Consider the following 144,179-nt stretch of genomic DNA (forward strand, 5'->3'; position numbering starts at 1 on the left):
GAGGATGCCTCTGGTGCTGCGCTGTCAGCTCTTCGGGTGTCTTCCAAGAAGTCCGGTCCCATGTCTCTCGGTGCCTCCACGGGTCCCTTCTTTGCAGGGACTGTGGATCGGGCTGTGAGAAGTCTGGGAGTCTGGGTCTTGTCAGACTCTGGGCTCGGGCTCCGACGGGAGGCGGCGGCAAAGCAGACATCGATTCGCTGGTTGGTGCCTGTGTTCACAGGGTGGCCACTCCTAGGCCACAAGGGAGATTCTCTTCAGTCTTCTGTTCAGCAGAATGTCGAAGTCCAGTCTTCTTCTTCGTGTAAAGTTGATTCAGGATGATCTGCTGTGCAATGGCACTGCTCCCACTCTTATTCCCAATCTGAGGGGTGGATCACCTACTAGGTCCCTCCTCTGGGTGGGACCAGGAAGGGGGCGGTTACACCCCTTTTCCTTTGTCCAGCTCCTCGCCAGGCCTGGGTCTGGAAAGTCCCATGACCGGTTTGGACTGGCTTATGCACGGGGACACCTTGTGTGCCCCGGGCATGTCTCAATCTATTCAGCCCTGTCCTACCCAATACACAAAACCCAGTCTGGGGTGGTGCTCGCACCTCCCAAGGCAGGAAACCCTTTGTCCAAGCCTCCCTCGCTGAAAGGACTCCCAGCAGCAGGAGGTCAGACTTGTGTCTGTGGTGGCAGCATCCATTTTGTGATGCTGAGGCTCTGGTTAACTTTAACCGGGGTTAAGGCTACACACATGTCGTGTCCCTCTAGAAGGGTGGAATGCTATCCCTGTCGACAGAACTGTTGAGGGGATAGTATTCCAATTCGTATGACACCTTACTCGACATGTTTTGACAAAGCCAAACCAAAGTTAGCAAATAACCGCGAGGATTATAATGCACTTAAGAGTATATGGTATGGCAATATCCCGGAACAGCTTAGGGAGCGGTTCCCGACAGCTGCAGACAGGCTAAGCTCATGCTAGAGTACCATCTCACATATTTCCAAGCACTCTGCCTCCAGGATTGATGAGGCCTTCCATAGGAGTGGCTGATAGGAACATATGTGTCCAGTTTAAGGTTAGATATAGGGATACTATACCTAAGTAAGAGGTGATTGCACCAATGTACCCCAGCTGAGTGATCATGGAGGCCAGGCCAGGGGTGGCACAATACATGCTGCAGCCCCTGGTAGGCCTTGGATGCACCTATGCCCTGGGTACCTAGGGTACACTGTTACAGGGGCCAACAAGGTGAACCAGTATCCAATTCGTAATGCACCTAAAGTGCATTGGCAGTAATTTAGAGAGAGAACAGCAGGCTGTGGGTCTGATTAGCAGGCCCACAGCCACATTAAGTCATAAACCAGTGAAGCAAAAAGCAAAAATTTGGGGTGACCATAGGATAGCAGACCCTACTCTCCTACACAACCCCCCCCCCCCCCCAAACGCAGGGACATTAGACTAACCTTGACCAGTTGTGTCTTAATGTTCTAAGTGGAAGTACCTGGAGAGACCATCTGCGTTGCCATGGTCAGGCCCTGGGCGGTGCTCCACTGTAAAGTCCATCCCCTGTAGGGAAATGGACCACCTGAGTAGTCTGGGGTTTTCACCCTTCATCTGATTAAGCCATAAGAGGGGCTTATGGTCGGTCTGAATCTTGAAGTGAGTGCCAAATAAGTATGGTCTCAACTTCTTCAGGGCCCACACCACAGCAAAGGCCTCCCTCTCAATAGCTGACCAACGTTTCTCTCTGGGGGTCAGCCTTCTGCTAATAAAAGCAATGGGCTGGTCCTGGCCATCTACATTAAGCTGTGAAAGCACTGCCCCCACTCCCAACTCAGAAGCATCTGTTTGGACAATGAACTCTCTTGAGTAGTCAGGACTCTTCAGGATAGGTGCAGAGCACATGGCCTTCTTCAGGTCATCAAATGCCTTTTGACAGATTTCTGTCCACTGAACCTTTTTGGGCATCTTCTTAGATGTCAGATCATTAAGAGGAGTCACAATGGACCCATAGTTCTTAACAAACTTCCTGTAGTACCCAGTCAGGCCCAAGAAAGCTCTGACCTGAGTCTGGGTAGTTGGAGGGGACCAGTCCCTTATGGTCTGGATCTTACTCTCCAGATGTTGAATTGGCCTCCACCTACAAGGTGGCCCAGGTATACAACCTTGACCTGCCCTATCTGGCACTTTGTTGCCTTGATAGTGAGGCCTGCCTTCTGCAGAGCCTCAAGCACTTCCTTCAGGTGGATCAGGTGATCCTCCCAGGTGGAGCTAAAGACAGCAATATCATCCAGATATGCTGCGCAAAAGTCATCCAACCCAGTGAGGACTTGATTCACCAACCTTTGGAAGGTGGCAGGTGCATTTTTGCAAACCAAAGGGCATCACCACAAATTGATAATGCCCACTAGGGGTAGAAAATGCTGTCTTGGCTTTAGACTCCTCAGCTAACCTGATTTGCCAGTAGCCAGCTGTCAAGTCAAATGTGCTCAAATATTTGGCAGAAGCCAACTTGTCAATGAGCTCATCTGCCCTTGGAATAGGGTGTGCATCTGTCCTGGTGACAGCATTGAGTCCTCTGTAATCCACACAGAACCTCATCTCTCTCTTGCCATCTTTGGTGTGAGGTTTGGGGACCAGAACCACTGGGCTAGCCCAGGGGCTCTCTGAAGGCTCAATGACACCTAATTCCAGCATCTTTTGTACCTCAGTCTTTATACAGTCCCTGACATGATCAGGTTGCCTGTAAATCTTGCTCTTTACAGGAAGACTGTCACCAGTGTCCACCACATGGGTACACCAGTTAGTCTGACTGGGTGTCAATGAGAACATATGCCTGTATGCCTGCAGAACTTGTCTACAGTCATTTTTCTGATGTTCAGTGAGGCTGCCATCTAAGACCATACCATCAACTGAGCCATCCTCAGGGTTCTGAGTGAGCAGGTCTGGGAGAGGGTCACTCTCTTCCTCCTGTCCCTCATCTGTAGCCATGAGCAAGCCCATGTCTGCCCTGCTGACATATGCCTTTAGTCTGTTGACATGGAGCACCCTGTGGGGGCTCCTGGGAGTTCCTAGGTCCACCAAGTAGGTAACCTCTCCCTTCTTTTCCAGAATTGTATGGGCTCCAGACCATTTGTCCTGGAGTGCTGCTGGGGCCACTGGCTCCAACACCCATACCTTCTGTCCTGGCTGAAACTCAACCAAGACAGCCTTTTGGTCATGCCAAGCTTTCTGTAATTCTTGGCTAGCCTCAAGGTTTTTGGATGCCTTTTCCATGTACTCTGCCATCCTGGAGCGGAGACCAAGTACATAGTCCACTATGTCTTGCTTAGGCTTTTTGAGAGGTAACTCCCATCCTTCCTTCACCAGACATAGGGGTCCTCTTACAGGGTGTCCAAATAACAATTCAAAGGGGCTGAAGCCAACCCCCTTTTGAGGGACCTCTCTGTAAGCAAACAAAAGGCAGGGTAGAAGGATGTCCCATCTCCGCCTGAGCTTTTCAGGTAATCCTTTGATCATACCCTTTAGGGTTTTGTTAAATCTTTCAACACGCCCATTACATTGTGGAGGGTAAAGAGTGGTGAACTTGTAGTTGACACCACATTCCTTCCACATAGCTGTCAAATATCCTGACATGAAGTTGGCAACTCTGTCAGATATTACCTCCTTAGGAATCCCCATTCTGGAAAAAACTCCAAGTAAGGCCCTGGACACAACAGGAGCTGTTGTGGCCCTAAGTGGAATTGCCTCTGGGTACCTGGTGGCATGGTCCACCACCACCAGTATGAATCTGTGCCCAGATGCTGTAGGGAGATCCATTGGACCTACAATATCAATCCCCACTCTTTCAAAGGGAACCCCCACCACAGGTAGTGGTATCAGGGGGGCCTTTGTGGTTCCACCTGCTTTACCACTGGCTTGGCAGGTTTCACAGGAGCGACAAAACTCCTTGGTGTCTTAAGGCATGTGAGGCCAGTGAAAGTGAGGGACAAGCCTGTCCCAGGTCTTATTCTGGCCTAAGTGTCCTGCTAAAGGAATATCAAGGGCCAAGGTGAGAAGGAAACCCCTAAATTAGGTATAACCAACCTCCTGGTTGTACCAGGCTTGGGGTCTCTACCCTCTGTGTAAAGGAGTCCTTCATCCCAATAAACTTTATGGGCACCTTGAGCATTCCCAGCAGCCTCAGCAGCAGCCTGCTGTCGGAGGGGTCAAGAGAAGGACAGGTTAACTGAGCCTGCCCCAAGTCTGCCCTAGAAGGTCCCCCTGTCCCCAGAAACTCAACCTGATCAGGTTCAAGTTCTTCAGAGACAGTTCCTTCAGGGGTCTGAAGACCAGCTTCCTGTGAAGCTTGATTCTCACTTGTAGGCAGTTGGGAAGGCACAGCCTTAACCCTCCTGTTCTTCTTCTTGGAAGGTGATTGGTCCATTGTTCCAGGATCCAAGACCTGAGGTTCAGAGAGGCACTTTTTGGCCTGTGACCTGGTCACAGCAAGGACATGTGATGATATCCCTAACATCTCTGCATGAGTCCTGTACTCAACTTCTGACCATAGAGAGTTCTCCAGGTCATTGCCCAACAAACATTCAACTGGGCGATCAGCACTAACCACAACTCTTTTTAGGCCAGTTACCCCTACCCAGGAAAAGTTAACAAGTGCCACACTATGTGTAGTAGTGACATTGCTGGCATTGGTCACCAGGTAATTATCACATGGCATGTATTGTCCAGGGTCCACAAAGTTAGGTGTCACCATTGTGACACTGGCACATGTGTCCCTGTAAGCTTGAGCCACTTTGTTATTAATCAGAGGTGTCTGTCTGTATTTGCCCAGGTTACTGGGACTTATGTCAGGGGTCAAATCTATGTCCCCTTCACAAATCAGAACAGCCTGTGTAAGGGTTCTGACTAGGTCAGAATCTCCTTCAGTTCCCAAGGTGATACCCACTACCCCCTTGGTTTGTGGACCAGCGCTGCTAGCTGTACTAGTGGGTGCAGGTGCCTTAGGGGCTGCAGTGCTGGGGGCTCCACCCTTTTTACACTCACTTGTCCAGTGAGAGGTGTTTTTACAAGTTTTACTCCAGGGTTTCCTCTGACCTTCTTTCTTCTTTTTCTTGGAAGTTTGGGACCCACCCTCTGTATCAGTTTGGGGCCCTGTTGAAGACTTCTGGTCTTTAGCTTTCTGCCCCCCACCCTTCTGGTCTGTTTTCTTCTGGTCACCACCCTGGTTCTGGTTCTGGTTCTTTTGCTTAACTCTGGTTCTAACCCATTGATCTGCCCTCTTTCCCAATTCTTGGGGAGAGGTCAAATCTGAGTCAACCAAATGTTGATGCAACTGCTGGTTCTGACAACTATTTAAAATTTGTTCTCTCATCAGCCAATTATACAATCCTTCATAGTCTGTAACCTTGCTTCCCAGCAACCATCCCTCCAGAGCCTTAGTGGCACACTCAACAAATTCAGACCAGTCCTGAGTCTGTGTCTTCTGGGTATCTCTGAACATTCTCTGTTCAGTGGTTAAGCCTAACCCATCAATCAGAGCACTCTTCAGGACCAGGTAGTTTCTAGAATCCCCATCACTAACTGTGAGGAGTCTGTCTCGGCCTCTACCTTCAAAGGAGATCCACGAGATTGCTGCCCACTGCTCCTGAGGGATCTGCTGTACTCTGCAGGCTCTCCCCATTGCAGTTATCCATTTGTGGATATCATCCCCAGCTTTGTAGGGAGGCACAATCTTACTCAGGTTTCTGTTATCAAAAGACCTGTCTTTATCCTTGTGGATATTGCTGCCACCAGTGGGTTCTAGTACCCCACTCTCTCTAGGCTGTCTTGCTCTAGCAAGATTCTCTTGGGCCAGGGCAACCTCTAACTCTTGTCTCTGGATCCCCAATTCAGCCTCTCTCATTTTGGCCTCATGTTCCCTTCTCTGAGGGCTAGTCATCTCCCTTCTGGAGTGACCATGAGAACCTCTAGAAGCATGGGAGTTGTCAGAGTCACCTGAGTGGAGTGCAAGGGGAGTGACAGGGTGTTTGCTGCAGTGTATGGATGCTGACTGGGGAATTTAAGGTGTGAAAGACAAGTGTGTAGGTGGTTAGAGGACTGCATGCATATTACTGAGAGGTTTGTAGCAGTCCATGTGCTAAGGCCTGGATCACTGCATGAGTACTTGGGTACTGTCTGAATGATTAGAGTACTGCAAGGAGAGTGCCTGTGTGAATTTATAAGTGGTTGGGTTTTCGCACAGTGAATGGATTTGTACATGGTGCTGAATGGGTCACTAAAGGAGTGCAATGCGAGTGACAGGGAGTTTGCTCGACTGTATGGATACTTACTAAGGTATTGGAAGGGGACCATGTTTACTAATAGCCAATATGGTTAAGGGGTTGTGCATGACTTGGGACAGCTTTGGATGCAGAGGGTATTTCTGACTTCTTCAGGATCTCCCCTGCTCTAGGTATGGCTGATTATATGAAATAATTTGCACTGTTCTGTTGTGAGAGAGAAGGTTGTGTGCTTTCAGTCCTAACCCAGAGACACAGATTAAGTCGAAGTACAGTCGCATATTTTTCTGCTACTTTGGATCCTGTGGCTTCAGCATTACCTGGCTGCTTAAAAGCAGTAGCTGCTACTTGTATGAGTCTGGAGAAAAGTGAGTCAATTGTGATGGTACATCCAGTCAATGTCTATGTTCCACACTCAATTGATATACTGTTAACTAGAACTCAAACACAGCATCTTACCGTAGTCGAATGACTTAGTATGAAAGAATAATTCTGGGAGCAGGGAATGTGACAGTAATCAGGTGCACAATCGTGAATCCAGCTACCTTATTACCAGATTCACGTTGTGAAGAAGTGAGGGATGAGGTAGAGCATGATTGCTTGGAAGTGAGTGAAATGTGTGCTAAGCCCCGTCCTGACATTCAGGAACAGCCTCCGGAAGAGCCTTTGAAAGAGCCCGACCATTAATTATTTGTCGATGGCTCTTGTTTAAGACTTGAAGGAGGAGGATTAAGCGCAGCATATGCTGTGTGCAAAATATCTAGGGTCATTGAAACATCCTGTTTACCGGAAGTCAAGTCTGCACGAGTAGCCAAATTGATAGCTTTAATAAAAGCGTGCAAAATTGGGAAAAATTGGAAGGGGACCATATTTACTAATAGCCAATATGTTTATGGGGTTGTGCATGACTTTGGCCAGCTTTGGATGCAGAGGGTATTTCTGACTTCTTCAGGATCTCCCTTCCGAAATGGGAAATTTGTAAATGAAATATTGGAAGCAATACAATTGCCAAAAGAAATGGTAGTGGTCAAATGTACTGCTCATCAGTTAGGAAATGACTATGTAGCGGCTGGTAATTGATACGCTGACCAGATTGCTCAATACTGTGCAAGAAATAATATGGCACTAAACAAAAATGGTGAAACATGTTGAATCAGCCGTCAACTTCTGCTATTCTCAGCTTTCGAAACATTGGACAAGGTGAGACAATTACAGGATGAGGTGGAAGTAAGTGAAAAGGAAAACTGGATAAAATCAGGCTGTGAAAGGAGGACAGAAGATGACGTGTGGGTATATCCTGATGGCAGATCAGTCATGCCAGACTGCTTGCTCCCACAATAGGCAAGAATGTACAATGGAGACTCTCATGTAGGCAGTGACCCCATTATCAAACTATTTAGACAAGATTGGCTCATCCAAGGTTTAGGGTAGTCGCAGAGAGTCTTTGCTAGTGATGCTTAGTTTGTCAACAAATAAACCCAGGCAGGACAACAGTGGTCCGTTGGGAAAAAATCGTGAAGGCAGAAGGACCATTAATTAGATTACAGGTTGACTTTATACAGTTACCACCTGCAGGGGAATGAAGTAAGTCCTTATCATAGTGTGTTTGTTTTCACAATGGGAAGAGACATACCCCACTAGGAGAAATGAAAGTATAACAGTTACCAAGTTATTGTTAAGGTATTTAATTCTGCGCTTTGGTTTTCCAGTACCTTTGGAATCAGATAGAGGATCTCATTTTAATAATGAAATAATTTGATTAATCTGTGAAGCATTTAAAATTTAACAGAAACTGCACTGTGCATACCACCCAGAGGCTTCTGGAGTGGTGGAGCAATTGAACTGCACAATCAAGTTAAGACTGACAAAAGTGTGTGCATCCACATCACTGAGTCGGCCAGATGCATTGCCTCGTGTACTGATGGGACTCAGAAGTATTCCTGACAGAAACACAGGACTGAGTCCCCATGAGATTCTCTTGGGAAGAGCAATGAGACAAATGTTTATACCAGGACATAAATTGCTGAATATATCTGATGATCTGGTATTAGACCATTGCAAAGGATTAGCTCACCTAGTGAGTTCTGTCTCTCACGAGGTTGGAGAACACACAGTGGCCAGGCAGCTGGATCAAGCACATGATTTGAATCCTGGAGTCTGGGTGGTAGTAAAGAAGCACACCAGAGAGTTGGGCCTAGCACCCAGCCGGGATGATCCACAGCAAGTCATACTTGTCACTACTACAGAAGTGAAGTGTGCAGGTTTGCCCAATTAGATCCATACCAGTCACACAAAATAGGTACCAGCCCCTGCTGAAAGAAGACTACAACTGACTGAAACAGTTGAGGCTGCTGAGGGTTGTGCAGTCGAAGAATCCAGAAAAACAGATTCTGAAGTGGCTGACAAAGAACAACTGAGCACGAGTCAGGACGACTGGCTACTAGTGGTTGACACACCTGAAGTGATTACTCAAACAAGAGGCAGAACGAGATTAGAAAGACAAGAAAAGAGTGAGGACCAGATAGGCACAGAAGAACACACTCAGGAAGAAGGGAACAGAGCAACTAGAGACCCTGAGCAGTACCAGACAGGGAAAGGAGAACATACTCAGGTAAGCAGATCAACCAAAAGACCTGAGAAGGGACAGACAGGTATAGAAGAACATGTTCAGGCAGCAGAAGGACCAATTGTAGTAAGTCCTGAACAGGACCAGTTAGGAAAAGAAGAACAAGTTTGGGTGGAAGAAGAACAGTATGAGAGAAGACCTGTCAGGAACAGATAGAAGAAGAACGAGTTCAGGCAGATGAAGACACAATAACAAGACCTGAGCAAGGACAGGTAGAGAGTGTACCTGAAGAAGGGGAAGAACAGATTGTGCCACAACATAACGAGAATAGGAGAGCTCTTGAAAAAGACAAAGAAGGTGAAAGTGCAGTGCAAGTTAAGAGGGTCGGGAAAGGTGAGAACTGGCCAGGTGGAGTCAAAAGGTTAAAATACCATTTGAGGAAAACAAGTGAGAATCCTGAACAAGTGAGTGAAGTTACAAGTCAGCCCGAGCAGTCAATTTTGAAAAATATTCAAAGAAGTCTGAGACTAAGAGTCTTGAACAATAAGTTCAAATGTCCTGAATGGACCTATGTGATTCTAGAAGAATTTGAGAATCTAGATTTAAATGAAGAGACATATGAATAAGTAAATGCAGAACTGTTGACAAAGGGAAAGTGAATCCCTCCTTGAAGTACTAACAATTCTGATTCATAAATAAAGAAAAGAAAAGAAGAGGAATCTTGGTCAAAATGATAAAAGAGAGAGTTGCTGAAAGACCAAAATGAAGTTGTATAAACAAATGCAGTAGGGCTTGAATATGTAGTATTTTATTAGTGATCCTAGTATGGGTATTTCTAACAATAGCAGTTCCTTACCTCATGATAACAGACAAGAATATTGACACAGACACTAATAAAAAGACAGCTACAATGAAAGAAGATAGAGTAGAATTAGAAGCAACAGATGGCATAGATTTACATCACACATTAACAGATAATAACACATCTTTAAATATATTCACAAAGTTGTTGTTTCAGTATGTAGATACAATGGAGATTAGTGATTGTTATGTTTGTATGAAATTACCAGCTTCAATACTAGAAGGTGTCAAATATCATCATTTGCCTTTAACATATGGTATTTCATGTAGCATATTGTCAAGTTTATTTTATAGATCAGGAAAACTTCAATATTATTATTCTAATATAGATGTAGTATTTTCAGAAATTCCTATTCGAAAGAATATGAATCCAGTGTTTAGTAGTCCAGACGCACAGCTTGTGGGTGAATTTTTCTTAGCAATAAAGTCAATAGATATAGTGAAGGCACATAAGAATAACCAAACATGCTCATTACTTGAAGAAGAGAAAGTGTTTTTGAATCTAATTGAAGAGAGTAGACAGGATTTCCAAGAAAAGCTACTGAACAGAAAATCCATATACCACCATGGGCTGAGAAAGAGGGAATTTATACAGCTGGCAAAGCTCATTCTGCCATGTCCCTAGACTTTGTAAAGACAGGGAAAACCCACCCCCATAGATTAAAGAGAGACTATAACAATGTATTTATTGGTTCCAGTTACTGTGAACATATCTTCCTAATTCTGGGAGGTTGGGGACTAAAAGGCGGAACAGATCCAGTATTTCCTGGTCTTTACTACATGTGTGGGAATAATGCTTATTAGTAGCTGCCTGCATGGTGGTACGGGAGTTGCTACTTTGGAATAGTATTTCCGAAGATATATCATGTAAAAAGAATCACTGGAAACAATGAAAACACTAATGAACTAACACAAAGAAAGAAAGCTAGTTTTTCAGAAATAATAGGTGACATATTTGGTGCATTGATACCTTCGGTGGGAGTCATTCTGAATTCGCATAGAATCTGTCAATTGTCAACAGTAGTTGACCGTCTATCGACTGATACTGCTGGAGGTTTATTGATGATTAATATAGAAATGGTTGCAATTAGGTATATGGTTTTACAAAATCAACTTGCGCTTGATACATTATTAGCAAAAGAAGGTGGAGTCTGTAAAATGTTGAAGTAACTCGAGCGAAATTCTAAAATGGCCGCTAACGGGAACTCTTTATTGCTCATACGCCAACTGCATCTACGCAGTATGACAAGCTGTCGCTTGGAGGGAATTTCATGTGCCTGCGCAGATGCTATTAAAATGGCTGCTTGAAAGCTCACATGCTTCGCATCTGCATTGCAGAAACTAAACCAAGCTTTTTTTCTAATGCTAACACAGAGAAAGTAATAATGACTAAAGGGGTTTAGAGTAGAGATAAGTGGTATACAGTAAAACCATTTTCTTTTGAAGTTAATATTTGTTTTCCTGACTTTCCTAATAGTATGCATTTGGGCCTCTCGTACGATTCCAGAGTCTGTATCCCACCTGACCTCAGCACATGCATGATGTGATTGAGCTGAAAGAAGTGATGTGACTCTTGAACACAATCCAAGGACCCAAACAATACATACCCTGGGAACCAGCACCACAGTCCTCTGAATGAATGGAAAAACATGACAATTATACTATTGTGTCTTGCGGCTACAGCGTCTCGCCCACCATCCAGTTGAATTGCGCCCACTCTTGCGGTGCAGCGATAGGCGGCTGCCACAGGACTCTTAAAATGGCAGCCGGCTCTTCGGATTTGGGCCTGGGACACCTTGGAACTCGGACGCTTGCCTGCTAGGGCATGGGCCCCATTCCCGAAAGCGTCCCCTCAGCCTTGAAGATTCTACAAAAGTCACCGGGGCCCCCGACTCCCGCAGGCTTCCGGTGGGGAGCGGCTGCCATGATTGCTTGCGGAATGGCCACGACGGAGCCACGAGATGGTGGTGCTCTCATGCTGACGCCAGCTTCAGTCTGAAACATCCAGAAACACTGTAGACTACCAATTCGATCAGTTCCGGTGGAGCCCCAACGTGACCCGGTAGGGAAGAACTTGCCCTCCCCTCTTTTGACTGATGGTTCTTGTTGCCTATCTCTTCTGTTGTCATTTAACAGAACCTTTTTTGGCTGCCGAAAGGGGTTCTGGTCCGACCGCTGGTTGGTGGAGACATTTTGACTATATCCTGGACCTGCCCGGCCTCGCCCAAAATGGCGCCAGTATAAATGGGACTCGCAACTCCTTGTTGTGTACTGGTTGCCCAGCCTTGATATCACGAGATACGTATGCAGTTTTGAAGCACATGGCGGGCGGGGACGAGTACTGATTGAACATTTGGACATCCCTATTGATATTAAGTTCTGATGTGTTATTGATTACTGTACTATTGAAAGTTTGAATTTACGTCACCCATGGTACTTGCCCGCAAATGTATATCTAGATAATTTTATTGTAACTGGCCCTGTCGTACTTTAATTATAAAATTTACGCCCACCGATTCCGCAACTGTTAGACACCTTAGTTCTTGCAACCTAATGGCCCGCCCGTTACGTTCTTCTACAGTGTAAATGTCCCCTCATCATATACGATTCCAGTTTGCTCGTGGCCGGCCCACGTGGTTATAGGCCCGTATTTGTATACTGACATTTTCACAATAAAGGTTTTTAAAACAAAACATGGTAGTAGTACCTAGATTGGTAAAGTTTTGAATAATAGCCACTGTTTTCGAATCAGTAAAAGGCAAGTGAAATAAAGCAGCCCGATTACATGACGGTTAATAGGTATCATACGAAGGAATGCTGTAAAGATAAATGGTCAAGGGCTGTTGTGTTTTCCACTCCTGCAACATAAAGTGATTGATAAGAATCCGATATTCAGGCCTATCAGCGACTAAGACAGCAGGCCGAGCCTCTTTTGCTTAAAGGCTCCCTCATGGGACGAAGAAACGCCCTTTTTCTCGAAATAGGAATATATGGCTGAGATACCCGCCACCCCCTCTCAACACAATCCCCAAGGATGGGAAACCGGAAACGGTTCTGAACTTTTGGAAGGCGGGAGGGAGTGACCCTCCCGGCCGTATTTATTAAAATATGAAACAAAATCAAAACATTAAAATAACAGTTTCATATTATGTACAATTTAATTTCCACATTACGATGTTTGGCTAACCTTAACAGATCTCTAATACAAAGGTTCTCCTAGCCGAACTAACATCCTACAAAACATTTGACTTGAAATTGTACATCCTAACGTTAAGGGCCAACGGCAAGGTCGTAACCGGTGTCAGATCCCTAAACCAGGAATACCCCCCTCACTTGTGAGGGGAGCGACCGCACAGAGGCGTACCTCAAGTGCATCTACCAATTTCCCTTTGACTTGACGGGGGCCCCAATGAACTCGACGCCATTTAACGGTCGTCCGAGGACTCGTGTGAGGTGTCTAAAAGGTAGCGTAAACCCCCTCCCGAACCCCACACAACTTACCCATCTGCCGTCGCAGATGTCCTGGCCCCGGGAAATTCCCCAGGAGGGCCCGTAGCCCCTCCTATCCAGGAAGGGGCCTTGACCACCTTTCCTTTCCTTCCGGCGGCCCATCCTTAGAAGGGACCGCCTCCCCGTTGAGGGGCCAATGGCCACCTCCCCCGAGCGCTCCCATCCGTAATGGGTGACGCCCCCCCATAGGGATCTTCCAATTACTGCTCACCGATCATGACCTTACCGCCCGACCAAAATAAATACGACAAATTCTACCTAAATTACTAAATTACAACACAATCATAACTTATTACAAGCATGCTTACTGATCAACACTAGTGCAGAATTACTTTATTTGAAAAACATACTAAAAATGACCATTCTTTATTGCATATACAAATTATCATGACACTCATCACAACCTGCAAGAAATAGAGTTACCACATTAAAACTTTATTCAAAACAACTAGCTGTCCTCAGGGGCTGGTGGGTGGGTCAAAATTGGCTCTTCGTTCCGTCTCGAGCTCACGTGCAGCGGGGAGGTGCAGCTTCAGAGCACAGGAACAAGAGGATGCTTCCTTGGCTTGTTGCTCCTTTTATCCGTCTTCAGGGCGGGCGTAAACCCGCCCCCGCCTGCCTCCGAGGGCGTGGCCGTCCGCGTCAGTGTCTAGGACAACCCACTCCAGGGCGCGAAAAAGGCGCGCCCCGGCTACGCCGCTTCGGGCATACCAGCCGAGACTCGCCCCCCGCCCAAGATGGCTTCCCGGGGGGATCGTGGTACTCCACCATACGTTCGGGGGGACCGAATGGTCGCCCCTTTCCATATGGCTGAGATAACCGCCACCCCCTCTCAACACAATCCCCAAGGATGGGAAACCGGAAACGGTTCTGAACTTTTGGAAGGCGGGAGGGAGTGACCCTCCCGGCCGTATTTATTAAAATATGAAACAAAATCAAAACATTAAAATAACAGTTTCATATTATGTACAATTTCATTTCCACATTACGATGTTTGGCTAACCTTAACAGATCTCTAATACAAAGGTTCTCCTAGCCGAACTAACATCCTACAAAACATTTGACTTGAAATTGTACATCCTAACGTTAAGGGCCAACGGCAAGGTCGTAACCGGTGAAGAATGGTTCCAAAGAAAGGGCAAACAGCAAGGGTGACAATGGACACCCTTGCCGAGTGCCCCTTGCTTAGCAGTCCATGTGCTAAGGCCTGGATCACTGCATGAGTACTTGGGTAGTGATTGAATGATTAGAGTACTGCAAGGAGAGTGCATGTGTGAATTTATAAATGGTTGGGTTTCGGCGAAGTGAATGGATTAGTACATGGTGCTGAATGTGTTACTAGAGGAGTGCAAGGGGAGTGACAGGGTGTTTGCTGGAGTGTATGGACATTGACTATGGAATTGAAGGTGTAAAAGATAAGTGTGTAGGTGGTTAGACGACTGCATTCATATTGGACAGAGGTTTGTAGCAGTCCATGTGCTAAAGCCTGGATCTCTGCATGAGTACTTGGGTACTAACTCAATGATTAGCGTACTGCAAGGAAAATGCCTGGGTGAATTTATAAGTGGTTGGGTTTTGGCACAGTGAATGGATTAGTACATGGTACTGAATGGGTCAGTAGAGAAGTACAATGGGAGTGACATGGTGTTTGGTGGAGTGTATTGATACCGACTGGAGAATTGAAGGTGTGAAAGATAAGGGTGTAGGTGGTTAGAGGACTGCATTCATATTGGACAGAGGTTTGTAGCAGTCCATGTGCTAAAGCCTGGATCACTGCATGAGTACTTGGGTACTAACTCAATGATTAGCGTACTGCAAGGAAAATGCATGGGTGAATGTATAAGTGGTTGGGTTTTGGCACAGTGAATGGATTAGTACATGGTACTGAATGGGTAACTAGAGAAGTGCAAGGGGAGTGACAGGGTGTTTGATGGAATGTATGGATACTGCCTGGGGAATTAAAGGTGTGAAAGATAAGTGTGTAGGTGGATAGAGGACTGCATTCATATTGGAGAGAGGTTTGTAGTAGTCCATGTGCTAAGGCCTGGATTACTGCATGAGTACTTGGGTACTAACTCAATGATTAGAGTACTGCAAGGAAAATGCCTGGGTGAATGTATGAGTGGTTGGGTTTTGGCGCAGTGAATGGATTAGTACATGGTGCTGTATGGTTCAGTGTAGGAGTGCAAGGGTAGTGACAGGGTGTTTGCTGGAGTGTATGGACACTGACTGGGGAATTGAAGATGTAAAAGATAAGTGTGTAGGTGGTTAGAGGACTGCATGCATATTGGACAGAGGTTTGTAGCAGTCCATGTGCTAAGGCCTGGATCACTGCATGAGTATTCGGGTACTGACTCAATGATAAGAGTACTGCAAGGAAAATGCCTGTATGAATTTGTAAGTGGTTGGGTTTTGGCGGAGTGAATGGATCAGTACATGATGCTGAATGGGCCACTATAGAAGTGCAAGGGGAGTGACAGGGTGATTGCTGAAGTGTATCCATACTGACTAGGGAATTGAAGGTGTAAAAGATGAGTGTTTAGGTGGTTAGAGGACTGCATTCATATTGGACAGAGGTTTATAGCCGTCCATGTGCTAAGGCCTGGATCACTGCATGAGTACTTGTGTAGTGACTGAATGATTAGAGTACTGCAAGGAGAGTGCCTGTGTGAACTTATAAGTGGTTGGGTTTCGGCGCAGTGAATAGATTAGTACATGGTGCTGAATGGGTCACTAAAGGAGTGCAAGGGGAGTGACAGGGTGTTTGCTGGAGTGTATGGATACTGACTGGGGTATTGAAGGTCTAAATTACAAGTGTGTAGGTGGTTAGAGGACTGCATGCATATTGGATAGAGGTTTGTGGAAGTCCATGTGCTAAGGCCTGGATCACTGCTTGAGTTCTTTTGTACTAACTCAATGATTAGAATACTGCAAGGAAAATGCCTGTGTGAATTTATAAGTGGTTGGGTTTTGGCGCAGTGAATGGATTAGTACATGGTGCTGAATGGGTCACTATAGGAGTGCAAGGGGAGTGACAGGGTGTTTGCTGGATTGTATGGACACTGACTGGGGATTTGAAGGTGTAAAAGATACGTGTGTAGTTGGTTAGAAGACTGCATGCATATTGGACAGAGGTATGTAGCAGTCCATGTGCTAGGGCCTGGATCACTGCATGAGTATTTGGGTACTGACTCAATGATTAGAGTACTGGAAGAAATGTGCCTGTATGAATTTATAAGTGGTTGGGTTTTGGCGCAGTGAATGGATTAGTACCCCACGCAGATCGTAGAGATGCTGGGGGGCTGATCTTCAGTGCAAGGGCTGCTCGGTGGTGGGGGTTCTCAGTCCCCAAAGCACAACGTCGAGGATGCCTCTGGTGCTGCGCTGTCAGCTCTTCGGGTGTCTTCCAAGAAGTCCGGTCCCATGTCTCTCGGTGCCTCCACGGGTCCCTTCTTTGCAGGGACTGTGGATCGGGCTGTGAGAAGTCTGGGAGTCTGGGTCTTGTCAGACTCTGGGCTCGGGCTCCGACGGGAGGCGGCGGCAAAGCAGACATCGATTCGCTGGTTGGTGCCTGTGTTCACAGGGTGGCCACTCCTAGGCCACAAGGGAGATTCTCTTCAGTCTTCTGTTCAGCAGAATGTCGAAGTCCAGTCTTCTTCTTCGTGTAAAGTTGATTCAGGATGATCTGCTGTGCAATGGCACTGCTCCCACTCTTATTCCCAATCTGAGGGGTGGATCACCTACTAGGTCCCTCCTCTGGGTGGGACCAGGAAGGGGGCGGTTACACCCCTTTTCCTTTGTCCAGCTCCTCGCCAGGCCTGGGTCTGGAAAGTCCCATGACCGGTTTGGACTGGCTTATGCACGGGGACACCTTGTGTGCCCCGGGCATGTCTCAATCTATTCAGCCCTGTCCTACCCAATACACAAAACCCAGTCTGGGGTGGTGCTCGCACCTCCCAAGGCAGGAAACCCTTTGTCCAAGCCTCCCTCGCTGAAAGGACTCCCAGCAGCAGGAGGTCAGACTTGTGTCTGTGGTGGCAGCATCCATTTTGTGATGCTGAGGCTCTGGTTAACTTTAACCGGGGTTAAGGCTACACACATGTCGTGTCCCTCTAGAAGGGTGGAATGCTATCCCTGTCGACAGAACTGTTGAGGGGATAGTATTCCAATTCGTATGACACCTTACTCGACATGTTTTGACAAAGCCAAACCAAAGTTAGCAAATAACCGCGAGGATTATAATGCACTTAAGAGTATATGGTATGGCAATATCCCGGAACAGCTTAGGGAGCGGTTCCCGACAGCTGCAGACAGGCTAAGCTCATGCTAGAGTACCATCTCACATATTTCCAAGCACTCTGCCTCCAGGATTGATGAGGCCTTCCATAGGAGTGGCTGATAGGAACATATGTGTCCAGTTTAAGGTTAGATATAGGGATACTATACCTAAGTAAGAGGTGATTGCACCAATGTACCCCAGCTGAGTGATCATGGAGGCCAGGCCAGGGGTGGCACAATACATGCTGCAGCCCCTGGTAGGCCTTGGATGCACCTATGCCCTGGGTACCTAGGGTACACTGTTACAGGGGCCAACAAGGTGAACCAGTATCCAATTCGTAATGCACCTAAAGTGCATTGGCAGTAATTTAGAGAGAGAACAGCAGGCTGTGGGTCTGATTAGCAGGCCCACAGCCACATTAAGTCATAAACCAGTGAAGCAAAAAGCAAAAATTTGGGGTGACCATAGGATAGCAGACCCTACTCTCCTACACAACCCCCCCCCCCCCCCCAAACGCAGGGACATTAGACTAACCTTGACCAGTTGTGTCTTAATGTTCTAAGTGGAAGTACCTGGAGAGACCATCAGCGTTGCCATGGTCAGGCCCTGGGCGGTGCTCCACTGTAAAGTCCATCCCCTGTAGGGAAATGGACCACCTGAGTAGTCTGGGGTTTTCACCCTTCATCTGATTAAGCCATAAGAGGGGCTTATGGTCGGTCTGAATCTTGAAGTGAGTGCCAAATAAGTATGGTCTCAACTTCTTCAGGGCCCACACCACAGCAAAGGCCTCCCTCTCAATAGCTGACCAACGTTTCTCTCTGGGGGTCAGCCTTCTGCTAATAAAAGCAATGGGCTGGTCCTGGCCATCTACATTAAGCTGTGAAAGCACTGCCCCCACTCCCAACTCAGAAGCATCTGTTTGGACAATGAACTCTCTTGAGTAGTCAGGACTCTTCAGGATAGGTGCAGAGCACATGGCCTTCTTCAGGTCATCAAATGCCTTTTGACAGATTTCTGTCCACTGAACCTTTTTGGGCATCTTCTTAGATGTCAGATCATTAAGAGGAGTCACAATGGACCCATAGTTCTTAACAAACTTCCTGTAGTACCCAGTCAGGCCCAAGAAAGCTCTGACCTGAGTCTGGGTAGTTGGAGGGGACCAGTCCCTTATGGTCTGGATCTTACTCTCCAGATGTTGAATTGGCCTCCACCTACAAGGTGGCCCAGGTATACAACCTTGACCTGCCCTATCTGGCACTTTGTTGCCTTGATAGTGAGGCCTGCCTTCTGCAGAGCCTCAAGCACTTCCTTCAGGTGGATCAGGTGATCCTCCCAGGTGGAGCTAAAGACAGCAATATCATCCAGATATGCTGCGCAAAAGTCATCCAACCCAGTGAGGACTTGATTCACCAACCTTTGGAAGGTGGCAGGTGCATTTTTGCAAACCAAAGGGCATCACCACAAATTGATAATGCCCACTAGGGGTAGAAAATGCTGTCTTGGCTTTAGACTCCTCAGCTAACCTGATTTGCCAGTAGCCAGCTGTCAAGTCAAATGTGCTCAAATATTTGGCAGAAGCCAACTTGTCAATGAGCTCATCTGCCCTTGGAATAGGGTGTGCATCTGTCCTGGTGACAGCATTGAGTCCTCTGTAATCCACACAGAACCTCATCTCTCTCTTGCCATCTTTGGTGTGAGGTTTGGGGACCAGAACCACTGGGCTAGCCCAGGGGCTCTCTGAAGGCTCAATGACACCTAATTCCAGCATCTTTTGTACCTCAGTCTTTATACAGTCCCTGACATGATCAGGTTGCCTGTAAATCTTGCTCTTTACAGGAAGACTGTCACCAGTGTCCACCACATGGGTACACCAGTTAGTCTGACTGGGTGTCAATGAGAACATATGCCTGTATGCCTGCAGAACTTGTCTACAGTCATTTTTCTGATGTTCAGTGAGGCTGCCATCTAAGACCATACCATCAACTGAGCCATCCTCAGGGTTCTGAGTGAGCAGGTCTGGGAGAGGGTCACTCTCTTCCTCCTGTCCCTCATCTGTAGCCATGAGCAAGCCCATGTCTGCCCTGCTGACATATGCCTTTAGTCTGTTGACATGGAGCACCCTGTGGGGGCTCCTGGGAGTTCCTAGGTCCACCAAGTAGGTAACCTCTCCCTTCTTTTCCAGAATTGTATGGGCTCCAGACCATTTGTCCTGGAGTGCTGCTGGGGCCACTGGCTCCAACACCCATACCTTCTGTCCTGGCTGAAACTCAACCAAGACAGCCTTTTGGTCATGCCAAGCTTTCTGTAATTCTTGGCTAGCCTCAAGGTTTTTGGATGCCTTTTCCATGTACTCTGCCATCCTGGAGCGGAGACCAAGTACATAGTCCACTATGTCTTGCTTAGGCTTTTTGAGAGGTAACTCCCATCCTTCCTTCACCAGACATAGGGGTCCTCTTACAGGGTGTCCAAATAACAATTCAAAGGGGCTGAAGCCAACCCCCTTTTGAGGGACCTCTCTGTAAGCAAACAAAAGGCAGGGTAGAAGGATGTCCCATCTCCGCCTGAGCTTTTCAGGTAATCCTTTGATCATACCCTTTAGGGTTTTGTTAAATCTTTCAACACGCCCATTACATTGTGGAGGGTAAAGAGTGGTGAACTTGTAGTTGACACCACATTCCTTCCACATAGCTGTCAAATATCCTGACATGAAGTTGGCAACTCTGTCAGATATTACCTCCTTAGGAATCCCCATTCTGGAAAAAACTCCAAGTAAGGCCCTGGACACAACAGGAGCTGTTGTGGCCCTAAGTGGAATTGCCTCTGGGTACCTGGTGGCATGGTCCACCACCACCAGTATGAATCTGTGCCCAGATGCTGTAGGGAGATCCATTGGACCTACAATATCAATCCCCACTCTTTCAAAGGGAACCCCCACCACAGGTAGTGGTATCAGGGGGGCCTTTGTGGTTCCACCTGCTTTACCACTGGCTTGGCAGGTTTCACAGGAGCGACAAAACTCCTTGGTGTCTTAAGGCATGTGAGGCCAGTGAAAGTGAGGGACAAGCCTGTCCCAGGTCTTATTCTGGCCTAAGTGTCCTGCTAAAGGAATATCAAGGGCCAAGGTGAGAAGGAAACCCCTAAATTAGGTATAACCAACCTCCTGGTTGTACCAGGCTTGGGGTCTCTACCCTCTGTGTAAAGGAGTCCTTCATCCCAATAAACTTTATGGGCACCTTGAGCATTCCCAGCAGCCTCAGCAGCAGCCTGCTGTCGGAGGGGTCAAGAGAAGGACAGGTTAACTGAGCCTGCCCCAAGTCTGCCCTAGAAGGTCCCCCTGTCCCCAGAAACTCAACCTGATCAGGTTCAAGTTCTTCAGAGACAGTTCCTTCAGGGGTCTGAAGACCAGCTTCCTGTGAAGCTTGATTCTCACTTGTAGGCAGTTGGGAAGGCACAGCCTTAACCCTCCTGTTCTTCTTCTTGGAAGGTGATTGGTCCATTGTTCCAGGATCCAAGACCTGAGGTTCAGAGAGGCACTTTTTGGCCTGTGACCTGGTCACAGCAAGGACATGTGATGATATCCCTAACATCTCTGCATGAGTCCTGTACTCAACTTCTGACCATAGAGAGTTCTCCAGGTCATTGCCCAACAAACATTCAACTGGGCGATCAGCACTAACCACAACTCTTTTTAGGCCAGTTACCCCTACCCAGGAAAAGTTAACAAGTGCCACACTATGTGTAGTAGTGACATTGCTGGCATTGGTCACCAGGTAATTATCACATGGCATGTATTGTCCAGGGTCCACAAAGTTAGGTGTCACCATTGTGACACTGGCACATGTGTCCCTGTAAGCTTGAGCCACTTTGTTATTAATCAGAGGTGTCTGTCTGTATTTGCCCAGGTTACTGGGACTTATGTCAGGGGTCAAATCTATGTCCCCTTCACAAATCAGAACAGCCTGTGTAAGGGTTCTGACTAGGTCAGAATCTCCTTCAGTTCCCAAGGTGATACCCACTACCCCCTTGGTTTGTGGACCAGCGCTGCTAGCTGTACTAGTGGGTGCAGGTGCCTTAGGGGCTGCAGTGCTGGGGGCTCCACCCTTTTTACACTCACTTGTCCAGTGAGAGGTGTTTTTACAAGTTTTACTCCAGGGTTTCCTCTGACCTTCTTTCTTCTTTTTCTTGGAAGTTTGGGACCCACCCTCTGTATCAGTTTGGGGCCCTGTTGAAGACTTCTGGTCTTTAGCTTTCTGCCCCCCACCCTTCTGGTCTGTTTTCTTCTGGTCACCACCCTGGTTCTGGTTCTGGTTCTTTTGCTTAACTCTGGTTCTAACCCATTGATCTGCCCTCTTTCCCAATTCTTGGGGAGAGGTCAAATCTGAGTCAACCAAATGTTGATGCAACTGCTGGTTCTGACAACTATTTAAAATTTGTTCTCTCATCAGCCAATTATACAATCCTTCATAGTCTGTAACCTTGCTTCCCAGCAACCATCCCTCCAGAGCCTTAGTGGCACACTCAACAAATTCAGACCAGTCCTGAGTCTGTGTCTTCTGGGTATCTCTGAACATTCTCTGTTCAGTGGTTAAGCCTAACCCATCAATCAGAGCACTCTTCAGGACCAGGTAGTTTCTAGAATCCCCATCACTAACTGTGAGGAGTCTGTCTCGGCCTCTACCTTCAAAGGAGATCCACGAGATTGCTGCCCACTGCTCCTGAGGGATCTGCTGTACTCTGCAGGCTCTCCCCATTGCAGTTATCCATTTGTGGATATCATCCCCAGCTTTGTAGGGAGGCACAATCTTACTCAGGTTTCTGTTATCAAAAGACCTGTCTTTATCCTTGTGGATATTGCTGCCACCAGTGGGTTCTAGTACCCCACTCTCTCTAGGCTGTCTTGCTCTAGCAAGTTTCTCTTGGGCCAGGGCAACCTCTAACTCTTGTCTCTGGATCCCCAATTCAGCCTCTCTCATTTTGGCCTCATGTTCCCTTCTCTGAGGGCTAGTCATCTCCCTTCTGGAGTGACCATGAGAACCTCTAGAAGCATGGGAGTTGTCAGAGTCACCTGAGTGGAGTGCAAGGGGAGTGACAGGGTGTTTGCTGCAGTGTATGGATGCTGACTGGGGAATTTAAGGTGTGAAAGACAAGTGTGTAGGTGGTTAGAGGACTGCATGCATATTACTGAGAGGTTTGTAGCAGTCCATGTGCTAAGGCCTGGATCACTGCATGAGTACTTGGGTACTGTCTGAATGATTAGAGTACTGCAAGGAGAGTGCCTGTGTGAATTTATAAGTGGTTGGGTTTTCGCACAGTGAATGGATTTGTACATGGTGCTGAATGGGTCACTAAAGGAGTGCAATGCGAGTGACAGGGAGTTTGCTCGACTGTATGGATACTTACTAAGGTATTGGAAGGGGACCATGTTTACTAATAGCCAATATGGTTAAGGGGTTGTGCATGACTTGGGACAGCTTTGGATGCAGAGGGTATTTCTGACTTCTTCAGGATCTCCCCTGCTCTAGGTATGGCTGATTATATGAAATAATTTGCACTGTTCTGTTGTGAGAGAGAAGGTTGTGTGCTTTCAGTCCTAACCCAGAGACACAGATTAAGTCGAAGTACAGTCGCATATTTTTCTGCTACTTTGGATCCTGTGGCTTCAGCATTACCTGGCTGCTTAAAAGCAGTAGCTGCTACTTGTATGAGTCTGGAGAAAAGTGAGTCAATTGTGATGGTACATCCAGTCAATGTCTATGTTCCACACTCAATTGATATACTGTTAACTAGAACTCAAACACAGCATCTTACCGTAGTCGAATGACTTAGTATGAAAGAATAATTCTGGGAGCAGGGAATGTGACAGTAATCAGGTGCACAATCGTGAATCCAGCTACCTTATTACCAGATTCACGTTGTGAAGAAGTGAGGGATGAGGTAGAGCATGATTGCTTGGAAGTGAGTGAAATGTGTGCTAAGCCCCGTCCTGACATTCAGGAACAGCCTCCGGAAGAGCCTTTGAAAGAGCCCGACCATTAATTATTTGTCGATGGCTCTTGTTTAAGACTTGAAGGAGGAGGATTAAGCGCAGCATATGCTGTGTGCAAAATATCTAGGGTCATTGAAACATCCTGTTTACCGGAAGTCAAGTCTGCACGAGTAGCCAAATTGATAGCTTTAATAAAAGCGTGCAAAATTGGGAAAAATTGGAAGGGGACCATATTTACTAATAGCCAATATGTTTATGGGGTTGTGCATGACTTTGGCCAGCTTTGGATGCAGAGGGTATTTCTGACTTCTTCAGGATCTCCCTTCCGAAATGGGAAATTTGTAAATGAAATATTGGAAGCAATACAATTGCCAAAAGAAATGGTAGTGGTCAAATGTACTGCTCATCAGTTAGGAAATGACTATGTAGCGGCTGGTAATTGATACGCTGACCAGATTGCTCAATACTGTGCAAGAAATAATATGGCACTAAACAAAAATGGTGAAACATGTTGAATCAGCCGTCAACTTCTGCTATTCTCAGCTTTCGAAACATTGGACAAGGTGAGACAATTACAGGATGAGGTGGAAGTAAGTGAAAAGGAAAACTGGATAAAATCAGGCTGTGAAAGGAGGACAGAAGATGACGTGTGGGTATATCCTGATGGCAGATCAGTCATGCCAGACTGCTTGCTCCCACAATAGGCAAGAATGTACAATGGAGACTCTCATGTAGGCAGTGACCCCATTATCAAACTATTTAGACAAGATTGGCTCATCCAAGGTTTAGGGTAGTCGCAGAGAGTCTTTGCTAGTGATGCTTAGTTTGTCAACAAATAAACCCAGGCAGGACAACAGTGGTCCGTTGGGAAAAAATCGTGAAGGCAGAAGGACCATTAATTAGATTACAGGTTGACTTTATACAGTTACCACCTGCAGGGGAATGAAGTAAGTCCTTATCATAGTGTGTTTGTTTTCACAATGGGAAGAGACATACCCCACTAGGAGAAATGAAAGTATAACAGTTACCAAGTTATTGTTAAGGTATTTAATTCTGCGCTTTGGTTTTCCAGTACCTTTGGAATCAGATAGAGGATCTCATTTTAATAATGAAATAATTTGATTAATCTGTGAAGCATTTAAAATTTAACAGAAACTGCACTGTGCATACCACCCAGAGGCTTCTGGAGTGGTGGAGCAATTGAACTGCACAATCAAGTTAAGACTGACAAAAGTGTGTGCATCCACATCACTGAGTCGGCCAGATGCATTGCCTCGTGTACTGATGGGACTCAGAAGTATTCCTGACAGAAACACAGGACTGAGTCCCCATGAGATTCTCTTGGGAAGAGCAATGAGACAAATGTTTATACCAGGACATAAATTGCTGAATATATCTGATGATCTGGTATTAGACCATTGCAAAGGATTAGCTCACCTAGTGAGTTCTGTCTCTCACGAGGTTGGAGAACACACAGTGGCCAGGCAGCTGGATCAAGCACATGATTTGAATCCTGGAGTCTGGGTGGTAGTAAAGAAGCACACCAGAGAGTTGGGCCTAGCACCCAGCCGGGATGATCCACAGCAAGTCATACTTGTCACTACTACAGAAGTGAAGTGTGCAGGTTTGCCCAATTAGATCCATACCAGTCACACAAAATAGGTACCAGCCCCTGCTGAAAGAAGACTACAACTGACTGAAACAGTTGAGGCTGCTGAGGGTTGTGCAGTCGAAGAATCCAGAAAAACAGATTCTGAAGTGGCTGACAAAGAACAACTGAGCACGAGTCAGGACGACTGGCTACTAGTGGTTGACACACCTGAAGTGATTACTCAAACAAGAGGCAGAACGAGATTAGAAAGACAAGAAAAGAGTGAGGACCAGATAGGCACAGAAGAACACACTCAGGAAGAAGGGAACAGAGCAACTAGAGACCCTGAGCAGTACCAGACAGGGAAAGGAGAACATACTCAGGTAAGCAGATCAACCAAAAGACCTGAGAAGGGACAGACAGGTATAGAAGAACATGTTCAGGCAGCAGAAGGACCAATTGTAGTAAGTCCTGAACAGGACCAGTTAGGAAAAGAAGAACAAGTTTGGGTGGAAGAAGAACAGTATGAGAGAAGACCTGTCAGGAACAGATAGAAGAAGAACGAGTTCAGGCAGATGAAGACACAATAACAAGACCTGAGCAAGGACAGGTAGAGAGTGTACCTGAAGAAGGGGAAGAACAGATTGTGCCACAACATAACGAGAATAGGAGAGCTCTTGAAAAAGACAAAGAAGGTGAAAGTGCAGTGCAAGTTAAGAGGGTCGGGAAAGGTGAGAACTGGCCAGGTGGAGTCAAAAGGTTAAAATACCATTTGAGGAAAACAAGTGAGAATCCTGAACAAGTGAGTGAAGTTACAAGTCAGCCCGAGCAGTCAATTTTGAAAAATATTCAAAGAAGTCTGAGACTAAGAGTCTTGAACAATAAGTTCAAATGTCCTGAATGGACCTATGTGATTCTAGAAGAATTTGAGAATCTAGATTTAAATGAAGAGACATATGAATAAGTAAATGCAGAACTGTTGACAAAGGGAAAGTGAATCCCTCCTTGAAGTACTAACAATTCTGATTCATAAATAAAGAAAAGAAAAGAAGAGGAATCTTGGTCAAAATGATAAAAGAGAGAGTTGCTGAAAGACCAAAATGAAGTTGTATAAACAAATGCAGTAGGGCTTGAATATGTAGTATTTTATTAGTGATCCTAGTATGGGTATTTCTAACAATAGCAGTTCCTTACCTCATGATAACAGACAAGAATATTGACACAGACACTAATAAAAAGACAGCTACAATGAAAGAAGATAGAGTAGAATTAGAAGCAACAGATGGCATAGATTTACATCACACATTAACAGATAATAACACATCTTTAAATATATTCACAAAGTTGTTGTTTCAGTATGTAGATACAATGGAGATTAGTGATTGTTATGTTTGTATGAAATTACCAGCTTCAATACTAGAAGGTGTCAAATATCATCATTTGCCTTTAACATATGGTATTTCATGTAGCATATTGTCAAGTTTATTTTATAGATCAGGAAAACTTCAATATTATTATTCTAATATAGATGTAGTATTTTCAGAAATTCCTATTCGAAAGAATATGAATCCAGTGTTTAGTAGTCCAGACGCACAGCTTGTGGGTGAATTTTTCTTAGCAATAAAGTCAATAGATATAGTGAAGGCACATAAGAATAACCAAACATGCTCATTACTTGAAGAAGAGAAAGTGTTTTTGAATCTAATTGAAGAGAGTAGACAGGATTTCCAAGAAAAGCTACTGAACAGAAAATCCATATACCACCATGGGCTGAGAAAGAGGGAATTTATACAGCTGGCAAAGCTCATTCTGCCATGTCCCTAGACTTTGTAAAGACAGGGAAAACCCACCCCCATAGATTAAAGAGAGACTATAACAATGTATTTATTGGTTCCAGTTACTGTGAACATATCTTCCTAATTCTGGGAGGTTGGGGACTAAAAGGCGGAACAGATCCAGTATTTCCTGGTCTTTACTACATGTGTGGGAATAATGCTTATTAGTAGCTGCCTGCATGGTGGTACGGGAGTTGCTACTTTGGAATAGTATTTCCGAAGATATATCATGTAAAAAGAATCACTGGAAACAATGAAAACACTAATGAACTAACACAAAGAAAGAAAGCTAGTTTTTCAGAAATAATAGGTGACATATTTGGTGCATTGATACCTTCGGTGGGAGTCATTCTGAATTCGCATAGAATCTGTCAATTGTCAACAGTAGTTGACCGTCTATCGACTGATACTGCTGGAGGTTTATTGATGATTAATATAGAAATGGTTGCAATTAGGTATATGGTTTTACAAAATCAACTTGCGCTTGATACATTATTAGCAAAAGAAGGTGGAGTCTGTAAAATGTTGAAGTAACTCGAGCGAAATTCTAAAATGGCCGCTAACGGGAACTCTTTATTGCTCATACGCCAACTGCATCTACGCAGTATGACAAGCTGTCGCTTGGAGGGAATTTCATGTGCCTGCGCAGATGCTATTAAAATGGCTGCTTGAAAGCTCACATGCTTCGCATCTGCATTGCAGAAACTAAACCAAGCTTTTTTTCTAATGCTAACACAGAGAAAGTAATAATGACTAAAGGGGTTTAGAGTAGAGATAAGTGGTATACAGTAAAACCATTTTCTTTTGAAGTTAATATTTGTTTTCCTGACTTTCCTAATAGTATGCATTTGGGCCTCTCGTACGATTCCAGAGTCTGTATCCCACCTGACCTCAGCACATGCATGATGTGATTGAGCTGAAAGAAGTGATGTGACTCTTGAACACAATCCAAGGACCCAAACAATACATACCCTGGGAACCAGCACCACAGTCCTCTGAATGAATGGAAAAACATGACAATTATACTATTGTGTCTTGCGGCTACAGCGTCTCGCCCACCATCCAGTTGAATTGCGCCCACTCTTGCGGTGCAGCGATAGGCGGCTGCCACAGGACTCTTAAAATGGCAGCCGGCTCTTCGGATTTGGGCCTGGGACACCTTGGAACTCGGACGCTTGCCTGCTAGGGCATGGGCCCCATTCCCGAAAGCGTCCCCTCAGCCTTGAAGATTCTACAAAAGTCACCGGGGCCCCCGACTCCCGCAGGCTTCCGGTGGGGAGCGGCTGCCATGATTGCTTGCGGAATGGCCACGACGGAGCCACGAGATGGTGGTGCTCTCATGCTGACGCCAGCTTCAGTCTGAAACATCCAGAAACACTGTAGACTACCAATTCGATCAGTTCCGGTGGAGCCCCAACGTGACCCGGTAGGGAAGAACTTGCCCTCCCCTCTTTTGACTGATGGTTCTTGTTGCCTATCTCTTCTGTTGTCATTTAACAGAACCTTTTTTGGCTGCCGAAAGGGGTTCTGGTCCGACCGCTGGTTGGTGGAGACATTTTGACTATATCCTGGACCTGCCCGGCCTCGCCCAAAATGGCGCCAGTATAAATGGGACTCGCAACTCCTTGTTGTGTACTGGTTGCCCAGCCTTGATATCACGAGATACGTATGCAGTTTTGAAGCACATGGCGGGCGGGGACGAGTACTGATTGAACATTTGGACATCCCTATTGATATTAAGTTCTGATGTGTTATTGATTACTGTACTATTGAAAGTTTGAATTTACGTCACCCATGGTACTTGCCCGCAAATGTATATCTAGATAATTTTATTGTAACTGGCCCTGTCGTACTTTAATTATAAAATTTACGCCCACCGATTCCGCAACTGTTAGACACCTTAGTTCTTGCAACCTAATGGCCCGCCCGTTACGTTCTTCTACAGTGTAAATGTCCCCTCATCATATACGATTCCAGTTTGCTCGTGGCCGGCCCACGTGGTTATAGGCCCGTATTTGTATACTGACATTTTCACAATAAAGGTTTTTAAAACAAAACATGGTAGTAGTACCTAGATTGGTAAAGTTTTGAATAATAGCCACTGTTTTCGAATCAGTAAAAGGCAAGTGAAATAAAGCAGCCCGATTACATGACGGTTAATAGGTATCATACGAAGGAATGCTGTAAAGATAAATGGTCAAGGGCTGTTGTGTTTTCCACTCCTGCAACATAAAGTGATTGATAAGAATCCGATATTCAGGCCTATCAGCGACTAAGACAGCAGGCCGAGCCTCTTTTGCTTAAAGGCTCCCTCATGGGACGAAGAAACGCCCTTTTTCTCGAAATAGGAATATATGGCTGAGATACCCGCCACCCCCTCTCAACACAATCCCCAAGGATGGGAAACCGGAAACGGTTCTGAACTTTTGGAAGGCGGGAGGGAGTGACCCTCCCGGCCGTATTTATTAAAATATGAAACAAAATCAAAACATTAAAATAACAGTTTCATATTATGTACAATTTAATTTCCACATTACGATGTTTGGCTAACCTTAACAGATCTCTAATACAAAGGTTCTCCTAGCCGAACTAACATCCTACAAAACATTTGACTTGAAATTGTACATCCTAACGTTAAGGGCCAACGGCAAGGTCGTAACCGGTGTCAGATCCCTAAACCAGGAATACCCCCCTCACTTGTGAGGGGAGCGACCGCACAGAGGCGTACCTCAAGTGCATCTACCAATTTCCCTTTGACTTGACGGGGGCCCCAATGAACTCGACGCCATTTAACGGTCGTCCGAGGACTCGTGTGAGGTGTCTAAAAGGTAGCGTAAACCCCCTCCCGAACCCCACACAACTTACCCATCTGCCGTCGCAGATGTCCTGGCCCCGGGAAATTCCCCAGGAGGGCCCGTAGCCCCTCCTATCCAGGAAGGGGCCTTGACCACCTTTCCTTTCCTTCCGGCGGCCCATCCTTAGAAGGGACCGCCTCCCCGTTGAGGGGCCAATGGCCACCTCCCCCGAGCGCTCCCATCCGTAATGGGTGACGCCCCCCCATAGGGATCTTCCAATTACTGCTCACCGATCATGACCTTACCGCCCGACCAAAATAAATACGACAAATTCTACCTAAATTACTAAATTACAACACAATCATAACTTATTACAAGCATGCTTACTGATCAACACTAGTGCAGAATTACTTTATTTGAAAAACATACTAAAAATGACCATTCTTTATTGCATATACAAATTATCATGACACTCATCACAACCTGCAAGAAATAGAGTTACCACATTAAAACTTTATTCAAAACAACTAGCTGTCCTCAGGGGCTGGTGGGTGGGTCAAAATTGGCTCTTCGTTCCGTCTCGAGCTCACGTGCAGCGGGGAGGTGCAGCTTCAGAGCACAGGAACAAGAGGATGCTTCCTTGGCTTGTTGCTCCTTTTATCCGTCTTCAGGGCGGGCGTAAACCCGCCCTCGCCTGCCTCCGAGGGCGTGGCCGTCCGCGTCAGTGTCTAGGACAACCCACTCCAGGGCGCGAAAAAGGCGCGCCCCGGCTACGCCGCTTCGGGCATACCAGCCGAGACTCGCCTCCCGCCCAAGATGGCTTCCCGGGGGGATCGTGGTACTCCACCATACGTTCGGGGGGACCGAATGGTCGCCCCTTTCCATATGGCTGAGATAACCGCCACCCCCTCTCAACACAATCCCCAAGGATGGGAAACCGGAAACGGTTCTGAACTTTTGGAAGGCGGGAGGGAGTGACCCTCCCGGCCGTATTTATTAAAATATGAAACAAAATCAAAACATTAAAATAACAGTTTCATATTATGTACAATTTCATTTCCACATTACGATGTTTGGCTAACCTTAACAGATCTCTAATACAAAGGTTCTCCTAGCCGAACTAACATCCTACAAAACATTTGACTTGAAATTGTACATCCTAACGTTAAGGGCCAACGGCAAGGTCGTAACCGGTGTCAGATCCCTAAACCAGGAATACCCCCCTCACTTGTGAGGGGAGCGACCGCACAGAGGCGTACCTCAAGTGCATCTACCAATTTCCCTTTGACTTGACGGGGGCCCCAATGAACTCGACGCCATTTAACGGTTGTCCGAGGACTCGTGTGAGGTGTCTAAAAGGTAGCGTAAACCCCCTCCCGAACCCCACACAACTTACCCATCTGCCGTCGCAGATGTCCTGGCCCCGGGAAATTCCCCAGGAGGGCCCGTAGCCCCTCCTATCCAGGAAGGGGCCTTGACCACCTTTCCTTTCCTTCCGGCGGCCCATCCTTAGAAGGGACCGCCTCCCCGTTGAGGGGCCAATGGCCACCTCCCCCGAGCGCTCCCATCCGTAATGGGTGACGCCCCCCCATAGGGATCTTCCAATTACTGCTCACCGATCATGACCTTACCGCCACAGGCCGGATAGTTGACCGGCTATCCGGACCCCCCACAACCACTCCTGCCTAAAGGTCATGTTTTAAACTCTTTAGCCAAGCTATGAGGTCTCCTATGAGTAACTCATTCCCCACCCGGGACAAATGAACCCCATCCCCCAAATACATACTGTCCCCTTTGATACAACCATGCGAAACAGAATGCAGTGTACATGAACGAAACAATCTACTCACTTTGTTATTTATTTTCTTTACTGAATGATTCAGAGCAGAAACCGAAATAGCCCCCCGCCACACTTTCCGTGGGATCATATGGGACCATGCAATTGTGCACCCTGGAACTCTTCTTGCCAACCAACTTACTGTGGAAAGCATTGCCTCAAGAAGAAGTCGTCTACCAGTGGCCACCAAATCGTTGCCCCCAAGATGGACTATGATTATAGACGGCGGTGACCTTGTCCGCCCTAACAAACCCTCAAAAAAGGATTGAAACTGGTCAATACAGAGCCCGCCCTTTCCGTAGAAGGACACCCTGTACCCGTATTCCCCAGCCACGTGAATCATGTCACCTGCTTTGAATACGTCCGCGGCACGCCTCACGTATGAGTGGCCCATGACCCACACCTCCTTTTTCGCAGCCGGTGATGTCTGACCGCTGGTCTCCAGGTGTCGGGTCGACTGCACAGTCCGCCCCGCCTCGTAGGCTTGCGCAACTGAAAACCAAACAAAAACAAGAAGCATGAGTACATCATTACAGCTTCACAACATGTGCAACCGCACATACCTTTTATAACAGTTCGAGGACCAACGCCCCACACGTTTTACTTCTTCTACACTCAGACCCCTGGCTGTAGCCTCAGTAGCAGCCCCTATCCGAAAGGAATGGGTCCCGAACTCGCCGGGGTTCAAGCCCGCGGCCGAAATCGACATCGCAAGCACCCGCTGGAACTGAAACCTCGTCAGTGGGGTGGCGTCAGCGTGTCTCAACAAGGTCCCCCCCCATGATGCCACCCTCTGCGCTAAATATTTCTCTACGCAAACAACAGGGCACATGGAAGACCCGGGATTCCTCTGTATGATTATGCAGTCCCCAATCGCACCCTGATCGGTTTTGGACCTAACAAACGAGACAGTCATCGTCTCCCCCTTGACCTGAATGTGTTCTCGGCACAGTCCCCCCATCGTATCCTGCTTGTTCTTCGCCACTAGTTCGCTTACCCGCATAGCTCCATGGAATGCCAGCGCAAAAGCGGCTCGGAATAACACTGTTTCATACTGGGATGAACATGTTGCAGGGAGTACGGATAATAACAGGGCCAACCTATCCAGACCTATCGGGTGCCTCTCATCTGCTCTGCGACCCTCAAGGCGTTGCCACCCACGTAGCGCTTTCTGTACCACGAAAGACGCTGTCGGGTCCTGGATCCCATGAGCCTTTGCCATAAAGGAAATGGCAGCCCGATGCCTCTGGGCCGTAGCTACTGATTTGCCTGCCTGATGTAAAGACAGCAAAAATTTTACGACAAGCTCTTCCTGGCCCCATAACTCCCCCCTAGCAGAACCCAAAAAGGACCAATAGGAACGGAACGCCCCTTCATATGCTTTCCTTGTCCTGGGTGCTAAACTCTCTCCCACGAGGTTTTGTAGTTCGGGGCACCGAGAGACCAGAGAGCTTCGGGAAAGGGTGCCGCCACCGGGTCCGCTGTGGGCAGAAAACCCCAAAAGGCCTGCATACGGAAACGAGAAAGCGCATCAGCCGCTTGGTTCAGTACCCCCGGGACATGTCTTGCCCTAAAGAGCACATTCAACTGCATGCACAATAACACAATTTCTTTAAGCAGTCTCAGCATCCATTTGCAACGTGCTGCCTGACTATTGATACACTCAACCACGGTCATGTTGTCAGACCAAAACACCACAGAGTGATCCCGGAACCCCTCGGGCCAAGTTTTCAGGGCCACCAAAATAGGGAAAAGTTCGAGAAAAGCAATGTTACTCGTCAGTCCGCACTCGTGCCACCATGACGGCCATTTTTGAGCCGACCATTGTGTGCCGAATATGGCACCAAAACCTATACTCCCCGCCGAATCTGTCCACAGCCCCAGCTCCTCAGAGGACACCGCCGGTTTGTTCCAGACAATTCGACCATTGAAATCCGCCAGAAATGCCAACCAAATGCGCATGTCCTGGCGAACCTCTGCCGAGAGCCTCGTGCGGTGATGACCCTCCTTCAGGCCGACCATGGCTTGTGCAATCGAGCGGGAAAAGGGGCGGGCCATCGGCATTACTCTCAGGGCAAAATTCAACTGGCCCACCACTTGTTGCAATTGATGCAGTTTTACCTTAGTCTCACTAATACATGTTTCAAGGGATGCCCTGAATTTTAACACCTTTTCTCTTGGTAATCGAAAACAACCTTCTACCGAGTCGAGCTCGATCCCCAGAACCTCGAGGGAAGTCGAGGGACCCACGGTCTTACCTGGCGCCAATGGCACACAAAATTGGTTCATTAAGACACAAAATTCATTTAAAGCCTGTCCACATTCTGGATCCCCGGCTGCCCCCAGGAACAGAAAGTCATCGAGATAATGCATAACATGTTGAAAACCCGTCTTCTTTGTGAAGACCCATTGCAGAAAACAACTGAACTTTTCAAAATAGGCACAAGATATAGAACATCCCATTGGCATACATCTATCCATGTAATAGCGACCCTGAAACCTGAAACCAAGGAGACGCTGATCGTCTGGGTGTACCGGGAGCAACCGGAACGCTGACTCGATGTCTGATTTTGCCATCAGCGCCCCGGGCCCCAGGCGATTCAACATGGCGACGGCCTCATCGAAAGATGCGTACCGCACCGAACACACTTCCGGGTCTATCGCATCATTCACGGAAAGACCACGTGGGGCTGACAAGTTATGTATCAGCCGAAACTCACCCGGGTCCTTCTTGGGGACCACCCCTAGAGGGGAACAAACAAAGTTAGCAACCGGTGGCAAATCAAATGGACCGGCGACACGACCTCGAGTCACCTCCTTCCCAATCTTTACCTGTACCACAGCCGTATGCTGCAAGACCGATAGTTGATTCTTACAGTTTGCTACACCCTGAAAATCCCCCACTGGGATGCGGAAACCATATGAAAACCCGTTTCGCAACACCCCAGCGGAAGCATGATCCGGGTATTCGTTGAGCCAAGGAATCATTGCCATGGTATCAATCGAAGTAGGTAAAGGCGCCCCTCGGACTATTTCAGACCTGTTTGGCGCTTCCCCTACCACCGTTATCACCCGTTTTGGCTCTGCACATGGACTCAGGGTGAGATGGCTGCCCACACCCCCCACATTCATGTCTGAACTTGCATGACCCCTGGGGCCTCGTACATTTCCCTCTGTTAAAATTCCAACAAATCCCCCTTTTACCTGCGTTGCCACTCGGCTTCGAGTGATACTCGCTACCTGCACCCGTCCGAAAGGGTGTCCCAGAGTATTGGCGGGAAGATTCACCCCCGTTACTCCCTGACAATGGTACTTTCAACATTCCTGAACTCTCCATTTTTTGCCATGAAACGGAGTCGTAACAATCCCAAGTCAGAATTGGGTCGTGTTCTTTAGCTTTTCTAAAAATATTGTCATAACAGAACCACTGATTGCCCCCGTATGCTACGGAATACTCCATGATCCGTGACTGATAAATAGGCAACTCGGTCAGCAACTCGGGCCTGCGCTCCCCCATGATGGAGGTAAAAATGCCCCATGCTCTGCCCCAAGTACCAATATTTTCGTCGACCTTAAAGGCGGCCATTTTTGCGCGCCAAACACTCGGATGCATGAGCTCCTTTTGGCTCTTAACATGCTCCATCTCGTAATGATCGGTAAGCAAAGAAAAAATGTTCACATACTTATTTGCCCAAATCTTTTCCTTAATTTCTAGTGGAACATGCTGAGCCACCTTCTCCCTTCGTGAAGGTACAGACCCCTCCCCCGCGATCGGCAATGGCCGCTTACCTGAACCAGATACTGCATTTGCCGCCGAACTTGGGCCTGTTGTATTTTCCGCCGCCGGAACTGGCGGGGTAGCAGAAGATGGTGCCTTCGCAGCCTCTCTAGATTCCCGCAGTTGTCTCATTACTGCCCGGGCGTCGTCAGCCGTGGTGCCCTCGCTATCTTTTCCCAACCACGCTGCCAATTGCGCCGCTAACTCGGGAGGCATATCTTCCCCGGTCACGGGGGTGACCACTACAGGGATCGGATGCCCCTCCTTCGGAACCGGGGTTGGCTCCTCAAGTGGGGTATCGGGAACCGGGGTTTCCCCCCCAAGTGCCCCCCTTCTGGACCTCTTGCCTCTCCCACCGGGAACTACCCCTGGTAAAGGTCGCTTTGGTCCTCCCTCCCCGTCCTTAGCCGCCATCTGCTTCTTCAAATCGGCTATCTCCTTCATGAGCATGCGGAGCATCTGATCGGTACCGACCCGCTTTCCGACTTTCTTGCCTGGCATTCTCACACGAGATATCTGTAAGACAAAAGAGAAAGATTACCACGCTCAAAATTGGCTCTTCGTTCCGTCTCGAGCTCACGTGCAGCGGGGAGGTGCAGCTTCAGAGCACAGGAACAAGAGGATGCTTCCTTGGCTTGTTGCTCCTTTTATCCGTCTTCAGGGTGGGCGTAAACCCGCCCCCGCCTGCCTCCGAGGGCGTGGCCGTCCGCGTCAGTGTCTAGGACAACCCACTCCAGGGCGGGAAAAATGCGCGCCCCGGCTACGCCGCTTCGGGCATACCAGCCGAGACTCGCCTCCCGCTCAAGATGGCTTCCCGGGGGGATCGTGGTACTCCACCATACGTTTGGGGGGACCGAATGGTCGCCCCTTTCCATTTTACTTGCAGGACAGTTGTAAATTTCCCGGGAAAATACATTAGCCTGGAACATTGTTAGTGATAAACTGTAAATGCATCTGGGTCCTTTGCTTTACAAGTCAGAGTGAGAAAAAAAAAGGTGGGGCTTTCATCATTTGGGAAAAAAGATGTTCTAAACCAATGAAAAGTGTTATTTTTAGGTCATATGACCAAGCCTTCCATCATTAGGAAACCAAAAGTAAAATGAACCAATGAAAAGTTTTATAAACAAGTCACATGACCTGTTATGCTTACGTTACGCGCTCCATGCTGCGCACCAGATCGCTTCCGGGGCGCTGCGCTTCATGCCTTGGTTCGCGTTCCGGAGCGCTTCCGGGTGCGCTAACCGGCGCGTCATAAGACGCATTATGCGGTAACGTGATAGGTCGCGCTTACGCGACGCGTCACAATGTTGGGCTAACGGAACGTTTACCGGTTCGCGGACTGGATTGCGGAACAAAATGAAGCTAACGGGAAGCTGCCCGGTTCGCGGACCAGCAGCGAAACAAAAAAAATTATTTAAAAAAATATATATTACAAAAATATAAAATATATTTTTGAATTGGAATAAGAATACATTTTACAGCTTTTGATATTTGCTATTAAAAAAAGATTGAAATTCACTGAAAAAAACATAGGTTATAGACCATATATTGTTAGGGATTAGCATTTACAAAACCTTGAAAATTCACTGAAAAAACCATAGGTTATATGCCATATATAGTTAGGGATTAGCATTTACAAAACCTTATTTTACTCGCACAAAACCATTGAAATTCGCATATATAGTTAGTTGCACTAACTATATATCGCGCACCCGCAATCCACTGCTGACCATGTCACATATTACATCATTCATGACATGGTCAGTGACATCACTGATGACATCACTGATGACATCTCAAATGACATACGAGTAAAATAAGGTTTTGTAAATGCTAATCCCTAACTATATATGGTCAATAACCTATGGTATTTTCAGTGAATTATATATATATATATATATATATATATATATATATATATGTCCTGAAGCCTTTGTCATCTGATATTTTCTGGTGAACCCTTCCCAGCTCCTTTGCCAGGGGGTTGGTTTTCACACCATCCTGGGTAAATATACTTTAATGAATGTGCAGATGTACTTTTCTCTGTATCTTCTCCTTTCTGAGCAATGTCAGGGCAGTATGATATATATATATATATATTCACAAAAAAAAACATAGGTTTTAGGCCTTATATAGTTAGGAATTAACATATAAAAAACCATTGAAATTCCTCCTATATAGTTAGCTGGACATTTTTTTGACATAAAACCCAATGAAATTCCATATATAGTTAGTTGCAATAACTATATATCGCGCTCCCGCAATCCACCGCTGATGATGTCACATATTACATCATTCATGACATGGTCAGTGACATCACTGATGACATCATCCATTGACTGTGTGTTTCTGTAAAGTTTAAATATGTTTTACATATTGAAGAATGAGTGGATGTATAAGTGTCTGGATGAAGGATTTAGTAGGTGCGTGACTGACTGAGCGAGTGAATGAATGTGTCTTACTGAATGCATGGGTTAATAACTAAACTGTCTGAAAGTGTGCATCAATATGTCTGTTGTTGTGCAAGCTGCTGCATGTGTTGATCAATAGCTATATGAGTGGCTATATAGCTTATTGATTGGTTGCCCAAGTATTTGTATGGAAGACTGAGTGTGTGTGTAACTGGCTGGGAGGCGAGTGACTCTGTGCAAATCAATGTGTACTTGTATCAGTAATTGTATAAGAGAGTAAGTATGTGTTAGTATATGTTTGAAAAAGTAAGGTGTTCTGTGTTTAACTAAGCATGGGTGGAAAATCCGTTTCGCTCGCGGATTTTGCGGATTTTCGGTAAATTTGCAATCCGCGAGATTCGCGAATCTCCCGCAAAATCCGCAAATCCGCGAGCAGCGGATTTTGCTCGCACTGCTTGCACTGTTCGCGTGAGTTCGCGGCTTCCCAGTACAACTTCGCGCCCCGCGAATAAGTGCAAAATTGCAGAAATACGATCTTAGCAAAACTGAAACTACTTACCAGGTTCAAAAGTTCAGGCTCATCATTAGTAGCCATTTCCTGTAGTGCTTCCTGAGGGGCCCCTCCAGAGTTCAGTTGCCAGTTGCAACTATTATGTGACCCTGCTCTGAACCTCAGAATAGTTACACATATGCCACAAAGGTCCTGAATTACAGCTAAGGGAGACAAGCAGGAGCCAGGCTGGAGGTTCAAATCCATTAATCAGCCCCTAATTCATTATTGTCAGTTGGGGCAGGGCAGGTGTTGTAACTAATTTTGCAACAATGAAAGCACTTAGCAAGTGCAAAAGATCACTAATCAGGAAGCACTAAGGAAGCAGGTGCCAGCTAAAAAAATATTCTGTGACACATTAATCCGCCCCAAATTAATTCAGGTCACTTGAGGCAGGGAAGGTGTGCTTGCGTTGCCACAATAATGTACACTGACTGGACAACCAGAGGGTGCTGTGATGAAACAGAGGGTGGCATGGGTGGGCCAGAGGGTGGCATGAGTAGTCAGAGAGTGGCAGTGGTGACAGAGAGTGGCAGTGATGAAGAAGAGTGTCCCAAACAGGCTGGACATGTAGAAACAACAAGTTCGCGAAACTTGCGACCCGACAGGTAAGTTCGCAATTTGCGACATTGTACAAAACCCTCGCGGACTGGCAGAAACCCGCGCAAACACACAAAAAAAAATCCGCAAATTCGCGAGAATTCGCGGATTTTGCGGATTGCGAATTCGCAAATCCGCAAAATTCCCGAACGCGAGATTCGCAAAATTCGCCCATGCTTATGTTTAACTGTATAGATGAGGATATCGAAGTGTGATTAATTCCTTATGCGTATGTAGTAACTGGTATTGGTGTGTCATGATGTCATCAGTGATGTCATTTGAGATGTCATCAGTTATGTCATCAGTGATGTCATTTGAGATGTCATCAGTGATGTCACTGACCATGTCATGAATGATGTAATATGTGACATCATCAGCAGTGGATTGCGGGTGCGCGATATATAGTTATTGCAACTAACTATATATGGAATTTCATTGGGTTTTATGTCAATAAAATGTCCAGCTAACTATATAGGAGGAATTTCAATGGTTTTTTATATGTTAATTCCTAACTATATAAGGCCTAAAACCTATGGTTTTTTTGTGAATTTCATTGGTTTTTTAAAGGCTAATTCCTAACTATATATAGTGTATAACCTATGTTTTTTTCAGTGAATTTCATTGGTTTTTTAAATGCTAATATATAGATATGTAAGGGCAGAAACCTATGGTATTTTCAGTGAATTTGCAAGGTTTTGAAAATGCTAATTCTATTAGCGGATAACGTTTAAATATGTTACTATCCTTGTGGGACCACCTGAGCAGCCCTAGGGATCCGATTTTTGATGCATGAACGATGGTTGGATGCATGATGGATGAATGATTGTTGGGTGGATGCATGGATGGATGGATGCATGCATGATAGATGGGTGAATGGATGCATGAATGATGGATGGATGCAGGATGGATGGATGGGTGGGTGGATGGATGTGGTGCATGAATGGTGGGTGGGAGGGTGGGTGGGTGTTGGATGGATGCATGCAAGAGCTCATAAACATGAGACTCGCCTGCAACATCATTCACACTACAAAAGTTGTGGAGATGCAGCAATATCAACACAAAAATAAGATGCATCAGCCAACATGCATGGAGTATCAAACGACAACATACACCACTCATTGCCAAATCATAGCACAAATCATCTACAACGGGTCAGAATGGTACTAAAATGTGTCATCATATGAATTTAAAATTTGCAATGCAGATGTTTGAATGTAAAAATGAACACTTGGCATAGTACAGCCGATTTCATATGCAGTAGTGCACTTAAATGTAAGAGCTGTTGGTCTAACCTATCCTTCTCTTTTTCGTATTTTTCATGGCTTTGTTGGGGAATTTCTTTTTTGTTTTTGTCAGGGTCTGCCAGATTTACTTAAAAAATGGAATTTCAATTACCTATGCTTATAAAACATGAATTAAAAAATATACCATGATTGTCAAAATAGAAGTGTTGGTTTTGCCGGTGCTTATTTAAATGGTTGTCCTTGCACTTCAAGCATGTTCTAATTGTGTATTACTAGAAGAGCATGATTTTGATCGGATGGCCATAAAATATTTGCAATGTGCGCCTATGCAGCTATAGATTTAAACCAGCTTGCCATAGCGTAGAATTAACATTGCCGAAAGGGTCTAACTGATGTATAACGAAATGCATTAGGGACAATCATATCTTTATTGCATCATACTCATACATTTTGATTTTACTGCAGTTTAATGTGCAGAAAAAGGAAGACATTTCCCTTGGCCCTTCTAGCACGTTAGCACCAATGTGTTAACATCTGAACTTTGCCAATATCAGAGGTCCCTAGTGGGGAAGCTAGAGAAAATGCAATGCGGTATAGTGTTACGGTTTCCGTGCACAGCTCTAGGTAAGCGCTGCCCGCCATGCTTTCTTCTGCTGGCGCTGTGCTGGGGCTTCATTATTTAACAGCTGTCCTTCGTCTGCATGAATTACAGGCTGCACGTTCATTTCCTCTCTGCCTCTGCGGGCTTTTGTGAGCCTATTTGCGGGAGTGTGCTCCCCAAATTCTCCTGGATGAAGCGAGGGTCTGCCGGGGAGACAGCAGCAGCCTGTCAGAGAGCGGGGCGCCCGTGCCACTGCCAGAGGGTTTGTTTATGTACGTGCAGGGCATGCGCTTGGGTGCCGGCCAGCAGACGGGCTGCCCCAGCATGCACAGATCGTTTACAAAGGAGTTAACCTCCGAACGATGGGCCAATCCCACCGCGGCCCTGAGGCGAGCCCCCTGATGACGTCAGAGCTCCTTGACCAATCGGAGCGCGGCTCATTCGCCAGCCCCGCCCACAACCAGGCGGCGGCCATCTTAAGGCAGCGCGGGCGACAGCGGTGATCTCGGGGGCCAAAACGAGGGGTGGGTACCCTCGAAATTAAAATAAAAACATTAAAATGAAAGAGAGAAACCCCCCAAGCCCCCCCCAAGCCCCTCCCCCCCAAAAAATCGCGAAAAATCGCGGGGTGCGCGCACGCGTTCGCGCTTATAGATATATAATTGATTTCTCTTCTAATTTTCTCAGGAACCACTGGAGGGATTTACACAATTTTACCAAAAGCGTGATCTGCATACCAGACACTACCATTTTGACAAGTTTGGTGTAATTCCCTTCAGCGGTTCAAGCTGTAGCTGAGTCTAAAGGTCCCATGGAAATTAACATGGGGAAAACACGTTTTGGGACCCCCCTTTTTTCTCAGCCCCCACTTGACGAATCCCCCCCAAACTTTCAGGGAAGGAGCGGAGCGAGCCATCTTCTTTGAGAAATTTGCGAAGATTCATCAACCAGGGCCAAAGTTATTCCCAATAGAATGTTGGGGATTTCCTATGGGAAACCGTCCTAACTATATATACCTACTGGCTATATATATATATATATATATATATATATATATATATATATATATATATATATATATATATATATATATATATATATATATTCACAGAAAAAACCATAGGTTATAGTGGATATATAGTTAGGAATTTGCATTTACAAAACCTTGAAAATTCAATGAAAAAACCATAGGTTATAGGCCATATATAGTTAGGAATTAGCATTTACAAAACCTTATTTTACTCGCATAAAACCATTGAAATTCCATATATAGTTAGCTAACTATAAGCGCTAACTATATATCGCGCACACGCAATCCACTGCTGATGATGTCACATATTACATCATTCATGACATGGTCAGTGACATCACTGATGACATCACTGATCACAACATCCAGTGATTGTATGTGTCTGTAAAGTTTAAATATGTTTCACATATTGAAGAATGAGTGGATGTATAAGTGTCTGGATGAAGAATTTAGTAGGTGCATGACTGACTGTATGAGTGAGTGATTAAATGTGTCTCACTGAGTACATGGGTTAGTGACTAAACTGTCTTAATTCGTGCATCAGTATGTTTGATGTTGTGTAAGCTGCTGCATGTGTTGATCAGTAGCTATAAGAGTGGCCATATGGGTTATTGATTGGTTGCCCAAATATTTGAATGGGAGGCTGAGTGTGTGTGTGGGTGGCTGGGAGGTGCTTGACTCTGTGCATAGATGTGTAAGCAGTTGATTCACTAGGAGTATGAGTTCAAGAGTGCATGTGGAAACAGCTATATGGGCGGTTGACTGTGCATGGGTGTGTTGGTGAGTGAATGGATTTCTCATTGCTACATGTGCAAGTAAGTACGTATGTAAAACACAATACATGTGAGAGTTGAGATATATAAATAACTGAACATAAGAGCCAGTGAATGTGTGAGTGGCTGTATCGATCACTGTGAGCTTGTATCAGGGATTATATAAGAGAGTAAATATGTGTTATTATATGTTTGAATAAGTAAGATGTGTATAACTGTATAGTTGAGGAAATGGAGGTGTGATTGATTCTTTGCATGACTGACTAGGTGTGTGAGTAACTCCATGGATGAGTGACAGTCTGTGAGTGTCTGTTTATACTGAGTGTATGTAAGGTTATATTAGAGTCTGAAGAGGTTCATTGTATTATCACATGAGTGATGTGATCAGTGATGACAAATGAGATGTCATCAGTGATGTCATTTGAGTTGTCATCAGTGATGTCATTTGAGATGTCATCATTGATATCATTTGAGTTGTCATCAGTGATGTCATTTGAGATGTCATCAGTGATGTCATCAGTGATGTCACTGACCATGTCATGAATGATGTAATATGTGACATCATCAGCAGTGGATTGCGTGTGCGCGATATATAGTTAGCGCTTATAGTTAGCTAACTATATATGGAATTTCAATGGTTTTATGCGAGTAAAATAAGGTTTTGTAAATGCTAATTCCTAACTATATATGGCCTATAACCTATGGTTTTTTCATTGAATTTTCAAGGTTTTGTAAATGCAAATTCCTAACTATATATCCACTATAACCTATGGTTTTTTCTGTGAATTTCATTGGTTTTTTAATAGCAAATATGAAAAGCTTTAAAATGTCAAGTACGTGATAGATAAAAACATTTTCGTATTTATGCACGCTGATGTGCTTTGAACGCTGCCCCCCCCCCTCCCCTCTTTTGCCTTAGTAGTACTCTCTCTTTGCAGATACTGAAGGGTAGTTAACGCAGGCCTTTACCCCCGTTGTAATCCGTCGTGCCTCCTTGTCTCTCCATTTGATTGATTGTTGTCCAAGCATTTACTGTTTTAGAATTGGTTCTCTTTGGATCATTCTCTATTTACAAACAAGCACAAAGTCGCAATACTCTGTTTAGTCTTTGCAGATAGTGAAAAATCGTGTAAAAAAATAAAAGTAATCGAGCAAAATCAGTAGGCCACTAATTGGATCTCTTTTTGACCTCGCTAAAATAGAAATATTAGGAACAACCCTTCTTGAGAAATACGAAAATAGTGAGATGAACTGAGCTCCACACCATGAGGGCTGCAAGACAGCTCGGCTCCATCACCCATCCCGCACAAAATAACGACAAACCCTATGCAAATATTAAAAATATAGACAACACACCAGCAAAGAAACAGGGTAAAACATTTTATTAAAAAACTATTTACATAACGTTGGTTTATAAGATGATGTCAGTAGTGGACCGATGTGTGAATAGATCGAAAACAGCACAAGGCTCCAAGATCCGGATAGCAAGCTCCTGGATGTTGGGTGCCATAGTTTAGAGTTCTGAATTTCAGCCTTTTTCAATGCCTGTGCTTTGTTGAATCAAAATGGCGGCTTGACACAAAGCTGACTCAAGCGTTGTTACTGATGCTATGCAGACCAAAACTGGTTTTCAGTTTGTACATTTTTCTAGATTTTTCAATCCAAGTTTGGTTGACTTTGTAGAACGATGGCTTCAGATTTTCAACATACGGTGTGGTGGCGCTGACTGGGAGGGGGCGCTTCGCTCCTGCCCCCTCCCCAAGTAAGATTTTCATACGTGAAAGTACGTTAATGGTTTTGGTCCCTGAGATGCTTCGATGTCACTACCATTCTCAAATAGCATAAGTTCTGGATGTTGGGTGCCATAGTTAAGAGTTCTGAGCAGCGCTTGTAACACTGTCTGAAGCTTATTTCCACCTACTGCAGCTTCACTATTTTCAAAGTAAGTGAGTGTCGTTTGTGGACCTGACTGCATTAGAAAACAATGTGATATGTTACCTTCCTAAACAGCTTGACGGAGGCCCCTGAGGGGCGGTGTGATGGCCATGGACTCAGAGAAGACGCTTGGCTCCGACACTCTCCCCAAGTCTTATAGCACTGGTGTAGCCTGAGATCGCCCCCGACATAGGCGGCCGGCTCCCGGGGTCCGGCGGAACTTTTTGCCTTTTGATGACTCTTCAATTCTGGACCTTGTCCCACAATCCGTTTGACCTGAAGACAAGCTGTAGTGGGGCGCCCCTTTATCGTTTTAGTTGCCATTCCGCCCGCTTTTGCTACACTGTGCCTCTTCCGCCATTCAGCTGTTTTCCGCCCGCTCTTGCGACTACAGCGTCTCGCTCACCATGTAGTTGAGATGCGCCCGCTCTTGCGGTGCAGCGATAGGCGGCTGCCACAGGACTCTCAAAATGGCGGCCGGCTCTTCGGTTTTGGGCCTGGTCCACTAAAATGGCCCTGGGACACCTTGGAACTCGGACGCTTGTCTGCTAGGGCTTGGGTCCCATTCTCGAAAAGCGTCCCCTCAGCCGTGAAGATTCTACAAAAGTCTTGGGGGCCTCCGACTCCCGCAGGCTTCTGGTGGGGAGTGGCTGCCATGATTGCTCGTGGAATGGCCACGACGGAGCTACGAGATGGTAGTGGTCTCATGCTGACGCCAGCTTTAGTCTGAAACATCCAGAAACACTGTAGACTACCAATTCGATCAGTTCCGGTAGCGCCCCAACATGACCCGGAAGAGAAGAACTTGCCCTCCCCTCTTTGACTGATGGTTCTTGTTGCCTGTCCCCTCTGTTGTCATTTAACAGAACTTTTTGGACTGCTGAAAGGGGTTGTGTTCTGAACGCTGGTTGGTGGAGACATTTAGACTATATTCTTGACCTACGTTGTCGCGTAATGCGTTTTATGACACGCCGCGTTAGCGCACCCGGAAGTGATCCGAGGCGCGGCGCGCAGCGCGTAACGTAAGCATAACAGGTCATGTGACTTGTTAATAAAACTTTTCATTGGTTCATTTTACTTTTGTTAATTTAATGATGAAAAGCTTGGTCATATGACCTAAAAATTACGCTTTTTATTATTTTCGAACAATATTTTTTTTTCAAACATATGTTATAATATTCCAGGCTAATGTACTTTCCCGGAAAATTTACAACTGTCTTGCAAGTAAAATATATTCCTTTTTCGAGAAAAAGGGCGTTTCTTCCTTCCATGACGGAGCCGTTGAGTAAAAGAGATTCGGCCTGCTGTCTTAGTCGCCGATACGCCTGATTATCAGATTCTTATCGATCACTTTATGTTGCAGACATGAAAAACACAACTGCCCTTGACCATTTATCTTTACTGCGTTCCTACATATTATACCTTTTATCCGTCATGTAATTGGACTGCTTTATTTCACTTGCCTTTTACTGATTCGAAAACAGTCACTAAAAGTAAAAACTTTACAAATGAAAATACTACTACCGTGTTTTGTTTTAAAAACCTTTATTGTGAAAATGTCAGTATACAAATACGGGCCTATAACCACGTGGGCCGGCCACGGAGCAAACTGAAATCGTATATGATGAGGAGACATTTACACTGTAGAAGAACGTAACGAGCGGGCCATTAGGTGACAAGAACAAAGGTGTCTAACAGTTGCGGAATCGGTGGACGTACATTTTGTAATTAAAATACGACAGGGCCACTTACAATAACATTTTCTAGATATACATTTGCGGGCAAAGAGTTACGAGTCCCATTTATACCGGCGCCATTTTGGGCGAGGCCGGGCAGGTCCAAGATATAGTCAAAATGTCTCCACCAACCATCGGCCAGACCAGAACCCCTTTCGGCCCTTTATGCTACAAGATGGTGTCTTCCATTCAGAAAATATTGGTGGCAGCATTTTGAAAGGAAACAGAAACAGCCGTTCTCCTAGTGAGTTTCACATTGTTACATTTAGGAAGAATGTTGAAGAGTAGTATGTGGAAAATCTGAAGCCATTTTTCTACAAACTCTCAATCAGACTTGGATGGAAAAAAAAACCTGAAGAATGTACAAACTGAAAACCAATTTTTGTCTGTATAGCACCAACAGTAACGCTTGAGTCACCTTTGTGTCAAGCCGCCATTTTCATTCAATCAATAGCGTCCCCCTGCACACATTCAGGGACCTGGTCGTGTCTTCAGATGAAACGCATTGTAGGAAAAGAAGCAGAAAGGAAAAGGAAAAAAGTTCCGCCGGACCTAGTGAAGCTGCAGCAGGTGCAAATAAGCTTCAGACAGTCTTACAAGCACTGCTCAGAACTCTCAACTGAGGCACTCAACATCCAGGACTTGCCATTCGGATCTTAGCGCCTTGTATTTTTGTTTTGTTCTTGATGGAGGGGAAACAACAAAAAACAGGCATTGAAAACGGCTCAACTGGAGCAAAAAAAAAATTACTTCTTGGGTGCATTAGGGCATTTATGATTTTCGAATGCCGTATTCATCAGGTTGATGCTCATGTTGCCATAGGACAGCATAGCACCACAGTGTATACAAGTTAACTTCATATGTTCAGATGAGGCAGGTGGCATATTTAGCATTCACCTTCTTTGATCCAGGAGGGATGGAGAAAAACTGCCAGATGAAACTTGAAACTTGGCCATCCAGATCTCGGCGCGTTCGACTCACTGTACCGCAACAGTGACCGCAACTCAGCTGGACACGCCGTCTTTCGGCGCAGCATTGTAGGATGGCCACACCAGTGCGGCAATTTGCTAGACACCACCTCGGTGCCATCCGGATCTCGGCGCGTTCGAGTCACTGTATCGCAACAGTGACCGCAATTCAGCTGGACACGCCGTCTTTCGGCGCAGCATTGTAGGATGGCCACACCAGTGCGGCAATTTGCTGGACACCACCTCGGTGCCATCCGGATCTCGGTGCGTTCGAGTCACTGTACCGCAACAGTGACCGCAACTCAGCTGGACACGCCGTCTTTCGGCGCAGCATTGTAGGATGGCCACACCAGTGCGGCAATTTGCTGGACACCACCTCGGTGCCATCCGGATCTCGACGCGTTGTGCTGCCTTCGGCCTATTCGCACATCGGTCCGCTACTGACAGTGACCGCAACTCAGCTGGACACGCCGTCTTTCGGCGCAGCATTGTAGGATGGCCACACCAGTGCGGCAATTTGCTGGACACCACATCGGTGCCATCCGCATCTCGACGCGTTGTGCTGCCTTCGGCCTATTCGCACATCGGTCCGCTACTGACAGTGACCGCAACTCAGCTGGACACGCCGTCTTTCAGCGCAGCATTGTAGGATGGCCACACCAGTGCGGCAATTTGCTGGACACCACCTCGGTGCCATCCGGATCTCGGCGCGTTGTGCTGCCTTCGGCCTATTCGCACATCGGTCCGCTTCTGACGCCGCCTCACGTGCCAACGGATTTTCTACGCTTTTTGTAGCCCTATGTCGCATAACAGGTCATGTGACTTGTTTATAAAACTTTTCATTGGTTCATTTTACTTTTGGTTTCCTAAAGATGGAAGGCTTGGTCATATGACCTAAAAATAACACTTTTCATTGGTTTAGAACATTTTTTTTCCCAAACGATGAAAGCCCCACCTTGTTTCTGGATCATTCAGACTGAAGCTGGCTAAGCGCGAATATCTCCCAAATCTAACACCTGCCCTGAGCAGTTCTTAGCCATGTTATCCAATGGGAGGTGGATAACATGGCTAAGAGCATTAGGTCAATAATACATGAATATCGCTGACTTTTCTGCGATAATAGCAAGGTTTATCTGCGATAAAAATCGCCGATGTGCGGCGATAATTTTTGTCTCTAAACAAGTTAGAGACAAAAATTATCGCTAGTTGTTCGTAATATGCCCCCGGGTTTTTGCTTGCAGAAATCGGGAGGCGGGAGACTAGCACTGAAATCAGTAGTCACACGCCTGAATCAGGAGGGTTGGCATGTCTGAATTCTCTACAGCTGGGGCCATAAACTACATCCGCAGGGTTAGGTGATAGCCTGGGACCAGCCTGGCATCTAAAATGGCTGCCGTGCACGACAAAATTGTGGCATTCGAAAAAAAGGCCAGATGGCGCAGCCGCTGGAAGAGATGTATCAACATATATCAGCCTCCTCAGCCACCCTCAGGAAACATAGGGGATTAGGATACGTCTCCCGCACCCCCTTATACCTAGTAATTTAATTAACGAAGCACAAAATGGCGAATTCCCGTTTCGCTACCAGTTTGCGGCCCAGTTCGCGGCCCGTGAAGCGCTTCTACCGTGAAAAATCATTTTTTTTTTTATTTTCCCCACGGGACCCTTTAATAACCCCAACAACATTCCTAGGGGGTGAAGAGGGGGATACCTTGCCCCCTTTCATTAAATTCCCCCTTAGTTTTTCACCTTTTCTTCTCTCTCGATCCTACCGAGAGACAAGATGGCGGCCGCTCCGGACTGTCACGCAGCAAAAAAAAAAAAAAGCTCACGCACAGCCGCTGGAAGAGATGTATCAACATATATCAGCCTCCTCAGCCACCCTCAGGAAACATAGGGGATTAGGATACGTCTCCCGCACCCCCTTATAACTAGTAATTTAATTAACGAAGCACAAAATGGCGAATTCCCGTTTCGCTACCAGTTTGCGGCCCAGTTCGCGGCCCGTGAAGCGCTTCTACCGTGAAAAATCATTTTTTTTTTTATTTTCCCCACGGGACCCTTTAATAACCCCAACAACATTCCTAGGGGGTGAAGAGGGGGATACCTTGCCCCCTTTCATTAAATTCCCCCTTAGTTTTTCACCTTTTCTTCTCTCTCGATCCTACCGAGAGACAAGATGGCGGCCGCACCGGACTGTTTAGAATGTTGACAGACACCGGAGAGCCAATCAGCTTTCTGCGCGCAAAGTTCCGATAAGCGAAAAGTAAGCGGACCGGATCGCTGCCCAGAGCGCTGTTACAGATATATATCTTGGTTTGAACGTTAATTTCTCAAAAACTACTGGAGCACATATATTGAGACCTAGCAAAGGCACATCGGGCTAACAGTCCCTACAATTTTGCCAAGTTTCGTGCAAATCCATTCAGCCGTTCGAGCTAAAAGTGAGTCCAACCGCCCTATGGAAAAATGAATGGGAAAAACGCGTTTTGGGACCCCCCTTTTTTCTCGGCCCCCCCTTGACGAAACCCCCCCAAATTTTCAGGGGCTGCTCAGAATCAAAATGTGCCATTTTCCTGAAAATTTCAGCCGATTCCGTCCACAAACGCCAAAGTTATTAGACATAGAATTTTCAAAAGTCCCATAGAGAAAAAATTCTAACTATATATACCTACTGGCGATAGCCAGTAGGTAATATATATATATATATATATATATATATATATATATATATATATATATATATATATATATATATATATATATATATATTACCTACTGTAAGGTATATATAGTTAGGATTTTTTTCCTATGGGACTTTTGAAAATTCTATGTCTAATACTTTGGCATTTGTGGACGGAATCGGCTGAAATTTTCAGGAAAATGGCACATTCTGTTTCTGAGCAGCCCCTGAAAATTTGCGGGGGTTTTGTCAAGGGGTGGAAGAGAAAAAAGAGGGGTCCCAAATCGCGTTTTTCCCATTCATTTTTCCATAGGGCGTTTGGCCTCACTTTTAGCTCGAACGGCTGAATGGATTTGCACGAAACTTGGCAAAATTGTAGGGACTGTTAGCCCGATGAGCCTTTTCTGGGTCTCAATATATGTGCTCCAGTGGATTTTGAGAAATTAATGTTTTAAAAAACAGATATATCTGTGACAGCGTCCTGGATAGCGCTCCAGATCGCGTACTTTTCGCGTAACGGAGCTTTGCGAAGCGAAGCTGATTGGCTCTCCGGTGTCTGTCAACATTCTAAACAGTCCGGTGCGGCCGCCATCTTGTCTCTCGGTAGGATCGAGAGACAAGAGGAGGAGAAAAACGAAGGGGGAATTTAAGGAAAGGGGGCAAGGTAGACCCCTCTTGACCCCCTAGGAATGATGTTGGGGTTATTAAAGGGTCCCGTGGGGCAAATAAAAAAAATTTTATTTTTCGCGGTAGAAGCGCTTCCCGGTTCGCGAACCGGGCCGCAAACTGGTAGCGAAACGGGAATTCGCCATTTTGTGTTTCGATTTAATTAAATTACAAGATGGAGGAAAAACAATGTGAGAAATGGGTATAAGGGGGTACGGGAGACGTATCCTGACCCCCTATGTTTTCGGAGGGTGGTTGAGGAAGCTCATATATGTTGATACTTGTCTTCCAGCGGCTGCGGGTGAGCGTTTTTTTTTTGCTGCATGACGTCTGTTAACGTTCGATTCGAAGGAAATCAGGAAGTGTTGACCGCCATTTTGACACTGCGAGTAAATATATTGTTAAAAATAATTGTAATAAATTAATCCGTATTGATAAACATTGTCTGCGCCATCTTGCCTTTTTTCCAATGCCACAATTTTGTTGTGCACGGCAGCCATTTTAGATGCCTTGACCAGACCCACTCTCTGCACGCCGCCGATCCTCAGCATGGCTCCCCACCCTCGCAAGCATCTCCCCCACGCACTGGTCACCCCCGCTCTCTCTTTCATGCATGGGCTATAAACCTCCTCCCATCTGCGCTGCTCTTTCCTGAGTATCACACCCTGTGCCCGCCCGACACCTCCCTTTCACCCTATTCACTACCGCACCCTCTGACACTCCTCTTCCACTGTGTCTGATTGTCCAGGCCGGTCCCAGGCTATCACCTAGCCCTGCGGATGTAGTTTATGGCCCCAACTGTAAAGAATCACCCCTGTTCAAAAGAGTTACAGTAGATCAAGGCCCCCACCCCATGAGATCCGTCACACCACACGCGTTCCTACTATCTGATAACAATCCTGTATTGTGATTGGGGAGGGGATTCTCACTGTAAGGGTGTGCGGGACCGAGCTTGAAGCGAAAGATTCCAGGGATGCCTTTTTGTACATCAAAGTCTTCACAATTATGTGTCACATTAAAAATATATAGCACTCCAACAAAGTAGTAGGATTATAACACTTTAATAACTTATAAATATATACAACGCTCCAACAAAGTAAACACATAAAAAAAAACTTTTTAAACAACTATTTACATGACATTGCTTTAACCAGGATAGACAAAGAAATGACACAGTGATGTAAAAGTTTCTGAAAGAAATGCCAAGAACGTCCCATGTGAAAGTGAATTTTATCTGGCAATTTTTTTTTTTCCTTCTCATGAAAAGAAAGTTAATGCCAGGTTCGTTACCTGCCTCATCTGCAAAAAAAAAACTCTTGAGAGGGACCGAAAAAAAATATAGCTATGGTAATCATACCATGCATCGGCACATGGAGAGGTGGCACCCTCTTAATTATTCTAAAGCACAACTTCGAGATTTGGTGGATAACCCCCGACCGGCAAAAACATCCACCAATGACTTAGCAATAAGTGAGTCAGAGGCAAGGGAAACGGTCTCAAATCTGCAAAAGAACTTTGGGCAGATGAGATTGACTTGTGTAGCATGTGGAAAATTAATTTCATGCGGAGAGATGAGTATTACTTTAACAAATACATCATATGAAAATCATCAATGTCCAAAACGTCCTAGAAAGTAATTTTTGTCATTTTTGAGGAAGAGAGATAACCTACACTGGTACGGGGTTGTTTTCGTTCATACTAGGGGGGCCAGGTGACATTCCTTCGGGGTGGCTTAGGGGCATTTAAACAACTTCCCTGATACAGGTCGCATATAAAGTAGAGGCTAAATACCAGGATCTTTATTGATTGCTTTATGCTGTACAAAAATGAAAAACACACAACAAACCTGGACCTATCATATTTTCAATGTTTCTGCGTACTATACTTTTTAACCCTTAACTAATTGAGCTGCTTCATTTTACCTGCTTTTAAAAAAAAAAAAAAAAAAAATCGGAAACAGTGGCCTTTTATTCGCAACGTACCAATCTACGCGTTACAACTACGTTTGCTTTTTCAAAAACCTTTAATAAAAATGTTGGTGCCCAAATACGGGCCTACAACCCTGTGGGCCGGCCACGGAGCAGGCTGGAACTGTAAATGTGGGGGGGGTATTTATTTGTGGAAAACATAACAGAGAGTCAGTGGTCGTTGATTTCATAGTAAAAAGTGCGACAAGTGCAACAAAATCATATCGATAATTCATTGTGAGCAAGTACCAAAAGTGTCGACAATTCGAACCTTCAATAATAAATACAGTAATCAATGATGCATTAGAACTTAATATCAATTCATTGTTCGAATGTGTAATCAGTACCCGTCCCATGTCAATTCATTGTTCGAACGTATAATCAATACCCATCCCGGATCAATTCATTGTCCGAACATATAATCAGTCTTATCCCATATCAATTCATGTGCTAAAAACTGCATACATATCTCATGATATCAAGGCTGAGCAATCGGGGCACAACAAGGAGTTGAGAGTTTCATTTGTACCGGCGCCATTTTGGAGTGAGGTCAGGAAGGTCCAAGTATAGTCAAAATGTCTCCACCAACTCGTGGTTGGACCGGGACCTCTTTCGGCAGTCCAAAAGTTTTCGTTGAAGGGTAGCAGAGGGGACTACCGACATGAACCATCAGTCAAAGTGGGGTGGGAGGCAACAATCTCTCCTACCGGGTCATACTGGTGTCCCACCGGAACTGATCAAGTTGGTAGTCTTGCAGGATTTTGGTCATTTCAAGACTGAGGCCGGCACCGGCATGAGCGCGCCGACGTCCCGCGGCTACGTCGTGGTCGTTCCGTGGGTGATCATGGCAGTCATTCCCTATCGGGGGTCGGGGGCCCCCGTGGCTCTTATAGAATCCTCAAAGTTGAGGAGAACGTTTCTGGACGCAGGAAACTAGAAGCGTCGTTGCACAGCAACAGTGGACGAGACCCCCGCTGGGTGAGCGGAGCATCATTGCCTCGCAATAGTGGACGAGACATTTTGTTGGGTGAGTGGAGCGTTGGGGGTGCTGAGGGGCCCCCACCTGTGGGGGTGGGAGAGGCTCGTTTGAGCCGCCTCTCCCTCCCAGCGCACCCCACACCGACACCTGGCATTGATATCCATGATGTCCGGACCAGGCGATAAGAGGGGGGGGTCGGAGGCAGAGGCAAGACATCCCCCCCCGTGGCCTGCAGGGCGCCGCTTCAGGCCCGAACGGGGAGCTCATATCAAGCACACGTGGGAAGCGATTCAGCGAGCCCGTCTAGAAGAACACCCTCCGGCCTGGCGGACTGAAACATCATGGACTCACGCCAGGAATTCAAGGCAGCGAGCACGTCGCCAAGTGTAGGAACACCCCTACAGTATTCAGAAAACGCGCCGTGCGGTAGGCCAGTGTCCCCGTCAACAACGAGTCCAGGATACAGGGTGCTGGCCGCCATTTTGTCAGCCCGGCGGGGCCACAGCACTCTCCGGTATCGATCCAGCCGCCAGCAGGGTTCAGGGAGAGCCAGCCCGGGACCACCAACGGCACCAACGATGCAGGGAGGCGGGCCACCAAAGCAGTGGAGGTAGTCAGCGCCTTCGGCCCATGGGCACAGACCACCGAGTCCAGGCGGAGGGTTTCAAAATGGCCGGCTGGAAGACAAAGGGGGAGATCCGTCTCCCATGCGATCAACCCCCGTCCGTCGCAGCCATTATTGAAGAAAGGAGAAGGATCCCGTCGGCCCCACGCCAACACCTGGCGTTGATATCCGTGATGTCCGGACCAGGCGATAAGAGGGGGGGGGGTCGGAGGCAGAGGCAAGATATCCCCCCCCGTGGCCTTGAAGGCGGCAGAAGAAGAGAATCGGAAGGCCATAACATTTCGGGCCATCCACCCCACGGCTGATGGCGGTTAGCCGGGCCCCGCCCTGCACGTGTCGAGGCGTCAACTTCCAGATGGGCGTAACCGTGGCCCTGTTGCACTTCGGGAGTTTCCGGAATGGGGGTAGGTATCTGCTGATTTGTATTTATTTCATGTTACCGTTATTGGGCGTGGCGGGCGGTGGGACAGACATGCTTGGAGCAGTGGGGGGGTGGCGGAGCCTAGCTGCCTCGTGGCTGCCGTAACATCAAGCTTGGCTTCTTTCACCACTTTCATGTTTCTTATTTCTAGCGAAGTCAAAAACTCATCAGTGGCCTACTGATTTTGTTCGATTTCTTTCCCTTCCTTTTCAAGTGTGTTTCATGCTAAAGTTTCTGTTGAACAGGATACAGTGATTACTTCGTATTTTACATATGTCTTCTTTATTAGGGGTACTCTCCGGTTGAGTCAGATGATGTACCTCTAATAAATGGTCCGGGTGGAACTAGTTTCTCAATCAGTGGGGAGTAGATGGGCATGACAGATTACAACGGGGGACAAAGGTCCGCATTACCCACCCTTCACTACTTGCAAAGACTAGACAGAATATTTCTATTCCACGTTATTTGCAAACAGAGAATACCTCGAAAGTACTATTCCTTGAACAATAAATGTCCAGCCAATCAATCAATCAGTGGGGAGAAAAACAGGCATGACGGATTACAACGGGGGGCAAAAGTCCGCATTACCTATCCTTCACTATCTGCAAAGGGAGACAGAATATTCCTATTCTTCTCTGTTTGTAGACAGGGAATATCTCAAAGAGCAATAATTGATAAAAAATTAGTAGGATTATAACACTTTAATACCTTATAAATATATACATCGCAACAAAAACAGTAAACACCTTAAAACATTTTTTATTAAAACAGAAGCAACAATGACAACTAACAGTAGTGATATCCTGGGCGGGTGATGGAACTGGGATTGTTAATGGAAAAAGATCTACAGAGAAAGCTATTGGTGAATTATACTTCTCCGGAAATTTAAAACTCACAAATGTTTTATTTGTGTAATCGTTTAAGGTCAAACGGATTGTGGGACAATGTTCACAATGGAAGAGTCACTAAAAGGCATTTGGATCGATGTTGCAGCAGGCTGCCATGTATATAGTTATTTAATAAAATGTTTTACCCTGTTACTTTGCTGGTGTGTTGTATATATTTATAATATTTGCATAGGGTTTGTCGTTATTTTGGGTGGGGTGGGTGGCGGAGCCGAGCTGTCTTGCAGCCATCATGGTGTGAAGCTAAGTTCATCTCACTAGTTTCGTATTTCTCATGAGGGGTTGTTCTTAATGTTTCTATTTTAGCGAGGTCAAAAAGAGATCCCATTAGTGGCCTACTGATATTGCTCGATTCCTTTTGTTTTTTTAAACGATTTTTCACTATCTGCAAAGACTAAACAGAGTATTGCGACTCTGTGCTTGTTTGTAAATAGAGAATGAACCAAAGAGAACCAATTCTAAAACAGTAAATGCTTGGATAATAATGAATCAAATAGAGAGAGAAGCAGGCACGACAGATTACAACGGGGGCAAAGGCCTGCGTTAACTACCCTTCACTATCTGCAAAGAGAGAGTACTCCTAAGAGAAAAGAGGGGGGGGGAGGGGGGCAGCGTTCAAAGCACATCAGTGTGCATAAACACGAAAATGTTTTTACCTACCACGTACTTGACATTTGACAGCTTTTGATATTTGCTATTAAAAAAACATTGAAATTCACTGAAAAAACCATAGGTTATAGACCATATATAGTTAGGAATTAGCATTTACAAAACCTTGAAAATTCACTGAAAAAACCATAGGTTATAGACCATATATAGTTAGGAATTAGCATTTACAAAACCTTATTTTACTCGCACAAAACCATAGAAATTCGCATATATAGTTAGTTGCAATAACTATATATCGCACACCCGCAATCCACTGCTGATGATGTCACATATTACATCATTCATGACATGGTCAGTGACATCACTGATGACATCACTGATGACATCTCAAATGACATCACTGGTGACATCACTGATGACATCTCAAATGATATCACTGATGACATCACTGATGATATCTCAAATGACATTACTGATGACATCACTGATGACATCTCAATTGACATCACTGATCACATCACTGATGACATCTCATTTGACATCAATAATCAGGTCACTGATGATATATTTGATGATATAATACAATGCACCTCCTCACACTCTAAAATAACCTCTGTTACACCCAGTGTTAAATGCAGAGTTTCATTTTTTGAACCATTGACACACCAATACCAGTTACTACATACGCACTCACTGATTCCTACGTCTACACACACATTCACTCATTCACCCATACAATCAATCATACATACAGTCACTCATTATTACAACACTATCATATGCACTCATACACCTATGCAGACACTCAAACACTGCCACTCATCCATAGACTTACTCACACACCTAGTCAGTCCTGTAAATAATCAATCACTCTTCGATTTCCTCATCTATACAGTTAAACACAGAACACCTTATTTTTTCAAACATATACTAACACATACTTACTCTCTTATACAATTACTGATACAAGTACACATTGATCTGCAAAGAGTCAAGCACCTCCCAGCCAGCCACACACACGCTCAGTCTTCCATACAAATACTGGGGCAACCAATCAATAACCCATAAAGCCACTCATATAGCTACTGATCAAACCATGCAGCAGCTTGCACAACAACAGACATATTGATGCACACTTTCAGACAGTTTAGTCACTAACTCATGCATTCAATAAGACACATTTATTCACTCACTCAGTCACGCACCTATAAAATCCTTCATCCAGACACTTATACATCCACTCATTCTTCAATATGTAAGACATATTTTAACTTTACAGAAACATACAGTCACTGGATGATGTCATCAGTGATGTCATCAGTGATGTCACTGACCATGTCATGAATGATGTAATATGTGACATCATCAGCAGTGGATTGCGGGTGCGCGACATATAGTTATTCTAACTAACTATATATGCGAATTTCTATGGTTTTGTGCGAGTAAAATAAGGTTTTTTAAATGCTAATTCCTAACTATATATGGTCTATAACCTATGGTTTTTTCAGTGAATTTTCAAGGTTCCTAACTATATATGGTCTATAACCTATGGTTTTTTCAGTGAATAAATATATATATATATATTACCTACTGGCGGTCGCCGGTAGGTAGTTATAGTTAGGATTTTTTTCAATGTTAAATCTCAAAATTCTATTTGGAATAACTTTGGCGCCGGTTGACGAATTTGCCTGAAGATTTCCTCAAAATGGCCTCGTCAAGCTCCGGTCCTTCCCTGAAAGTTTGGGGGGGATGCGTCAAGTGGGGGGCGAGATAAAAGGGGGGTCCCAAAACGAGTTTCCCCCATGTTAATTTCCATAGGGCGGTCGACCTCACTTTTAGCCCGAACGGCTGAATGGATTTCCACCAAACTTGGCAAAATTGTAGGGACTGGTAGCCCGATGTGCCTTTGCTATGTCTCAGGATATGTGTTCCAGTGGATTTTGAGTAATTTTGGTTCAAAAAATATATATATCTATGGCAGCGCCCCGGTACGCGCTCAGGGGAGTGCTCCGGGCGCGCCACACGACTTGCGCACAGAAAGCTGATTGGATCTCGGGTGTCTGTAAACATTCGAAACAGTGCGGAGTGGCCGCCATCTTGTGTCTCGGTAGGATAGACACACAAGAGGTGGATAAAAAAAGGGGGAAATGACCATAAGGGGGCAGGGATAGCCCCCCCTGACCCCCTAGGTTTGATGTGGGGGCCATTTTTTTTGATTTGCGCGGGGGGATCACCCGGTACGCGCACCGGGAAGCGGACCGGGGAGCGTACCATGTGGAAAAATGAATAATAGAGTTTTTAAAAAATGTAGCCTTTTTTTGAAATTGGAGGTAGCTCTAAAAAGAACTGTTTTTTCTTCTTTTTGTTGTTTTATATTTTTGTATGTTTTTTGAACCATTTTGTACTTTTATATTGTTTTTATATTTTTCGAGGGGAGAAACGAAAAAACAGGGAATTGAAAATGGCTCAACTGGAGCGAAAAAAAAAAAGAAAATAAATAATTAGGGTTGATTGGGGCATTTGTGGTTGTCCCAAGCAAGGACGATGAGCTTTACGCTCTGTTCTCCGTAGGAGATGGTCTTCCCACAATATTTACATGTGATTCTGAAATCTGCAAATCGGGGCTGAATGCACGGCATCGTCTCACTTTCCTCTGGTGCAGACGCAGTGAGTTGCTTCCTTTTTGTGCTAGTTCTTGTTGATTGGGGAGGGTTACTGCCCAGTTCCCTCATCTCTGCAGCAGAATAGTTTATAGGATGCTTGCGCTGCATGTGGCGGATTATCGCGTGATTTCCAAAGGAATATTTTTTATTAGGGTTCCCCCTAGAAAGTTCCATGTCACAGATCAGGCAAGTCACCTTGGCTGCATTTACCTTTTTCTTCCCCTGTGGAACCGAAAAAAACTCCCAAATAATGTGTGGTCTGGGCTGGTATGGGGTATTTTGTTCTTGGAGAAATGTTCTCCTCTCTTCTTCCTCCTACTCCTCCTATTCCTCCTCTTGTTGACCACCAATGAAATCTTTGTGGTGGTCCTCTTGGTTGTTGTGGTGGTGGTGGTGGTGCAGATGCACCAGCTGCTGCTGCTACTGAAGCCATTATAAAGATCAAAATGGTACAGAAAGGTACAAGCAGGTCTTCCTCAGTCAAAGGACAAAGTCAGAAGAAGGAAAAAAGGTGGGGTCTTTCATCAGAAGGAAAAAAAAATGTTTGGAACCAATGAAAAGTGTTATTTTCAGGTCACATGACCAGTGGCTTCATTATTATGAAACCAAAACTGTTATGAACCAATGAAAAGTGTTATTTTCAGGTCACATGACCCGACGCGCTTACGCTACGCGCCCCGGGGCGCGCCCCGGGGCGCGCTCCGGGTCGCATAGCGTAAGCACGTCGGAAGCTTACGATGCGCGATCGGATTCGCACGAGTGCTTCCGGGTGCGCTTACGCCGTGTGTTTCACGCAGACGCGGCTACGCGATACGTCACGATCATGTTTTCGTTCGCGATAATGGCACTTACGGGACGCTACGCCGGTCCGCGCCCCGGGGCGCTTCATATAATTACGCTTTCCGGTGCGCTCCCCGGGGCGCGCACCGGGAGCGCACCAAGGCAAAAAAAATAAAAAAATAACAAATAAATAAAAAAAAAAATTAGAAAAAAATTATAGGGACTGGTAGCCCGATGTGCCTTTGCTATGTCTCAAGATATATGCTCAAGTGGTTTTAACGAAAGTTGACTTTGAAAAAATATATATTGGGCTACATTGGGTTTTATATATGTTAGAGCCCAAAGTAGCCCAATGTAGCCAAATGTAGCCCAAAGATGGCCACCTGAGACAAAAAAAACAAATGTAGCCAAAATATTAGCCAGATGTAGCCCAAATATAGCCCAATGTCAGAATGTCCCAGAGTGTTCTAAAGAACAACTAGTGCGCTAAAAGTCTTACTTATAAACTGAGATTTATAGTTAGGAATTAGCATTAAAAAAACGTTTGAAATTCACTGAAAAAACCATAGGTTTCACACCAGTTATAGTTAGGAATTTGCATTTAAAAAACCTAATAAATTCACTGAAAAAACCATAGGTTTCACTCCAGTTATAGTTAGCTAGAAATATTACTGACATAAAACCAATGAAATTCCCACGTTATAGTTAGTTGGACTCACTATAACGTGCGTGTGCAATGCACTGCTGATGACGTCACATATTACATCACTCATGACATGGTCAGTGACATCACATGTCAGCTCCCAACATTCCAATGTTTTAATTGAATATATATGTATATGTTGTAGACTTCATTATGGACAAGGAATTCCACCAAATTCTCTAAAAATCATTGAATGTCACAGGTTATCAATGCACAACAGCAACCAATTTGAACACAAATATAGCTGCAACAAATGGTTGAGTCTGTTCTAGGCTTGAACATGGCTGTTCATGCCTTCCAGTTGGTTGCCTCTTGGGCACCCCCTAGTGGATGGGGCTGCCTGTGTTCTCACTGCTCCAATGCGATAAGCCTGGAGAGAAGTAGTCAACTAGAAGGAGCAGCTGAGGAGATAAATGCTATTTCTGGAAATGATGTGGCATCCTAGAAGAGAGGGGGATGGGGAGACTGACTCAGAGAGCAGGTGACTAAGTTTGAACAATGGAACCGAGAGGCCCGAGTGTAAGGCAGAGACCCCAGCCAATGGGAGACAGCAGAGAGGATATTTGATACCTCAACTCAGAGTTTGCGTACTTTGACAACACTTGGGAAGGTGCGGGCAGTGGATAGCATGGCATCGCAAGAGAGCCCCCACAGTGACAGCTGAGTGACTGTAGCAGACCATAGCCAGTGGATATTTGAAAAATAGGAAAAGCAACTGCATAATGCAACTTACTCCCTTCTTTCTCCTTCTTTGACTGCCAACTGAGGTTGTACATGAAGGAGACACAACCTTTGGTCACTGCAGCACACATAGCAAGAGGAAAATACCTCAGGGGATTCTGTTTGTGCAGGAAGGGGCTCCTTTCTTATAGATATGCCCCTCAGTGGATTTTTAATTATGCCCTGGAGCACAGGTCTCCTCAACACCTCATATACCTCAATGTGTACCTTCAACAGAGCTCTGTGATGCTGGGTGTAAGTGTAATCCCAGGAGGCCAATGCATATAGTACTCAGCCCCTCACCCTATATTCTCCCACATTGATTACTTCTTTCAGATCATACGTCTTTGGAGATGTATTTATGCCTCCAAGTAGAGAAATAAAGTTGGACTGCTAACAGCTGTTTTTCTTCTGTTTCCAACAGGCAAAAATGGACGATGACAACTTTCATACAATAAAAATTAAAGCTTCAGAAGGTTGTTTTTTATTGCCTTCAATTTTTTACTTCTTTTGAAAGTGAACTAGTTACATCAGGGTATGGAGTGACCCACACCTTAAATAGAGTCACACAGAACATAATCAAATTCCATAGAAATTTAAACTCGATTCTCTCACTTTAAGTGTTTCTCAGAGTATTACAGTGCATTCTTGTGATACACTTGATTGATTTCCTTGAATGGCCGAACACATTTACTTGCTATTGCTGATTTAAGGGCCTGCTAAGTATACCGAAGATTCAGGTGAAACAGTTATCAGTGTTTTTGAACTGGTCATGATGTCTGCTATTCCTGTGAGAGGGAAAGCAAGATTTTGATGAGGAAAGCACTATGTTTTTAAACACAAAGACGTGCAGAATGCTGCTGGATTTAAAACGTTGAAGGCAAGAATTAATCAAAATGTCCCAAAATGTCACTTTGGTATTATGAGCCTTTTGTGTTGTAAAGGTAACGTCAACAGTTTTATGTCTGCTGCACAGTATAGATGTTTGGGAAATTATCTGAAGATACCAACAATATTAAAATAAACAAAGCATATTCGTTATTATAATCTCATAATTGTATCCCTGTGACATGCCAATACGAGCAAGGTGCAGAGTTTAGAGGAATCAGGTTGGCAGAATCAGGTAGACCAATGCCAAATGTGTAACTACAGGGTCCTCCTGCCTCTAAGAGTCTATGGGCTCATTTGGGTTTGCATGTAATGCATGAATGAACGTAAATGCAGTGATATTGCTGCCAGCACAAATAGTGTCCTAATATTACTTGCACAATATCACACTGTGTTTTAACCTTGCTACAGGACACCATAATGAATTAATGGACTTTCAGTGGTCTACCTGTATACCTATAAGGATTTTTAGTAATTGTTTCCTCACTCTGAAAAATCAAAAGAGCTACCTTGAGGTTTAAGGTAGTATACCACCAGGAATCCTAGTGGGTGAGAGTCCTTTTCAACAAGAGGGAATACCCCTAACCCTGTGTAGCAGGATAGAGACAATTTCTGCATCACTCAATGAGTTCTATCTCTTGTGTGTTGGTAACCCAGGAACGTATTTTAGATACTTGTAACGAAAACCTTTGAACATTAACAAGCGGGAGGTGTACTGACTGTGATTATTGACTCCTTGGAGAAGCTGGAGCTAAAACTGGACAAAGTGGCTGTGTACTTGAAGCTCCCTATATCTAATCAGATAAAATCAAATTGTGGGAGAGGATCAAGGATATCCAGAAAAATCTGGTCTACTTTCAGGAGAGGATCAGAATCTTTGACTATACGAACGAGTATTCAAAGAGGCACTCCTGGAGAATCAATAGCTGAATGATGGGCTTTCCAGAAAGAATAGAAAGCCAGTAGCACAGAACTCTACTTGGAGGACTGGGAAATGATCTAAGTAGCACCAAGGGACCTCCCTAGATTCTTCTTGTGGAATGGTCATATAGAGTACTAACAGGATCCACTAGGCCAGGTCCCAGGCCCTGCCTGTTGATTGCACATCTCCTTAATTACAGGGACCATGACAAACTTCTTCAGTTGGTGAGGAGAAATGGTCTGGGTAAGTGGCAAAACACAACTGTCTCTAGACTACACAGCAGCTTTCCAACAGCAAAGGATTCAGTAATTGCCCTTTAAACACAATTTGCTGGCTTGAAATATATTTTGGTCTTTCGGGTTAAAATAAAAGTCATTGATGGAAATGAATCAGATTTCTTCACTGACCTCGAGGAGGCACAAGACTGGGCACAGCAATGGACAATGGGACACAAAGTTTCCTTCACTGATGCTTCAGAACAACAGGCAGTGATGTGAAGGTGGCACAAGCACAATACAATACAATTGCACAGCCCAACAACAGATCAAACTCAAAAGGAGCAGCCAAAAATAGTTGCCAATTTGATGAATGGAGGGGAGATGGATCTATGGAACCAGACATATCATCAAAAGTTCAGCTTGAAATCAGGCTCTACCAAGGAGCTGGATGACGTGCAATCAGACACTGAATTGGGGTTCATGGTCACCCCAATGATGGTGGACAGTTTACTCTAGGGTAACTGTTGAACCTCTGCAGATCAGAATGGTGCTTGATTGAAGTGTCAGCTCTTGCATGCATATAACAGGGTGAAGTTTCTGGGTTGAGGCTCAACTGAATCCATGAGTCTGGGTGGAAACCCTTGTCCTGCACTTTTCTATATCTATGTGCAGCAAAGGACTACCACAACTGCCCCCTCCTGAAAGATGGGCATGTGTAAGGCAGAGGAAGAGGGCCTATAAGGCATGAACCCAAGAACTCCACATGCAATTAGCCTTCTAAAGCCGTCTAAGGGTACTTGACATGAACAGTTCAGTTACAATGGTATTCAATGCACTAGGGAGTATCAATACTTCACCCACAGGTTTGGTTGTTGACAATGGAATTACTTACTCTTTTATGACATGTTGATGTTTAATGGCTTCATTTGTATGTACAGTGATGGAGCAAGGTAAAGAACAAAATGTTGTTCAAACTTGCGAAGTTAATCTCTCCTAACAAAAAGTAATTTGTCTAACAAGCTTGTGGTGACAGTTTTAACCAACTTAGTTTAAAAGATGCATTCACGTTTACACAAGCGGGACTAATGTGCTTTTTGTTGCAAACGCAAAGAAAAATAATAAACTAACCTTGTCTATTGTCTTTGTCAGTATTAAATGCAGCAGTTTAATTTAATGGCATGTGCTTATTTTATGTGCTTATGTTATGTCTCTTGTGATAAAAAGCTTTTGGAGTTCCTGTCATTCGAAATTGACAGGTAAATAAAATGCTGCATTTTCGTGCTTAAGCCAGGTAACATAATTAACAGGGTTAATTAGCAAAGGGGGAGGGAAACAGAATGGGTCTCAATTCTTTAATTAATTGATGTCTTGTGCTGGTTTAATAATAGTTTCCGAAGTAAGGCCTAAAAAGATGATGCAGAAATAGGGCTGACAGAGCTCTAGACACGAAAGCTTGTCCAGAGTGATTTCCTGCACATGCGCAGCTGTGAAGAATTTTGCTGCTAACTTGTTATGAAACAGAGAGAAACTTCTTTGTCGTTTTGTACGTGTTCACGGAGGCCAGCCAAGGACAATAATTAGATATGTTTGCCAAAGTTAGGAAAGGAGCGTCCTGAGCTCGCGTAAAAGTATCATTCTTGAGGAAATCGAAAGACAATGGGCCTTATATGAAACCCGGATTTTTGGTCAAGACTCGAATGATCTAAGGAATTTTTATCATGGACTGACACGGGACAGCCAATGAAAAGCTCGGATTTCTATGAAAGAATTTAAAATGTAGAAAGTTTAGCTAGAGAGAAAGGTATACATTATGACACCATGAGCTGGGAAAAAACTCTTACTTTCCGATTCCTGAATGGTGAGACATGCTGTTGGACTTTTGGCGCATGTAAGGACAGCAGACTTTAATAATTAATTATTTTCTAGGTAAAGAGGGATTTAGATAGGGAAATAGAAATAGGTTCAGGAAATGGAAACTGTTATTTTGCTAATTCTTCATGTTTCTGAGCTTACTTTGAAATGTGAGTTCTAATTTTCATTTCCTTAATAAAATGCTGCTAATCTATTTGCTTATTGAAATAAAGATACTTTAACATAAAATGATCTTTCTTTATGAAATAAAATAAATAAAATTAGATTCGAAAATACAAGCTGGTCTTGTTTATTCATGGTCTAGTTTCCATTAGTTGATCCATCAACCATTAGTGGTTTGATTTAGTTAATAATTGTTTCAAATATATGACAATGAAAGATAAAACTGCAATTGTAAATATTAGTGTAAATATTATGTGAATAGATTTAAAATCAAACCGCTTGATTCAGTTGCTCAAAAATTGTCTCATTGGTGTTATGGGCCTGTATAAGTTTTTAAAGGTATATGGTGAGTATTGAGGTGATAAATAGTGTTAATGAGACAGTTTTTCAATCGGAGTGCTGGGTCAACAGACAATGGCAAATAGAGCAGTTCTCTTTCAGAGTCATTGATATCTGTTCCTGAGCAAGCATATTAAACATTTGAAAGTCATGAGAATCTGCAAATTTCACTTGCTTTCTTGCTCTGGAATGTGCATGGGATGGGTACCTTGTAAAGAAGTATACAATTGATGCGTTTTACATAAAGTTGTTGATATAGCCTGTCTGCCTGAAACACATTTATATCAGTTGGAAGCCTCAAGGAATTCAAATGAAGTTGAGGAGACAAATTATTCAGACGTCATACTATTAATATGCTTGGGAAATGCTGACAATTATATGGGTCAGTGTTCTGTTTGTGGCATACCAAGTTATAACTGACCAAGAAGGGAGTTTTGTAATAGCGGAAAGGTTGTTAGATGGCAGAAGAATAGTGTTATTTAGAATATATAATCCTAATACATCACAATTGTATTTTCGGGACATCTTGTAGGTTCTTGTACTTCCCCTTTCTCAGACAATGGCCATGTGTGGGTGGCTTTATTTTCAGACTAGATGTAGGTATTGGTAGGTCTTTTCATGCCTAAGCACACACAAATACAGTCACAACATCAACTGCGTTCACAAACAGGCTGAAACATTTGCAATTAACCAATGTGTGGCATTCATTGCTCACTCATGTGGCAGAGTACTAATTTTACTCAGCTTTGCATGATCTGCAGTCCATATGTAAATGTATTTGAGCTTATATAGCGCACAGCTACCCACAGTGGGTTTCCCGGCGCTTGCTTAGGGAACCCGTCCTGGTATTCCCCTGTGAGATAACCCCGGCAGGGTATCAACAAGGTGAAAGCCAGGCATCCCGCCGCGAGGGGCCGTTGTTGAGATTAAGCAAGCTATTGCCCAGAGTCGCAGAGTGTGAACCCGTGAGTCGAGAAGGCACCGGAGCGAGAATTTTCGAGTCCGTGGAATTTTTTAGCCCAAGACCCGCCGAGGCAGGGAATTGAACCCTGGTCCAGGGCCGATCTCAGATTCCGGGTCTGCCGCCTCTAACCCCTGAGCCAACTTGGTTTTGCATTCAGAACAAATACAAGGCAGGATAACCACAGCAAAAACAATCACAGGCAAAGAGGGTCCAAGGGAAAAGGACCAGCGAGTGCTAATTCCCCAGTGGTTCTGTGCAGCCTGCCCTCGGACAGAAGATAGAAGTTCGGTGGATATAGGTACAGACAGACCATAGTCTCTAGTCAACCACACAAATTGCAACAGTGAGAGGCTTATTTATTTGGTAACATGTCCATGTGGACTTCGGTATGTGGGTATGAAGACTTGCAGAGTGAAATTAAGGATCTTTGAGCATAACAGCACCATTCGGTGCAAAAAACAGGGTACCAAATTAACCAATCACTTTTTCGAGTTCAACCACATAGCATAGGAACTACGTTGGACTGTCCTGGAACAACCTTTTATCCCTATACACATTTCAGATTTTTCAGGAGTCTTATTCATCAAGGAGCAGAAATGGGTATACAAATGACAGTGTGACAGTAAGGGTCTGAATGACGATATACCTGGGACCTCACTATAGATGCAGGGCTCTGCATCTCTTTAGGTCATAATTATAATCTGTCTCCCATTGGATCTTACAATGTTCCTTTTCTGTTTCGGTGTATGTGCAGTTCTTTTTACTCATTTACACTGATCTGCCCTTAGTGGATTATTGATCCATTGAGGTGTGTTTTTCCAGATATATGCCACACAGATTGTGACTGTGACTGCACACATTGAGCATTGTGATGAAGATGGGTTCCCTGGTCTACCCGACTGACAGGTTGCTGAGTGAATAATATTGCAGCAATGTATGAATACATGGCGTAGTGTCAGCTCAGTGTCTGTAATTAAAGTAGCAACTGACACACTTAGCTTAAGCAGACTCCTCCAGACATTAATATCCTACATAATCCAAATGATAGTTTTTATTTTTATTTTGCATGTTACAGACGAGAACAGTGATTATTTGCTCTCTCACTGTGTTCCAAAAGATACAATCCGGAATTCTGTGACTGCAGTTAACACTAGATGATTTAATGCAGATTACAATGTATCAGTACTTTTTATTACGATTTCTATGCGCACCTGTGTTCAGGCATAGGTGTGCGCTACTATATAGGTGCTTTAGGTTGGACTACATTTCCCGTGAGCCTTTGCCTGGTATAGCTATGATGATGTCCTCCTAGCTCCACAGTGCATAAAATCACCAACCTCCGGTTGCAGCTCTTGAAAACGCCTGGGGTACCGACGGACAGGTAAGCAGCTTGCACAATGCAGGATTGACTGTAATTGGTGACTTTGGTTCTGCAACTTTTTGACTGGGCTTGTACAACTGGGTCTATACGTTATTTAACACCACAGGAATGGGCCTATTAAACCTTTACCTAAACCTGCCATGTTTATTAACATAGTTGTGTTTATCTAATGATGTGAAAGCAATACGATATACCGGGCACCACTTTAACATCTATTGACTATTGCCAGTATAATAGATTAGCACGATGGCAAATGCTCAACATGACACGAACATAGATTGACGAGACCGCTGTATCTGCATCTCACTATATGAATTTACTTACATCAGTATTATTAGTATAGACGCATGATATCTAATCCTTTCCGATAGTGATTTAAAGCCTGCTTCGGCACAGACAAGCCGACAATATTTTACTCTTTTGGCTTGTCTTTACTTCAAAGATGGGTTATTGATACCCCAGGGTCACATTATCCACTCTTTTTGTTGTGAAGACTATTTACACCAGTTTGTGTACCACGACTCCTATTGATTTTGAAAGTCATCTCCTCACTTTATATCTGTAGTGACTTTTGCTATGAACAGCCTGTTTTTATGTTCTCTAACATTGTAGTAGTGTCTAACTAGATACTAGTGCTAATTTTGACATTGGCGCACGTTCTTTTTCCAGAGCGGTGCCTTCCGTCCTGAGCTGTTCCCAGGTGAGGTAAGGTTTTTACTCGTAAATTACGGGTAAGAACAATATGTATTTTGCTGGATTTTGTACTTTTGAAGACACTATACAGATGAGTAATTCTGACTCACTATATTGAAATATTAATGTTCTTTACACACAAGCTTTAGATTTTTCGCTATGTCACTTTATGTTTTTTCAGGTTCAAACCAGTAAATCACGTTCACTCTACAAAGAACTACTGGTTTTGTATTATTATTTGTATTCATTATTTGTTGCACATATTTTACGCAGTAGGACCCTCATCATGAGGTCCTGAAGAAGGCTATGACACCTATATGGGTCGATTTGGCCGAAACATGTAGACCTGTTCTTCTTTTTGTGACATGCAATTCAAAAAAATGTTTTACTGGGTGTGTACTGTTTTTAATCCTGACACACAGAGGGAGCCAATAAAGTTTTTTCACTCTTTGTAGTCAGTTTCAGCATCACACACTTACCGTTATTTTCATTCGCGCTACGCACATCACCCTACCAGTCTAAGGTTTCACCTCTGATGGATTTTTGTATATTCTTTTCAGTATAGGAATCAAAAACGTCCCTGAGCTCCTCCCACACAGTGAGGGAGTTGTAGCCCCTGACGGAGCTAGGTGTCCCCGCCAAGAGGAGAATACCAGATGAAGAAGCATGCCGCCTTGGTAGGTAATGGGATTACGTCGTAATTATTAGGACTTTTTTCACTAGTGACTAGTTACTTTTGCTTCTGTTGTATATATTGTTCTCCTATAACATATTAGACCTGAGTACTTTCTACGTTTTTGCAGGATAACTACAGCACCTAGCTCTGACATTGTCTGGTTATTTTCCTTTAGTAGTACATGTAACCTGGGGGAGGCAACTCACAAGTATTTCCCCAGGGAAATTGCAGACTACCTCATAAATCAACCTGCGCATTAAAGACATTCATATGTAGACACATTCAGGGTACACAGACAACAACATTGTGAGACAACATCAGCTCCACAGTGACACCTTCAAAGTATAAGTAAATGAAATGTGCTTCATAGTAATGAAAGACATCCTCAGGTTGTATGGCATGATTAGAGAATGAAACCTGTATGTGATTCTCAGTCACAAGCGGATTTTATACGTACCAAGAAGGAGCATGCAAACTGTGCAAGCCACCTAGGGTTGTTTAACTATAGGGAGTACACTGTTTATCAGTGTGATGAAGGCAGCCAGTCTGGTTTTCTCTTGGTCTGGCTTTTCTGCAATAATAAATCCCTGAATTTTATAGCTGGTTGAGATCTCCAGATGATCACGTTGTTAATGCACAAATGGGGATCAATGCTACAATTTGATTGTATCACACAAACCTTTGTGGCATCTCACTGTCCTCCTTGAGAGAAGCCCACACTGAAAATGTTCAATAAATATCCTTAATTTACTCAAGCTATTGCAATCAATTGAAATGGAGGCAAATATCATGCTCAAGGAGGCCCAGTAGGTAATCAAAGAACTGTTGAGAGGTAAGTCTCTGGGGAGTAATGGATTCAATGGATCTCATTAAAAATTTCCATGACATTTAGTACCACTCTGGTTCTAGACTACTGCCTATGTAATTAGACATGCATGACATTTGCACACTGCCCTCTCAATGAGTGAAACCATTAAATTGACCCTGTCTAAGCAGTCTGGGACCATTCAGCTTTAGGGCATTTTTTAGAGTTTAGTGGTGAGGATATAACAGTGACGGAGTAACCTCTCTACCAAAAACAGAGTCCACCCACCCAATTTAGATGTGTGCAGACTGGCAGCATGTGAATGGCAGAGTCTACTCGAGCCCTGTCTTAGGCATACTCCTCCAAAGGATTGAAAGAGCATTGGCCATCGGTTATTAGTCATCTGACTGTCTACCCAATTTAAAATGTTTTTTATTGTCCATTACCCACTGACAGCAAAAAAAAGGAATGTCCTTCAGACTGTGAGAGAAAACTCCCATAGCATGGGGTTTATTAAATTTGATTTCTTCAGAAATGTATTCTTGCTTTGGTAGTTTAATTTTTTTTAAAGTAATCTTTGTTAAATTTTGAAGGTCGTCCATCATGTTTGACAATTTCACCCATCAGGCTTTTACAACATTGACAGAAACCACTATGACAGCAGGTCCGGCCAGTGTTCAGATATGTTTGTGGAACTGACACTCATGTCTTAATTTGGGGATGGCATGTCTATCAAGGTGACAGAGTAATTTAGGTGACGGTGTCGCTTACTCTGTCACATGGCAGAATTAATATGTCATTTAAACTCTAAATCAGGCCCTTAGTGTCATGCCTTCCTTTGCCAATGCTAAACCTAGAGATTTTAAGCAAGATTTTGGCCATTGTTATTTACCCTCTCTTATTCTCACTAGTCAATGCATACCAAACAGGCAATTTTTACCATCAAGGACCATGGCGATACATATTATAGGGATAGTGCACATCCTTGAAGAATGTGTGTTGGTAATATAGAGGCCGGTGAGGGTCGCTATAGATGTTTAGAAAGCATTTTATGTCCTGGATTCAGAATATTTGTTCACCATACTACAAGAAATGAGCTTTGGCAGAGAAATATTAAGATGGAATAAACTTGTATTCATGCTTCCTATAGTCAGAATCAGAACTGGCAAAATCTTATCTAGAATCTGTACTATACACAAGGACACACTCATGGGCTGTGCTCACTTTCCCCCTTTGTTCACCTTGACTATGTAATTGTTAGCTGTTGTGCTCAAGAAGAGAAGCAGGCAATGGGGAATCTAGATAGAGGGCCATGTGTACCTTAATGATGTTGGGGGAATCTACAACATGGTTCTATGGCTGTTAGAGATTACTGGGTGCCTATTTGAAATAAAGGCTAGCAGGTACAAATTCTGTGGGCTCTTTTTGAGATCTATGGCAGGACATGTTGGCGCAAATCTGCCCACCTATCCAATATTATTGAATATTCTCATGTTCAGCTGCTTGGGTGTACAGACTTATCATACGGAGGAGGATCTCCTGTTGGGCAACATGCCCAAATCATATTGAACATCTGTAAATGCTCCGAAGTTTGGAAAGAGTTACATCTATCAGCAGTGGGTAGGATAAACCTAAATGAAATGATCATCCTGCGACATATGCTTTACTTCTTTATTGTTCTTGTAGTAATGGCAGTACTTATAATAGATGTGGAGGCACCTGCCCTCCTCCTTTCCCCATTCCCTTGGTATAATTCTTAGAACCTTCAGGTGAAGCTCAATTAAAATATTGAGCTTCTACGAGATTTGAGAAGTGAAGGAGCAAACTGCAAGACTGGAGATGTCCATGAGTTTCTCTTTGAATAAAGACTCAACCTTATTCTGCTTCAGACCCATCTACTCGAATGGATAATGAGGATGGGATTCTAAGTGTGGGAGGTCACTCTTTAACCAGTGCAGTGACTGAGGACCTGCCAGTGTCCTGCAGGACTCACCCCAGCTACTTGATAAGAAATGTAGCTGCTACAAGTATAAGCACCATTATTTGTTTGATATTGCCTACCCGCTCCTAGCACCTTTATCTTCTGCTCATCTGAACAAGTTTACATTCACTGGTTGCATGATTGGGAACCTGATTTTCTATTGCTTCTAACCTGCCTCATTATACTTATACAGTGTCAGTAAGGATAAAAATCTGATGTTTGGCAGGGTGTTCATGAAATCAAATGTTGGTGTAAAGGGATCATAGTTCTGAACAGCATTAGAACTGTGATTAAGTAAGTGCTCTCCCATATTTAGCGCTACTATTATTCAAATAAGGTCACCCATCCCGCTAAACCTCAATAACAAAGTTGTTGACAGCTGCACATGCCATCTTAAGCGTCTTGGTGAGATAAGGTTTGAGGTGCACAATTAGTTAACCAGTGCTACTTACGAAGTCTCCCACCCCACCCCTTACACTCATGGCATTAGGCTAGTTGTTGTTTGGAGGTCTCAGCATTACCTAGCCTCCCTGTTCTGAGAGGGGGCTGTGGGAGCAAGCTTCCTTGGTGGTAAGGAAAGGCGTCTTGGGACGTGATTAGAGCTACTGTTCAGGTCTCCTGCCCCGCTCCATAAGACTGCATAAGTGAAGGCAGACTTAGCGGATTCAGGACTATTGGGAGTTGATTAACTCTACTGTTCAGGTCTACTGCCCCACTCCTTAAGACTGCATAAGTAAAGGCAGACTTAGTGGTTTCAGGCCTATTGGGAGTTGATTAGCTCTACTGTTCAGGTCTTCTGGCCCGCTCCATAAGATGGAATAGTCTGGGGCAGACTCAACAATTTCAGGACCACTTGCTCACAATTGAAAGGCTCCAGTGCTCACATTTTAGCTTACTATAAACATGGCTGAGGTAAAAACAAGGCAGCCCCTTGTGCTATGTGCAGTGAATTTGGTTTCAGACAATTTGCACTTCTGAAATGTTTATCAAGGAACTTATAGGAGATTTACCGGGAAGTGCAGGAGGGGAACAAGGGCATTTTTTTCTTCATTCTCTTGCAGCAGCAGTCAGTTCCACTTGAAGACTCCTTCCTTCGTTTTCCTTGAGCATAGATACTGAAAGAGGACCATATACTGGGAACAGTATATTTCCCTGCAAAGGTTTAGTGACAGACCTAAAGACTGGTCTGGCTGTAGGTAATGTGTCATATGGTAATGTGTACGGAGCTGTAGCTTATATGTCACAATGATAAGTGCATACTTATTACACTAATTTAGGAAGTTGTGCAGCAACCTGTTAGTTAACTTGTAGTTTTATTAACAACAAAAGTGTATTCTTTAGTGTCAAAGGATAGCTCAGTCTCATTCCTACTTCAACATGGCGGCAGGCAGTATGAATCAACCTCCACCCTTCCTAAGTGATGCAGGGGGAACAGATATTCAGTGGGACAGATGTTTGAAAAGGTTAATCTCATATTTAATAGCCATTGGGGGTGAGGAATGTTCTTCAATACCCAAACAACATATTTTATTGTAAAATTTAGGTTTGTAAAGTAGAACAGGGTATGAAGATGTAATGGAAAAGAATCGAATGAAGCCAGTGGATACGAAGGCACTAAGGAAGATGTTTTTCAGTTTGTATTAAGAAGTTAAAGGCTCACTTCAAAGAAAGGATTGACATGGTTCTTGAAAGTCATACATTATTTAATAGAGTTCAGAGAAAAGGAGAAAAAGCATTCATGTATGTTGGAGTCCTTATAGGTTTATCTACCACATGCAATGTTGGGTCTCTCACAGACTTATAGATCAGAATAAGTTTGATGCACCAATGAGCACAAAATTAAAGAATAACAGCTTACTCAAAACCCAGATATATCATAGGTAATAAATGCAGCAAAGGATATTGAGCGTACTGCAGTATGTATAAAAGAAATAAAATTATCCAACAAAATGCATAAAGAATATGAGAAAGTAAAAATGCTCAGCAATGATAAGACAGTATGCAAAATTAACGATGAAGCTAATATGAAACCCAAAGTAAAAGACGGAAGTCTGAAATTTTATAGATGCGGAAATTACAATCATAAGGGCAATCATACCAAGTGTTCTGCAAGGGGTGTTATATGTAGGAAATGCAACATGGTGGGGCATTTTTCTAAAAAAATGTAAATTTCTTGGTGGAAATATACATGTAGTGAATGATGTGGCTGACTTTCTAGAAGTAAGAAAGGAGTTGATTCTATGGATAAATACTTCAGTAGAAGGAGACAAAATTCCTTATTCCCACTTGAGATATACTGTTACTATTAAAGCTTACGCAGACTCCTGTTTTCCATACACTCCAATTTTCTTTTTAAGTAATTAAAAATGTATTGTTTTTGATCAATACTCTGTTAAAAGATTGTTTATGTGTAGAGACATGCATGAGTAATTTAAAAGTGCAGAGTGTCCAAAGTTCATTTTGCTCAGAGCCTCTGGGGTCTATACGCTGGTTGCAGTACCAAGCGTCCCTTGCTTGGATGCTACTAGAAGCAGGAACTTAACAAGCTTCCCATTTAGTTGTGGATCCCTTGGGTTGAAGCATTGAAATACTGCTTGTCTCCGGTTACGTATACCTCATTGTCTTGACAGGGTTTTTGGCTCTATTTAGCAGTGATATAGACTTTAATCCTGCTCACATCTAGGATACGTATTCCTAGCTTGTGTTGGCCCTTTTAAGTCCTTTCTTCCAGACCTAGAAGAGGCCATCTATTGCCTATTGGCTTTGGCCTGTTATTTTTGACACATTGGTATGGTTTATATAGGTACTCTGACAGAGCTAAGGGTTATTTCATCCTTCTCAGGCGTACAGGCCCAGAACTAGAGGGACTCCATCTTGATGGAGCTGAGAGGCTTCAGGGGTAAAGGTAATGTTTATAGTTAAGGCTGTTGTGTGCTAGAGGAAAAACCAGTCAGGACTGCTTCTTATCTGAGGAATGTGTTTTTCTCTTGGGCCCAGACGTAACATGCAGATGCGCACTGCGGTTGCGTGGAAGCCTTGGAGCTGGCACAGGAATTCGGTGGGAGGCAGCCCTCTGTTGGAAATTTCCATGAGGGGAGAGGAATCCATAATAGCGAGCTGCAGGAGAGGAGGAGTGTTCAGTCCAGCTTGTGTGCAGTTCAGCTTGGAGGTCAGTTCAGCTTGGAGTCAGAGCAGTCTGGTTCTTGCAGAGGAGAGAACAGGATGTCTGCTGGAGCTGCAGAATAGAGTGCAGTTCTGGAATGGAGAAAGAAGGCAAATGATTGCTGAAGATGAAGAGAGAGAGCAGTGCAGAGAGCATCAAAGAAGGCTGTCAGCTGGAGCAATTGAACCAGAGGCGTGGTGATGTGGTGACGGAGGGAGAGACAGAGAGAGAGCCCTGATCCAACCAGAGTCAGAGAGAAATCTTCCTTCTAATAGGTGAGGTAGTCTGAACTAGTCCCCTTTACAATTACACCTTAATCTTGTTCTTATTCCCAAGGCTATTTTATGTCTAATCTTTTCCCTTTCAGCGGTGTGTTAAAGTTACTGTCAGTCATAGAGATCTCACAGATTTGTGTACTTTATCATTGTTAAAATTAAACTTCCCCATTTCTTAGTGAACTAGTGTGCATGAGTTTTTTTATGATAAAGCTAGCCTGTCTTCTAACCAGTTGCTGTTGAGCCACTGATGGATCAGAAGGGAGTAGGAGCGCTTAAATCAAGGAATAACTCAATCACATAGTGTGTATATCTTTTGTCCCCATACAGTGGAGGTAGCCTTGTCTCCTAGCCAGGTATTACTGTTTGAACAGATGTTACCCCTAATCAGGTAAGTAATAGTGAGTAATTAGGGAGATAGGAGACCTGCAACTAAGGGATAAAGTTTATACTCCATCCCATAATATTATTGTAGTAGCGAGCCCTTAGTGAAGAGAGAGAGAGAGACTTCCCAACATAGAGAGACAGAGAGCTGAAGGTATTCATAGGAAAGTGGTCGTCATTGGTAAGTGGCGTTAATGAGAGCGCTGGGGAGGAGACCAGTGTGGAGGCCTGCCGGATTGCGGGCCGTGTGTAAATGAGAGCACCTAAGACAGAGGGGTGTGTAGGTCTGCCGGATTGCGGACCGTGTGTAAATGAGAGCACTGGGGCTGCAGACCCATGTGTGTATACCCACAGGATTGTGGCATGTTAATGAGAGCGCCAGGGAGGACACTGGTATGTAATGAGATCGTCTCTAGAGAAAGAGGCGTTAATGAGAGCACTGACTGAGGTTAGTGTGTAATGGTAGATAATCAGAACTGCCCCAGGGTAGATTAGTCTGGACCCATGTGGTCGCGAGACTATAAGGTATGAGTGTGGTGTAGGGCATGGATATCCTTAGTAATCAGTGAGTATTCTTAGTATCCCTATAGATTTAGTGGTGTTTCTGATAATATGAGCTTGTATATTGCGAGTTCCCCATCCTCAGGTAGGTACCCAGGTGCCGGGATAGATGGTCCTGAGGAGGGAGATGGTTACGTTCCGGCTGGGTTAGAGGGGCCCCTAGGGGCTGATCCCATCTGGTCCAAAAATCTGGTCGGTACACTCATTCATTAAAATTTGTTTTTAGCAGGCCAACCCTTTCCTTATTTAGCTTAATGCAAGAGCATATTATATGTTCACAGTTCTCATTTCCAACTCAGTTTAGCCGGCATGAGTTCCCGTAAATCTTTCTTAGCCATGGTGGAAGATGAGGTATGGCTGGCAGGATTCCCAACCTGTGTTTTAGAAAGGCTTCTTTAGACTTCTTGGAGTACCCCAGTTCAAAGTATGCCAAGTAACCCAAATGATTTGTAGCTGCACAGAGTCATCCATGCATGGCTCCTGTGTGCTAAAGCGGCTTTGTCTTCTGTGAAAGAAAGTTTCTTGTTAACCTTATTTACGATGTGCTCAAAGTGCAAGTGCATTGTTGGAATTTCCCATAGGTCGGCGAGTCCCGTTATGGCCAGTGATTCATCCAAGTAGGCTTTAGCCAGCAAGGTAGATGTGCTGCACAGTTCTTGCCAGAGCTGGTGGTTCAATGTATACCTGGCTGAGTTCTTAATTTTATGCCAGCACTTGATATACGAGCCCCGCCTTGCAGGGAGTTGCTTTGTTAGACCAAGCTCGAGCAGAATCTGTGCTGACGAGGTGTATGGAGGGAGGTTTAGCATTACTCTGTATGCTTTTGCCATGGTGATATCCAGCAATGAAGCGTCCCTGCCTCTCAGTACCTCGCTGCCATATGTAACTGATGAAGGAATTTTTGCTTGCACTACACGGAGAAGTGGGGCGAATGTTGGTCCTGTCATTTTTTTTGAGCTGCCTTAGCATTGTTGTGATTGCTATTCTTTTCCTCTTGATGGCATTGAGCTGGTTTGCCAATTGGCCCCCCCTTGTGGATCATGACACGTAGGTACTTATACACATCGCAGTTGATAATTGCATTTTTTTCAAGTGACCAAGAATTGGACATTTTTTTTCAATTTATTGTCAAAGTTTTCATTTTGTTGATGTTAAGTTCTAGATGGTTCTACTAGGCTTACTCATGCAGTGTGTTGAGTAGCCGTTGTAGAACTACTTGAGTGTGGCTAGTTAGAACGACATCGTCCGCATAAGACATGCTGGAAATGGGTTTTCCTCCTATTCGAGGGGCGTGCGCATTACAAGAAGTGAGGGCTGTTGTCAGGTTTGCTGTATAAATGTTAAAGAGAAAGGGTGTGAGAATGCACCCTTGCATGAGGCATTTGTTTTTTATTTGAATTTTTAAAAAATTATTTTCATCCCTTTTTAAATAAACCGCACAAAATTATATGACATGTTAAACTGTGAGGATAAAGCCAGTCTTTTTAACAATAAAAAAAAATAGACAGTACTCCATCCTACTTCAAAAAACAACTAAGGAAGAGGTCATCCAGATATCAATTAAATAAACAAAATATATAACCTGCGGTTTTTGATAAAGCTGTCAAAACACATGAATTCCAAGCCCCTCAAATCATATAAATCAGGAGTCATAAGCAACCTGCAACTCCTTCCAGCATACAATAGGAGCCCAGATACGTCTGCCCAGCAGTCTCCCTCTTTTACACTTTCTCTCATAAATGGCTGTTTCCAAAGTAAACATTGAGAGCAGCCGCGCAAGCCAGTGCTGAAATATTGGGTGTGCCGGATCCAACCAGGCAGAAGCAATGCATATCCCTACTACAGCCATAGCCAGGAAAAGGAAGTGATAAGATGGATCTTGCACTCCATTGCTGCTGTATATGTGCTAGGTCAGCATCTGGCGAGTCACACCGCGGGCATCTAACTCCTGCCTGCCTCCTCTCCCCCACTGTGCAATCCTCTCTGGGGTATAATAAACTGCGAAAATAGTTTTATAGTGCTGAGCTTGAAGCCCTGTCGAGCACACTACCATTTGACCCAGTTCTAAGGAGTCAAGAACCTTCTCGGGTTCAACACCCACCCATTCCACCCATTTACACGTGTGTTTTTCCAAATCATCTACTAGTTCAGCATACATTGACTTCCTACCATCTCTAATAACATTAATAACTTTAATTTTACCAAGCACATTAAGCCCCCCACCTTTTTACTAAAAAAGCTTTGCAGCTGCAGAAATTGAAAGAAATTGCTCCTTTCGAGCCCCAACTCATTCTGAATATCACTAAAGTGACGGAAACCATCCATTCGTATTAGATCCCCAAGATTCCGAACCTCCCACCCTGCCCACTCTGCCATGATCACATCAGAAAATATTCCAGGAAACAGGGTTTTTATAGAGCAAACGATAGTTGATCTTTCCAAGACCAGTCTTCTTTTTAAGTGCAGCCCAGATTTTGAAGGCTGCCCACAAAGTCTTAAATCTTTTCTTCCTATAATAGCTGGGCTCACTAAATTTCATAAAGCAATTCATTACTTGTTCCCCGAGCTATTACTTGTACACATCTGGGAGCCCTGCTTCATCCCCGAGGTCAGTAAAGCATGTACCAAATAAGATACTCCTATATTGGAGAGCCGCCTCCCAGTAATAAGTTTTAAAATCAGGGTCAGCAAAGCGCCCTCTTTCCCTGGGTAGTGACATGTACCTAAGAGCCCTAGCAATTTTCCCTTGCGCACAGATAAACTGGTTTACTATATGCTCCAATGCCGCAAACCAATGTTTTTCAAATTCTAGCGGTATTGCCCTAAACAAATAAAGTATTTTAGGTTAAAACACCATTGTTACCACATTGCGGCGGCCCACAAATGACATATGCAAAATATTAAATCTGTCAAAATCATGTTTCGCTTTCCTCATTACAGGCTTGATGTTCCTTGCGACTCGGTTCCCCAGTTTCGATGTGATAACAATACCAAGATACACAGCTGAATCAGTTACTCTCAGATCAGCCATAACAGCATTCCTGTTCTTAATTATCTGAGTTTTTAGTTTATTCAATGTGTACCCAGTTAATCTGCCAAGTCCTGTGCTACCGCCTCCACCATAGCTAGCGCAGTTGAGCGATTCGCAGTGATGATGGCAACATCGTCCGTGTAGGCCAATACTTTAGTTTCCAGACCCTGGCACCAATAGGCTTAACTCCATTATGGACCTCCAGCAGTCATATTAGGGGAACAATATTCATGACAAAAAGGAAAGGGGAACACAGGCAGCCCTGACTTGTCCCTCTCTCAATAAAAAAAGGTGCGGTGTGGCCCCTGTTCAATCTTAGCCGAGCTGTGGGTGCTCTATACAAAACCTGGATGGCGCCCCCAAGACCAAATAGTTTAAAAGTTTCCCACAAGAAGTCCCAGGAGACCCTATTAAATGTCTTTTCGGCGTTCAAAAGCATGTTAGCCATAGGGTCCCCTGAGACCTCAGCTACAAGTGTTATTACTTGGCGGATATGCTGCGTTGTTCCCCTCCCAGGTATAAACCTGTGTTGACAGGGGTGAATTATTTTCCTAATAATATAGTCTAGTCTTGTTGCCATAGCTTTAAAGAACATTTTAACATAGCTATTCAAAAAAATTATTGGACTATATGAGCCTAGCACCCTGGGTGCTTTGTCCTTTTTACAAAAAATTACAATATCTGCCCCTGCCCATGACTGAGTAGCAGAGTCACCATTTTGAGCTTGGCAAATAACATCAACCAAGTCAGGTCCAATTATATCCGCAAAAGTTTTATAAAACTCTAGTGGGATATGATCTGGACCAGCAGCCTTACTAGATGGTAAACTTTGCAATGGCCTTGAGAGTCTCCTGGTCTATAGAGTCAACCATCTGCAAGGGGATTTTATTTAAATACTTCTGAATTCAACTCTGCGCCTTCTGGGGTTCCTTGCTATATAACCATTGATAACCTTGATGGAACACCACCTGAATTCCAGATGAATCAGCTGTTATACTCCCATTGTTATTCAACATTTCAGATATCTCCCCTGTGGTGCTCTTTTTATTCAATGTCACTGCTAGGATATGCCCCACCCTCTCGCTAAACTCATAGCAGTGCCAAGAAGGTTTCCGCAGCCTTAACAGCAATCCATTCTCCGACATCAGCATTGACTGAGGCCAACCAAAGCAGTATTTCCTCGGTTGGTCTACTCATATTATAAGCTATAGCAAGAACCTCCTCTATCCTGATCAATGTTTTTCTAGATGCTTTCCCTTGCAGTGCCGCCTTCTTCTGCTGATGCAGACTATAACTTGTTGTCTCACCTCTAACCCCAGCTTTAAAAGCACCCCAAACTATTCCTGTACATGCAGTCTTCCTATTAAAATCCCCAAATTCTTATAATCCGCCCCCTCATATTAAGCACATATTCTGGATCTTTTAAGAGCCCCCTTTCGAAGGTCCAACCCCGTTCTTGCCTTACCCCCCAGTGAGAGCGACTGTAAGAACTATGATCCGAGAGTATCCAGTGGTATTTTTCTATCCTAAGCTTTGAAATAAAAAGTGACACAAAAAACTAATCAAGTCGTGAAACGGCAGTCTGATGTGTCGAAAAAAATGTGCTGTCGGGATCTTTGGGTTTTAGATAAGCCCATGCATCAGTAAGTCCATTATTCCTAACTAAATTTGTAAGAGCTTTAGAAAACCTTCTTTTCCTATCAGAATATCAGAATATCCACCTCTCGAGTTACCCCAGAGCACACCCAGCCCGTTAATATTAAGATCCCCACAGACTATTATGGGAGTGGGCCAAGTTGCAAGTTTAGTATCCAAAAATTCAAGAGTCTCAGGGCCATTACCAGTTGATCCGTAAACAGAGCAAATTGTGGATATTTCACCACCCACTGAAACTTCAACTATAGCCCAGCAGCCCCATCTATCAGCTAATTTTCTTTTAACGTTTATGTCCCTCCTTCGAGTAAGAATAGCAACACCTCTTGTACGGGTACCTTTCTTGGTGATTACCATAAGCTTATATACAAGCTGTTCCAGGATAATGCCTTTCATACCCTCTATGTGAGTTTTTTCAACACAGAGTATATCAATTCGTAAAGTTTTAAACAGAATCACAGCCTTTTACCTTGATCATTTAACCCGCAGACATTCATTGAAGCAATTTGCAGGCTCATAATGCTATATTTAAACAATTCCTACAGGCAGCCACCATAATTTCCAATATAGTTTCAGTTTTAATTCAGCAGCGATTGGTCTTGCAAAACTAATTTTTTTCCCATTCCCGTAGCTCTTCGACCAGATTTTCCTCACGTGATGTACTGTGCAATATTGTGCTGTGCCCTTTCCCACCCCCTCTTGCCCCCCTCCACACACGAAAAACCACCTCCCACCCCTACCCCTCCACAACCCTTACAGGCAGATAGGTCAAGCATGACCTATGTAGGACAGCCGATCTCACATCTCGAGACACAGCAGTCCCACTCCCTCCGAAGCCCCCTGACACCATGTAGACCCACCCCCATTTGCCATCTAGACCTAAAACCTAAAAATATAAAACGAAAAGAGAGTTAGGGGTTAAATTCTTCCACATGCCATATCAGTGCACAACTTGTTAACTTTGCGGATGGAGCCCTGCAGTTTTTTAGTAGCTTGGAGTGACCTTCTGCTCTCTAGCCTTGCCTCCCCTGCATCTGCTTAAGGGTGGCATACAATAGCTCTAGTGTGGGTGGATCAGGCACTGATTCAGGGCCATCAGAGCCGCCTTGCACAGTGTTCAATGAGTCAGATCCATAGGCTATACTTGTGGTCATAGTTGTAGCAGAGTAATCCCATTCAAGCTTGCGAGCTATGGCTGAATCTGAATAAGAGAGACTAGCTCTGGACCTTGCCTGTCGCTTTGAATTAGCAATGCATTTTGTTATGTAGACTCCCCCGAATCTGTCTCCTCAGAAGTATTGAGGTAGCCGGGCCCATACGATTCGGAGTTGTTGTTTAATGAGCAGAACTTATCCCCCTCTGGAGACACCAAGGGTGCTTTAGACCACAGTGGGGTCAAAATCTGGCTGGTGACATTTCAAGAAACATTTCCCACAGAGACAGCCATGACCATATTCAGGTCATCCGGGAAGGTGACAGGGCAGACATTGCCATTGAAGCCTCCAGCCATTGTGGTTACAGACTCAACACCAGCTGTCCCACTAACAAGTGCATTGACATTAACCTGGGCGGGCCATTCCCCAGATTTCCCAGGGCTTCCCTCTCCACTCATAATCTCACCCGATTCCCCAGGTAACAGCTGTACTTGTAATTGTACACCCTCCCCTACATCTCAGCAGTCTCAGCATTTTCGGTCTCCCAATTCGCGATAGAATCCAGCTCCGGTCTCGGTTGTACAGCCAGCCCTGGTGCACACTGGAATGGGGGAGTAAGCTGAATTGGGCTCTCAACCTCGGCCGCCTCAGTCATGTCATGTCCCATGTCCGATGCTGCAATCTCCATGAAGCTGGGAATTTTCTGTTTCCCTGCAGCAGCAGAAGGGGTGTAAAAGACCGTTGTTAACATGAAAGCCTCCACAATGGTCGGCTGCCGAAGAGCGCCCTCCACAGCCGCCGCCACCACTCGGAGGTGAGTACCACCTGCCACACCATTTTCTTTTGCCTGATAAAACCCCACTGAAAGAAAAATAGCCCTCACCGGTGAAAACGTATAAACACTGAAAAAACACCTGCACAACCACAAACTAAATGCCATTCAAAGAAAGGAAAAAGAAAGTGAGTCATTTTGTTCTTACTGAAGGAGTCAGTTTTCTGGCCTTTGGTCAAAAGATACAGGGATTAATTTCACGTTTTAGGTTTAGTTTAATTATTATATAAACTGTAGAGAATCAGGACATATCAAACTCACATTTGATATTTTGGCTGCATTTCATTCTTTCACTGATAGGTAAAATGGCTAGTTTCAAAAAAATCTTTCCTAATATGTGTCATCACATTTGCCAACAGAGAATGGGTAAAAACCCTTAATATATCAGACCATAGTTTCTTGTGGGTCAGTATTGATAGTAGGGTAATTGCCAACACCTCAGGCTTTAAACATTAAATGCAAGGTATAGTGACAAGTATATATATCACCAAGCATCTGGGATAGTGGTGAAAACGTGACACCAGACTTCTGGAAAATATGGAAAGCAGTGTCACTTGTTATGCTCTGCAAAAAAGGTTCTTTCCAAGTTCAACAAAGATTGGAGCGATATTGTTTGTATTTGTAGTGATTCAGCTACGTAAATAAAAAATGTGTGTGATGACTTGTCAAAATTGATACCCGAGCTGAAGTGATTCCCTGTAGGAGATCCTTGTCACTTCTTAGATGGTATGCTGAAAGCATCTTTACAATCTTCAGAGTTAATGAGGGATGCTATTGACTTTTTAGTACATTCTGGTGCACTGTTTTCTTATGACCAGGAACTAAAATGCAAATACTTATCATTTCGTGCTTTATGTGTCATCAAAGAAAGAGTCATCGCAAATGTGCCCCTTAGCTGACGGTTCTCAGCCCAAGTGGCTATGAATGCTGAGAGGGCCTTTTCTCAGAAGTTTACATGGGAAGGAAAGCGCAAGCGCACATGACCAAAGACTCATTGAAGAAGTATTGTATGGTGTGCTACAATACGATTAATTTGCAAAAATCTCTTTGGACCTCATATACACTATACGTACACTGTCTATATACCATGTTCTTTCAGTGCAGAAAGCAAGCAATGATGAAAGCAAAACGTTCCATAAACACTGGAAAAACACTTTTTCTGTTGTTTTTAGTGGCGTAAAAATGTGTAACCACTGATAACAACTGTTTTTTAAGATATTGAAAACACTGAAAAAACCCCACCAGAATTTACCAAAAATAGAAACTGAAAACAGGACAGCCTAGGCGTGGGCTTGAAATTCGTTCCGCTTGCGGAATTTGTGAATTTTTGGCCATTTCGCGGTCCGCAAATCACACAAAAGTGTAAAAAAATTAGCAATTTGCAAGATGGCGGATTTTTTGCTTGGTCGAGCTTCAAAAATACAATCTCGCACGCGCGGCGTTGACTTACCGTGGTTCTGAGTCCGCCGAGTTGTTATTTCTCCTGGTTTGCGTGCGCTGCCCCATTTTGGATCTGGCTGCGTGTACGCCATAGCGGCCCGCCATCTTTCACTGCAAGAGTTTGAGAACGCGTCTACGTCATAAAGGCCCGCGATCACGCATCGCGGGAGTAAACAATTGCGAACACGTAGATGCGAGGCGCAGCAGACCTCCGGCGGGAGATTTGAAAAGCTCGCTTTCCCGAACTTACAAAAATTTCAATTCTGCACAAGAAATTTACCCCAGGCAGCATAAACCTTCTGACAATGATGATTTTGATCAGAATAAGTCCTCAGATTGACATTTGGCTGCACTTTTTTGTGCAAGGTGTCCATTTTTGGGGGGGGGGCTGGGAGAGGAAGGAAGTGCCCCAGCGCCTCCAACTTCCTGTTCCTGTCCAGCAGGCTTTTCTCAGTGCTTTGTCGATGTCCTGGTTACTTTTCATTTGGATCTGGAGCTGGAAGGATTACTTTTTGTGGCTACTGCTGGATATTTGTATTTGAGGACTTTTTTGTTTGGATCACTTTTGGATTACTTTTGGATTTGAAATTTTACAAATAACTTGGTATTGTTTGTTTGGGGCATTGTAGTTGCTGCAACTACACTTTTTAAACTTTTTCAGAACTTTAAAAAACTATATATTCTGGGTAGGCACAGTATCCAGTAGGCCCAGGGTTAGTCATGGGTGCATGATACAACTGTTTCTGTGAGTTTTGTTGAACTTAAATATCATTCACGTCATGGAATTGTTAGCTCACTGTTATATGTGGATTTTTATTTTTTATTTTGGGGTGCGTGTAAAGCCCAGTAGGCCCAGGGGTAGTCAGTGGTGCATGGACCAAGTGTTTCTGTGGGGTGTCTTGAATTTAAACATCATTTAGGACATGGATGGAATTGGATTGTAGTGATTTTTGTGTGTTTTTTGCTTTTTTGGGGTGTTGTTGGGGCCTGGCCAGGTGGGTGGGGGCCATTTTGAGGCCTGGTCCAGGCAGGGCCTGGCCATGTGGGTGGGGATCAAGGGGCCATTTTGAAGCCAGGCAGTGTGCGTTTTGCCATAGGCCTGCACCCAGAATGCCTTGCTTTTATCCATTATGCCCAGGGGTAGTCAGTGGTGCATGGACCAAGTCTTTCTGTGGGGTGTCTTGAATTTAAACTTCATTTAGGGCATGGATGGCATTGGATTGGGGTGATATTTGTGTGTTTTTCACTTTTTTGGTGTGTTGTTGGGGCCTGGCCATGTGGGTGGGGGCCATTTTGAGGCATGGTCCAGTCAGGGCCTGGCCATGTGGGTGTGGATCAAGGGGGCATTTTGAAGCCAGGCAGTGTGCTTTGTGCCATAGGCCTGCACCCAGTTTGCCTTGCTTTAATCTATTAGGCCCAGGGGTAGTCAGTGGTGCATGGACCAAGTCTTTCTGTGGGGTGTCTTGAATTTAAACCTCATTTAGGGCATGGATGGCATTGGATTGGGGTGATTTTTGTGTGTTTTTCGCTTTTTTGGGATGTTTTTGGGGCCTGGCAATGTGGGTGGGGGGCATTTTGAGGCCTGGTCCAGGCAGGGCCTGGCCATGCGGGTAGGGGTCAAGGGGCCATTTTGAAGCCAGGCAGTGTGCTTTGTGCCATAGGCCTGCACCCAGTATGCCTTGCTTTCATCCATTATGCCCAGGAGTAGTCAGTTGTGCATGGACCAAGTCTTTCTGTGGGTTGTCGTGAAGTTCAACATAATTTAGGGCATGGATGGCATTGGATTCTGGTGATTATTCTGTGTTTTTCCGTTTTTTTGGGGTGTTGTTGGGGCCTGGCCATGTGGGTGGGGGCCATTTTGAGGCCTGGTCCAGTCAGGGCCTGGCCATGTGAGTGGGGGTCAATGGGCCATTTTAAAGCCAGGCAGTGTGCTTTGTGCCATAGGCCTGCACCCAGTATGCCTTGCTTTCATCCATTATGCCCAGGGGTAGTCAGTGGTGCATGGACCAAATCTTTCTTTGGGGTGTCTTGAATTTAAACCTCATTTAGGGCATGGATGGCATTGGATTGGGGTGATTTTTGTGTGTTTTTCGCTTTTTTGGGGTGTTGTTGGGGCCTGGCCATGTGGGTGGGGGCCATTTTGAGGCCTGGTCCAGGCAGGGCCTGGCCATGTGGGTGGGGGTCAAGGGGCCATTTTGAAGCCAGGCAGTGTGCATTGTGCCGTAGGCCTGCACCCAGTATGCCTCCTTGCATCCATTATGCCCAGGGGTACTCAGTGGTGCATGAAACAACTCTCTCTGTGTGGTCTCTCTTCTATTAATGTAAACATCCATTTTTGATTAGAAATAATTGTAATTTAAATTTTTGGTCTTTCCGTTTTTGGGTGTGTCGTAATAATAATAAATGCCTAGTTGCAGATATTAATTGAAGCACGACATATGCAGCATTTTTATTTAACTGATGTTCCTCTGGCTTCCTTTGCTTTTAGGTACACAAAGAGAACCACGAATCAGCCTCATCGTTCATCATCAGTGCCAGGAAGAAGTCCTGCTGCCGTGTATGCAGCACAACGTCACGTGACGTCACGTGTGGCCCCAAACAACTCTGCAACTCGTGCAACCGCGGATGCTGTTCTGACATCTAAAGAAGATGGGCCAAAAGAAAGGTGTCCATAGCTCCTCTACTAAGAAAGTTGCCAGTGCCACTGATAGTAAGAAGGAGCAGAAGAAGCAATTGGTGCCACTTACCAAGGAGACTGGTGTGCCCACAGACACTTTTTTTGGGGAAAAAAAACTACGCCTGCAGCAGCGGGGTCCGCCGGGGACTAAGCTGGGAGCAGCACCTCCGCTTCATTGGGCTCAGTGCCACCACGCCAAGTTAGGCCCAAGGTCATGAGTGCCGCAGAGGCAGCCACTTTAATTGCTCAATCACCATCGACCAGTGATGTTGGCGTTGACTCATCGCAAGAAAGTAGCATCCAATCAACGCAGGGTGTAACTCATCTGACAAGTGTTCAACCACTGCCGCAATGACACCAACAGGTGCAACAAGGAGAGGCACAAGGAGAGGTGCAAGTAGAGGCGCAAGTAGAGGCGCAAGTAGAGGTGCAAGTAGAGGCGCAAGGAGAGGCGCAAGGAGAGGCGCAAGGAGAGGCGCAAGGAGAGGCGCAAGGAGAGGCGCAAGTAGAGGCGGATGGAGAGGCGCAAATAGAGGCGCAAGGAGTGGCGCAGGTAGAGTCGCATGGAGAGGCACAACTCCCCACAATGCTTGTTCCTCCAGAAGTAGGGGCACATCAGGAAATCGAGATTCAAGCGGAGGTATCATCCGAGGAAGCCACTCCTTCTGATGATCCTTTGTCTTCCAGATCCCCAGCAAGAAAAAGGTCAAGGAGGGCTACTACAACTTCTTCTTCAAGCCCCTTTCCTTCTGATGATCTAGATCTTGATTTGTACCCACCACCAATGCAGTCTGAGAGTGAGGCACGCCATGAGCCGACAAAGGAAGCTAAGCCTAAAAGGAAGGTTCCCGCAAGGCTTTCACTTATGGGTGATGACGATGATCAAGAAGTTGTGTATTCTGCTGCTGATGGACAGTCTGACGACGACCTAGTCATCACAGTCATCACTCCAGCCCCAGCGGTCATGAAACAGACAGACATTTCTACCCTATCCCGGATTGCTGCTGAGTGGGATGTGGGCGGCGTGGCACTGGTACCACCACCAACACAGGTAACTACTACACCAACATGACCTACAGCTGCAATATTTTCTCTTCAGAAGGGCCGGCAGGGACCTCCATCCAGCTTGACTTCCATTACCTCAAGTAGTGGTGCTGTAACTGTAAGAGCACACCAGAGTCAAATTCGGCCACACCCATCCTCCACTTCATCTGGCATTGAAAGTAGCACCTCCACCACCACCACCACCAAAAATCTCAACTCCCCAGTTTGGGACTTCTTTAGTATTAGCAAAAAGGGGGAAACCTAGTAATTTGTTCGATTTGTAAACAAGTAATTAGTCGGGGTAAGCTTGGTACCAACTATGGTACCGGAGGCCAGAGAGGTCAACTCCAAAAACACCACATCATCTAGTGGGAGGCGCACCTAAGTAACATCAGGAAAGCCAAAAGTACAAATCCAAATGTATCCATTGATATTGCATCTGATTCTGATGGCGATGAGCAGATCATGCAGGGGGGAGGTGAAGATTCAGAAGCGAGCAATATTTTTCCTGGTACACACAGTACCCCTGGCAGCAGCACTGCAGTGGTAGTGCCCCCACCCTCTACCCCAGCAACATCTATGAGGCACACTAAGAGTCTGGGAGAGACAGCAATGCAAAAAAGTACATCAATGAGCCTAACTGGGTTGAAGAAGTCTGGATCATCATCATCACGTAAAATGGTCCAGACCACCAATAAAAGCATGTTTTGGTCGGAGGCACCATTTGAATGCAACCACCCGACGGCATGTCTTTATAATGCAATGCTGGCTAAAATGTTAGCGCTGGACCTTCTCCCTTTTTCTTTCGTGGAAGGGGTGGGTTTTTGAGAATTTGGGCAACAGTCTGCCCTTAATGGAAGGTTCCTAGCCGGTCCTATTTTGCCATAGATGAGGTTCCAGCACTACATCAAGATGTGCTGGAGGTGATTGGGGCAGCTTTGCAGAAGCAGTTGCCAAGCCCTTGATTACATGTGCATCACTGCACACTGGGTATCTTTTGCAGGGGTTAGAGACAAGATGTATGCAGGTGTTGACATTGACACAATTTGTCAAGCTAGTCGGAAACATGCAACAGTAAGGTCTTTCAATGGCAGCATCCAAGAAAGCGTATGATTGGTAATGTTTCCATGGATAAGGGCAGTAATATAGTTAGGGCCATGAATGATGGTGGCTATTTCAGGGTGCCGTGTTTGGCACACAGTAGTAACATAGTTGTACAAGATTTCTTGAAAAAAGAAAACAAAGTCAGCAAGTTACTGACCACCTGCCGAAGAATCTGCACAAATTTCAACCATTCTTTTAAGGCCCGGAAGCAGCTGAGGATCATTCAACCTGAACGTAGAGTGCCAGTCAGAGGACTCATCCAGGAGGTGGCAACACGTTGGAGCTCAACATTCTACATGCTTGACCGTCTGTTTGAGCAGTGGTTGGTAATCAATGAGTATGTCTTTACACGTGGTTCTTCTATGAAAGACATGAGGCTAGAGTTGGAGGAATAGAACCAAGTTAAAAGCCTGACAGACATGCTTTGTCCTTTTGAGGTCTTCACGGGTGAAGTCAGCAAGGAGGACTGTACTTTGGGCAAAGTTATCCCATTGTTGCGCATGCTAGATCACCAACTGAAGGCGGTGTCTTCAATGTTCAAAGATGATACTGACAAGCAAGACGCATACCAGTTGCCGGAGAGCTTATTAACCCACCTAGTTGACAATGAAAGGCTTAAAAAAATACATACAGAATAACATTACATTTGTGCCCCTACTCTGGATCCACGGTACAAAAAGGCACTGGCCAGCAATGCATTCATTCCTTTTACTGAAGAAGATGTTTCAAAGTACAAACATTGGCTAGCTCGGTAAGCCACTCAGTTAGAAAAAGAGCGGCAGGAAATTGAAGGAACCGGCAGAAGTACTACTGAATCAGCAGGGCATCCGGCGTCAAGGTCCACTTCTGTGGCCGAAGGCAGTCACTTTCCCTCACAGCCATTACCAACACCAGGAACCATATCATCATCCTCACCTGCAACAGGCCCAGCCATAATATTGTCGGAAGCGGATGGGATAACTCATCAAGGGTTTGCTCGTTCCAGTGTTGATGCAAAGGCCTCAGATGGTACGCAAAGTTCAGCACCCCTGGATGACCTTGAGTGGATGGTGCAGGCCTATCTTGATTACCCAGCAGAGGTCTACATTGATCATAACCCATTGCTCTATTGGTATGGGAAAAGGGGTCAATGGCCACTGATCACCAAGCTGGCTCTAAATTATTTGTCTTGCTCACTCGCAAGCGTGTCTTCTGAATGTGTTTTCAGTGCTACTGGTGCCATTGTAACTTCAAAAAGGACCCTCCTCTCGCCCTAAAATGTGGAGAGGTTAATAATGATCAAGATGAATCAGTACTTCATACCACCAGATTACAAAATACATAAATCTGCACAGGAAGAAGAGGACACCGACTTAGGTGATGGAAGATCTTCTCTGTTAGCTGACCTACTCCAGGTTCAATTCACAGAGTTTGAGGACGAGCTCTACTTCCCAGACACATAGTCTCTTGAACTACTTACTTTTTTCCCTTTCTTATTCACTTTTATTTCTGTGTGTCTTTCTTTGTTTTGCAACTCTTATCACAGCAAAACTTTAATCACAACAAATCCATCTGCAACACTGTCTTCATCCTATTATTTCCCTCTATATTGAAGGTGCATCCTGACCTTCACAAGTCATGCTTGTCACGCAGTCATGCTCCAGGTCTTCCATCCTCCTCCCCGATCAATTTCCCTCAAGGTTGCTGGCCGGATTACAAAGAATCAAGAATTTGAACTGTTTGCTTCTTCAACGAGTACCCAAAAAAGAAGTGGGACAGGATGGTTGATGAATAATGATGACTATGTTGAGAACAACTGCTGAAATTGACAATGAGTGGCTGCACAGTGGCCCTTCGCTTAAGAATACGATGCTGACACGGAAGTGGAACAGGTAATGAATGATGAGATGCCGTGCATTGGACACTGGCGGTCTGGCTCTGAGCAAATGCTGTTTGTTTGTTGTGCCTGGAATGAAATCTATGTGTTCTATTATTATTTGATCTTCTACACACTAAATGTTACTCAAGTCTACTCTGTTTACCTTGTTTAATGCAAATTTTACTTCTTGTGCAGGGGCCACTGTGACTACTACATAGCATTTCACTCAGATGGATCACAATCGATGATTAACGGAAGAACTCTGGCCATTTCCTGAGTGGCAAACAGGTAAAAAAGTCAACAACAACCACAGCAGACAGAGATGTCTGTCTGTCAGTGTCTAGTGGTGGTGTGGAGGATTGGTCGAGCCATTGTAAGGTTATGCCAGACAGCGGTTCATTTCTGAATTTCCAAAAATTCTGCTATGTTGCTTGCTGTATAAAAATATAACTGCTTTGTCTGTCTCTGTGAAAGAGGTATGCTACACACATGGAGGTTGATTCACTTCACTCACTGGTGCCTCCCATGACCTTCTGCATGGCCCTGGCCTGCTCTGTGGTAAGTATTATCCTGAAAACAGATACTCCGAGTAGGCAGGTACTTTAGAAAGGTTGATGCATGTATGTGGTTGTGTCACCTCTGAAAGTGTTCTTTTTGCACTGCACACCGTACCGTATATTTAATGTTTCCTCCTTGGTGTGTTACTGTGTTTATCAAATTATCCCTTTTTGTTTTCCCATTTACAATTACAGGCCGGACCTTACCCTGTTACTGAATATCTTCACAGTCAATCACTTGGATGTATCGTGGGTGAATGAAGGAGGAACCAACCGTGCCCGTTTCATGAGTGGCTGGCAAACAGGTAAAGAAACAAGTCAACAACAACCACAGCATAGTGCACTGCTGACCTCCATGTTGTCATGTCTGTGCAGTGGTGAGATGGAGTGGTCGACCTGCTGCAGTTGTATGAGTGACAGCCGTGCATTAACCTTGTCACTTAATTTGGGAAGTTGGTGCTATTTATGCTTTCGAATATTAATAATAATTAATATGCTTGCTTTGTCTTTCTTATAGAAAGAGAAGGTAAGCTACATTGAGCTTGGTTCTCTCATTGCTGCCGGCCACTACCGTCTGGTCGCTTGGCCTGCTCTGTGCTAAGTATCCTGGAAAGAGAGACTCAGAGTAGGCACTGACAACATGATGCATGTATTTGTATGTATGTAATACTGTTTCCCCATGAAAGTGTTTGTTTTGCACTACACACTGTACCTTATTTTTTTCATCCAGAGTGTTGAGATCCCTTTTTGTTTTTCCATTGTCCATTACAGGCCCCACTTACCCTGTGCGATGTGAAAACATTAACTCATACTTTCCATAGCAATCCGCAATTCCGCAATTCCGCAACCGCCAGGCAGGCTGTGGACTGAACCGTGTGTCATTGGTCACCCAAGATTGATCGACGGAGTGCCCAATTGAATGGAGGAGTACCGAGAATAAGAGGAATGGAGGCATGCAAATGACCAATTTCACCAGGACAACTACAACAACAGACAGTTACAGTATCCACATTTCATTATCTTTTAAATAATGTTATTGTTTTTTTTTAATTTGATGACCCCAAGTGTGTTTGCTCTCTGCTTCTAATTCATCCCTGCAACTATTTGATAAGTTTATTTGCTATTTTTAAAACTAATGTACTAAGTTTGTATTCTCTCTTAGGGTAGATAGGCAAGTTAAATTGTGTGATTATTATTGCTGCCCTGTACTGTCTAATTGTTTAGCTCTAGTTATTATTATTAGAAAGTAGTGTACTACTTCAGTAACCTAACCCATCCAGTTAGCAAACCACGTCATGCATGCATTTCCTTTATGTCCCTTCAAAGATTTATGGCTCGTTCGTCTGCAAAGATTGGGTTTTCTCTTTTCTTCTTTTTTTGCTTGTCCATGTGCACTGTTTTTTTTTTTTCAAAAACCTTTCCAAAAAACTCCTATTCCCATCCATTTTTCCAACCCTAACCCTCTTACCCCGGGCTGTGTGGTTTTATTGAGGTATGACTAAAAATGACACCAATAATTTCACACGCTTGCTTGGTAGGATAAGATGCAAGCAATCTCCTCAAATCAATTTTAAGGCAGCTAGTTGAATCCTAGGATATTGTAATTCTCCTTAAAAAAACACCAATGAGTATTTTCAAATCAATTCTGAATTTCATGCCCACCATCGATTGGATCCATCGTCAACAGCATCCTCCTACATGTGAAGAAAGTTTACGCTGCTGTGTCACTGTTCTTGTTGTAGCCATAATCATACATGCAAATATTTTTTTCCATACTTATGTTCACCATTGCTTAGGTTACAAATATACTGTTCCTTCTAATACTCCTCTCAGGCCACTTAATGTCTCATTTCCTTTTTTGTCATATGCTGCTACTGCTAGTGTGGTACCACTCCTACTACCACCACAACAATGGAATTTCTGTCCTGGATGGATTTCATGGGCAACCATAATCGCCATTTGCCTTGCAGCCAGCGCTGTGCCTAGCTCTATTCTCAAACACGAATCACAGGTAAGATAAGCATTTTGGGGAGGTAGAATAATGGGCTAGGACTCGGAGGAGAGGAGAGATTGACAGTAGTACTAGTAAAGTACTAGTAGGGCAATTGAATTCACTAACTCTGTTAGTGGCACTTTTGTACATTTTTGGACGTTTTAGATAACTCATGCTGGTAAGTTTGAGGAAACCAAACGTACAGTAACTCCCGCCCATCACCCCACAAAATAATATGAGCGCATACACTATGTTGAAGTATGTAAAATAAATAATTATATTTCCCCTAACAAAAATAAACTATTCAAAAGACCCAACCCACCCCCCTCCCTAACCCCAACCAATGTCCATAGGAATGTCCCTCAAAAAGTCCCCAACACCTAATTCCCACCTCCCCCAACAGTCTTTAAAAAAGGGACAAGAGACAGTCACTTCCGGCGGTGTCCAGTGGACAGGTGGTCCCGCATTTATTTACGGATGTCCTGGAGCTGTCGCTTCAGCTACTCAACCGCGCGCTCCAGGTAGTCCACTCTCCGGCGGAGACGGCGCTGATGTGCCATCCAGGCTCTGGGGGGGGGGGGCAGCTGCTGTTTTATTTGCTGCTTCGCGGCGGCGGCATTAGGCTGTTGGACCACGGCGCCGTACCACTGGAGGCTGCTGGCTGGTGGACCCAGGGGCACTGGAGGAGGATGCAGCTGTTGCCGCCTCCTCCTCCTGCTCCCGAGCCACCAGCTGCCGCTATTCAGCACAAATGGCCTCCAGCTTCCGGGCTCTGGCCCGGACAGCCATCTCCTTCCAGCTGAGCTTTTGTGGAGCATCTATATGAAGAAAGAAAGAAAAATACTGTAACTAATACTCCTTAACATTAACACAAAACAATTCAACAGAAAGTTGTCTCACAGTAACACTAGCAACTTGCAAGCACAGTATAACATTTTGGCATGTATCTTTCTGCCATCTTTGTAGGCCTGTAACATTAGTGGGAGTTTCAGGAATTGTACTAGCAGCACTATGGACTCACTATATAGTCAGAGAGTCAGAGAGTACACCAGTCTTCTTCTTTTTTTCTCTTGTTTTGCGAAATAAATTACTTGTACATCAACTTGTGGTAGCCGGCATAATGCCAGCTCAGTCAGCTTGCACCCAAGAAAAACAGACACAAGCTATGATGACGCAGACTCACATTACTTTAAGCAGTACATGCAGGTGGGAATAGGGAAGGTCTTACTTTTCTATAGAGGTGGCACTGGCCATACTCGGTTACATCAAGGGCTACTGTTCAATGTAATTTATATTTCGCACTGCCCCCCCGGGCCTTGACTACTACGAAAGAAAAAAAATGAAGATTATTCATTTGTGATCATATATCCAGCCGATCACATGATCTTTGCCTATATGATGGATGACTTTAGGTGCTTTCTTTTCATAGATTGAGTGAACAACAGCGATAGGCCACCCATGAATGACACAGCTGGAAGATAATTATTAACATAGGGAGTGAGTGTGGTACCCATAATTGCTAGAGGAAGGGACTTGACTTTATATAATGTGAACTATACAATACATACACAATAGATTCTGTGCTTTCAAAGTAAACTACTGTACTGTTAGTCAAGGGAGTATTCTGAACAATCACAACTTCTAGTATTTGGATTTCCTCTGCTTTGCTACTCTGGCATGGACATGCTGTTCAAAGGGACACTCTTCATCCACTGAGCGTCTGCTCTACATACACCTCTGCTATCTATAAGGAATAAGATACCATCCAGGCTTCCAAAGTAAACGTCTATCATTCTTCTTAATGTCTCAACTGGACCAACTTTACTTTATCTCAACAACCAACTAACACCCTTTATATTTTATTTGGTAAACCACCGTCTTGACTTGCATTTGAGTTTCACCCAAATGATATATTGCAATGCACACCACACATGCATTTTCTGATTCACCCACACAGGCAGTCATCTTTTCTTTCTCCTCCAACCATCCCTGCTTCAAGCAGCCATGCATCTGATTCCTTTCTATCAGCCACCTCTGCATGCATTCAAAAACACGCGTCATTCTTTACAGTCATAAATGTTACGACTCGCTCGTCCTTCCTTACACCCTTCTTTCCCTTTTAGTGATCACATCCCTCAAGTTCAACTGATCTGACTTGGCTTCACGATAAAGGGTTCACAGCTGAGTTGAAGTCAAATAGAGGGGGCCATTGCTTACTCGGGTACTACAGCCGCTAATGCTATTGCTAAGTCAAGGGTGACTGTCTTTTCCGTGATTGGCAAAAATGTAGTTCTAAATTAGTAACTGTTCTTAACAGTACAGTGTACTTGTACTAGTGTACTGTCTACTGTACAGTACATCATACACCCCTTTGAGAGCCTACTCTAAAATGTCAATAAGTTAGGAGTATAATAACTTACCACCATCCGCCGCTGATGAGCCATCCCCCACAGCAGCTCCTCCTGGTGGCACTTGTGGCGCCGCCGCAGAGGCCCCTGGAGTGGACGCCTCCACGCTGCTGGCCCTGGCACTTTTGGTGGTAGGTGCTGCATTCGATGTTGAGACGCCTAGAAAAAACATGTCATATTTTTAGATGCCATACACCACCCCCTATTTCGGCTCGTAATGGAAGAAATTGTTAATACATAAACAATTTTTAATTATTGGGACTGAAAAAAAGTGACTGTTTTTGGGAGGGTGTTAACTTTTTATATGCTTAGTCATAACATGCTACACTTTTTGGCACAACTGATGAATGCTTGCTTTTTACCATGCACCATTTTTCTAATTACAGACAGAAGATTCCATTGCCCTTCTGCCAACAAGAGCTTTTCAATTTTCACCACGTACTCCTCATCACCACCAGTACTTGAAGTTCAAACAAGGTGAGGGCTCCCGCACAGTTATTATAATAATTAGATGTTAAGTTGAAGTATATTCTAGGGAAGGGTGTTTAAACTTTAACATATATCAATCAATGTGGGCTAGCTAGTTTAAGGGGAGGGAGTATTTAGGTGACTCAGGTACGTCAGCAAAATAGATGAGGAAAAGGCACTGTTTTCCTTAGAAAGCCCTCACCCACCGACCTAGTCGGTGGCATGCTTCATCATCGGGCCCACCACAGTGGCACCGAATGTGCCCCGGGTGTGCTGCAACGCCAGGTGACTGCGGAGCTGGTATATTGCTGAGTGTGCAGTGAAGGGGGGTGAAGGTGAAGAATTAAAATGCTATCAAGGAGGTCCCTATATAATTTTTAGAAAAACAAGTGCCACCCCCACCAATTCTCAGTGCTCTTTACTACGAGCAAACAAATCAAAAATGAATTACAGATTTGTTTGGTATATTTATTTTTACCTTTTGCTTTAGAAATTTCAACGTATACACTCAGACGAGTTGTCTGAGAAAGACACTCAACATGTGACAACTACTAGACAATAATGCAACAAAAAAGAAGAATATACATCACAAAACTTTCGAAAAAGATTTCAAAAGGAACACACAATTAGTATGATACACATTTCATAGTGAATGATCGTTTGGAAACATTCATCAAATTGATTGGAACATTTACTCAACCAAAAACAATATATCAACTCAATGAAAGAGACACGTTCTGGAAAAACATTGGAAGAATATAGACAAATTAATCATATAGTCAGTGAGACCCAGAAATAAATTCTGTATCCTTTGCAAATTCTTCCAATGGTGCCGACGCGTTTCGAGACCGTAAGACAAGTTGACGGACTCTCATCAGGGCTCATTCAATGTGGTTCTAAAGGTGTGTGTTAAAAACAAAGAGAGAGCGACATGTCACCAAATGTTTTCAGTACCCAGGTGACTGCCCCCTCTGCCCCTCTAGGCCCTTTTAGTACCTGAAAGTGGCTCCGGAGGCATGATCTCGGGGATCTGTTAGCACCAATACTTGTAGCGGGACCGTGTTATCTGTAAGATAACATCAAGCTTAAAATGCCATCAGGCAATGCATATTCAGTTAGTACACACGCGGGCGAGCCCGCGAAACATCAAAGAAGAAATCATCAGATTCATACCTAGGACAGTACCAGGATTTCTCCCTGTCCCTTTCTCATTTCAAGTGTCCCGTCGTTCCTTCTTTATACCTGTGAAGTGCGAACCAAAGTCGCCGTATTAGACTGTTGCACCGACTCACACATTAAAAATGCGCAAAGATGTTTAAGAACCAAAGTTTTTTTTCGAAAGTTTTGTGATGTATATTCTTCTTTTTTGTTGCATTATTGTCTAGTAGTTGTCACATGTTGAGTGTCTTTCTCAGACAACTCGTCTGAGTGTATACGTTGAAATTTCTAAAGCAAAAGGTAAAAATAAATATACCAAACAAATCTGTAATTCATTTTTGATTTGTTTGCTCGTAGTAAAGAGCACTGAGAATTGGTGGGGGTGGCACTTGTTTTTCTAAAAATTATATACGGTCCAGCCTACCCTACGTCCCGGGACCTACCTCCTTAACTTTAAACAGTTTAGGGCGGGCGTAATCACCCGCGAGAGTACAAAGGGCATTCAAGTCACTTTGTTTTGCTATTTTTTCCATTGATAGGAGGAAGGACACACTGTCCTTCACTGGGGGATATCCGAGAAAGACACTCTTTCATTTTCTGAGAGCCATATCAAATCCCTATGTGAGTCAGACCCCTTCCCCGACGTTGCCCTTAGCACCTCGGCACAACAACAGAATGAGTCCGACAAACTAACGAGACTTAGCAAAAAACACATTAGAACAGAATTACATGGGCATTTCTTGTTGAAGCACCTAAGGGGAGGGACAATCCCCTGGGGTCTTCAAGTAAAGAATGTCCCGGTAATATTTACGGATGACGCTGAGTATAAGAAAGGATTCAGTTGCATCAATACGAAGTGCAGTCGGGACCTCATGGTCCATACCATTGAGACCGCACAACGCTTATGTCAGAAGGAATTGGAAGAAATTCAAGAACTCACTAAAAGCATCTTGGACAGTACTGTGGTTCCTGATGCTAAAACTTTGATTGAAAAAATTGAAAAGGAAATTCTGGCTTTTCGGGATATCACAATTAATAACAAAACCTCACAATACGAGAAAGACGCCAAATCCTTCAGTTTAGAAAAGGCATATCCCTTCCTGAAGGACGATTATTATACTCAGGCTGACTCGCGTGGCGCACTCTATAAATTTCAGGGTCGGTCACGGAATCGTTTTAAGACCTTTTCAGAAACATCCTCCTCATCTGATTCCTCTGGGTCTGATCCGAAGGGCAATTCCAATAAAAAACAGGTGTCTTTTTTAGACAAAAACCAACAGGGCAAGACAAGATACAAAGTCCCGTGGGAAATGCGCACGCGCAGGAACCACTACCAATCATAGCGGCTCCAAATTACATTGTAAATTTATCCACTAAACAACTTACCCAGGACGAGGAATCTGTGCTTAATTTGGGGCTCAAATTTGTTCCTAGCCAACAGACTGATTATACTAAACTGAAGATGGAGATGATTGCTTTTTGCCGCAAAATACGCCTTCGGGCATTTTTTGCTAATCAGCCACCTGTTGCAAATATTGAAACCACTGGGTTGAGAAACAAGTCGAATTTCATCCCAAACCAAAATATCCCCAAGCAAGTCCTTGCATATGAGCAAGTATTATTGTCCTCCATCAACAAATTTGAGAAACAAAAAAAGTATGTCCCATCCAATGTGAGTAAAGGACAAAGACAAGCACTCAGGAATTTACAAGAGGATCATTCCGTCCTGATAAAACCAGCTGACAAAGGCGGGGCCGTGGTATTGTGGCCCAAAGATAAATACCTAATGGAAGGCCAATTGCAGGTTGACAATGCAACATGGTATAGGAAACTGCAGGGAGACCCTGTTAAGGAAATTCAGGGATTGATAATGCAACTGATTCAGGATGGTAAAGACAGTGGGTTCGTAGGAGTAAAGGAAAGTGAATTTCTTGTGAAGAAGTTCCCTCGAACCCCTGTCTTGTACCTCCTCCCAAAAATCCACAAAAACTTGACTGACCCCCCGGGACGACCAATTGTCTCGGGGTGTGACTCGTGTTTGGAGCCTATCTCCAAATATATTGATTTTTTTCTAAAACCTTTTGTCAGTGGGGTAAGGTCCTATCTGAAGGACACTACGGATTTTCTAGCCAAAGTGGAGGGCACGGAATTCGATCCCGAATCTGAAATTATGGTCACAATGGACGTGACGTCCTTATATACACAGATCCCTCAAGATGAGGCGCTTGAGGTGATAGAGATGTATTTGGACACCAGAGAACAACCTCATAGAGTACCGACAAAATTTATTGTACAACTGGCTGAATTGACATTGAAAAATAATTATTTCCGATTCAATTATCAATTTTATATGCAAATCAAAGGGACGGCCATGGGCTGTCCGTATGCGCCGGAGGTAGCCATTTTGTATATGGCACAATATGAACAAATGTTCATTGAAAACAATAATCCCTTCCAGAAACACATTAAGCAATGGCTACGGTACATCGACGACGTGTGGCTCCTGTGGCAGGGGAGCCACACCAAGTTGGTGTCCTTCCACCATTGGCTTAATAATAAACACCAGGATATTAAATTCTCCCTTGAACAGAGTAAAACTGTGATGACGTTCTTAGACGTCCAAATTACCTGTCCAGAGGGGCGCCTCAAATCTTCTCTCTATCGCAAAAAAACAGACAAAAACACCATCCTCCATCACCGGAGTGCCCATCCACGTAACTTGAAAAGTAATCTACCATACGGACAATTACTCCGCATACGGAGAAATTGCTCAAGTCTGGAGGACTTTGACCACCATGCCGAAAAGTTCTGTGATGAAATGATCACCCGTGGGTACCCCAAGAAGATGCTTAAACACTCGTATAAAAGGGCTCGCTACACGCCAAGAGAATGCTTACTGCAGAATAAAACAAAAAGTGATCTTGAACAGATGGTGTGTGTCACAACTTTTGGGCCAGACACACATCGGGTCAGACAAATGGTCCTAAAGAACTGGCACCTGTTGGAAGAACTGGAGTGTCCCTTTCCTAGGCCTATTTTTGCCTACAGAAAAAATAGGAGTATCGGCCAACACTTAGTACGTGCCGACATTGCCATACCTAAACCCAAGCAAGACCTGTTATCCAAATGGGGCCTCAAACCGGTTGAGGGGCACCATAAATGTGGTAACTGCGTGTCCTGTGGGTCCTGCCTAGAAGGTTCTGAATTCCAACACAAGCAAGTAAAATGGACCAATAAAGGGTTCTCCAACTGTAGGACCAAAAATGTTGTGTACGCCATCATCTGCGGTTGCCCCAAACTGTATATAGGGAAGACTAACCAGCAAGTGAACACTAGGATAACACAGCATCGATCACGAATCAAAAATAAAGTGCTTAGCGCCCCAATGGTTCAACACTTCATTGATAAATCACACACAGAAACTGATTTCTCTTGGACAGTGTTGTATACAATGCCCACCAAAAAAGGTCTTGTTGACATCGAGGAAACCCTCCTGCGCAAGGAGGCTTATCTGATTATGCGATTTAACAGTGCCCAAACTGGATTGAACAGTATGTCGGAAGTATCGAGGCTTTAATCCTGTTACTTCGTAATTTGTGCAATTTTCTTCAAACTACATGTCCCAGAATTCCGTGCGCTAAATAAAGGTTTAAATCCCCGCCCCAAACATGGCAGTACTGATTCGGAATCGAACCTGGGAGATTGACGACGGAGCGCCTACCGAGCTTGTGAGTGCTCCGCATAACAATCAGTGGCTATCTTCATATGCGCAAACGGAGACGACAACTCATGAGTCTTTCGCCTTTGTTTGACAGGCTGCAGGCATAGACATGGGATAAAGTACGGCTTTGCCCTAACCCGCTTGACCTTGATGCACGAAGGATCAGTAATCTTATTGAGATCCCAAGACGCGCAAGGTAAGGTAAATTTGGACATGAACCCATCCTGCGTGCTGCCTGTATTGCAAATAGTATGACTTGTGGCAGGCTTTTATACAATGCTACGCTCTCTCGCCCCCTTACCAGAACGAACAGCACGCCTGTTTACCTGAGACCTTTGAGAAAACGCTGAGTCTCCAGGTAGGCGGTTTTAAATCAAAAACTTCGGTTCTTAAACATCTTTGCGCATTTTTAATGTGTGAGTCGGTGCAACAGTCTAATGCGGCGACTTTGGTTCGCACTTCACAGGTATAAAGAAGGAACGACGGGACACTTGAAATGAGAAAGGGACAGGGAGAAATCCTGGTACTGTCCTAGGTATGAATCTGATGATTTCTTCTTTGATGTTTCGCGGGCTCGCCCGCGTGTGTACTAACTGAATATGCATTGCCTGATGGCATTTTAAGCTTGATGTTATCTTACAGATAACACGGTCCCGTAAAAGTATTGGTGCTAACAGATCCCCGAGATCAGGCCTCCGGAGCCACTTTCAGGTACTAAAAGGGCCTAGAGGGGCAGTGGGGGCAGTCACCTGGGTACTGAAAACATTTGGTGACATGTCGCTCTCTCTTTGTTTTTAACACACACCTTTAGAACCACATTGAATGAGCCCTGATGAGAGTCCGTCAACTTGTCTTACGGTCTCGAAACGCGTCGGCACCATTGGAGGAATTTGCAAAGGATACAGAATTTATTTCTGGGTCTCACTGACTATATGATTAATTTGTCTATATTCTTCCAATGTTTTTCCAGAACGTGTCTCTTTCATTGAGTTGATATATTGTTTTTGGTTGAGTAAATGTTCCAATCAATTTGATGAATGTTTCCAAACGATCATTCACTATGAAATGTGTATCATACTAATTGTGTGTTCCTTTTGAAATCTTTTTTGAAAGTTTTGTGATGTATATTCTTCTTTTTTGTTGCATTATTGTCTAGTAGTTGTCACATGTTGAGTGTCTTTCTCAGACAACTCGTCTGAGTGTATACGTTGAAATTTCTAAAGCAAAAGGTAAAAATAAATATACCAAACAAATCTGTAATTCATTTTTGATTTGTTTGCTCGTAGTAAAGAGCACTGAGAATTGGTGGGGGTGGCACTTGTTTTTCTAAAAATTATATACGGTCCAGCCTACCCTACGTCCCGGGACCTACCTCCTTAACTTTAAACAGTTTAGGGCGGGCGTAATCACCCGCGAGAGTACAAAGGGCATTCAAGTCACTTTGTTTTGCTATTTTTTCCATTGATAGGAGGAAGGACACACTGTCCTTCACTGGGGGATGTCCGAGAAAGACACTCTTTCATTTTCTGAGAGCCATATCAAATCCCTATGTGAGTCAGACCCCTTCCCCGACGTTGCCCTTAGCACCTCGGCACAACAACAGAATGAGTCCGACAAACTAACGAGACTTAGCAAAAAACACATTAGAACAGAATTACATGGGCATTTCTTGTTGAAGCACCTAAGGGGAGGGACAATCCCCTGGGGTCTTCAAGTAAAGAATGTCCCGGTAATATTTACGGATGACGCTGAGTATAAGAAAGGATTCAGTTGCATCAATACGAAGTGCAGTCGGGACCTCATGGTCCATACCATTGAGACCGCACAACGCTTATGTCAGAAGGAATTGGAAGAAATTCAAGAACTCACTAAAAGCATCTTGGACAGTACTGTGGTTCCTGATGCTAAAACTTTGATTGAAAAAATTGAAAAGGAAATTCTGGCTTTTCGGGATATCACAATTAATAACAAAACCTCACAATACGAGAAAGACGCCAAATCCTTCAGTTTAGAAAAGGCATATCCCTTCCTGAAGGACGATTATTATACTCAGGCTGACTCGCGTGGCGCACTCTATAAATTTCAGGGTCGGTCACGGAATCGTTTTAAGACCTTTTCAGAAACATCCTCCTCATCTGATTCCTCTGGGTCTGATCCGAAGGGCAATTCCAATAAAAAACAGGTGTCTTTTTTAGACAAAAACCAACAGGGCAAGACAAGATACAAAGTCCCGTGGGAAATGCGCACGCGCAGGAACCACTACCAATCATAGCGGCTCCAAATAACATTGTAAATTTATCCACTAAACAACTTACCCAGGACGAGGAATCTGTGCTTAATTTGGGGCTCAAATTTGTTCCTAGCCAACAGACTGATTATACTAAACTGAAGATGGAGATGATTGCTTTTTGCCGCAAAATACGCCTTCGGGCATTTTTTGCTAATCAGCCACCTGTTGCAAATATTGAAACCACTGGGTTGAGAAACAAGTCGAATTTCATCCCAAACCAAAATATCCCCAAGCAAGTCCTTGCATATGAGCAAGTATTATTGTCCTCCATCAACAAATTTGAGAAACAAAAAAAGTATGTCCCATCCAATGTGAGTAAAGGACAAAGACAAGCACTCAGGAATTTACAAGAGGATCATTCCGTCCTGATAAAACCAGCCGACAAAGGCGGGGCCGTGGTATTGTGGCCCAAAGATAAATACCTAATGGAAGGCCAATTGCAGGTTGACAATGCAACATGGTATAGGAAACTGCAGGGAGACCCTGTTAAGGAAATTCAGGGATTGATAATGCAACTGATTCAGGATGGTAAAGACAGTGGGTTCGTAGGAGTAAAGGAAAGTGAATTTCTTGTGAAGAAGTTCCCTCGAACCCCTGTCTTGTACCTCCTCCCAAAAATCCACAAAAACTTGACTGACCCCCCGGGACGACCAATTGTCTCGGGGTGTGACTCGTGTTTGGAGCCTATCTCCAAATATATTGATTTTTTTCTAAAACCTTTTGTCAGTGGGGTAAGGTCCTATCTGAAGGACACTACGGATTTTCTAGCCAAAGTGGAGGGCACGGAATTCGATCCCGAATCTGAAATTATGGTCACAATGGACGTGACGTCCTTATATACACAGATCCCTCAAGATGAGGCGCTTGAGGTGATAGAGATGTATTTGGACACCAGAGAACGACCTCATAGAGTACCGACAAAATTTATTGTACAACTGGCTGAATTGACATTGAAAAATAATTATTTCCGATTCAATGATCAATTTTATATGCAAATCAAAGGGACGGCCATGGGCTGTCCGTATGCGCCGGAGGTAGCCATTTTGTATATGGCACAATATGAACAAATGTTCATTGAAAACAATAATCCCTTCCAGAAACACATTAAGCAATGGCTACGGTACATCGATGACGTGTGGCTCCTGTGGCAGGGGAGCCACACCGAGTTGGTGTCCTTCCACCATTGGCTTAATAATAAACACCAGGATATTAAATTCTCCCTCGAACAGAGTAAAACTGTGATGACGTTCTTAGACGTCCAAATTACCTGTCCAGAGGGGCGCCTCAAATCTTCTCTCTATCGCAAAAAAACAGACAAAAACACCATCCTCCATCACCGGCGTGCCCATCCACGTAACTTGAAAAGTAATCTACCATACGGACAATTACTCCGCATACGGAGAAATTGCTCAAGTCTGGAGGACTTTGACCACCATGCCGAAAAGTTCTGTGATGAAATGATCACCCGTGCGTACCCCAAGAAGATGCTTAAACACTCGTATAAAAGGGCTCGCTACACGCCAAGAGAATGCTTACTGCAGAATAAAACAAAAAGTGATCTTGAACAGATGGTGTGTGTCACAACTTTTGGGCCAGACACACATCGGGTCAGACAAATGGTCCTAAAGAACTGGCACCTGTTGGAAGAACTGTAGTGTCCCTTTCCAAGGCCTATTTTTGCCTACAGAAAAAATAGGAGTATCGGCCAACACTTAGTACGTGCCGACATTGCCATACCTAAACCCAAGCAAGACCTGTTATCCAAATGGGGCCTCAAACCGGTTGAGGGGCACCATAAATGTGGTAACTGCGTGTCCTGTGGGTCCTGCCTAGAAGGTTCTGAATTCCAACACAAGCAAGTAAAATGGACCAATAAAGGGTTCCCCAACTGTAGGACCAAAAATGTTGTGTACGCCATCATCTGCGGTTGCCCCAAACTGTATATAGGGAAGACTAACCAGCAAGTGAACACTAGGATAACACAGCATCGATCACGAATCAAAAATAAAGTGCTTAGCGCCCCAATGGTTCAACACTTCATTGATAAATCACACACAGAAACTGATTTCTCTTGGACAGTGTTGTATACAATGCCCACCAAAAAAGGTCTTGTTGACATCGAGGAAACCCTCCTGCGCAAGGAGGCTTATCTGATTATGCGATTTAACAGTGCCCAAACTGGATTGAACAGTATGTCGGAAGTATCGAGGCTTTAATCCTGTTACTTCGTAATTTGTGCAATTTTCTTCAAACTACATGTCCCAGAATTCCGTGCGCTAAATAAAGGTTTAAATCCCCGCCCCAAACATGGCAGTACTGATTCGGAATCGAACCTGGGAGATTGACGACGGAGCGCCTACCGAGCTGGTGAGTGCTCCGCATAACAATCAGTGGCTATCTTCATATGCGCAAACGGAGACGACAACTCATGAGTCTTTCGCCTTTGTTTGACAGGCTGCAGGCATAGACATGGGATAAAGTACGGCTTTGCCCTAACCCGCTTGATCTTGATGCACGAAGGATCAGTAATCTTATTGAGATCCCAAGACGCGCAAGGTAAGGTAAATTTGGACATGAACCCATCCTGCGTGCTGCCTGTATTGCAAATAGTATGACTTGTGGCAGGCTTTTATACAATGCTACGCTCTCTCGCCCCCTTACCAGAACGAACAGCACGCCTGTTTACCTGAGACCATTGAGAAAACGCTGAGTCTCCAGGTAGTCGGTTTTAAATCAAAAACTTTGGTTCTTAAACATCTTTGCGCATTTTTAATGTGTGAGTCGGTGCAACAGTCTAATGCGGCGACTTTGGTTCGCACTTCACAGGTATAAAGAAGGAACGACGGGACACTTGAAATGAGAAAGGGACAGGGAGAAATCCTGGTACTGTCCTAGGTATGAATCTGATGATTTCTTCTTTGATGTTTCGCGGGCTCGCCCGCGTGTGTACTAACTGAATATGCATTGCCTGATGGCATTTTAAGCTTGATGTTATCTTACAGATAACACGGTCCCGCTACAAGTATTGGTGCTAACAGATCCCCGAGATCAGGCCTCCGGAGCCACTTTCAGGTACTAAAAGGGCCTAGAGGGGCAGTGGGGGCAGTCACCTGGGTACTGAAAACATTTGGTGACATGTCGCTCTCTCTTTGTTTTTAACACACACCTTTAGAACCACATTGAATGAGCCCTGATGAGAGTCCGTCAACTTGTCCTACGGTCTCGAAACGCGTCGGCACCATTGGAGGAATTTGCAAAGGATACAGAATTTATTTCTGGGTCTCACTGACTATATGATTAATTTGTCTATATTCTTCCAATGTTTTTCCAGAACGTGTCTCTTTCATTGAGTTGATATATTGTTTTTGGTTGAGTAAATGTTCCAATCAATTTGATGAATGTTTCCAAACGATCATTCACTATGAAATGTGTATCATACTAATTGTGTGTTCCTTTTGAAATCTTTTTCAAAAGTTTTGTGATGTATATTCTTCTTTTTTGTTGCATTATTGTCTAGTAGTTGTCACATGTTGAGTGTCTTTCTCAGACAACTCGTCTGAGTGTATACGTTGAAATTTCTAAAGCAAAAGGTAAAAATAAATATACCAAACAAATCTGTAATTCATTTTTGATTTGTTTGCTCGTAGTAAAGAGCACTGAGAATTGGTGGGGGTGGCACTTGTTTTTCTAAAAATTATATACGGTCCAGCCTACCCTACGTCCCGGGACCTACCTCCTTAACTTTAAACAATCCAGGAGGTCCCAGCACCCGAGGGTTTAGCAATATTTAATAAACTGGGCCTCTGTTAGCAGGTTTAAAAAGGCAAGAGGACGTTTAAGGGAGAGTTACGATGACCTCCGGCGTCCAGCGTGGTCTACATGTTTCAGCCAGTGCCTTTTATTCTAAGCTGGCTTTCCTCAGGACCAAAGAGAAATGTGAAAATGTGCAAAATTATAATAAACTTAATTTTAAGTGTGTGTTGTTTTTTCTATGTGTTGCGCACGCTAAGGCGCTATAACTGTTAGAGGGGGATTCCCTCAAGCTTTTCTACACAGAACACATAGGACAGGGACAAGACGTACAGGGGAGAGTCATATTAGGGCTGCATAAATTAAAGAACCACTGTTTGCCGACTTTTAAGGTGGTGTACGACCTATATGCGGCTATAGTGGAGACTCCATGGAGCTGGTGAGGGTATACTGAACCGTTAGTGAGGGGTGGTGGGCTAAAAAAACGAAATCACAAGGTGAGGTACAGGAAAGTATTGGTACTTGGTCCTCACTCTGTTATTTCTTAGTAAAAAGCCTCATGGGTCGCCTGGCAGAGAAAGAGACCCTGTGGGGATAAAATGAGATATGCAAGGCTTTCTAACCTGTAAGGAGAGAAGTTGCTTACCCCAATGGCAGGATTAGGAGGTTACTCACGAGTAGTTTGGTCTGGTTCCTCCTGGGACCTAGTCGTCCATCCGCGGCGCCCGATATGCAGTGAATGGGCCGCCTTGTTTGTTTTTTTATACTCGTCTCATAATCTATTTCACCTGTTCGAGATAGAAAGAGAAGGAGGGATGTGCGCAGATTGCCATGTCATGCTGGTGTAGTCTGCGCATGTGCAGGGAAGCAGCGTGTGCGATCGCGCATGCGTAGAACCTTGGTGCGCGTCTATGCGCATGTGCGAAGACGAACCGTCTATACGCATGCGCTGTGCCTAGCCGCGTCTATTGACAACGCGAGCGCTGGAGATGCGCTTGCGTGTAGGCCAAAGTAAACAGACAATTGTGTTGGCAATGTGGACAGGTATGCGCTCGCTTATGGGGCATAATAAACAGTTCTTAGACTGTGAAGGGTATTGGGCCAGTGTAATGTGATATGGGGAATAACCATATGTGCATGATATACACTGGGTGAAAGGGAAATCACTGTAGGAGAAGGAGGGTCAGAGAAACGGGCGCTCATGCAGGGGTGCACTGACACAGGTGATCTACCTTATAAGGTGATATAGGGGCAAAGGTTCACACTAGTGCTAGGTGCTGCTTGGTTGGTTTGGTCAGGCAGACCAGGGAAGTACACTGTGCTCGCAAAAAAAGCGCTGTATTTATGGTCATGCTGTGGTTATGCAGTTAAGCTATTCCATGGAATAGCGTCGTTCAGGCCATGGATGTGAGTGGCTAGACGGTATATCCAGCGCTGTTCTTTTTGTAGGAGAAATCTCTCATTATTTGGCATTGTCAAATTTCTCAATGACAGTCCAGGAGAAGTCATTTGGTGTGTGATTGTGGGTCAGGAAGTGATCTGTGAGTTTGCTGATGTTTTTCCCACATCTTATTGTGCTTCTATGTTCAGTCATTCTAGTGCGTACCTTGCGGGTTGTCATGCCGATGTATCTCAGGCCGCATCTGCAGGTTATCAAGTATACCAAGTTGGTAGAGTTGCAGTTAGTAAACTGTCGCTGCGTCCAGGTTTTACCTGGTTCCAAATTGAGTGTTTTGGACGGGGATGTGAGGTGGCATACGCTGCAGTTGTTGCAGGATTGGTGTCCGGTGATTTTGGGCAGGCCCCATGCGTTGACAATTGTGTTGTCTTTGTTCTGGTTTGTCGTTCGTGGCCTGGTGTTTACCAGTTGGTCTCTTAGATTGGTGGCCCTTTTGTAGGCAAAACGCGGTTCTTCCCATTGTCTGGTGCCGGAGTTGATGATTCTCCAGTTTTGTTGTATGATGTTTGATACTTGGTTCGATACTGTGTTGTACGTTGTAACACAGGTAAGGACTGGTTCTTCCTCAGGTTTGTCGAAGTTTTCTAGGAGTGCCTCCCGGTTTTGATTCCTAGCTCTTTTGCGGGTTTGGTTTATTATCCTGGTGGGGTAGCCACGGTCCCTGAGTTTGTGTACCAGGTCCTTAGACTGTTGTTTATAGTCCTTGATATTGCTGCAATTACGCCTGATGCGTAGAAACTGCCCGTAGGGCAAATTTTCCCTTAGGTGTCGGGGGTGAAAGCTGTCAAACCTGAGCAGTGAGTTTCTTGCTGTAGGTTTGTAGAAGGTGGTGGTGGTAAGTTTCCCATTCTCAGGTTTGATGTTCAAGTCCAGGAAGGGTAGTTCAGTGGCACTGCTGGTGCATGTGAAGCGTAAATAGGGGTCTAGTTGGTTAACCCAGAGCATGAAGTTGTCCAATGATTCTTGGTTTCCTTTCCATATTAAGAGTATATCGTCGATATACCGTCGCCACATTCTTATGTTGGCGGAGAAAGGGTTGGTGGGTTGTTGTACGTGTGTGTCTTCAAAGTGGGCCACATACAATCCTGCCACTCTTGGGGCAAAAACACTGCCCATAGACGTTCCATTCGTCTGCAAGTAGTAGGTGCCTTCATATTCAAAGTAGTTCTCTTTGAGAGCCAGGGCAGCGCAGTCTAAGACGAAGCTTCGGGGGGTGTTGTGTTCCCAAGAGTTTGTCATTAAGACATCATGTAACACTTGTAGTGTTGCGTCCTGTGGTAGGCTAGTGTACAGGCTTTCTATGTCTAGTCCTGCCATTAGTTCTGTGGTGGGGTCAAAGTCAAGTTCCTGAATCACACTTAGTAGATGTTTGGTGTCTTTTATGTAGGAGGGGGTCTTTTGAACTAGGGGATTTAAGAAGAAATCACAGAACCGGGACAAGGGCTCTAAGAGTGACTTGATTCCTGATACGATGGGTCTCCCTGGTGGTGGAGTGATGCCATTATGTATTTTCGGGACCGTATAGAAATATGGGGTCTTTATTTCTTTGGGGCAAAGATAGCCTCTTGTTTAGAGATATGTTCGTTGTCTTTGGCATTGGTGACCAGTTGGTTGATGGTGACTTGTAGTTGTTCAGTTGGGTCTTTTGTAAGGCGTCTGTAGTTCCTCGTGTCGCTGAGGAGCCTCTTACACTCGAGGTCGTAGTCTTTTTTGTTCATAAGGACTATTCCTCCGCCTTTGTCAGCTGGTTTGATAACCAGAGTGGGGTCACTTTGTAGGCGCTGGATGGTACTTCTATCTTTGTTGGATAGGTTGTTGAAAGTGTCCTTTTGTTGGAGTTTTTGTATATCCGTGTAGACTGCCTGTTCGAACGTCAGGATTTCGACCGGGATGTTGCCCGGTGGGGGGGTGAAAGTGGATTTCACTCTTAGGCCTGTCTCATTCGGCGTGCCTGTTGCTTCTGAGATGGTGTTGTCCTTTTTCTCAAAAAAAGCTTTTAATTTAAGTTTTCTGAAAAACTCGGCGAGTTCAACATGTAGTTTGAACATGTCCAGTCTGGGTGTAGGGACAAATGAGAGGCCTTTATTTAGTACTTCCGTTTCTTCTGGGGTTAACTGTGTGTCTGATAGATTGAACACCAGTGGACGTTGGGGTGTTATTTGCTGGTCCCCGGTTGTTCCCTGGTTTTGTTTCTTGTGTTGGAGCTCACAGGTTCTTCCTCGGGAGCCCATTGGACGTGTCCCCCCGGGTTCCGTCTCTTGCCCCGACCTTTTCTGCCCTGGGATAAAAAAGGATACCGCTGGTTTTGGTTCCCTTGGAAGAATGGCATGTTGCCTTGGGGGTACATGTGTGGGTATCCGAAGTAGGGAGGTGGGAAATGGCCTAAAAGGGGCGGTGGAGGGCCGAAATTTTGGTTTTGGGGACCTTGCCATGGTTGTTGCCAGTGTTGTCCCTGTCTGCCTCTTCCTCTCGATGTATTGGATCCTGTGCTGGAATTGCTTGAGGTGCTTGAGACGGAACTGTTGTCCGAATTATCAAAAGATTTTTTAGGGGGGGTGTAATCATCCTCCGAGTACGGGTAAGTTTTAGAATAGCTGAATCTCTTCAGATCTTTTTCGAATTTCTTTATTTTAGTCTGAGTTAAGTAGTCTTTATATTCCGCTATTTTGCGGTTTTGGTCCTCGAGTTTCTTCTTGAAACCTGTCAGGGTGGTTTTGAAGTGGGACTCCGTCGCTTGAATTTCTATCATGATTGCATCTGATAGACGTTTGGCAGTCTTGATAATTAAGACTAGCCAGTCCCTGGTGCAGTGCCAGGCGATCTGGGCCCAGTCTTTGCGAAATGCTGCGTCGTCCAGGAAAATCCTGGGGGCATTGGTGACTAGAAGGCCAGTAGGAGCTGTATTGGTGCGTAAATATTGTGCCAGGATGACCCCATGCAGAACAGTCCGGATCCTGTTCCTCTTTTTCTCCGTGAGTGAATCCCAGTCCGTGGATTGCGCTACAGTGGCGGGAATATTGAAGTCTGCCAGGAGTGAGGGATCAGCTAAGATCTCGCTGATGTCCTCAGCAGTGTAAGTCAGGCCCATATTTTCGGCCATATTGGAGGGTAGAGAGCTCTCACAGCTGCGCGCTGCTTAGTGTTATACAGATCAACAAGAGAGAGAGGACTAGGTAAGCTAGCCCGTATCCCCAGTATTATATATATCAATCAATGTGGGCTAGCTAGTTTAAGGGGAGGGAGTATTTAGGTGACTCAGGTACGTCAGCAAAATAGATGAGGAAAAGGCACTGTTTTCCTTAGAAAGCCCTCACCCACCGACCTAGTCGGTGGCATGCTTCATCATCGGGCCCACCACAGTGGCACCGAATGTGCCCCGGGTGTGCATGGGGTCATCCTGGCACAATATTTACGCACCAATACAGCTCCTACTGGCCTTCTAGACACCAATGCCCCCAGGATTTTCCTGGACGACGCAGCATTTCGCAAAGACTGGGCCCAGATCGCCTGGCACTGCACCAGGGACTGGCTAGTCTTAATTATCAAGACTGCCAAACGTCTATCAGATGCAATCATGATAGAAATTCAAGCAACGGAGTCCCACTTCAAAACCACCCTGACAGGTTTCAAGAAGAAACTCGAGGACCAAAACCGCGAAATAGCGGAATATAAAGACTACTTAACTCAGACTAAAATAAAGAAATTCGAAAAAGATCTGAAGAGATTCAGCTATTCTAAAACTTACCCGTACTCGGAGGATGATTACACCCCCCTAAAAAATCTTTTGATAATTCGGACAACAGTTCCGTCTCAAGCACCTCAAGCAATTCCAGCACAGGATCCAATACATCGAGAGGAAGAGGCAGACGGGGACAACACTGGCAACAACCATGGCAAGGTCCCCAAAACCAAAATTTCGGCCCTCCACCGCCCCTTTTAGGCCATTTCCCACCTCCCTACTTCGGATACCCACACATGTACCCCCAAGGCAACATGCCATTCTTCCAAGGGAACCAAAACCAGCGGTATCCTTTTTTATCCCAGGGCAGAAAAGGTCGGGGCAAGAGACGGAACCCGGGACACGTCCAATGGGCTCCCGAGGAAGAACCTGTGAGCTCCAACACAAGAAACAAAACCAGGGAACAACCGGGAACCAGCAAATAACACCCCAACGTCCACTGGTGTTCAATCTATCAGACACACAGTTAACCCCAGAAGAAACGGAAGTACTAAATAAAGGCCTCTCATTTGTCCCTACACCCAGACTGGACATGTTCAAACTACATGTTGAACTCGCCGAGTTTTTCAGAAAACTTAAATTAAAAGCTTTTTTTGAGAAAAAGGACAACACCATCTCAGAAGCAACAGACACGCCGAATGAGACAGGCCTAAGAGTGAAATCCACTTTCACTCCCCCACCGGGCAACATCCCGGTCGAAATCCTGACGTTCGAACAGGCAGTCTACACGGATATACAAAAACTCCAACAAAAGGACACTTTCAACAACCTATCCAACAAAGATAGAAGTACCATCCAGCGCCTACAAAGTGACCCCACTCTGGTTATCAAACCAGCTGACAAAGGCGGAGGAATAGTCCTTATGAACAAAAAAGACTACGACCTCGAGTGTAAGAGGCTCCTCAGCGACACGAGGAACTACAGACGCCTTACAAAAGACCCAACTGAACAACTACAAGTCACCATCAACCAACTGGTCACCAATGCCAAAGACAACGAACATATCTCTAAACAAGAGGCGGACTATCTTTGCCCCAAAGAAATAAAGACCCCATATTTCTATACGGTCCCCAAAATACATAAGGGCATCACTCCACCACCAGGGAGACCCATCGTATCAGGAATCAAGTCACTCTTAGAGCCCTTGTCCCGGTTCTGTGATTTCTTCTTAAATCCCCTAGTCCAAAAGACCCCCTCCTACATAAAAGACACCAAACATCTACTAAGTGTGATTCAGGAACTTGACTTTGACCCCACCACAGAACTAATGGCAGGACTAGACATAGAAAGCCTGTACACTAGCCTACCACAGGACGCAACACTACAAGTGTTACATGATGTCTTAATGACAAACTCTTGGGAACACAACACCCCCCGAAGCTTCGTCTTAGACTGCGCTGCCCTGGCTCTCAAAGATAACTACTTTGAATATGAAGGCACGTACTACTTGCAGACGAATGGAACGTCTATGGGCAGTGTTTTTGCCCCAAGTGTGGCAGGATTGTATGTGGCCCACTTTGAAGACACACACGTACAACAACCCACCAACCCTTTCTCCGCCAACATAAGAATGTGGCGACGGTATATCGACGATATACTCTTAATATGGAAAGGAAACCAAGAATCATTGGACAACTTCATGCTCTGGGTTAACCAACTAGACCCCTATTTACGCTTCACGTGCACCAGCAGTGCCACTGAACTACCCTTCCTGGACTTGAACATCAAACCTGAGAATGGGAAACTTACCACCACCACCTTCTACAAACCTACAGCAAGAAACTCACTGCTCAGGTTTGACAGCTTTCACCCCCGACACCTAAGGGAAAATTTGCCCTACGGGCAGTTTCTACGCATCAGGCGTAATTGCAGCAATATCAAGGACTATAAACAACAGTCTAACGACCTGGTACACAAACTCAGGGACCGTGGCTACCCCACCAGGATAATAAACCAAACCCGCAAAAGAGCTAGGAATCAAAACCGGGAGGCACTCCTAGAAAACTTCGACAAACCTGAGGAAGAACCAGTCCTTACCTGTGTTACAACGTACAACACAGTATCGAACCAAGTATCAAACATCATACAACGAAACTGGAGAATCATCAACTCCGGCACCAGACAATGGGAAAAACCGCGTTTTGCCTACAAAAGGGCCACCAATCTAAGAGACCAACTGGTAAACACCAGGCCACGAACGACAAACCAGAACAAAGACAACACAATTGTCAACGCATGGGGCCTGCCCAAAATCACCGGACACCAATCCTGCAACAACTGCAGCGTATGCCACCTCACATCCCCGTCCAAAACACTCAATATGGAACCAGGTAAAACCTGGACGCAGCGACAGTTTACTAACTGCAACTCTACCAACTTGGTATACTTGATAACCTGCAGATGCCGCCTGAGATACATCGGCATGACAACCCGCAAGGTACGCACTAGAATGACTGAACATAGAAGCACAATAAGATGTGGGAAAAACATCAGCAAACTCACAGATCACTTCCTGACCCACAATCACACACCAAATGACTTCTCCTGGACTGTCATTGAGAAATTTGACAATGCCAAAGATGAGAGATTTCTCCTACAAAAAGAACAGCGCTGGATATACCGTCTAGCCACTCACATCCATGGCCTGAACGACGCTATTCCATGGAATAGCTTAACTGCATAACCACAGCATGACCATAAATACAGCGCTTTTTTGAGAGCACAGTGTACTTCCCTGGTCTGCCTGACCAAACCAACCAAGCAGCACCTAGCACTAGTGTGAACCTTTGCCCCTATATCACCTTATAAGGTAGATCACCTGTGTCAGTGCACCCCTGCATGAGCGCCCGTTTCTCTGACCCTCCTTCTCCTACAGTGATTTCCCTTTCACCAAGTGTATATCATGCACATATGGGTATTCCCCATATCACATTACAGTGGCCCAATACCCTTCTCAGTCTAAGAACTGTTTATTATGCCCCATAAGCGAGCGCATACCTGTCCACATTGCCAATACAATTGTCTGTTTACTTTGGCCTACACGCAAGCGCATCTCCAGCGCTCGCGTTGTCAATAGACGCGGCTAGGCACAGCGCATGCGTATAGACGGTTCGTCTTCGCACATGCGCCTAGACGCGCACCACGGTTCTACGCATGCGCGATCGCACACGCTGCTTCCCTGCACATGCGCAGACTACACCAGCATGACATGGCGATCTGCGCGCATCCCTCCTTCTCTTTCTATCTCGAACAGGTGAAATAGATTACGAGACGAGTATAAAAAAACAAACAAGGCGGCCCATTCACTGCATATCGGGCGCCGCGGATGGACGACTAGGTCCCAGGAGGAACCAGACCGAACTACTCGTGAGTAACCTCCTAATCCTGCCATTGGGGTAAGCAACTTCTCTCCTTACAGGTTAGAAAGCCTTGCATATCTCATTTTATCCCCACAGGGTCTCTTTCTCTGCCAGGCGACCCATGAGGCTTTTTACTAAGAAATAACAGAGTGAGGACCAAGTACCAATACTTTCCTGTACCTCACCTTGTGATTTCGTTTTTTTAGCCCACCACCCCTCACTAACGGTTCAGTATACCCTCACCAGCTCCATGGAGTCTCCATGAGCTCACTATAGCCGCATATAGGTCGTACACCACCTTAAAAGTCGGCAAACAGTGGTTCTTTAATTTATGCAGCCCTAATATGACTCTCCCCTGTACGTCTTGTCCCTGTCCTATGTGTTCTGTGTAGAAAAGCTTGAGGGAATCCCCCTCTAACAGTTATAGCGCCTTAGCGTGCGCAACACATAGAAAAAACAACACACACTTAAAATTAAGTTTATTATAATTTTGCACATTTTCACATTTCTCTTTGGTCCTGAGGAAAGCCAGCTTAGAATAAAAGGCACTGGCTGAAACATGTAGACCACACTGGACGCCGGAGGTCATCGTAACTCTCCCTTAAACGTCCTCTTGCCTTTTTAAACCTGCTAACAGAGGCCCAGTTTATTAAATATTGCTAAACCCTCGGGTGCTGGGACCTCCTGGATAGCATTTTAATTCTTCACCTTCACACCCCTTCACTGCACACTCAGCAATATACCAGCTCCGCAGTCACCTGGCGTTGCAGCACACCCGGGGCACATTCGGTGCCACTGTGGTGGGCCCGATGATGAAGCATGCCACCGACTAGGTCGGTGGGTGAGGGCTTTCTAAGGAAAACAGTGCCTTTTCCTCATCTATTTTGCTGACGTACCTGAGTCACCTAAATACTCCCTCCCCTTAAACTAGCTAGCCCACATTGATTGATATATATAATACTGGGGATACGGGCTAGCTTACCTAGTCCTCTCTCTCTTGTTGATCTGTATAATATATGTTTAAACTTTAACGTCATCTATCACCACAGCTCGCTGGTAAAACTGCACTATTAAACATAAAGAAATTGTTTTTTTATTTCTTATTTGAAAATAAAACTTTAAAACTAAAAAACAATGTGTGGTTTTCGTTCACGAGTGAGTGAGAGGAAGGGTTTGCAGTTGCACTACTGCACTTTGCAAGTATGCTTCTGTGACTCTGATAGGTCAGGACTTGGTAGTCTTCTTCTGTTCTTCTGTGTCCTATAATCATTGTTCAGACACACTAGATAATCAGTCAGGGGATTGGGGGTTCAACTTCTGTTCTGACTGAGGTATGTGGAAAGTCGAACTGCACCTATCCTCAACAATGTCCTATTTCTCTTGTCCATACTTCTGTATGTGCAGAATAGTCCCTGAAACACTAACGGTATGGTATGTGCTCCTATCAAATCAAAAAGCCAAGCACTAGCTTATTCTTGGTGGACATTGACATTCTGTTGTTGGAAATTGTCAAAGCACTAACATTAAGAAGAATTAAATAGACAGCAAGGGCAGCCCAGAGGACTGCACTCAGTGCCTAGACCTATTGCTGGATCAGAGTTTTGTTTAACACCGTTTGCCGACTCGGCAAGCTTAGCTACCTACACAGACTGACTCATGATAATAGTAAATAGTAGTAGCACAGAGAGTGATAGTAGAGCAGGATAAGAATGTAGAAACAGTCTACAAGAAGATCAAAGACTATTTTGTAAAAAATAGAATTAGGAAACAGTTTGGAATGAATAGGTGATGTAAAAGTTAGGGAAGTATAATTATTAATATTAACAACAGAACAACTTACTAAGGCCAGCAGAAGAGACCTCGGAGCACCGATCCTGCCCACCTTGTTCCGCCGGGGTCTCTGTCTTCGTCTTGCCCCTGGGAGGTGCTGATGCTCATGAAATAAACACAGACATGGATGACTGTTTTTTTAAAATGTTTGATTTCTTTGACCACAATCTAAAATTATCTTGGGGAAACAAATTACCAACAATTGCACTATATGTATTGACCTATCTGATCTGGTCAACTAGGAGGATAGTACAGTATTGCTGGAATCTCAGACCGTCTACTTGAAAAGTTATGTAAATCACTAACTAAACCAACAACAAAAAGGTTCTACTACAACTGCCAGCACTCAGCAGCACGCGACGTGACAGACACAGTCCGTCATCATGTTTGCAGACCACTAAAAAATGTCCTACTAATAAATAGCAAGTCATAATATACTAAACCTATCAATCCACCACTATCTCTTTTTAGTGGCAGCAGGAGTACAAAGGAAGGACTAGACTTGAGTCTCTAGTCTCTCTAGCATTAGGCAGTTCTGTAAAGTACTGATTCATACATAATCAGACCAAATGAGCCAAAAGTTGCAAACAAGTAAGCATAGTAGCAACGCCACTGAGCAGGCGAGCACCTGCAATCAAAGATGCTATTTAAACATTAATTTACCTGCAATGTTATCAAATCTGCAGCATTCTTGCTCTTCGGGAAAAACATATATTAGCGATATACCACAGAGCAGAAGAAAACAAAGTAGTTATTAAATAGTTACTCACCAAGCCCAGGGATCTCAATGCCTAGCAGGTCGAGCAGGTCCCGCTCCCGGTCAAGGATATCCGACCACCGGTGCGTCGCCTGGTTGTAGGAGTGCCGGACCCCGACTCCCTAAACATGGCCCGGCACACCTTAGCCCAGAGCTGGCGACGCTCCCGGAGGCCATACCCTGTACCGGCCCTGCCATCTGCTGCGATGGTCTTCAGGTGGTGGCGCTGCGCATAAAAGATAAGTGAGGCCACCTTCACCGCACTAAATATCTCCCTGGCTGTGCTATCCTCCGACCTTAGGCGCCCGCAAGGGAGCCGGTAGTGGGGTGCGGGACTCTTCCCTTGTTAGAACGGACTCCCTTTGCTATGGTTCTGGAAAACAAAAAAAGGAATAGGAGAAAGGTAAAGAAAAGAGAGAGAGAGAGTAAAAAGTACTAAATAAATAAGAGAAAGTAGAAAAAAACACAAAATACAGATGTAGAAAAATAAAGTAATAGATAATGATTGTAAAAGATTTTTAAAAAGTTCAAAAAAGCCAAAGGATTGCAGAGATTAAAAGAGGATGGAAAAAGCATGCCCAGAACCATAGCAGTGAATGGAAAACAAGATGGCCGCGCCCATTGCGACTGCGTCGGTAAGTTTGTGCGATATTTCCCCCGCAAGCACGCAAAAACAGACACGAACAATAATTGCGGCCCCGCACGTAGGAAATGCACAACGCGAGCATGCAACTGGCGTCCGGAAACGGAAATACGCAACGTGAACACTAAAAACAAGATGGCCGTGCCCATGTACGACCGCATGGGTAACTTCGCGATCGGCACGCTGAAAAAAATGCTGCTAACACGCAAAGCACCCCTCAAACATGCAAAAATAAAAAAATCCGCTAATTCGCACAAATTCCCAGATTTTGCAGACTGCGAATTCATGCGAAAGCAAATTCGCGAATTTTGCCCATACTTAGCCTTTATCATGTTGCCGTCCCCTTTCCTCAGTTGGACCCCTCGTCGAACTTGGCTCGGTTTCCGCACAACATCCACTGTGGCGTCCTTAGCAGCCCTTTTGGTAGTCTTGTTTGTTTTGGGAGCCATGGCTTGCCAGCGATACCAGTAACACCTCCGGAGAAACAGTGAGAGCAGCCAGAGGGTCATACCACAACCACTTGACCACAGCAGCAGGTGCCCACCGCTACCGGATCCTAGCAATTGAGCCACTGAACAAAGCTGGTGGGTGCACAATACCATATTATGCCAACAATTTAAATATCCTAGGGTGCCTCAAAAGTCTGAGTCCAAAAGTCTAACTTTACTACTACTAAGATTAGACTTTTGGTCTAAGTTAGACTTTTGGTCCAAACTTAGAGCAAACCTCTAACGTTACTAGTAGTAAAGTTAGACTGTAGGCCTAAACTTAGACTTCAGGTCTAAACTTACATTTTTGGTCTAAATTAACCTTTGTGAATCAGGCACATGGTAGGAACAATTCACACCATTCAACAGGGGTCTATTCTACTGGGATAGAAACACCAAAAGGATTTAGGAATACATGTAGATCCTAACAATGAGGAAAAAGTGCTCTTACTTGACTGCTCTTTAGTAGGAACACACATATATGGAGCATTTCCAGATTTTTTTAGGGTGGGTTTGCTAAATTGAAACATGCACAAAATATTAATAAAAACAGATGCAGTTCCGATAGTTAACAGACAAGGTCTGTGCCTTTTCTAATGAGAGAACCTTTGAAGAAAGAGTTATAGAGGTTAGTAAGGCAAGGAATCATGGAGAAAACAGACAGTTCTGAATGGTTGACCCACCAATGTCATCACAGCTAAGAATGAAAAACAAATTAGCCTTTGTGTGGATTTATGAGATTTGAATGCCAACATATGGGTAGATCGACATTCCCTGCCCGATAAACATGAAATTTTAAGTGCCATACAGAAAGTAAAAAACTTTAGCAATAGAGTAATAGAAGGCTGACGCGCAAACAAAATTAACCTCCAAACTATTTACAACCATCTTAGAATGTTAGAGATGAATTATCCCTCGAAGGAAATCTTAGTCAAAGAGTGGATGTAATCATACCCTCAGCAGGTTTGAGTGAACGCATGGCTAACACTGCACACGAATGCCATTGAGGAAGAAATCTCACCAAAGCCAAAGTGAGAGCGCATTACTGGTTGCCCTACATGGATTCTATTATAGAATACATAGTAAAGGTCTGTCATGCTTGTAGCATGAGCGATACATTCAAGAACAGTTGCAAAGCACCTTTTATCCCCATCAAGGCACTCTCCATCTCATGAGACAAATTGGGACTGGATATTGTTGGTCCTACTCAATACAAGGTTTACAAGACAAATATATTCTTGTGCTCATAATTAATTTTCTCATTAGATCTAGTTGAAATTTGTAAATACTATTAATAATAACATCCTCATCAAATTATTTACAGAGGCATTTAGTTCAGAAGGTAGCTCTAGTGCTGAAATTATTGACAGTGGCATTCAATTTCTATGTGAAGAGATGAGGGATTTGCTATATGAACTGTCATAAAATGTATAAAGACTCTTTTGTACTGTCCAAATGCTAAGAGAATGGTGGAAAGGGCTAACAGAATGTTCAAAGAAGCAATACAATTAGCCTTAGCTTCATCTAAGCCCATCATTCAAAATATTGAACAGATGATTTGGTGTTACCATACCAGACCCAATAGTGCCACTTGTTTATCCCCTTTTTTTATTCTTAAAACCAGCAAACCAGGGGCAAAGGTTTCTCCAAATTGGCTTTTTGCAAACAAAGATGTTTCCTTAAATAAAGAGGACTGGAGAGAAAAAGTGGTAAATCCTCAAATGAAGTACAAAGAATGGTATGACAAAAAGTGAGGTGTGAGGAAATGTGAATGCAAAGATGGCCAGTATGTTTTGGTCAAACAAAATATAAGAGATCAGCAAAAATCTAAGAAGTAAAAAGCAATGTTATAATACTAGAAAGGGGTAACATGTGGAGTATGAACAGATTAACACAATGTCCCAGAACCAGCGAGGCACAGAGAATTTTTGTAGACTAATGTTTAGAGTTAAATTCTGCCTTTGTGGTATATTTATTTTTCCCACATAATATGGGCTTCTTTTGGACTCCATTGTTATAGAACCTTTCAAAATGTAATATTTCCATACAGGTGGTCTCTTCCACTGTTCTTGTTTTCTATATCATCCACATTATATTTTCAAGTTTCTCCTTTTAGGTGGTTTTGCTGCTGTAAAACCCTTTGTTTCTGTTCATTTTAAAAAAGTTAGATGTGGTATAATGTCTTTATTTATAATAAATGTGGAGGCACCTGCCCCGCTATCCTTTTCCCATTCCCTTGGTGTTAACCTTAGAACCTTCAGATGAAGATTATTTAGAGTGTTGAACTTCAGTCCGATTTGAGAGGTGATGGAGCAGAGTACAAGATTGAAATTATCTCTGAGTTTATATGTGAATAAAGACTCAATTTTATCATGCTTCAGAGCCATCTTTTCAACATACATCTATCAGCAATTGGTAGGATAGACCTAACTAAAATGATCATCTTGCCACATCCGCTTTACTTCTTTATTGTCCCCCCCTCTCTCGATTGGGGAAATTAATGGTGCTGTTGCTGACCTAATTTGGAACGGGCACATGGAAAGGTTTATTTTGCAATCACCCTTGGGTTGGACTTCTCTGTTTCAAGCTGTATTAAATGGCTACCAAACTTTAATAGCTTGCCAAATGACTGGGAGGACATGACACACTAAGATTTGATATATGACATACATGTTTTCTGCCACATCAGTGTTAATGCATTTATTCTCACCTTGTGACAAACATGACAGATGTTCTTTGCTATTGGCAGTTACTAGATATTGTTGGTGCAAAGTTTTAAGACACACAGTGCAAGTTTTGCCCATTTGGACACTTTGTCACTTGGTAAAACTAGACGAAGGATAAAGGTGGGAACTTAGACAGACTCGGGTGCACTGACACAGGTTGATTTGACTGATGGAGAAGGGCTGAACACATTTCACATGTCTTACACAGGAATATGATTTCCCAATTAGGTGGTAATTAGATTTAATGCACAGGTGGAAGTCTACAAACAGATTCGGAGCATAGTTTAGGTACTTCTACGTACCCACATAAGCAGACCGAAAAAGCAGAATCAAAGTAGTAATGATAATATTGAGGATGAGGTGGCCAAAACATGTATAGTTGAACCATCAGAGAGAAAATGGTACCAGAATACCCACAATTAATATCAAGAAACACTAGGTTCTGGCTAATACCATTCAACATGCAGCACTGCACTTATCTGACACCAAGTTGACTACATAGATATTCCCAATTGTAGCAGCAGAATGACAAAGGTGACATTCTGTTGAACTCCTGTATAGATTCTGGTCCTGCCCCACTGTGCATTTGTATTGGTATTATTTTGTTTATTTTTTATATTAAAGGTTTTTATTGCATAACAATATAAAACAATGAAATACACAGACATTAATGTCATTTGAGACCACAGTATGACTATATGAAATCTGGTATATAACGTACAATACTTTGGGTAAATACACAACTGTACAGTAATATAATGACAATTACACATTAGCAGGCTTTAAACCATCGGGATGCAGCTACAAAAAGTCTGTAGGGGGGCCCAATAGTCCCTTGGTTTTTACCCAGTGGTAAGCTCTTCTTCATAGGTTTTCAACGTGTCCTTGCAATACACCATGTCTTTCAACCACATTTTACTGTTTGGACTATTTTTACTATCCCAACAGATAGAGGTCCATCTTTTTGCTAATAACAATGCTATAGTACCTAACTTTTTCTTCACAGAGCCCAGGTGTTTCACTAAGCCTAGAAGGCAGATCTGTATTGTGAAATCCAGTGTATTTGCTAATATTTTACTTAAGATATTCATCACTTTTGCCCAATATTCCCGAACTTTGGTGCAGTGCCATGCTCGATAGATAAAATCTGCATTGTCTGACCCATATTCCCTACATTGTGCATCTTCCCTTAATCTGCATTTCTGCAGCTTCAGGGGAGTATGGTATGTTTGGTGCAAGTATTTATAATGTATGATTCTCAGGTTTCCATTAGGAGTCAGCATTTTCGTTATTGCGCAAAAAGAGTTCCATTTGGGGGCATGGCTAGCGGCCGAACATGGCGGCAGCATAGAGGACTAGCTCCGGCAGGGAAGCGGCCTCTCCATCTATCCGCACGTTAATCCGTGGCTAAATCTTACCTCAGACGGAGGCACCGAACGCCCGAGACTGAACGGAACTGGCGGCAAGTACCCGGACAGAAATCGAGGACTGGATGACGGAGTTATCGTCGAGTGCTGATCCGATCGAAGTACAGGCCTACCTCCGGGGCCTCTAGTGGCGAGTGAAGCCGACCGGAAGTGCAGCCTGTTCAGCTACCACAGACAGGAAGTGATCGGTGCTGGGGGGCTACCCCGAGTGACGGCCGGCGGGATCCCTGTCTAGGGACAGCACATTTGCCATAACTGACGGAAGTTCATCAAAGGAGGGGCCCGAGGATTTTCAGGAAAACCATGAGAATAATTTCCTGCCATCTGCTCCGTTAAGATCACCGGGGCGTTTCCCCCATTGCTGCAAAAGCTCCTCTTTGAACTAAACTGAGGGCCGCGCTGTGACGGCGGTTACTCCTGGTGCCCCATCGCGCCGACGAACTGTATAATCTCCGTGATCGAACTATGGCCGGGAAAGGTGTTAAAGGCGGTACAACCCAGACTCGTATCGAGCGATACACGAATGACAGAACCGCTTCCCCTCCGGCGGATGGGAAATATTCTTCCACGAAACCAGGCGAGCCTGTGGGGACGAAGAAGGCGACGCTGGATGATGTTATGAAGGCTCTCTCGCAGTGACGGTGGGCTCCATCTCGACCGAAATCACCCTTATCCGAGCGGATCTCCACAAGATGGCCGAAAAAGTAGGTTAATTGGAACTGGTCACGAAATCGCTGGTTGAGGATGTCTCGAAACTGCAGACGGCCATGGAAGCGGTCATGGCGGAAAACAAAATCCTGAAAGATAAGCTGGACGACCAGGAGGGCCGTTCCAGGCGGAACAATTTATTTAATTTATTTATTTAATTTCTTGTATAGCGCAAGAATCGACCCTATACGGGGTATCTCTGCGCTTTTGCTCGCAATGAGGTATGGCAGGTGTTACCAGAGGGTGGAGTCGTTGACTGATGGCTAGTTATTTATTCTTCCAGGAACAAGCAAGTTTTTAGTTTTTTCCTGAAGGAGGAATGGTTGGAGGTTTGTCTGATGCAGGGGGGTAGGTTGTTCCATAGGTTGGGTCCTATCAGAGAGAAGGCTCTGCCACCTTGTCTGGTTTTTTTTACCAGTGGAGTTTTTATTAGTAATTGATTGCTAGAACGTAATGCTCTGTCAGGTTTGTAGAGGGGTAGCTTTTGGGTCAGATAAGTGGGGGCTTTTCCGAACAGGCATTTATGAACAATGCAGCAGATTTTAAATTTGATGCGTTGTCGTATTGGCAAGCAATGGAGTTCTCAGAGCAGAGGTTTGGAGGGGGTTCTGGGGGGGGCGTTCAAAACCAGTCTTGCCGCTGTGTTTTGGACTACCTGGAGGCGGTTTATAGCATCCTCGTTGGCTTGTATCAGGAGCCCGTTGCAGTAATCAATTTTACTTATCACCATGGTCTGCACAAGGGTCTTTCTGTGGTTATCAGATAAATATGGAAAGACACGTCTTAGCAGACCAATTGTGTGAAAGCATGCCCCTGCAACTGCACTGGCGTGTTCCTTCAAAGTTAGATTTTGATCTAACTTCACCCCCAGATTCTTTACTGTGAGTTTTGGGGTGGGTACTGGGCCCAGATCTAGAGGCCACCAGTCGGGGGACCATAGTATGGACGCTTTGCCAAATAGCATTAGTTCCGTCTTTCCGACGTTGCACTGGAGACGGTTGACAGCTATCCAGTTGGAGATGGCCCTCATGCCTTCCGCGAAATTGTCCCTGACATTGGAGTTTAGGGAGTGGAAAGGATAGAGGAGTTGGGTGTCGTCAGCGTAGGACACCGGGGTGAATCCATATTTTCTCACAATCTCGGCAAGGGGGGCCACGTACACATTAAACAATGTACGCATTCTTGGTGTTCCGGAGTCGGAGGGCACAAGAGCGATGGATTTATACGTGGAAGACCTCATCAAAACACACCTTCAACCTAAGGGACTGTCGGCCTTCTTCTCGGTCGACCGGGCACATAGAGTTCCGGGGGGTCAACCTAAGCCAGGGGCCTCGCCCAGGCCGATCCTAGCAAGAATGTTTAATTACCGCGACCGGGATGTCATCCTTCAAGCGGCGCGGGTTTCACCGCCGGTGAAAATCCTCAGCTCTACGGTGGCGTTCTTCCCGGATTACACGGCGGAGGTGGCCAGGCGGCGGAAGACCTTCCTGGACGTTAAAAAGGAACTCAGGAAACGAGAACTCCCTTACTCCATGATTTTTCCTGCCAGGCTCGGAGAACAGGACCTGGTTTTTCGATAACCCTGAGACAGCACGAGACTGGCTGGACGGCTGGCGTCCTGCCTCCCACTCTCGCCGCCCTGGACGAACTAAGAGTGGCTCACATCAGAACGACCAGGACGACGCTGGAGAAGCTGGTGTGAACAGTGGCAGAAGCTCGCCAGTAAGAGACAATGGCGACCTGAACCAGGAGGTAGACTCATGAACACTCGACAGGTATGAGACATTGTTGTTTGGGACTGCGGCTGGAACCGCCATGGACACTGGGCCGAGGGCCTCTGCAGAGGGTATGAGGGGTCGCTAATTCCGGAGTACTCCTCACCCCCAACGAGCAAGTAACTGTGTGTTTTCTTTGGGATGGTCTAAGCACTCTGCTAAATTGGGGTGGCGGGCATTTTTGAGTCCGTTTAGCAGGGAAGCAGGGCGGGTGGGGGTTTTGGGAACGGGGGGTTTCGTTGGTTTGTTTGTTTGAATTGTTTGGCTCTATTCATCGTCTGGGAATCACTCATAGTCACACATGGCCGCATTCCTTATACCGGGTGTGCCACCTCTGATCTTCTAGCACTACGAAGGCACCGACATGCAAATGGTTGCACAGGGCAGGGAAGTTCTTCAGCTACCATAGTTCTGTCCTACCCCATGGAACACCAACTCACACGCACGTCTACACAATGGCGGACCTCCCACGACCTAATAACATAACAACTGACACTGGGGTGGGGCCTGTGCCACCGCTACAAATAATGTCGTGGAATGTCCGGGGGTTGGGGGACAAAGTGAAGAGGGGACTGGTTTTGCAATGTATTAGGCAACTGAACTGCGACATCGCCCTTCTTCAGGAAACACACTTGGTGGGGGCGGCTACCAAAGCTCTGGATAGGAGAGGTTATCACATGGTAGTACATTCGGACTTCACTTCAGGGTCCCGGGGGACGGGTGTTTGGGTGAAAAAAACATCGCGCTTTATAAAACACTCAACAAAAACAGACAAACATGGCCGCTTCGCGGCAGTGTGTGGGCAATGGGAAGGTGTGCCCATTAATGTGGTGTCTGTGTACATCCCGCCAGCGCAACATTCATCGGCATTTCCGGACCTGGGCAAATTTCTTCTGGAACTCCCGGATGGGGACCTGATGGTGGGCGGAGATTTCAATGCACTAGTCAATACTGATATGGATAGATTCCCGGTCCGCACCCCCTCCACTGGCCCAACGACTTTCGGGGACTTTCTGGAGGCGCAGGGTCTGGTCGATATCTGGAGGCAGCTCCACCCTACTGATCGCCACTATTCCTACTATTCATCCACTCATGACTGCCTATCTCGCATTGACTACTTTCTCACACTGGGGGGTGGCAGACTCATGATTGCTGACGTGCAGATTAAACCCCGGGGTATATCGGACCATTCCCCCTTGACTGCTACACTGTCCTGCACAACAGCGGCTCGCAAACGGCTCTATCCTATTTACCCTGGTTATCTTAAGCTTCCCCCAGTTCGAAAATCCCTAAAAACAACCACCAAGCATTACTTCCAGGAGAATTCCGGCTCGGTGTCCTCCCCGACAACACTGTGGGAGGCGTATAAGACAGTGCTGAGAGGCCAGGCGATCGCGGCTATAACCGACCATAAACGTAAGCAAAAACAGGAACTGGTAGAGTTAGAACTGCAGTTGGAACAGGCTAACGTAGCTCATATGGATGCACCGTCGGACGACACTCGACACGCATTGCATCTCTGCCAGCAAAGACATGATGACCTTCTTCGACGACGGACATTAGAACATATAGAGTCGACTGCGAGTAGGGTTTATGATGTGGGCGATAAGGCCAATAAACTATTGTCCTGGTTAGACAAGAAACAGGACGGTGGCAGGCACATTTTACAATTGCGGGACCAAGAAGGGACGTGTCACACGCACCCTTCCAAAATTGTTGACCTCTTAGCGGACCACTTCCAGATGGTTTATACCCCAGAGGTGGTGGTCACGGCAGAGGCGGCGGAGCTATCTCTCCAGGATGTAGAAGTAGAGATGCTGTCGCCAGAGGCGGTAACTGAGCTAGAAGCAGACCTCACGGTGGAGGAGCTCCGTATGGCGATAGGTGCGCTGCATACAGGTAAAGCGTTGGGCCCTAACGGGATACCGATCGAATGGTTTCAAACGATGACGGATGCATTGGGCCCACCTCTGTTGGCCATGTTTGAGAACTGCCGAGGGACCGGAACATTGCCTTTAGACCAGCGCTTGGTGACGATAGTGGCTATCCCAAAACCCGGCAGGCCTCATGAGGACTGTACGTCATATCGCCCAATCTCGCTCCTCAACGCGGAGGCGAAGATCTTGGCGAAATTGATTGCAAATAGGCTGACTCATTTATCCCAATTGATCCACCCGGACCAATCGGGCTTTATGCCGCATAGGAGCACGGCACTGAATCTCCGTAGGGCACACTTACTGAAGGAGCCGGCGGCCATTTTGTCGTTAGACGCCAGAATGGCTTTTGATATGGTAGAGTGGCAATACCTGTTTGCAGTTCTGACCCGGATGGGCTTCGGAGCGGAATTTCTATCGTGGGTTAGACTTCTCTACACAGACCCGGTAGCCCACGTGGCGGCCAATGGCCACATCTCTCGAGCAATTCCTTTGGCGCGTGGGACAATGTCGTAAATATTTAATTTACCGTCTTAATTTCTATGCAGGTAAGTACTTAATCAATAATAACTCAATCGGAAAGAAAAAAACAGAGTCCGTGGTGTTAGAGTTCTTAGGGGTTTTATTCCTTAAAAAGGAATCGTTCCGGAACTGGATATCATGTTCCTGCAACCACAAGGGGTTCAGGAAGGGATAGAGCAGTATTTTATTGACAATACATAGCTTATATACTTAAGTTACATTATAGAAACCAATACAGTAGGCGTAACAGCTGAGAGAAACAAGATAACAGCATTCACGTGGTAGTGATACGTAATTAGAAGGCGTGAACTAGGCGTGAACATAATGGTGTGTGCTAGAAACGTCACAGATAGGTATAATGAGTGGGTGGCAACAAAGCAGAATCTTGTAATGTCAGCAGAAATCTGAGGCCTGGATGCGCGCGCAGCTGCATGATGTGTGATTGACGTGGAAACTGGAGGGTGCAGGGGACTTGACATTTACACTGGCGGAAAGAGACAGAAGTCTGGCATGTCAGATCAACTCGTACTTCTATCATATCTGATATCTGATGTTTGGGAACCATATTATCTGAACGGAAAAGGTCTCTGGGGCAGAAGCTATTCTATACTGACTGTGAGTGCGTGTATAAGCGCCTAAGTGTCTGCATGAGAAGCGTGGGGGCATGGGCCTTCCATGGGAGCATGGTAACAGAGGCTATGAATTACTTGCACGGAGACAGTGAGGCCGGCCCTTCTGCTCTGCAGCTGGGGGGATGTTTACTTAAACTAGTAGGCAGGAATGCATTTTCGAGGATCGGAACAGATAATTCGAAGGTTGTAGTCAGTCTTGGCAGGCAGCAGGCTGAGCTAAGCGCGGTGGGCCGCGCTGGAAGTAAGTCAGAGTTCACGGGTCCAGAGACAGCCTGGGCTGAGGCTTTCAGAGTCAGAAGCCAGAAAAAGGCTCGATGGCAGGATTCAGGGCCTACTTTGCCAGAGCTGAAAAACGTGTAAAGTACACTACAAAAAGACGTTGGCATAGCATACTTAGGAACGGACTATTCAACCCATTCAGGGTGGGTCTGAAAGAGGACATGTTAACGTTGGACGCAAATGTATTTGCGTCTTCATAGCTGGCACAGGAGGGAAGTTACATGCACTTTAAGCTGGTACATGGAGACGGTGGGGTACACGATAGGGAACACAACTTGACCATAAAATTTATATTTCCTCATTCCCTCCTTGTTCCCTACGGACCCTTCATGATATATCGATCCTCATGAATCGATCAGTTTGTTCTTGTAACATCATTTGCTCTTCTTTCTTTCTTTCACGTCTTGAGAGAAAACTGGAATGTTCAATGCATGATGTGGCACACAGTCCACAAATCGCTGGCCCACACTGTAGGCACAGGCAGCAACTGAATACTAGGACTAGGCCAATGCCTAGGAAGGATAGGATCTTCCATCCCCAAGCGGTTAACGTTGTCCAGAACCAACCGGACCAAGTCCAGGTGCCTGGATTCTGATGTATCAGATTTGCAATTTTATGAAGACGTGTAATAGCTTTGTATACGGATGGCGCGTTTTCTGGAATGAAAACACAGCAACTTGACCCGATGACCTTACAGGCTCCACCTCTATCTGCCAAGATGACGTCAATAACAAGACGATTCTGAAGGACAACAACCCGCATGGCGGACTGCTCTTCGGTTAAGTTACCTAAAGCAGAAGCAGCTTCATTTACTACTGCTTCAAGTGTTCTAGTTAATCTGCGTATTAGTTTACTATTTTGGACGGGGCCTAAGAAGAAAAAGAATCCTTTATTAAAATCTGTGTATTGTTCCCATGCCGTTTTTGTGTAGTCGACAATCGGGAGATCTCTTCGGAGTCTATACTTTACTAGATTTGTATTTCTGTGATAATCAGGAGGAGCTAGAAAAACAGGTGGCAGAAGGAATGCAATATAACAGGTACCATCCCAATCTGGAGGTAAGCGTATGTATGCGGTATGACCACAAACAAAATAGGAATGACGGGTAGCTCTAAAGGACGATTTACCTTGATCACTGAATTCGACCACAGTAGTACATTTACTATGACCTAAGTGTACTGAACCTTTCTTACTGACACATAATTCACCAGTGACTGGTAATACTGACATAGCAGGGAGAACTGGTGCAGCTTCGGATTCAACAGTAAGAATCATAAGGTTGATTGTATAATTACCTAATCCATATACTTCATTTTCTAGATCAGTTCCTATTCTAGTGGGGAGTCCCTTCTTATCAGGGTAACAGACATTGAGCAGAACTAAGTTCAAGTTTCCCCAAACCCAGCTCCCTTTGAAAACAGCAATATCAGGATCTAAGGAATTAATTATTTTAAACCATGCACCACAGGAGCCATTGTGAGTGAACGGGTACGGAAAGAGGGGCAGAGCTCCCTTGTATTTCTGGTAGGGAGGGAGTCGGCCACATATCCAGCAGTTTGTAGCATTGTTAGTCTGATGGGAATGATGTAACATACTAATGAATGTGTTGTTGCGCAGCGCGAGTCTGTAAGAAAGTTCGTGTGGAGGTAATTCACTAAAAGAATGTTCAGCAGAAACATTGTAAGCAGATTGTTCACGCTTGAAAATAGGGTAATAGATAGGAAGCAGTATACTGGCAACAATAATCAGAAGACTTAGAAAAAACATAATTAATAATGTCACTATACAGTGACTACGGAGTGATTTGCAATATGTACGTTTCTTGAGTTGTCTCTCTCTCTCTCTATCTCGATCTAGGGGATACATGTCAGAAACTATTTAACCGATTCACCTAGGGGAGGACTTAAACAATTAAACTGTCTGACTTGCTAGATCGGAGTTTTAGTTTATACTCCTCTTGGGGAGTTTTCTCTCGTTCGGGAACTTCAAAGTCACTAGGCTCAATACAGTCTTTGGAGGGGGTGGACGAGTCTGGGTCTGGTTTCAGTTCGTTGCATTGTTTAATATGACTCGTGTGTATCCACCCCTTTCTGCCTTCCACCTTTACTGCTGTCCTCGTAGTAAGAAGGACGGTCTTCGGCTCTTTCCAGCGGGGCTCCAGCGGACTTTTCCTGTCAAAGTTCCTAATCAAGACCAGATCCCCAGGACGGACATCATGCGGCTTTACATCAGTGTTGTCAGGGAAGGCTGCGGCAACCTGTGAACGACATGATTGGAGTGCAGACATCAAGGAGGCAAGGTAATCTGTCAACATGTTACAATCAACATCAGTAATTTTCTTAGGAATGGGCGTCCCCCACATATTCGGTGGTCTGCCAAAGACCACTTCGTACGGGGATAGTCCTGATCTCGAGTGGGCAACCATTCTCATGTAGAACAGTGCAACTGGCAGGGCGACTATCCAGTCGACCCCTTTCTCTTGACATATTTTAGCAAGGCGGGTCTTTAGTGTCTGGTTATGCCTCTCTACAAGGCCTGCGGCTTCGGGATGTCGGACACAATGGAATTTCCACTGATATCCTAGCAGCAAGGAAACTTGTTTCATTAATTCGGATGAGAATGGCTGTCCGTTATCTGAGTACACGACACGAGGCAAGCCGTACCGTGGGAAGAATTCTCAAACCAACTGCTTGGCAGTGGTCGGAGCAGTGTAATCTGGGACTGGATATGCTTCGGTCCAACGGGAAAGTGCACAAACAATTACGAGGACATATTTGAATCCTCGACAACGGTCCATCTGGATATAATCCATCTGGAGAACTTCAAAAGGGTGATCGGGAGGATGAAATCCACCTTGTTCTACAGGGACGCTTTTACCTGGATTGAACTGACAACAGATCATGCAAGTAGGCACTTTCTGTTTTGCTGCTGCTCGTAAGTGTTTATTGCTCCAGAGATTTTGAAAACTGTCTAACATCGCTTTCTCTCCTAGATGTGCTGGACTATGTGCTGTATTGATTATGACTTGAACCATAGAGTCAGGGAGAAACCATGTAGATTTTCCCTTCGTCATCCAACCTTGATCTGTCTGGATCCCTCCTAGTTCAGTCCATTTCTTTATTTCATCTGGGGTAGCATGTGTCTGAATATCGATTACATCTAGTGTGGGATCCCTGACTGTCATACAATTTGTCGGTACTATTGTCTTTGTCACGTCAGTTGTCTGGTTGTGAGTCAATGCTGTATGTTTTGCTGTCTGGTCTGCCAGGTCGTTACCCTGGGAAACAGAGTCTGTAACTTTAGTATGTGCTTTACACTTCATGACGGATATGCCTGAAGGCAGATGTATTGCTTCTAACAGTGCTTGAATGAGGGGACCGTGTTGGATCTTGGCACCATGAGAGGTCAAGAAACCTCGTTCTTGCCATAACATTCCGAAGTCGTGTACAACTCCGAAGGCATAACGGGAATCAGTGTATATGTTGACATTTCTGTTCTTGGCTAGTATACAGGCTCGGGTCAGAGCAATAAGCTCTGCCGCTTGAGCGGGCAGTGTGTCAATACGATGTGTTTCTTTAACTTCAGTTTCAGTGGTCACTGCATACGCGGCCACTAATTCTCCTGTACTTGTTCTCATACATGAACCATCCACGTAAAGTGTCAGGTCTGGATTTGTCAGTGGGACATCTGTTAAGTCTCGTCGAGGTTTTGTTACTGCATTAATGATCTCTATACAATCATGCGGGGCTGGATCTGTCATAATCGTAGGTAACAATGTAGCGGGGTTCAGAATGCTGCAGCGTCTGATTTCTATGTGTGGCTGGAATAGCGTTAATTCGTAACCTGTCAGTCGTGCTATAGTTAAGTGCTGAGTCTGGGTTCTGTTTAAAAGAACCTCTACAGAATGTGGAACTTGTACTGTTAACTGATGTCCTAAAACAATTGAGTCTCTCTGTCTGATCGCTAATGCTGTCGCTGCTACGGATTTCAAGCACGCAGGGAGTGCCTGGGCTACTGAATCCAATGTACTTGAAAAATAAGCGCAAGGCTTATGTGAACCTGCTTGGTCTTGAGTGAGGACAGACAATGCTGTACCATCACGTTCTGTAACAAAAAGTGTAAACGGTTTACTGTAACATGGTGTCGCTAAAACTGGTGCTTGGCATAATGCTTTCTTTAATTCCTCAAAGGCTTGTGTGTGTTCCTGAGTCCAAGGGAGGACAGTCGAAGTCGCTGCCTCCTGTGTTGTTAACTGAATGAGTGGTTTAGCTAGAAATGCATATTGAGGAATCCATTGTCTGCAGTACGAGGTGAGGCCTATGAAGGCCCGCACTTCCTTTTGTGTCTGGGGTTATGACATATTTACAATTAACTGAATGCGATCGGGAGTGAGCTGTCTCCCTACTTTGGACAGCAAGTGACCCAGGTACACAACTTGCTGAACACAGAATTGTAGCTTCGAAGGAGACACCTTGTGTCCCTTGTCGGCCAGGAAATGTAACACTGTCAGTGATGCTTGTTCACATTCGGGCTCACTTCATGCGGTGATCAGCAGATCATCGACGTATTGCAGTAAAGCGGTGTTAACTGGCATTTGAATACAATCTAGTTGTCTTTTCAGTGCTTGACTATAGATGCTGGGGCTTTCTGTGAATCCTTGAGGTGCGCGGGAAAATTTGAAACTTCGTCCATTTAAACTGAATCCGAAGAGGTATTGGCTCTCTGGATCAATGGGTACACTAAAGAAAGCGTTCTTGAGGTCAATTACAGTAAAGAACGTTGCTTCAGAATCAATAGCGGTCAATAGGGAAGAGATATCGGGGACTACAGGGTACTGTGGAACAATGCATTTATTCAGTTCTCTTAAATCAATCACCAGCCAATATACTGGCGGTGCATTGGGATCAGTACGTTTAAGAATTGGAATGATAGGGGAATTGCAGATATTGGAGTCGGTCTCCACGACCACTCCTTGGGCAATGAGCTCTTCAATGATTTCCAGTAAAGCTACTACAGCATCGGGTGGTAACTTGTATTGTCTGATTCGGGGTAAAACAACTCCTGTCTTGACTGTAACACGGTATGGTGTGATATGCATACAACCTACATCAGTTGGGCCTTTTGCCCACAAGTGATCTGGTACATTTTTCAATCTGACATCAAACTCTCGTAATACATAATGACCCTTGAAATCCCGCAGAAAGAGTCTAACTCCCTCCGGGGAACAACATATTATGGCTCCTAGAGCCTTCAATGTCTTTATTCCTAACAGATTTTCTGGACATGATTTTGTTAATAACAGGTCTGTAACTCGTGATAATGGACCCACCGCCAGGGGGACGGGTTCTGATACCTCATTTACAATGGGCTGTCCTGAAAAACCAAGGGAAACATTCTGTGAGCCTGAGAGGGGTGCCCCTGGGACTTCGTCATGGCTTATTGTTGTGCGGCTTGCCCCTGTGTCAATTAAAAACTTTCTGTCTTTTCCCAATACTTGACTGTGTACATAAGGACCTTCTTGATCTACAGGAATTTCAATAAGAGGCAAGCCCGACTCCCTCTCTAGGCTGTTTCATGCGTATCGTTGGTAATCGGGGTAAGCAGATTGGGCATACTGGTACATTTGTTGTGAAACTTGCTGAGTCGCGGCAATGGGCTGTGGCTGTGATACCGCTACTGTCTGTGCTGTATGAGATGAAGCATGCATAGGCTGCGTATTCTGCATGGGCTGTACGTTCTGTGAAGTCTGTTGCTGGGCCTGGTCTTGTCTCGGTGGATGCGGTCTCTCTTTAGTTTTACCTGTTGCTATGTTATGTTTCAGAACTGGACATTCATGTACGTAGTGACCTGGCTGCTTGCAATAATTGCATGTCCCTTTAACGGGAGCTGCAGCGTGACCTGTCTGGGTCGTACCCTTTCTCTGGCTGTCGGCTGGAACTGATGGGCCACTAACATTTTCATTTTCGTGTCTTTCATACGTTTCTGTTCACGATCTTGTTCTTCTCTAATTCTGTTCTGATGGTATTGTAACATTTGTAACATCTGTGATGGCGTATTTGCTTGCCATGTACTCTCAACCTTGTATACACGGTTTTTAACTGCTAACAGGGAATTCTCGACTAACTTTGATACAAAAAGATGCGGGTACGACTCGCTACTTGGTTTAAGACCACTATTAATAATGAAACATTTCTCGAATCTTGAATAGAAGTCACTAGTATCTTCATCGGGTTTCTGTTTACATGCTGAGATTGCATCCCAATCTTCCTTTCTAGTTGTCAGTAATCTTGGCAGAACCTGTACTATCAAACCTGGTAATGCTTTAGTTTTCTCCCCAAGGCCTACCCCTGGGGTACGTTTGTTCTCTTCGTCTTCTATTTCTGCCCATACAATCTTTTTCTCTCCCACCTCCCATTCTTTTTCCTTGAGTTTCTCGTAGATGCCCGTGGGCAGCAGTACCTTTAACATTTTCATGATATCTTCATATGTGTAATCCCCCATCAGTAACATGTCTTTAAGTTCTCTGTGAAAACCTGCAGGGTCTTTGTCATGACACAGTACTAGTTTCTTCATTTCTAACAGTTCTAACTTTGTCAGAGGCGTGTGTACATACACACGTTTCAAGGTATGATCGTCACCCATAACTGGATGCACTTCTCGTAAGGGGTTCTGACTTTCAATGCCATGCAGACGTTCCATATGATACATTTTTCTTTCTGGGGGCGGAGCGGGAACATATTCGGAGCTTACGAAAGTGTTATATCTATGTCGTTGTTCTAGAATTATTTGTATTAACTTGGTACTTAGACCTCTCCATCTATCCATGAGTAGTGCTTCTAATGTATCGTGTAAGGGACCTGGATCAGAATGTTGGTTTCTGTATGACGTGAGGAGGTGCTGAATCATGTATACACCTGCTAATTTCTGCTCGTCTGGGGAAAGGTTCAGAAATGTCTGTGCTACTGTGTCATCATTGTATATGTTCGGATTGTCAGCCCATAATACTGCTGACCGGGCTAGTTCTTGTTCATCCATAGAATTGAGTACATGGTACCCTATTCGGTCTCGAAGCCTTTTATCAGTCTCTTGGAACTGATGTTCAGGGGAATTCGGTTTGGTTATGCCAGAGAGAAAAACTCTCTTGCTTTCTGGACGAATGCCTTTCCTAAGGTAAGTTCCCTTACCTACATACGCTATTGTATCTGTAGTCTTTTCTGGTTCTTCAAGTTCTTCTTCCTCCTCGGAGGAGGCCTTTTCTTTCTCTTTTTCGTGTATTTCTATCACTGCTTTTCTTATTCTCTTGTACATACTGGCTATGCAACTCCCCTTATCATGTTTTCCTTCAGATATATTTTGGCCCCACTTGTTGAGTGCATCTAATTCATCCTGTTCTGTTTCAGGCCTGTCTCGTTCTCTTATTAGGCAATTTATAAAAAAACGTAGTATATATGCTTGAGTGTCAACTTTCTGATGCTCCATGGCATCCTTAATACTTTCAGGGTCTTTCCCAGTCTGAACAAAGTGATATATTCTATCTAGGTGCTCTTTCATTCCTGAAAATAACAGTAGGTAATCTGCAGCATATCGTAACCGTAGTGATGCCATCATCATTCTATCGTCTTTGCCGGGTACTGGATCATATCTGCAAACTGCAAGTGGTTGTTTGAGTATGTCGAGACGGGTTGATTTGAACGTGAAAGGACTCTGCATATCCCTAAGGTGTAATCTGTGTGTTAATGGCGGGGTCCGAAGACCCCCTATCGCACCTCCTGAGGCGGAAGCTTGGACATTATCTCTCTGTGGAGTCTGTATCTGTACTTGAATTTGTCTTTTAGTAGGGTCAGGTAGAAGCGGTTTCGGTAGATCAACTTTAGGTGCGGGAAGTGGTGGAGGTGGAGGAATGATGGGCTGTTGAACGGGGAAACCTGCTTGCAGTTGTGGCGGGTTTTGGTCTGGAGGCGGGTTGACACCCCCGTCACCGTCAGTAGGCGGGACACGGACAGGCATATTGGTGTAAGCGGGTGCTACATCCTCTAGATAGGAATTCAGGAATATGTCTTTAGTGGTCCTGTGAGTTACTTTAGTTGGAACCAATGGTGGCGGCAGATTTTTCGGTATTTCTGAAGTGGCCTCAGGCGAACCCTCGGCCACGAGATACATACCGTTTACGAGATTGTTTCGTGCGCGGTCTATTTGCTCTGATTTCACTCGGATCCCTTCAGTAACTAATTCATTTTCTTGAGCTTTATCTGATTCTTTAAGTCTGTCTTCTCTACGTAGTGCTTTTTCAGCACGCTTATGTGATTCCTTACGCCAAAACTCTATGGCGTCCTTCTGAGATTGTCTGGCTTTCTTTTTCCATAGTGCTTCCTCTACCTTCATGATGCACTCGGCATCCCATGTTCCGGTAACAGGCCATCTGTGTCTCTCGTCTAGATGCTTAGTATAATCGGCCCATAAATCTAGATACAATATGGCATCTAAGCCATGCTTGTGGTACATAAAATTTCCAGGAGTGTCCCTAGGGGGGATAGGAATTTCTTCCTCTAGTATCCCTTTCCTAGTTCCTATCTGCTTTAACTTGTTGAAAAACGGCATCTTGTTTACCTAGTACTGAATGCTCAATCCTTGTTACTTAATACTGAATACAGCTAGTTATACAAGAACACAATAATGCACATTAAAACAGTCACACTCATACCACGACATTAATCACATGAAAAGACATTTGAGACATATATGACTACCCCCTATACCGGATGTACTGCTAAACAGCACAGATACACTGTCAGAGACAATGCAAAAACTTGAATAACTGATGTACTGCTAAACAGTACAGATACACTGTCTAAAACAGTGCAGACCGGACTTGTGTACCCAAACCCGTCTAGATACGTCCCAGCAATGGTACTCACCGGGAAGCACGGAAACAGAAGGCCTCGGAAAACTCGACTGGACTGGACCGGACTCGACTCGACTTAACACGTGGATACCTCGGAAACTGGTGGGCCTCTTGACACCTCGGACCTTGCTTCTTTCGGCTAGGCTCTGGTCGGGATCCTCCGCACTCCTCACCGCCTCGTCTGGGTGCTGGTTGCAGTCTTCGTCACCTCCGTGGGCCAGAGGGAGATACAGGAAATCCTGCCGGTACGCGTAGTTTCCGTCTAACTGATGGCAGGGGACAGAGTTTGCAACGCACCAACTGGCGCGTGGGGTGGGGGAGGGGTCCCTATTCGGGCGCCAAAATGTCGTAAATATTTAATTTACCGTCTTAATTTCTATGCAGGTAAGTACTTAATCAATAATAACTCAATCGGAAAGAAAAAACAGAGTCCGTGGTGTTAGAGTTCTTAGGGGTTTTATTCCTTAAAAAGGAATCGTTCCGGAACTGGATATCATGTTCCTGCAACCACAAGGGGTTCAGGAAGGGATAGAGCAGTATTTTATTGACAATACATAGCTTATATACTTAAGTTACATTATAGAAACCAATACAGTAGGCGTAACAGCTGAGAGAAACAAGATAACAGCATTCACGTGGTAGTGATACGTAATTAGAAGGCGTGAACTAGGCGTGAACATAGAGGTGTGTGCTAGAAACGTCACAGATAGGTATCATAAGTGGGTGGCAACAAAGCAGAATCCTGTAATGTCAGCAGAAATCTGAGGCCTGGATGCGCGCGCAGCTGCATGACGTGTGATTGACGTGGAAACTGGAGGGTGCAGGGGACTTGACATTTACACTGGAGGAAAGAGACAGAAGTCTGGCATGTCAGATCAACTCGTACTTCTATCATATCTGATATCTGATGTTTGGGAACCATATTATCTGAACGGAAAAGGTCTCTGGGGCAGAAGCTATTCTATACTGACTGTGAGTGCGTGTATAAGCGCCTAAGTGTCTGCATGAGAAGCGTGGGGGCATGGGCCTTCCATGGGAGCATGGTAACAGAGGCTATGAATTACTTGCACGGAGACAGTGAGGCCGGCCCTTCTGCTCTGCAGCTGGGGGGATGTTTACTTAAACTAGTAGGCAGGAATGCATTTTCGAGGATCGGAACAGATAATTCGAAGGTTGTAGTCAGTCTTGGCAGGCAGCAGGCTGAGCTAAGCGCGGTGGGCCGCGCTGGAAGTAAGTCAGAGTTCACGGGTACAGAGACAGCCTGGGCTGAGGCTTTCAGAGTCAGAAGCCAGAAAAAGGCTCAATGGCAGGATTCAGGGCCTACTTTGCCAGAGCTGAAAAACGTGTAAAGTACACTACAAAAAGACGTTGGCATAGCATACTTAGGAACGGACTATTCAACCCATTCAGGGTGGGTCTGAAAGAGGACATGTTAACGTTGGACGCAAATGTATTTGCGTCTTCATAGCTGGCACAGGAGGGAAGTTACATGCACTTTAAGCTGGTACATGGAGACGGTGGGGTACACGATAGGGAACACAACTTGACCATAAAATTTATATTTCCTCAACTCGTCAGGGCTGCCCCTTATCCCCGCTATTGTTCGCGCTGGACCTTGAACCTCTCGCTATTGTTATTAGAAGGACACCACTAATGAAAGGTATTAAATGGACGGAGGCCTGGGAAGACAGAGTATCACTGTATGCTGATGATATGTTGGTCTACTTATCTGCTCCCGAATCGAGTGTCCCGATATTGCTGGCACTCTGCGATAAGCATGGCTCGGCCTCCGGCTATACCATTAACTGGACGAAGTCGGACCTTTATGTCCTGAAGGGCCCAATGCCTGTCCTCCCTGAACACTGTCCTCTAGTGTTGACCGATGTCTCCTTTAAATACTTGGGCATCCATGTCACCGGTGACACGGCCAGGTTCTATGATCGGAACCTGGCGCCCCCCTCCTTCGTCTGAAGGCAGACGCCCGACATTGGGCAGCCCTGCCACTCACGCTACTGGGGCGCGCTGCCTTATTTAAAATGATGGCGCTACCGCGCCTCCTGTATGCTCTGGAAAACACTCCAGATGTAATTCCGCCCTCCTACTTCCATAAAGTCACCGCAGGTGTGGCTACCCTGCTGTGGGGTGAACGTCCACCGAGAATTGCCCACCTTAAACTTAACAGTGGTTGGTACGATGGGGGAATAGCGTTACCGAATGTACAACTTTACTACTGGGCATCCCAACTTAAGGTACTTAACCAATGGCTCCACGCACCACACGATGACCCGGCATATCTGGCTGATAGGGCCCAATTGGGGACGCAAAGTTTGTTAGCCCCGTTATATAACCTGAGTCTCCTTAAAGGCCTGATTGGCCCTACTAAACATACAGTTGCCTTATGGTACAGGGCGCTCACTCGGCTGAAGTGGAAGGGGGTCATCACGAAACTCACCCCACTTTGGGACACCAAAAAACTGGGTTGCCTTAGATCCAGCAAGGGGTTCACCCAGTGGGATAATATAGGCATTTCAACAGTGGGGGATCTTTGGACGTCTTCAGGGGTGCTCCCCTTTTCCCAACTACAACAACAGTATGCCCTAGGCCCCACTGAAACATATAGGTACATCCAGATAAGGCACGCTCTGCTGGCGGTATTGGAACCAGGGACCACCATCCCGGAGTCCTCACCCCTAGAAGACCGGCTTCTTACAGACTTTCTACAGACACGTGCCACCTCACTCACATATCGCAAACTGTTGCACAATCTCCCGGACCCCCTGCAGAAATTATGAGAAAAGTGGGAAAATGAGTTAGGAGCTATGGACGAGACGGATTGGAATGCTGCTATGGCATCTCCAAGGGAGGCAGGGGTGTCGGCCAGGTTCCGGTATATACAGCTAAAAATACTGCATAGAGTATATTACACGAGAACCACCCTACATAGAATACATAGGGCTGAAACCCCACACTGTCTCAGGGGATGCAGGGAGGATGGTACGTTATTACATACACTGTGGGATTGCCCATTCATTAGTAGGTATTGGCAACAGGTCATGTGAACAATATCCCAGGCCCTTGACACCTCCCTTACGCCGGAGCCACGCCTCTGTCTACTGAATATCTGGGAGGGTACTGACCTAAATCTTAGACAACAGCAGTGGGTTACTGTGGGTACAATGGTGGCCAAGCGCGACGTGGCACAAAGATGGGGCGTGGCGGAAGTACCTACATTGGCATTATGGTGCAGAACTATGGATAAATTGATGCTAACTGAAAGAACTGCATATAAAATGAGAGCCAACCCAAAGAAATGGAACAAGGTATGGGAGGCATGGAATAGATACAGAGGGGACATATGTGAACCGCTGCCGGAGGATGACGACGACGATTCGGAGGATGAGGAGGAAATGGTCGATTGAATCAAGGGGGTGCTCTGGGGAGGGATCGGAAATGTTACCTTGCTGATGGGGATTTCGACTTAGCATGGTGCTTGAGGGGAGAGGGGTATTTACCTGGGTGGTTGGGATCGGCATACCTCATTGACAGCTTTTTTTCTTCTTGCTTTGTGACTATACAACACAGATGAGCCATTGAGTTTGTTTTGTTTATTTTCTTTTTCACAAAAATATAAAAATGGACTTGAAAACGTAAGATTTCATGACTTCGAATACTATATCCTGATGGCATTCCACATCATCTTTGACATTCGCTGCCGAACCGGAGGGTTGTCGGCTGAATAGCTGTGTAAAAGTACAAACTACTGCATTACCGTATGAAATGTATTACTGACTAAATGTACTATTGTTATTTTGATGATAACTGTCAATAAAAATCTTACACCAAAAAAAAAAAAAAAAAAGAGTTCCATTCAGTCTCATCTAATGGTGTTTCTAGATGTGTATTCCATCTTTCCCTAGTGTTTTCAGTATTCCCTGCCATGTCTTCTTGTAGCAACTTGTATAGTTTGGAGACTAAATGTGCACCATTCAGGTTCGCGATAATCATTTGGAGTGCTAGTAGTGTTGGTGGTTCCACAGGAAAATCTGAGTATAACTAATTAACTGCCCCTTTCTTTCTATGATGGTTAAATTTAAAGAACAGCGACTGGTTGCTGATATAACTGAGATAAGTGCTATTTAAAAAGACAACATTGCGCAAAGAAGCAAGGGCTATTCGAGGACGTTCACCGTTCCATAGGAATTTCAGTAATAAAGATTCAATCTTCTTAAAGAAAGAGAGGGGGATGTGTAAAGGAAGCATGGAAATAGTATAGAGAAGCAGGGGAGATAGCATCATCTTTATAGAGTTGAGTCGACCCCACCAGGACAAAAAGAGCGGATGCCAACGAGTGATAGCCGTATCCATTTTCTTATACACACAGTCAAAGTTTAGCTTGAGAGTGTCGGATAACAAAGGAGCAAACCAGACCCCTAGGTATTTGATTTTGGATGGTTGCCAAGAAAAACCTGTAGAAGAAAAAAGATGTTTCTGACAAAGAGGATTTAAAGGTAGAATTTCACACTTGTCGGCGTTCAAACGATATCCAGAGACTGCAGAAAAAGAAGAAACTTGTTGAAGAAAAGAGGGAATGGAAGTGGCAGGGTCGGAGCAATAGAAAAGAATATCATCGGCATAAACCGAGAGTTTGACTTGCTGGGAACCAAAATGAAAACCAGAAATAGTGTCACCTAAACGAATTTTAGTAAGGAAGGGTTCTAAGGCTAGAATAAAAAGTAAGGGAGGTAATGGGCAACCTTGTCGAACCCCTCTATGTAGCGAAAAGTAATCCGAGGACATCCCATTAACAAAAATAGAAGCTTGAGGATTAGAGTAAAGTAAAGAGATAATAGAAATAAATTTAGGAGGAATACCGATCCAACGTAAAGCCTGAAACATGAAATCCCACCCAATCCAATCGAAAGCCTTTTCAGCATCTAGGGAGATAGCTCCAAAAGGAAGAGTGAGAGAAGAAGATTTGCCAAGTATGTTGAGAAAAACTCTGGAATTATCTGATGAGAGACGCCCCTTGACAAAACCCAATTGTTCTAGTCCAATGATATCCGGTAAAAGAGGATCCATACGTAAGGCTAATATTTTCGCTAGAATTTTATAATCAGTGTTGACCAAAGATATTGGTCTATAATTTTTGCATAAAGAGTGATCTTTATCTACCTTTGGAATTAAGCAAATTAAGGCTTGTTGAAAGGAGCCGCTAGAGGAGCCGGCGTCAGAAAAAGATTGGAATAAAAGTAGGAGTTTGGGAAGAAGAAGAGAGGCAAAGTGGCTGTAAAATTCAATTGTAAAGCCATCAGGGCCTGGAGATTTACCATGATGAAGTTTAGAAACAGCATGGGAGATTTCAGAAAGAGAAATGTCTTGTTCCAAAGTGTGAAAATCAACATGTGAGATCGGGGGAGAAGGGATAGATTGAAAATAAGCAAGAAGATCATCAGGTGTAGGAGTCTGTTCTGGAGTATAAAGCGTATCATAGAATTAAGCAAATTCCGTAAGAATTTCTTTATCTTTAAATGTGGATTCACCAGAAGAGGTTTTAATAGATTGGATTTTTGTGCGTTCTTTACAAATCTTTAAGTAGTTGGCCAAGAGCTTCCCCATTTTATTCTTACCCCCATAATATCTAGAATTACATTTGAGCATGATATTAGAAGCGGCATCTGTTGTAAATTTATTAAAAGAAATTTTTGC

Source organism: Lissotriton vulgaris, chromosome 3_1 (genome assembly GCF_964263255.1).
Source record: "Lissotriton vulgaris chromosome 3_1, aLisVul1.2, whole genome shotgun sequence".
In the NCBI taxonomy this organism is placed as follows: domain Eukaryota; kingdom Metazoa; phylum Chordata; class Amphibia; order Caudata; family Salamandridae; genus Lissotriton; species Lissotriton vulgaris.